Source organism: Anoplopoma fimbria, chromosome 8, assembly GCF_027596085.1.
Source record: "Anoplopoma fimbria isolate UVic2021 breed Golden Eagle Sablefish chromosome 8, Afim_UVic_2022, whole genome shotgun sequence".
Taxonomy (NCBI): domain Eukaryota; kingdom Metazoa; phylum Chordata; class Actinopteri; order Perciformes; family Anoplopomatidae; genus Anoplopoma; species Anoplopoma fimbria.
Genome location: NC_072456.1, coordinates 11947930 through 12092108, shown reverse-complemented (window position 1 = coordinate 12092108; position 144179 = coordinate 11947930). Strand labels below are relative to the sequence as shown.

Genomic DNA, 144179 nt, shown 5'->3' with positions numbered 1-144179 from the left:
TTGAACACTTTCCATGGGAAATAATGGTAAAACACATAAATAAAATGGAAGTATAGGGGTTGTTTGCTCAGGCAGTGATGACCATGCATGTGCAGAGAAAAACATATCCTTACAAAATCATTATCATACATGATTGTAAACTCTTTTAATAGAAATTAAAAAATCACCAATATCTTCCTCTGAGGGAAGGACAGAGGATGTCGCATGTGCACAGATTGTAAAGCCCTCTGAGGCAAATTTGTAATTTGTGATTCTGGGCTATACAAAATAAACTGAATTGAATTGAATTGAATCTAGTATCATATCACAATATTGATATACCGCCCAGCCCTGGTCGTGGGGATTTATAGCAATGAGATATGAAAAGTAATCCGATTTTTCATCCTTTACAGTGTTCTTTAACTATTTTAAAAGCTCTTTCATGGCATTAAAATACACCCTTATTTGGAAGCATTTTTGTTCAGCCTGTCTTGTACTTGCCCTTCTAATACTCTGGACACGGTCATTAACCCACAAAGTTGGTTTTATTAAAGCAGGACAAGCTTAAGACATTTTAAAGGGAGCAACGTTGTCCAGAATGCCAGCACAGCGTTGCATGAATTTAGTAGCCAGCTCCTCCGCAGAACATGAGATATCTAGTGGACCAGAAGACTGATAAGTGTTACAGAAATTCTCAGTGGTCTAAGAAGTGATGGGTGGAAAGTGTTAGAGACCGCAGCCACTGGAGGAACTACATCAGACAGAAGCAAGGTCAGAAACATCAATGTTGATTGTCTGGAAATGTACATACCATGGTTCAAAATAACCAAGTTTAACTTTCCTTGGAAAATGTGCAGTAATTTACGACAATTCGCTACCATATAGAACAGAAAAAAATCCGACTTAAAGTCAGGCACAGAAATGTGGACCAGAGGACGGGTCGACTGAGAGGTAGACAGCCAGCTGCTCAGATTCTGCTTTTCCTCCTCTGTCAGACGTCCCACTGCGCCAGTCAGTCAACAGGACAGTCAGACGTAGAGCTTGTTATCTCCACTCTATTGGGCTGATACATGACATGCTCTGTTGAAACAACCTCCCGATGACGTTGTTGCATATGAACCAGAGTTTGCGTGTGTGTGAGCGGTAGGAGATGAGATGTGACAGAACATCATGTCACATTTTGCCATGACGCCCGCCTGAAAGTGTCTCCCTGTGCAACATTTGAAATTAAATACCTGTGAACTCGGTCTGGGGAATTGACTGCCTAATGGCTTGGAGAGGAATGTTTGTCTTATAGTTACTGTTTGTAGAAATTAATAAAGCCACTCTCTAGTTTGGGCAATAAGATACCAAACTTTGTAGTCTCCATGTTAGGTACGCCGGTAAATGTGTGAATAATGGGAAGCTGCAACACATATAATGAGCTGCAGCGGGTCAAGAGGATCATTCACCTCTAGAATTATATGTTTAACAAAAAACAAAGAAAGGGACAGTTTTGTGGACGGACACTGAAGACTCTTTAGTGACAGCTAGTTGGTTTTGACAAACCAGTATTATATTACTGTGATAAAAATGTAATCATGCCAAACATTTTACACAACATAGAAATTATTGAGAGAAACAAATCAAATTGACACCTACAGCAAGTCAATCTACCTTTTTATATTATGACATTACATCCATCATGACTATTTACACAACCACAGCAGGCTAAGTTTGCAACTTTGCTATTACAATCCCATTATCACAGAGTTTTCTTTCAAATTCTTTAATATGTGGGTTTGTCGCCAAGCAAAAGACTTCCAACAGCTCTGTTCAGAGTGGTGTACCTCTTCAGAAGTGTCTTTGCTGTAATCACTTTGAAAAGTTTATAATGTTGTACATTATGTTATCACCTCTGTATGAGGCTCTCCGTTTGACTGCAAGTGAAAGAGAAAAGCGTCATTCAGAGAGCGTGCGTGGGTTAGTTTGCTCGCTCGACAGTGTTGATGTTTGTGTGTCTTCTGTTTATCACCTGTCTCCCCGAATGTTCTCAATTAGGCAGAAGTAAGGCTAATTAGGACACCCATAACACACACACACACACACACACACACACACACACACACACACACACACACACAGACACAGACACAGACAGACAAGCCACACAAGTCGTTAGTAGCACTGCGCGTCATCCCTTGAGTTACAGCACTAATCTGTGTTCATAAACTGCTTTCTACATCTGTGCTGCCGAGCACAATTTTCAGATGTGCTCCAAAACACAAATGTCTTCTGTACCCACTAATTATCTGCTAACGGTGATAACTGGAACAGATCGTCATCCCCAAAGAGGAGCCTTGCCACTGATTATTGCCCCTATGAAATTGAATTTTTTTTAATGTAATTTATTTAATTCAGCTTAATGAGCTCAACAATTGTCAAACAAAATATTATACAAAGTCTTTCACCATAAAATCTCTAGCTAAACATGAGAAACTATCTTTTGCATTTACAGCAATTAAGACTTTTTTTTTATGGAAAGTTTGGGACCTCTGCATTATGTTTAATGACGAGTAAGGAAACAAATACATTTAAGGTATAGTAATTAAAACTAACTCATTTGCATCTACTTAAACAATCTTTTTTTCCTTAAAATTGATTGATTTGGAGAAATACTGCTACCAGAAATAATGTAGGCTTAAAAAAAGGGAAGTTAGGAAATCCACATTGCAGTTCAATTAAACTTCCTTCAAGAGCGTTAAGATTTGTACTATGATCATTCATTGTCAGCAACTTTGCTAACTGTAAAAGGGAAGTAGACATGCCTTTGAGCTATCCTAGAAATCAGTAGCTGACAGTCCGTGTTATCTGTCCTCTTTGCTGTAAAGGTTAGACAAATGACACTGTGAAAAGACATTTTATTACAAATTCATTATCAGTTGAAGTTGCTGACTTGTAGTTAGCTCTTGTAGCAGGCCAGACACATTTATGCCCGCGCTTTTATGAGGAATCCTGCATGTTCATTCGCTGTGTTTGCACTTCTTTCACTGCATTTAGGTGGAGTCATGGGAGTGTTTTTATGTAATGGTGGTGTCAAGGTTGTCCTGTTTTTTCCAGCTGAAAGATGCCCATCTGCTTCAAGGGCATGAACCGTCCTTAAACATTTGATTTAAATCAAAAACTGCACAGATGTTGTACACAGAGGTAATTTACTTCCTGGCAACAAAAAACAAAGTCACAATTTAGGTTATAGAAAGGGTAGGGTCATATAAGTGTTTATTTCTGTCGACTCCTTTTCAAATATATATTATTTATTTAGAAATATGCTGTATGTTTACTGTTTATTTAATTTATTATTCTTGTTTTATTTTCTCATTGCATGTTACATATTTAAAATAAATCTATCTAATGTAATCTAAATCCATTTTATTTATTATCCATTTTATTATACAGAATATGTATGCCATCTCCAAAAGGTGAAATCACCTTGTTTACAAATTGAAAATTTTGAAAATACACTTGTTCCTTTCTAGCCGAAAGAGTCAGATGAAAAGATTGATATAATTCTCATGTCTGCACAGTCAATATGACGGTGGAGCCACAAGCTGGTTAGCTTAGTTTGGCACTTAATGGGATTCAACAAAGAATATATATGACACATTTCCCACATTGTTGAACTATTCTACTAAACATAAAGACCTTATCTAGTCCTCCTACTGTGTCTCGCTCAATCATCCTCTGCTTCCCAATTTCACATCTCATTCCAAATCCTTCTTTCTTTAACCACCATTCTCCATTCTCCATCTCCATCTTCATCTTCATCTTCATATAATCTTCTGAATCCCTCCTCTACTTTGCCTGATCTTCCCTGAAACAGTCCCTTTCATCTTTACCGTGAGTCCCTCCCTCTGTATTATTTCTTTGCCCCTGCTGATGCTCACCTCCCCCTCTCTCCTTTATTTTGAAGGAAAATAAAAGAAACCATCATGGGTCACAGGAGAACATATGAGTTCTTAGGGCCTTTTAACGACCGCATGAATTGGCTCATTAGAGAGATGCTCAATGACTGTGGAGTCAATCTTGTCTGCTGCTTTTGAATGATGAGCTTGGGGGGAATTAAAGTGTGCTGAACCAGTTAGGCTGCTTCAGGTTTCATTATGTGTTATTGAGAGGAATAATTATGAAAATTTTGTCAATTTGTCAAGGAAAGAGAGAAAACTAATAAGGATTAGCTAAATGGAAAGATTATTTGAAGACATCAGATGAAGAGCTGAGGGAATCGTGACGGGTGTTAATCAGTTGTGTAGTTAATGTGTGCTCATGTGTGATATGTGTGTTCATTTTGGTTTGTGTTCATTTGTCTGTTTAGATCCACCCTATTGCTCTTCATTCAGTACATACAAACATAAACATAAGCATGGTAATTAACAATATGTGTTTGGATTAAATGTTGGATCATTATGTTTATGTGCTTTTTATATACCAGTTGCCTTTTATCATGTGTGTACTAGTTGCTTTTTTTTCAAGTAAGACTGTGTAATCTTATTACATAACATATCTAAAAATGATATTCTAACATTGGCTCAAAAGCAGAGTCTGTTTTCTCTAATGTGGCAGCGATGAGTAACTATATAGAAATAGACAATCTTCTAGCTGATTGTCTTGTATACTGATGAACATATAGAGGCATCAGTATTCATTTCAGTACGTTTAAAAGTTCCTCACAGTAACTTTAAGGTACAAAAAAATTGTCTATCCCCATGTCTAGCAATGTTCATGTCCAGTTACTCAAGATAATCCACCAACCTCAACGTCAACAGTCTCATTGCAACTGGTTCTAAAAAAAACAACATCTTTTTTCTATTTGTGTTTCCAGGTGTGGATGTGAAGCTGTGGTTGGACAGCGAGGGAGATACTCGAGGAAAGATGAGGAAGAGCAGGAGTGTTCTGACTGTGTCTCCCAACAATGTAAGTATCCTGTAACTGATACATCTCACCAGTTACATAATAGGCTGTATATGCAAGAGATCAATCAAACACATTTTAATGATAGCATCATCACTGGAGGTAGGTTTGAGTGTACTGTGATTAAAAAATATTGACCTTGTTGGAAAGCAAGAGCACTCTTTATTGTTGAGTGTTGAAAGCTAACACAAACACATTCCTTGTTCTTACTAATCCAACACAAAATGTTTCCTTTTCAGCAATAGAGACTGAAAAAGATGCATACACACTGAGTAGCAGGCATAAATCTCTGACTAAGCGAGACAGAGAAAGATTTATTTTTGTAACAGTGTAGATCATGAACAATTAGGAGGATTTCAAGAGTTTTCTACTGCCAAAAGCAGGGCACTTTATGTAGTTGCTAGAGTAAGCTGTGACTGTGTGTCAGGACAGAGAAAAATGCAGAGAAGAGAAGTTCTCCACATCCACTGAGAATACAGGACGATATACTTTCTTTGCAATGCTCATAATCTTTCCTTTCTTTGTAAGTCACCCTGTGTTTTGACAGCTCTCTTCGGTGCTTTGGCTGGCTCTCTCCTCCTCGAATATATATCTTGCACAAAGATTCAGTTTTGTTAGTGCCTATCTTCTCCCTGCTCCATTTTCCTTTGTCTCTGATCTCAATCCGACTCACAGGTCTTATACATGTGCTGTGATGTTTAAACTCCACCAGGTTCTGTTGTTGTGTGTAGTCTTTTGCACCTCAGCACAACACATCCTGCACCTACGTCTTAGTTTTATCTACTACTGATCCTAGCCACTAACTTAAATGTATGCATGTGGAAAGCTAATCTTTTATCAAACTATTATATTCATGTGGCAATGATGTTTTTTGGGGAAAACACAACAACGTTCTTACTGAACACATATGAAAAAAAGTCTCCATTTTTCATTACTTGTCCACCCAGCACAGTCTCACAGTCTCCTGTGGGAACACTGGCCTTGTTATAGGCCTATTTATCTTTAAAAAAACACACACAACCGAAGAGCTTAGGATTGATGCCTGCAGGTGAGCTCGCTAAGTTTCTTTTTTATCTGGAGCATTCACTACAGACACTTTTCTTGGAGGCTATAGCTTCTGCAATAGTCCTAGCTGCTGATGCTATGGTCTCTACCCTCGTCCTGCCTGTCAAGATATTGGGTCATAAAGGTTGACTGACATACTGTGTAACCAACCACAGAGCTAGAATAAGCAGTTATGCTGTGAAGAACTGTAAGTGAGTTAGCAAGGTTGGTTGACTGTGCTTGTTGTACTGCTCATGTATCAGTTTGCTTAATTAGCATTGTGTGTACTCTTTTGTTAAGGGCTTTTAATTAATGGACATTCATTTATATGTAAAAATCCAACACTCCAAGACCTACTACAATCCTTGATAAGGGTAATGGAGAACTTGTATTCATGGTTGAATCCTGATTCGATGTATAAGATAACACAACGACTCAAGGCTCCGGTTAAAAAGTAAAGTGCTTTAACAGCCATCAACCTCCTTGAGTTTCACAACATTACCAGCACACTCTACACACACCACACTTGCAAATGAATTGCATTTGCTTGTAGGAGAAAGGGTTTAGAGCTCCTGTGTATGGCAGCTGCCCATTTATACTGTACGCTCATACTGTATGGACAGAAACATTCAGGTGCATTTAACAGTAGCTGTTGATGATTGGTACCATTGCTCAAACAGTCCTGTGGGTGTGCATTAATCAGTCTCTCTCTCTCTTTCTCTCTCCATGTAAGTTTGAACATTGTGTACTTTGTTCTTTATTCAAGTAAGTTCTTTCTCTCACTTGATTACCTTACCCGTGTTTCCACTGCATATCTTCTTCACTGTCTCCTTATTCTCTCCACCCTCTAACCTTGACGGATACGTCTTTTCTTGAAGATGTGTGGCTGTTAAGCATTTTGCAAAAACACATTCATTAGAGTGACTCATTAGTTTGTTTTCAACCACTGGATCGAAAACAAAAACTGAAGGGCAGGCTGTTCCTAGAGCAGCTCTCAGACATTTTAAGGCGCAGTGATTGCAGTACACTTCAACACTCATCAAATCAACACATCTTGCCTCAGCTTAGGGTGTCTGAGGTGCCGACCACACCTGAGCCGGTCGACCCCATCACTGTAGTTGACAGCAGCAGCCTGTGGGAGGGAGACTATATGAGTATGAGACGCTGTGTGTGTGTGTGTGTGTGTGTGTGTGTGTGTGTGTGTGTGTGTGTGTGTGTGTGTGTGTGTGTGTGTGTGTGTGTGTGTGTGTGTGTGTGTGTGTGTGTGTGTGTGTGTGTGTGTAGTATCTTGATAGTGATAATAATAATAATAATACTGATACATAAATAATGGTAATGATGATAATGTTTTATCAAATTGAGGAGGAATGTGAGAAGAAAGAACAGATGCATCAGCTGAGTATCTGCTCTCTGCTTTGACAAGGGCAGATGCAGATTTTAAAGCTCAAACGTAGTTTGTTGGAGGAGTTTTGGGTGGTGTTAACTGTCAAGCGGTTCAGTAAGTTTATGATGGCACCCCTGGTATTGTATTTATCTAGCCACAGCAGTGGAGGACTATACAGCAAGCATTTGCACTGGAATCTGGGCAAGCAATTGTGTACTTGACATCAATTTTAACCGGCTACAGTCTGTACTTATACTTTGCTGAGGAGAGCGATGAAAGAAAAAGGGGAATGCTATTTCAGAGACTGACTGGATGTTAAAAAACAGATACTGAAGTGTCCAAACAGATGCATGTAGAGGCGTTCAAACAGAACCTTTAATGGTACAGAGCGACACTAAAGCATGTGTCAATCCACTTAGACAGTTAGACTGATATGTGTCTTTAAAGTACATAGAACAAGGTTTTCCGTATAAACTCAGATGAATCAGAATTTGGGCAGTATGCTTTGTTTTTTTGCCTTTCACCTGAGATTTGATGATATGATTGATACCACCTTTGGTAGCTTAGCTTTGCTTATCATAAGGATTGAAAGCAATGGGAAATGGCAAGCCTGGTTCTGTCCGAAGTTTAAAAAATGCCTACGAACACCTGTAGGCAAAAAAATGGTAAAAAAGGAGTTATGTGCTGTAACACTTTCTTGGTAAATATTTGGTCAACAGATTGTTGTCACTGTGAGACTGCCAGGCAACTAGCGGTACAGATGTTCCAGGCAGATAGGCAACCAGCTTTTGGTAAAGCACATGATTCCTCCTGAGAACACAAATTGTCTTTTTCCATTTCTGTTAGATGCATTGCAAAGACAGAGCCAGCTGTTTCTCCCTACTTTCAACCTTTATGCGAAGCTAAGCTAATTGCCTCCCAACTGTAGCTCCATAAGTTAAGTTAAGTATAGTGTTTACTCTCGGATGAACATATAAATCAAAATGTTGAAGTATTCCTTTTTAAAATAAGTAAATCGTAAAACCACGTATAATTAGCATACTTTTTTGATCTGGCATTGGTCCAAGCAATGGCTTGGAAATTAATTTATGAAGACATATCTTCAAACCCCACAAAGTCAAATTGCTTTGTAAGGTCAAGCAAATGGCTCAACATATGTCTCATAACTTTTAGGAATTTTAATTTACTTGTGTAAAGCCTCTTATGATATTCGTGTTAATAGTCACAACAGATGAGCAAATCAAGTATAAACACTTTCTTTCTTGAGGGCCTGTGCCTTTAGCCATGCACAATAAAAGCTGTGTATTTACAGTATAGGTTTCAGTGAAAGTGTTTCCTGAATCAATGAGGTTAAGTGTACTGAGGTAGGACATTGTTATTGGATTTCAAGGGATTTGGAGTGTGTGTGTGTGTGTGTGTGTGTGTGTGTGTGTGTGTGTGTGTGTGTGTGTGTGTGTGTGTGTGTGTGTGTGTGTGTGTGTGTGTGTGTGTGTGTGTTCATGATTTGGCCCATCATTACTTTGTCATTTGGTGGGTTGTAGGCTGTTTGTGAACGGTGATGGTGTGTATGTTCAAGTGATAAGGATTTAGTTTGTACAAGGATTGGATCTATATGGATTCATATGTGTTGTGTGTGTGTGTGTGTGTGTGTGTGTGTGTGTGTGTGTGTGTGTATATGTGTGTGTTGTTGGACTGAGGTGGCCTGATGGATGGACATATTCAATAATGTCCTTGCGCTCCACAGACCTAATGACCTCATTCACATGCAGATCACAGATAACCGTGTGTGTGTGTGTGTGTGTGTGTGTGTGTGTGTGTGTGTGTGTGTGTGTGTGTGTGTGTGTGTGTGTGTGTGTGTGTGTGTGTGTGTGTGTGTGTGTGTGTGTGTGTGTGTGTGTGTGTGTGTGTGTGTGTGTGTGTGTGTGTGTGTGTGTGTGTGTGTGTGTGTGTGTGCTCCAGTGTTTTGGATTGAATGCCTGCCACAACTGGTATGTGACTCTGCATTTTCATGGAAGTGTGTTTCTCGTCTCCACAGGCGAATGCAGAATTACAGGTGATGCCAGCACGCGGCCAAAATGTCACCCAATCAATCAAAATCTATTTCCTAAGGTTTGCAGGGAAGTGTGTCTGTGCACACATTACTCTCATCAAGTCCTAGAAGATATATGTTATAAGGTTATAGTTTTAATTTAACCTTTAAACTAATTCAGTATTCACTAAATATTTTTACTATCGTATTGAAAAGGTTTTGCTAAATCGGGATGTGTGCAGGTCCTTAAATATAATTTATCATCTTAAGTTATATATTATCAAAATCAAATGACCATTTTGATTTAAATTAGAGAGATCATATTTTAAATGATTCTGACCAAATACAGTTGGTAGGTTTATTATTATTAATTAATTTAGATATTATGCAAATAACAGACTAATTATTTGTTGCTGTTGTTAATGTTACGTGCAGTGGTGAATGTTGATTTTTGTTATTTTTACTTTTACCTGACTGTGTTTATGAAAATGATAACTGTTGTGTGTCTGAATCAAATGAAGACGTAGTCTGATGTAGTTATACATTATTTTAACCCTCCCTAATACCTACCAAGTATTTGTCTTCATCCAAATAAATACATATTTGTGTAGATCAAATTATTTAACTAGTAAATAATCGTATTTGCATTATCCCTGACTATTTCTTCAAACCTAAACAATACCCATCAAAGTGGCAGATATGAAAACATAAAGGAATCATGCTTGTCGTGATACTGTAATGGTTTTGGATATGGATAATTTTGATAGAGCAATAACATTTCACATAGCTTCTCGTGTTTGGAGAACTTGTGATTATCAGTTGACTCCTCGTGTTCTTTCATGTATTTATTTTCTCCCCTCTGACTCTTACTCTCTCTTGCTGCCTCTCCCTGTCAGTTTCTCTCGCATCTTTGAGCTTCCATCTCTCCTCTGTCATTCTATAGCGCTCTCTCTCTCTCTCTCTCTCTCTCTCTCTCTCTCCCTCTCTCTCTCTCTCTCTCTCCCGCTCTGGCAGTTGAGCTTGTATTTACAGGGAACACGGGTCAAACTGAACAGCTGTTCATTCTCCAATTAGAGAGCTTGGAAGTTGAAGGTTGAATCAAAGCCAGCGAAAGCAAAAGTTCACCACTTTTTCTCACCCATCTTCCTCTCCTCCTTGCTCTGTCCTGTTTCCAACTCTTCTCTCTCTTTAATGACATCATCTCACCTCCCTCTACTGTCTCTGTATCGGTCTTCACGCCTTGTCCATCTCTGAACATCCTCCTGTTATGTAGTCAGTGTGCTGCTCTAGGCTCCCTTCAACAAACACTGTACTCTTCTGCCAGCCTCTTTATCTCACTCATCTCTATTTTGTTCCTGAGGCTTATAATAAATGGAATTTCATCAAATATGAATACTTTTAAAAATTCTGTTGCATCTATGGTAAATAGTAAATGGACTTGCATTTGTATAGCGTCTTTCTAGACCACTCAAAGCGATTAACATCATTCCACATCATTCACCCATTTGCACATATTCATACTCTGATGGCAGTGGCTACCATGCAAGGTGCCACCTGCCCATCATGATTAGACTAATTCACATTCATGCCCATTCATACACCAGTGGCACAACCTTCTGAAGCAATTTGGGGTTTAGTGTCTAGCCCAAGGACACTACGACATGGACTGGAGGAGGAAGACGACCAGCTCTTCCTCTGGACAATAGCCACCATCCAGCTCTACCTCTCTCGTATCAGATGTTGAACTTGAATGATAATTAAGGGTTTTTTGGAGCGTCAAAATGTTTTTGTAATTGCTTTAGGGCCGCAACTAATGATGACTTTCATTATCTATCATTCGTAGATTCTTTTTTCAATTAATGTATTGATCTTTTGACCGCTAAAATGTCAGAGAATGGTAGAAAATGGTCTGATAAAGTTGAAATATTTAAAATAATCGTTTTGTCCGGCCGTCTGTCAGTTATTTTTTTAATAAATATTTGCTCAGAAAATTACTCTAATAATGAATGACAATTATTCTTGGAAGCAAAAGATATGAACAGAGTAACAGCATGGATTCAGTCTGGATCTCAATCTGCTTCTCATGCTTTGTTACTTCTCCAGCAAACTGTCCATGCATGCATAATACATAAATTAAGCTGAAAATCGCTTTGAAAACAACCTTCGGCGAATTCCACTGAATGTGTTCTTCTGGGATCAACCCTCCGACAGGCAAAATTTACCACACATCACATGTTGCTATAATAACAGGGAAAATAGGCAATTCATTTTATTACTTGTCTGAGACTCGGGGATCGGGCTATTTCACAGCAATAAAGAAAAGATGATGATAAAAGAAAGAAAGGGGAGATAATAATTCACTAAACTGTTTTTATAATATCCTGTTCTGTTGTCAACCAATATTTTATCACTTTTAGCAGCCTATAAATCAAGTTTATTTGTCCTGCAATGACAATTGCAGGACTGTTTATTCAAAGGCGACAACCCTATCTCTGTTCTAGAATAAAACATTTTATTTTATTGTTACATTTTTTATTTTAATCTGCTAGTTAATAAAAAACTTTGGCATTGTTGAAGTCATCAACACTAACTCTATAACACAAAGGAATGCATCAGCACACAAACACACTCTGAAACTGAGACGAGAAATATCAACCATCATATTTGTTTTATTCTTCTGTTCTAACAACCCATTTAGCTGCAAGCCATGAATTTATTTTCAGTCATGCTAGTAATTTCTCTGTGCTTGCACTGTGCATGCAAGTGTTTCTATTCATGTGTGTATAGAAAATGCACAGTGTGTACTATGAGAGGCATGTTTGCATGTGCACACTGCTAAAAGCTCAGCTGTAGATGAATGTCTTGCTTCATACAATACTAATCAGTCTCTTTCAGTTACTCTCCCTGTGCTCCCCTCCCTTCCTCTTTCTCCCACTCTCACTCATCTTCCTTTCACTCTCTTCTCTCCAGCTATCACCCTCCCTCTGTCTGCTTTACTCCCCCTTCACTGCAAGTCCTCCCTCTCATGCCCTGCCCCAGCTGTTCGCCCCTTTCTTAATGTTATTCTCTCACTTATTCTCCTGTCTGTCAGACCTTTCCGCCCCCCGATCCTTACCAACAGCCCTCTCGGTTTTACCTCTCCCACTCTCCATACCTCCGCCTCTATAATGGATGGGAAGCAGGTGTTGTTTTCTCATCTCATCTGCTCATTTCCTCCCTGTTGTATTGTTGCATTTGTGTTGGAATGGCTAGAGTGCAGAGGGATTTGGGTGTTGGTGGGGGCGGGGGGGGCGGGTGAGAAATAGGAAGGGTACCAGTCAATGCTGCCCTGAGATGCATTATGCTCACAGAGAAAAATCACAAATAATACAAATAGATGTCTAAAGAAAGCAATTATTTGAAGACTGGATGGTTTACAGTCTATTTCAGCTCAGAGGGGTGACATATATAAAATTAAGATTCTCCAAACTAAGAATTTAACTTTCAATAATCTCAAATTACTTGCATAAGTGTTACAATTTTTGTTCTAAAGAGAGTTTTAAAAAGTCTCTCCTGCTACCAAATAAACTCCCAAATATGCTTTTATAGAAAGCCTGAGTTGTTTAGCCTAATTAAGTAAATGGCTGTGAATGCTGAAAGCATTCAAAGTAATGGACAGAATGTTCAGAATGGAAACATGTCTCATTTTGCATACATTCTGGGTATTATTCAACTTTCAAATCTCATTTAAAACTTTTGTTGAAACTTAGTAAAAATTACTGATGATTTTGACATTACTTTGAAATGATCTCACATTCCTACAATTTTCACTCTTCATGCATAATTGTAGCTTGAAAACTCAAGGAACATATCTGCTCTTTCATATAAGCAGACAGCAAACAGACTTTCACATTCGGCATTCAGACTGAAAGCAGTAGTAAATTGCGTGATCACCATGGAAACCTTTGATTGAAGCTAGGCACAGCTAATTGAGGAGAGCAAATTTGTGTAATTTGGCACACACACACACACACACACACACAAATGTACATGCCAATTTTCACACTTTTTCCAGCATCAAGTCCCCTTTACCTATTCATACAGCTAGAAACTGTTCAAACCTTGCAATTTTCCACATATTTCATACATAACAGTAATTATTTAACTTTTAAAGCCAGCAATTTAGTGTAACGTCATCTTTTCAACTAGCCTTAAAGCCTTCCACATCTCTCAGACATTATTGGTATTAATCAACTTTAATATCCAGCAATCCAGTTTAGCATCAGCTTTTCAACATCAAGTATTCATTCTGTAATTTCTTCAGAAATGATCTTCTTTAGTTTGACTTTCACATTCACGTAATACACCTGGTTTTCATCAGTTCTTCTACAAAACCTATATAATAATCTGTCTTGGGTCCAAATGCGATGTATGAAAAAGTACAAAATGTGTCCATACTAATTTACAAATTTGATAAGTGAGCTCTGACAGAGGTCTTGCTCATTAGTTTAGGTAATGAACAGATTTTAAAGAGACCTTTTACATTTTTTCTAATTAAATAGATACCCGCTTAATAACTGTTTGTGCCTTAGCTCATGATTGGTCTATTATGTGGAATAATTGGCCAACTATAATAATTTGTTTATTAAGTTGCCCTGTAAAAAGTCAGAAAATCTGTGATAGAATATTTTGAACTGAGGGTTAGTTTACTAGTATTATTTCCAAGTCTCTTGACTTAGTCCTACTGCTTTCTTCAGTGAATGTAACGAGGATTCAACACTGATGTATTCGCTGGTATCAGTTTATTGCAGACATATGAGTATTGTTATATGTTGGCTGATAAGTGACAATAAATTGTGTAACAGAAATGCCACACTAGGTTTGAGGTAATTAAGAAACCGGGTCAACATTACATATTGTAATTTGTCAACCAGAGAGCACTGACAAGTTGATTTTTGAACAGTAAATGTCCCGCCCAGTGTGTATTGTGGTCACCCCCCCAAACAAATAATAACAAAAGACGAAGCTAAGGGATCCTTATCAAGATTATTATTTATCTTGTGTGTTTAAGTAAAAGAAACAAACACAAATAAACAGATGAAATATCGTTACTGGATATTTTGTTTTATAACTCTCAAATATTGATATCAGCCTTAACAATTCAGTATTGATAATGTTCTACCACAAACCATTCAGCACCTTAAGATCTCTGCTTAAACACTTAAGATGTCCCTATACCTACTTGAAAGAAGTGCTTTTTTTAAGGTGTTAGGATGTTCTTCTCCTCTAGTCTCTAGTCTCCTGTGTTTGCCTTGGTATTAATACACCTGGTCATTCTTGTTTGGTATTTTTTCATAGACATTGGTGACTGTGCTGTTTGTTTTTCTGCAGAGGGTAGTCATAAATCACATGAAAGCAAAAGGTTGCTGAAGGTCGCTGTTTGAACAAATGACCAATGCTTTTTGTGAGGACAGTCTCTAAAGTCGGACAGATGTGTGTAAGGGTATACATTTAGTGTTGACAAGGCTGTAAATGAACATTAAATTCTCTGTATTAATCTTATTCAACAGATGAGACCTTGTGACCTGGCTGCTGGGACACACACACACACACACACACACACACACACACACACACACACACACACACACACACACACACACACACACACACACACACACACACACACATACCTCTCATGCACACGTATTCAAGTAGTTGAAGGTCATTCCTACCTCAGTTTATACTATGCAGAATGAAATCACTGTCAGATTACGATTTTTCTTATGTATTTGTTGTGAATGTTTTTTTATGAAGAGGGGTGAGAGGCCTTAAGTGTTTGCCTTCTGGTGTAAAACTATTGGAAACACCTTTCAACATAATGCTGTACAATTTAAAAACAGCTTTAAATTAAGCATATAGTCTGTTATGTGAATAAAAGCCTTTTTCCACCTTATGTCTGATGAATCAGACCGTTTAACTTATGCACAGATACTTCAGTCTCTTTCTTCTCACAGTTGACCAAATGTTTTGCTACTCACAACTCCAAGGAAAGAGAAATGACTCACATGGAAAAAAGATGGCCTTTTGTGCAGTCTTGATGTCCTTTAGAGTATCCCTTACTTCCTATAAGAGATCATGATTCATGTGTTCTAAAGAGAACAACTTGCACTGTCATGTGATTATAAATAAGCAATGAATCAAGAGGTCAATTCATTGAAACCATCAAAAATTCATGACTCCAAACTTGAACATATAAAAACTGTTGTTGCTTCAAAACCGTTTCAAGAGTTATAATGGCTCAGGTATTGTCAGGCGTTCAGCATGGTGAAGTCCTCTGTCTGTGTTTTGGTTCAGTGTGATTGCTACTGTAAGGCTCTCTGATCTGATTCATGATTGCCAGCAAGTATTGAGCTCCATTGTACAAATGTGATTTTGTTTTTCTTTCTCATCTAATATCACCAACCTCCATCTTGATTTCTTTATCCTCTCCACTCTGCAGTGCAGTTCTTATCACTTCAATATCTCACTTTGTCCTTGCCTTTTCCACTACACTATCTCCTCTCTGAGCTGTAATAGAAAAGTATTGTCCCTTCCTCCTTTACTTATGACTGTCCATCTCTCAACGCAAATCTTTTAAGACCATTGAAAATCAATACTTTTAATTTCATGTTCTTTTTCATAAGTCTATTTTAATTTCATAAATCATGTTTTCACAGTTTTATTCTTCTTCCTTTTGATGGTTGCCTTGTATTAATACTCTTCTAAACAGCAGTTGCTTCAGTTTCTCTCACCTTTTAAACACAGGACTGAGCCAGAATGGTTGATTTATTAAGGGTATATATCATAAAAATATTATTATCTATATATCTATGGTTGTGAAGCCCTAAATGTATAAAGTACCAAGTAGTGCTTGGAAAATTCTCATCTATGCAAATATGTACGTGGTATCGAGTCAGCACCAGGATTAATCAAACATCGGATTTATAGGGTTGAGTCTTGTCTCTTATGAAGTGTTTCGGCCACTAGTGGCCAGGACACACAAACGGTTTGTAGTAGAGCAAATTGATGTAGCAGTAGTATTCACTTCCTGGTAAAAACTTCAGAATAATGGGGCATTTTCTAAAGTTCATACATTTGAAGTTTTTCCACTTTGAAAAATCCATACACATTGCCTATTCTGTATAATGAGATAAAAAAAGGGAAAAAATATGAATATGATTACTGTATTATTCACAACAATATGCCATCAAGCCACCTTAATACAATTAATACACATTAATAACACTAAACACAAAAAATACTTCCTTGCCAAACCTTGCATGCGCAGTATTTTCAAGCTGATCGACTGCTTTATAATCCCAGAGGGAAATCTGTTTTGAGCCCAACATTAAACGTACACAATGAAAACATGCACAGTGAAAATAGTTTGTCAAACTCCCAATTAGATGCAACAGAGTACTTAACAGCACTAATCTAAAATACTTCTACAAGTACAATATTTCAATATGAGTATATAATGTTACCAAAATTGCTGGACAGCAGCATTCAAAGATACAAATGGTGTCTAAAGCATTGAGAACTATCGATATGCTTGTTGAGGTTCAAGGGTTCAGTATATAGGATCAAATACTGTAAGGCAACCCCTTAATACAAATACACAAAAGAGTTGTAACACTGTGAAATACAAGAAGTTGAGTCTTTATTCAGGACATTTGAATATCTGCACCAACATTCTTCAAGCATAAATTGTAAACTGTAATGAATGGCTAGGGGCAAACTCTGAGTATGCTGAGTTTTTTTTTGTTACATTAATCAAACACCATGTCCCCAAATGCATCTGCTGTATGTAGTACCACCACATGCAAGCGGAGTCTAGTATTCAGCATCCTTGTTTACCATTAGCACTGATCGAACAGGGATAATAAGTCACCTCCCACGCTGCCAAGAGTCAGCTACACTTTTTTCTCATTCTGTATAAAGCAAAAATAAATTAAGTTGTAATGCTTCTGTCACAATCAGAGGCATTGTGTAGTAAATTTTGAAACTGCCGTGAGTAGGTGGAGGAAGGTAAATGGCCAAGAAGAGCTGCTCTGGGACCAAGAGTGGGAGGCTGTGTTTACTGGAAGGAGTACTTACTACTGGAGACCCAGTAGGTATTGAGCTTAAGAATAAATCAGTACAAATAATTTGGTCATTCATTTTTTTTCTCTGCCCTACTGTGAGCACCGACTACACTTTTGCAGTGCAGTGCCAGATTTAAAAGCACTTCTACCTCGGTTATTTACTGTACATAACGGTTTACATTATCAACAAGGAGCAGATTTTGTTATTTGAAAGAGACGTCACTATAAAGCTGCAACTGACAATTGTTTTCACAATCAAATAAAACCTCTGTTGCCTCACAGCAGGGAAGTTCTGGGTTCAAACCGGTTTCCTTCGCTCTCATGCAGGTTAGTTTAATTAGCGGCTCCAAATTGCCCGTAGGTGTGATCATGAGCGTGACTGGTTGTTTGTCTCCATGTGTTAATGTCTCTCACCCTCAGTGTCAGCTGGCTCCAACCATCACGCAATCCTCAAGGATACATTTTTATAGTTTATGGATGGATGATCCTCACATTATTTTCTCGTCAAATTTCCTGAAGTCTAATGTAAAATCTGCAAAAGTCTTGTTTTTTCCAACACCAAAAATATTCAAAATAGCTCCTCACAAAAAATCACAGGAACTGGGGAAAAATGTGACATTTTCACTTGAAAATTACTTAAACTGTTAATTTATGATCAAAATACTTGCTCATTAGTCAGTTGATTATGAAAAATCACTTATTTTTTTCAACTTAAAAGACCCTGTCAAGAAAGTGACCTAACTCTTCTTTTTAAAAATGGTTTATATCATTAGAGACAAACATGATTTTTTATGATACAGTAAAATTGAATCATTACCACAGACTGGGTCAGGACCTTGGGGCTATTTTATAACAGTAAAATAAATTTGCCGAATTTCCTTGATAGTCGTCTATGTGTTATAATTTGGTGTTACTATGTCTATGTGGCTAAGATCTGCAAGGTGCAGGTGAATTATAGGAATGATGCCTTTTGCTGCTGAGCATATGATGTGGTGCTGCCAAGTGTCTTTTTTTAGTTGCTGCTATTTTTGCTTCTTACTCAAACTGGAGCTTCCCAAAATAAAACCTTTCCTATATCTGAAGGCAGGTACTGAGTGGTTTCAGGGTAGCCTTCGGAAAAGAATGAACTGATTTTTGATAACCATGGAAAGAAGGGAAAATGCATTGATTGTAATAAGAGTAATTGTGGATAAAAGCTAAGAGAACAGGGTATAAAGGAGGTATGTTCAGTCCTTGTCAAACTGAGAATGATTTCTGTCTCTGAGATGCATAATATAAACAGCCCTGGTTTTAGAACTATAAATGCGAGCTGATGAGACAACAGAGATAAATATTTGCTGTACCCTTTAGACTTGCATGTAAATTTGACTGTGCAGCTGAGAAATAAAGATGTTATTTATGCCTTGCAATTTTGCTACAGACAGCACACGCTAACAAGACAAATTAAGCCAATAAATGAGGCAGAAGGGAAAGAGTGGAGTCTTCTGAGAAGGGATTAGTGTGTGAAGAGATGGGCCGTCAAATGTTTGCTTGACCTTGTTAATTTACACACCTCTAGGATGCAAATTGTGTTTCTTTAGATTTTTCCCACATTTCTATAGGAGTTCATCTGAGAAAAAGAAGTTGTGGAAGGTGACAAAAGGTTTCAGGCTTAAAAACTTTTTTTTTTTTAAATCACCAGAGGGAGAGTCATTGTGTTTTAACTTCTGTATGCGATGCCACCTGAAGTGAGAAACAGGCCTGAGGCGCCCCATAGTGGACAAACAGTTGATGACCTGGAGAAAGAAGTTGTGTCTGTGTAATTAAACACAGGATTCACTTTGAATTCAAGGCAAGACTGATTTGATAAGTTGAGTTCAGCACTGTCCCTTTAATCTCTTATTATCTCTATACTCTCATTATCAACTTCTCTTTTCTTTTATTTCATACACTTCCTCCTTCATTTCTTTCTCTTCTCAGGACTGCAAAGACCCTCTGGATTGCTGCCTAAGTGAGTCTTTCACATCTCCGTCCTGCACACTGGGGGTTGACCTGCGGCGTGGCAGACGCCGTTTCTCGGGGAACCTGCAGCTACCCCCGTTGTCATGGCGGCAGGGGGAGAGATCGCGGACACCCGATGAAGAAATCATGGCCAGGCCGACGTCCTTGCCCTTCGGAGCCCCTCCACGGATAGATATCACGCCAGTTGATCCTGAATGGTGAGTGGAAAGTAAAAGAAACAGCAGAACACACACTTGCTCAATGGAAGCATGACAAGCTTGTTGTTTACGACGCAATGTGAAACACCTGGAGTTATCAATCCAAACAGTAGGCTGCTAAGTTCCTGAGAAGTCAACACTGTGGAGATCAGTGCTATTCACACATTCTAATTTAAGTGCACAGGCTGCACTGCTGACATGTTAAATAGATACAGAATACATACAGCATGCTATACTATACTATTATTAGAGAGGGCAGACAAACCTGCCTATGTGGTTAGCTTCTGTGTTACTGGATAGGGATATGCTTTGGCTGATGTGGATATTGGGTTTCCTGAATACATCAGCTAGATATAGCATTCACTGATGATTGAAGGTGAGTTTTTGGACCAGAATTTTCTGCAGTGTTTTATAGTCTGATATGAGCCACATCACTTTTAACAAAAGACACCTCAGCTAATGTTATAACCAATGACTATACTTTAATGACAACATAAACCTTCAGGGAAAAAGAGGCTGCATGTAACTGAATGATGCTGGAAAGAAATACTATTGGGCGATATATCGTTATCGTTCCAAATCTTGACACAGATCTATTAGATTTGATTTTAAAAACCAAGATGCAGACTGAGCAGGATATGTTGCATCCTTAGTGCTCTCTAGTGGACAACCACTATGTAACCATGTAACAGTGACACTGTTTCAACATTATATCCAAGTTTGCCATTTCTTTACTAAAATGTCTCGTTACTTATCGACTTACATACACAGATATCAATGTTTCTGCAATGAGCTGAAATGAATTAGGTCTACAGGTGCTATTTTGATTAATCAAACAGGTCGAAGGTTATATTTAGAATTTGGACATCTAATAATTGGAACCAAAGTTATTTTATAGTCATACTGAGCAAAGACTGGGCTTCAAAAATGTTGTTATAATCCCCGTCTTCATCAGTGGCTGATCTGTCATGTTGCATTCAGCCTGTTGAAGATTACACTGCATTGTTTCATTATGTATGCACTATGCCTTCAGACACAGTGGTATACACACACACGCACGCATGCACGCACACACGCAGGCAGGCACGCAGGCAGGCAGGCAGGCACGCACACACACACACACACACACACACACACACACACACACAGACACCAAGAGGTATAGTGTGCAGTTTCAGATAACAAAAACAGCAAGTGGCGGGAGGCCTGGTGTCCAGCTGTGTCAAATTCTGATATGCTTTTACATAACTAATTGGCCCAGAGCTCCAGCATTGTGTGTACGTGTGTGTATGTGTGTGTGTGTGTGTGTGTGTGTGTGTGTTAGTGAGTGAATAAAGATGTAGCTAGTCAGAGAGACAATTTAAATGGAGTTGCATGTGTTTGATTCCTTTCAGTTACATGAATAAGATCTGCTGGAAAGGTTAGTGCTCATCGTACTGTGTACAGGTGTCTTTTTTTGCTCATAACCTTTTTAACAAAGGAAGGCCTCTTTGTGACCCACTGTGAACGATTGTATAATTTTACAAGCAGATTAATCAAAGAGTGATCTTCCCTCCTCGGGTTGTTTCTTTTAGATGTTTTTAAGGGTCACTAATACCCTTTTTTTCATCAGTCCTATCTTGTGAGTTGTGCCCAGGTTGAAAAAAACAAACCCTTATTGTCTGTGTCAAAGCCACGGCGCCTAGAAAACATCATTGTGATTGAGGAATTATTCTATATGATAGAAAATAAATTGTAGGCAAAGGTATACCAATCTCCTTTATCTTCTTTTAACAATTATTTTAAAAATATTGATTAGTTTCTTGATTGAGTGTTTTATTTTTCTAGAAAAATATCAGAAAGAAGTTTAACATGCTTGTTTTGATTTCCCACAACCCAAGGTGATATGTACTAATAGCTTGTTTTTTCAGTCTAAAACCCCCAAATATTCAAAAGGAAACCACTTCATATTTATACTTAATGTACACTATAGGCAAATAAGCTTTAGAATGGCAGGTGCGCTTCATCCCAAACACCAGCGAGATCAAACATCCACAAACAGACAACAATACATTGAACTACAAAGAATACACATAAAAACAGTAAAACAAAAAGCTATACTTCCAAATATCAAACATATGTCATTATTAAATATTATTTCATATTCATTATCACATGTATCAGAAAATATATCTGAAAATACATCACCCCTGATCAACAATATTGCATTAAGTTAGAGGAGTGAACATTTTCTGTCAAGTTATTGACTAATCATTGTGGCTCTGGGCAATACATTTAATGTAAGGACCCAAGACCCAAAAATAAATGAAAAAATATTTTAAAATGTAGATGGTCCTCGATGAATAACATTGAACAGGAAGTCCTGCCTTTGAGAAGTCATTGAGTGAATTCTTGAAGAGCTGAAATTTCTATCTCTACCAGGAGAGTGCAGTGTGGACATGGTTGACTGGATGGGTTTACAACACATACATACATATTCCCACATACAGACTGGTTACAGATTAAAGGAAAAATCTGAATAAATGAGTAGAGAAACTCAAATACAGATGCTTCCACACTGGGGTTCACCAAATGGTTTGATGAGTGTGAAAATGATGTGAATGAGATGCTTCAACATTTGACCCTAGATCTCAAAAACACCTGTGGGAGATTTTCTAGGCCAAGGAGCATTAAATAAGCTTGAAGCTTGTGGTGTTAATTTGTGACTGATCTGATTTAACATTTTTATAGAATCTGACCACAACTCCCATTTCTTTCTGTTAACAGTGAGTTTATTGGTGGCTGTATGTTGCACTTGGCGACCGCAGACTTTATAGCAGATGTAGTGTGTGTCAGTCATCAGTAGGTAGGGGATGACATGTTCCCCCCCATTGTGCCTTTCGCTCCTGGCCGTCCTCTCTTTTAAAAAGCTATGATACTAGGTCTCCTTCAGGCATCACTGCTGCTACAGTGTAACCTCAGGGTCAGCAGAACCTTACTGAAGGTCCTCAAATCTGATTACACTCTTCCCTGGTGAAGCCTGAAGCTGGAAGGTGTGTGTGTGTGTGTGTGTGTGTGTGTGTGTGTGTGTGTGTGTGTGTGTGTGTGTGTGTGTGTGTGTGTGTGTGTGTGTGTGTGTGTGTCTGTGTCTGTCTGTCTGTCTGTCTGTCTGTCTGTGTTATATGTGTGTCTATATATGTCTGTCAAACCATGTACTCGTCATCAGCACAACTCCTCGTTTCCTCTCAATCCTATCCTGTTTGTACTTATTTAAGTGCTTTCATCAATGCTTGGAAGGATGCAGTGGGAGCCAGAAGTTATTTTGGGATTCAATTATTTTTCCTGCTGATGTACACAATTGTTTCAGAGTGCCTGATGGATTGTGTGCGTGGTTGTTCGTGCTTGTGTCACTGCCTGAAGAAAGTCGGAGTGGTGCAGAAGGAAACTGTGTATTTTTGTGTTGATATGTGTGCATGTACAGGACAGAGACATTGATAGTTAAAACAGAGCTTAGTGAAAGCCAGTGGATGCAATTACAGTACATGCAAACTAGTAATAAGAGCTTAACCTGATGTTAGCATTGAACTCTTTACCTAGATAGTCTTGATCAGTCAAAGAAAGGTTATCACAATTAATACAAACAAATGTCTGTTAGTTCTGTAATCGTATTAGGGTTAAGACAGCCAATTTCCTCATGTCTTTTGACTGCTGACAAGGGCAACTAGTGAGTAGTATTTAGTGTATTTGTTAGATAAGACAACCAAAATAAACAATCTTACCATGATAATGCCACCTTCACAATAGTATGCTGATGAAATGTTTAAACTGACACTGTCAGCTTTTGTTTAACTTTGCACTGGTGTCATCCCATGGTCCTTAACTTGTGCAAAATGTATAATGCTCCATTGGCTGAATGGCTGCAGATAGAGCACACACACAAACCTATGGGTGGTGATAGGCTAAAGGCCCTCCATGGTGGTCCAACGGTGTCTAATGATTTATGGATGGCTGTGTGTCAGGGAACAAGCTAAAACCTTATGGTGCTTTCAGACCGCATGAATGCCTCCCATTCATTTCTATGTGGAACAGGGCGGGACACATTCGCCTCCAGTTGCAAATTGTCACGACTCCTTCGCCTCCCACACAGTTAAAATTTGACTGAACTTTGACAAGCGTACTAGTGAGGCTCTCCAGTGTCCACCCAGTTTTTATAGTTTATATTCTTTATAACAAAATACTACTTATGTGCATATGTCTTCCCAGAATGCTTGTGCTTGTAAACATTTATCTATGTAACCAGTGCTCTCTGTTATTTATAATTATATTATTTCTCACTATGATACCTCTCCAAGCTTAATTTGAAACTATTTGGATGCATTTGGACATGCATCCTCTATTTCAACACCGTTTTGCATGATTATACAGCTTAGCTAGCGGAACATTGGGTGGTCAAATATGATCCGGTTTTAGGTAAAATCATGGAACGAGATGTCATGTCCTCCACAGTTTCATCATCTTTGAAATAGTTTTGGACCAGAAGAAAAATAATCAGTTTTTATCTGTATTTACCTCGGCTACTCTTGTCACTTTGTGTTGCATGGGAATCCTCTCATGTGTGAGTGAGTGTGAATTAAACCTCAGAGTACTTTAGTCTGTTAGGCTGTGAGTTGACAGGGATGTTAATAGGATAACTGTCGTCATGCTACGATATACTCAAACATCCCAGGGGTACATTTGCCGCAGACATCCCCCTTTTTCTGTTGGCTAGGATTGTACAAAGAATAAATATGACAAGGTCACCTTCAAATCATGAAGCTCTTTATTCGGCTTTTTCACCAGTGATTTTAGATTTCTCCCCAAACCACCTGTAACCTCTTTGCTTTTGTTCTCTGCTGCCTCTTTACTCAGATTTTCCCTGTTTATTATAAATCTGTTAATCTGGGCCACAATGCAGCATGGTTTTTCTCTTTTTTTAGGGAGACGGAGTGTGATAGAGGTGTAAGGCAAGAGATGGTTTTACATAACCAGAGATGCTACATTTATGGCTTTCATCTCAAGACGTAAACCCAACACACACACACACACAAACAAACTTCCGATCACCTCCATCTGACCCACATGCTCATCGATTATTTTAGTAATCAAGATTTTTTATCAATTATTCCCTTATTATTAGTTGAGTAATCGGCTAAAAAATACTTTTGCTTCACTAAGGACCAATAGTAAATATACAAAAGAAGGAAATTGGTTTCCTTTTAAGAAATATCAACATTTGTATTGCTTGCATTGCATACAATGATGAAACTAAACACATTTAGTGCATTTAAGTGCCATGTTACATCATGGGTGTCATGGCTCCTGACTAACTTTTTTCACCACCACACCTAAAAATTACGTCAGTGTTAACCACATGAAAAAATTCTCAATGTTATCTTTTTACTTTGTTGATGTCATCTTTAGAGGTAATTTGCATACAAATCATCAATTAAAATGATTTGTAAATAAGTGATTGTTTTTGTCATTAAATACTTGATATGATACAAACTGGAGGAATCGTTTCAGCCCTGATTAACACACAGAGACATGCAAGATTCCCACATACTGATCCCAGACCTAAGACTAAGGCAACATGGGGCTGGTTGAGGCATCTTTCCTACATGTTGTGACTTTATGGAAAGTGACAGGTGGGGATGGGAGGAACAGGGATGCTTATAAAACATTTAACCCTATACTCGTTTAACAATGTAGGGAGAAAAGATAAAAAATTGGCAGGATATTGATTGATCAATTCTATCATCTGCTTGCTCTTACAACTACAATGGTTCAAATCAACATTTGGAAGAACGAGAACCTTACATGGATCTTTATGAAGCTAAAACCAGTCACCACAGCCTATATGCAGAAAAGCATAATACAGCAAAACAAAAGAGCCTGAGGGATTCTAATAATGGTTTCTAAAATATTGAATCTGATTAATCATTTGATTAAATCAGTAAAATGTGACATTAATGCTGCTCACAGTATCCAAAAACCCAATGAGACATCTTCAAATAAAAAAACTGAAAAAACGAGCATTTTTAGCCATGAAAATGGCGTGGAACGTTTGACGGTCAGTCTGCCCAACACTTTGGTGAAATATCTTAACAACTATGAGCTGAAAGAACAGAGGACATTATCAGGGGTGGCACAGATGCTTAAAAAAATGCAGTATTCAGTCTTCATTTGGACAGATAGAGGTCCACTTGATCAAAGAACACAACTTTCAGCGAAGAGCTGCCAGAGCTCCTTTACAGTTGGCTGCGGGGCATATTGTATATCTGTGTTCGTTCTTCCTGTGCTGTGACTGTGCATTGTGTGCTTCATTGAAGCTCTCAAGGGTGTAAAAAGACGGGTTTAATGTGGAATGAAATGGCCCAGTCACTCTCTAATTCAATCTCTTTCAATCTTTCATCTCTTTGAAAAGGACTCGCTGGCATTGGTTTGCTGCCCTTCTCATTTGTGCTTTGTCATTCATCTTTTGTCATCTGCCTATTCAGTGCAGAAATGTCAAAATGTGCAAGAACCAGCAAAAATATTTTCAGTATTTTTCTTCGGTATACAGGTGTATTTGGTCCATTCTTTTATCTTTCTATCTTAATAAACCTGTCAAGCAGATGGAGAAAAGTCTTTGTTTTTCAATTCTTTAAAGAGCTTTTTCCTATGGATTGCAATTTCAATCCTTCCACCACTGTGTCTGGAACATGTCAACAACTTCTAGGCTGATTGCTTTACATTTTGTGCAGCAATCAGAAGTCTTCTCAGTGTTTTTCCCTGATTGTCTCTTGTAGCTTCCGCTCTCTACATTCACTGATTGCTTCGCTTGAGATCTGGCCTGTTTGGTTTGCCAGATCCCTTCTACCCCCCTGGAGAAATTATGCTGTTCCTTATGTTTTGGCCAGAAAAAAGGCTTGTCTAGAGGTTTCAAAAGAGCCGCCAACTCATAGTCAGGTAATTGTTTAGTCGAACTATCGACTGATAGCATTGCAGCATGTTAATCTTTCCCGGGATGGCCCAAAGATCAACCCCTTTAGATCTTATCTACTGTTCCCCCCCCATCTCTCTTTATTCATCTCGTTTGCTGGATGCGACAGCTTAACTTGAGAAAGTTCTCATAACTCATCCCTCGTTTTCGGAGGAACCCTTTTTAGTACTCACGCACCTTTCAAAGACTTGTGCACTGCCAACTTCAAGCGATGTGCAAGGCAGCCAACTGACTGGACTTGAGGAAACTCCCGTTTAAGTCTCATCTCTCCTCGTCGGGACAGCTGCTCCATCTGCAGTGATGAGATACTTAGTTAGTAACAGGACAATAACTAACGCCAAGGATACCGTGGATTATCCGTTTCTAGTTGTCACTAGACACGGCAGATTCCTTGATTCCCCGTCAGCGTATTTTTGTATCTTTGGCCTTCTTTGTAAATCCAAAATATAGTAAGAAGCTTTGCTTGCCCTTTCCTCCATTTTGATGTTTTTCCATGCAAAAGTGACTGAATCTTTTGGCTATTCAGAACACGCTGTGTATGACAACCAGTTCACATAGAACACAGTATTTGTACAGTATTGAATGCTGCTAGGATGTTTTAGTTAGTGAGAAAAATACAGGTCCATTATTCTTTTTCCTGTGTCACGTGTTGTGTTTTTCAAGTAATAGTTTAACCTTTTGCAGGTGAAAGTTTAATTATTTGTAAAGTAAAACAGGAGAGCGATGGAGGAAAAAGAGCAGGGGAATGCCATGCATCATTGGCTGATTTTAAAACTGATGCACATTCCAGCCTGCTGTGCTCTTATGACGCATTATATTACTACAAGTGTTTTCTTCTCCATGTACACGCTTGGTAAGACTATTTTCAAAGGTTTTATTGGCAAGCATTTAGTGAGAAAGCAGTCGATGCTTCGATGGCTCAGAATCATCAGTGACTCACAACCAAAACAAATCAGTCCACAGAGCAGACAAGCAAGTGCTCACATTTCCAATACTGGTCACGCTGCTATACTGTCTCTTCTGATGTTCCTTTTGGATTTCTCTCCCTCATCTTCTCCGTCTCTCTACCTTTGGGGCATTACCCCTCTTTTTCTCTCTCTTCTTTTCATCACTCAGAGTAGCCCTTTGTGAATGTGGATGTGTATCTGGAATGAATGTATCTATCAATTCTTTCCCCCCTACATACTGTGGCAATCTCATGGTTGGATTGCTTCCATTCAGACAGAATTATGGATGGGTAAAAGTGTGTGTGTGTGTGTGTGTGTGTGTGTGTGTGTGTGTGTGTGTGTGTGTGTGTGTGTGTGTGTGTGTGTGTGTGTGTGTGTGTGTGTGAGTGTGTGTGTGTGTGTGAGAGAGAGAGAGAGAGAGAGAGAGAGAGAGAGAGAGAAAATGTTGGGCAGATTGTAGTGGAAAATACTTTATGTGGTTGCTGACTTTTAATGTACGGGCAAAGATGCATGCTTTAGACTGTTAATCTGAATCAGTTGACCTTCGGTGCAGTGTGTATGTCTCCCCTCGCTGATGCCCATTAAGCTGTTTGGTTTTATCTCCGTTCCAAATTGCCATTTTTTTCTTCTTGCCTTTTTAAAGGTCACAACATTATCAGCAACGTTAACACAAATCCCAGCTAAACAAAAAATAAATAATAAATCTGACAACCTGTTACTGTGCCTGCCTGTTTGTCGTCACGACCACCGCCAGCCAATCCTTACCAGAGGGGGTGTGGCTAGCACTCGTTGCGTGCCTGCTCTGAGCTCTTTGTGTATATTCTGAATGAAACCGCAAGTGAAGCATTTGCCTGCGTGCTGTGCTCTGCTCCGCTTGCCGCTCTCACTGTGCGAGTGAAGGGAGATCTGACTTGAGGCTCGAGCATAGTGGGAGTGACTCTGTGCCACACCGGGAGTGCCTTTGGGAGAAGTGGGGGTTGTTTGCAGAGAGGGGAGGTCAGTCAGGCAGAGCTTGATGGAGGGGAGAGCTAGACAGGAGGAGGCAGAGAGAAGTGTCAGGCCTTCTGAATCTTTCATTAGGGAAATCCTCCAACATCAAGCTGCCTGGATGGACTGAGAGCAAGAGTTTGTACAGAGGTGTGCATTCTGAGGGGCACCAACCACTTTACAGAGGGACACAGAGAAAAGGAAGCAGAGTGATTGAGCACTTTACAGACAGTACAAACCAGGAGGGAGAGAGATGGGAGAGTGTTGAGAAGAGGAATCCTTCTGTGCTGGAAAGAGCTGTCTGTGACCCTGCTGTGGGTAAGGCTCCGCTAGGAACCTCTGATGAACAGAAGACCAGCAGGAAAACACGGTGCATTAGCCAAAGGAAAGCGAGAGGGAGACGGCCCAACTGCCGGCTGGCTAATCCCTAAACCCCTGAAGAACGAGGAAAAGGATAGAAAGCACAGAGGCAACACAAACAACAAAAGGGTATGTGTGAGCTGGCCTTTTCCTGGGTTTGTGTGTGAGGTAGCCTCAATATTTCCTGCTTCAGCATTTCAACCCAGCATAAACTCCTGGATAAAGCAAGAGGAGGAGGAAAACCTGCTGTACATGACCAGCTGATGTGACTGAATTTGGAGAAAAAGAGGGTGCAGAATTTTGAGGGCGAAAAAAAAAGACGAGAGTGCAGGGATGTCTTCCAACGAGCTGAGCGTTGACATGGACTCATGCATCCGGACATTCAAGGAGCACATGCACCTGGAGCTGGAGCCGCCCAAAATCCCAGGTGTGGTGGGAGGGAAGAGGGGCGCCACGTCCCCAAAACTGTCGCCAAGAAGCTCCCCGCGTCTTTTCCGAAAGCTGATGGTCAACAAGAGCATCCGACAGAGGCGACGCTTCACTGTAGCCCATACCTGGTAAGGCCTGTGATGGGGTGGGGAAGAAGGAGAAAACAGGGTCGAGACCTAAAGAAAAGAGAGAGAAAACAGGGGTCGAGGGATGTGACAGAGGATTAGTGTAAGGAGAGAAGAGATGGAGAGGAGAAGGGTATGGATGAGAAGAGGAAACTGAAGGGACTTAATGGGATTGAATTGCTGAGGGAGATGGGAAGATTAAGAAAGATGGCAAGTAACAGTGGGTGGGATGCTAGCTGAGAGATGGACATGTAAGATGAGAGGCAGAGAGGTTAACCAGACAGCAAATCAGGAAGAGAAAGAGGGGGTGTGGAGACACAATGTATCACAGAAGGTGAGAAAGTACAGGTAAAGAAAATGAGTAGATGGTTAAAAAACGCTTGATCTCTCCTAAAATGAAAACTGGTTTCTGACAAGAGATTTAGAGAGGCCAAACATTTGTCACTGGGTTAGATGATTACATAATGGAATGAAATCACATTCAGCAGACTCCCCTGTCCTCCATTTTGATGAAGTGTATCCCTGCCCTGTACCTTGGTTTATTTTGTGTGTTTGTGTGTGTGTGTGTGTGTGTGTGTGCGCGGTTCAGTCCTCGTTTTGGATGGCTGCATTGATGTGGAGGGAGTGTTACTGTAGGTGCGTTATGCAACTTGGTGGTTCTTAACCTTTTTTGGGTTCACACAACCCCCAATGAACAAGTTGATGTCTACATAACACAACACAAGCTCAACACAAAATGTCAAATGCATTACAACATCACACAACTTGCAATCTGGTTCATTTCACATTTTGTTGTGTCATTCACATTGATTTTAATTCTCTTTGCACATTTCCTAGAAGGAGCCCAAAAGCTGTGAGTCTGACTTCTTTTGTTTAACGGAATTGCAGCATCATGATGATATATTCATGTGTTTATTATTTGCATCATTTTGCACCCCATCCCCCACCCTCTCCCCTAGTCTACCTCTTCATTTTTGCAGCAGTTAGGCATTACAGTAGATGTGATGGGAGGGCTTGCTATGTTATGCAATGTATGGATTAGAAGCGAGGAAAAGAGCTGCTGGGATTTGACTACAAAGGCTCAAGGTGACTTTTGTCCCTCATAAAAAGCAGCAGTTACAGTGCATTTGTTCAAATTAGGCAGCAGCAGTCAAAGATTCTTTGTTTTCTCTTTTTCATGAGGTTTTTGAAGGTTAAAATCCTTGTTTGCAAAAGAATAAATTCGCATACACCCATAAACACATACTACACATCTCTTAAAAGCTTGACAGATATACAAATTTGTGGTATCATGAAAAAGCGGGCTTGTCACTGCTTGTTTGGATAAAAACAATCTGTCTCTGTGGGGGGGGAAAGGAAAAAAGTCCAGATACGAATCTGCCCTTGTATGTTGTGTTGAAACATGCTGTGTTGTTTCTATGATTGAAAGGAGATAATATCTGTGTTTTCCTTTTTGTGTGTATGAATGCATATTTTGTGTGTTTTTAGATGCACATATTGCATTTGTAAATGTAATGTTTATTCTGTCTTCTGTTCGTCTTCTCCTCCCTACACAGCAGCAGTCAGAACGGGGGCTCATGTCTGTTTATCTCTTCTCTCTTTCAGTGTATAGACTATTTCTGAGCAGACAGAGAGATTTGTGGGGGTTGGGTGGGTGCAGGGGGAACAACAAGGCAAATGGCTTCATTTAGAAGTCATTCAGATTGTCGGTAGTATCCTTTGCCTTGTTAGTCCACAATAAATGGGCTCGATCCGGGGTCATGACAACACCAATAACACCCATCATAACCATTAACTGCCAGTCCAACCCATTAAAAGCCAAAATGAAGAAAAAGCGTTCCTCGAGCAAGACACTGAGATCTATCTGCTCAGTCACTGTAATGCTTCGAGAGTGACGGGTAAGAAGCTAAAAATGGAAACGGGGGGGAACAAAAAGCAGACACGGCGAGAAAGAGACCAAAGGGAAAAAATCAATCAGGGTAACGAGGATAACATTAGGGAGATAATGACACTTTCCAACTAGTACCTGATGTTTTAGACGTATTTGTTATGCTTGTTTATATAAGGGTCAGAGTACAAAGGTTAAAGTTAATAAAAGGTATAGGGAATAAGTAAGGATTACTAGATTAATCACAGCACTCCACTTTATCTCATGACATTAAATACACTGTGCAGTGCCTCAAAATATCATTATCCCTTTTGCCTTAAAAACAGAAAAAAATCACTATTCCTGTAAATCCTTCAGGGTATTACTGGTCACAAACTCTTTCTGGCCTAATTGTCTCCCCACCTGTGCCAGATGTAAGGAAAGTTATTTTAACAAAGGAGGATGAAAGACTAATATGTGTCATCCAGGCCTTTTTACTGTTGGATAATTGACAAAAGAAAACTTTATTATGTAATGCTGTTTTTAAATATTCTCCAACATTTAGCACTGCATTAATTATCACTGATTATCGTTATGATTTCTCCAACAAACAGAGACATAGAAACAGCTCTTTGGCAACTTAAATATTTAATGAAAGTAAATTAATATAATTTATTGTTGCAATACCCGATGTTAGTGTCTTTATACATTGCAGTATGTATGTGGCTCAATTAGTTTTGTCAAAAAAAAGTTGTAATTTTTAGATTGCAGTACTAATATGATTGCAGCATTATTAGTACATAACTTAATAGCTGTTGTGTTGAAAGCCACTATAATCAATATTTCATTATAACAGTAAATCAAACGTGAATATTACATGGAATCATTGCCTTAATCTGTAAATGCCCTTTGCTTTACAGAGCATTTTAGTGAGTTTCAGCTTTAGTTTCACTGTTTTAGCTGTCAACTCACAACATTACTGTTCGTGTTCACTCTCACTGCTCTGAGCCTCGTTTTCAACCGCATCAGGCAAATGTTATAAGCAAAAATAAAACGGAAGCAACACTTCATGCTCAGCACCAAACAGTAGACACACACAGTCAGCAACTGCCTGGTGAACATAGTGGAAAATTTAGCAGCTAAAGATAACAAAAGTTCCTTCAGGAGTTGGTGGAGACCAAAAACAGCCCCTTAACTGCTGCATGTGCAAATAGGCAACTGTTTACCATATTGATTGTTGCCTTATCAATGTAAAAAGTGATGCCAAAGTTGAGTTCTTAACTTGTTCCTGCTTCCCCCAAGTGGTCACAAAAAATGTGTCATTGCAGGCTTAGGAAAGTACTTATTTTGACCCGCACCATGATATTTCCCTACACAAAATTGTTTTTATGCCTAAACCTATCAACCCTTATCTGTAGCGTCACATATTAAACCTATTTATTTTTCAACAGAAATGTCTTTCTCTTCTTTTGTCTTTTTAGACGACATAGACATGCTACATATTTTGTCTTGAATTAGAGGGACTTGTTTGAATAGTGATTTTAGAATTTCTGTTTTAAAATAACTTGTTGAGGCCTCAAACGATCAGTGTTTCACGAGAAAAAAGCAACAACTAAAGAAAAGTCAGAGAAAGGTTTGAAAGAACATGTAGCAGAACTATTTTTGTTGTCTCAAAACTCTATACTATTATGTCCCTCTTAGATTTATCTTGTTAATCCACCCTTTGAATCCCATTACCCAGATTTTAAACCACTGGTTTAGAGGGATTATTTTTTCTTATGACACAATCACAAACCTGTATTTGTCTTGGTCTGGGCTTGTAAAAGAGTTTACGAGCCGATTTTGATTTAGGGTTTAATCACAGCTATACGAATAACTTTCACAGATGTATTATCTGATTCATTATCTGCCCTCAAACCTCATATATTCTTACTTCACAAGTGAGATACACGCACACACAAAAACACACACAATAAAAATCTGTTGCCAATCTCGAATAAGCAGCAAGTCTTCCAAACTCTTGTGTGATCAATTATAAATTCTACCCTTGCTAGCATTATTTGGCTCTGCTGTGGTCTAGTGGCTGGTGATCTCATGACCTACTGGCACTCAGACAACGATCCTTCTGTTTGAGCTGTTTGACTAGTGCCTTATCTTTTAGTTGTCCGTATATACAGTATGTCTCTTTTATGCTCTCTTTGTCTGTGTCCGTGTGTCTTTCCTAAGTTTCACTATATCTGTCTGCTTCTTTCTTTCGATGACTTTGTGTTTTTCCATGTTTGACTTTGTTTCTTTGTAGGCATCCCTCTCCTTTTCTTTCTGTGGCTTTCTTCCCTTTTACACACCAAAAGCACCACATGATGTTAAATCTTTTATGGCCGGCTGAGGCCTATGACCACTTTGTTTTCCACGAGCACAATAAGCACATTTAGGAGAGGGAGAGATTAGAGGGAAACTGCCATGGGAATAAGAAGATGGGAAAGGCAGGGGAAATGGGGGAAGAAGACAGGAAAAATCCCTCTTTCCTCAGCAAAAATGTTTTGAATAAAATGAAATACATTTATATATAGTGCATGTCATTGCTAAACATTACCTGACACCTAACTAAAGACAGTCACACCTACATATCTGTGAAATGTAAAACATTTAAGGCAGTTATTTCTGTCTACAGCTACAATGGAAACGTGTGCTCACTTGGATTATGTCCTCCTGTGTGTTGACGTCCCTCAGATGTGAGAGATACCAGAGAAGGCTAGAGGGACAGATAAGAGGTGGAAGGAAGGAAATGCACATGTTGTGTATATATATAGAAAGAGGGAGACAAATAAACAGACCTCATTTACCACAGAGGCGTCAGCCCCAGCAAACAACAAACAGAGGTTGCTGTACACAGAGGGTTCTGTAGCTTTAATGTCAACCTAAATATCCATCTCACCACACTATTCTGTCCAGCACTCCGGCTGCTATTGATTTGTTTCTTTCTTTACTCGCCTCTGTGACGCGCCCCCAAATCATCTTTATATGGACGTCAGGGAAGGCTTGACGCCATTATTGTTTCTGCTGAAGCCAGTGTCTTTTTGCCAACTGCTCACTTGAGGAAGATATAGACAGGAAAACCAAAAAGAGAGATAATGTCATTACAGTGGAAATGGTTTAAACATCCACCATAAAACCGAAATATGTTCTGACATCAAGTTATACATGTAGCTCCTTTCTCTGTATAAATACTAAGAGTACCCTCATCTCTTTCTACTCTACTATGTTGTTATTTTTTGCAATTTAAGTAAAGTGTTCTTCAAGTTCTGGAAATGGTGACCACTGTGTCTGACTCCTTTTTTCAGATACCTAAGGGCATTTCGTTATGACAGAAACTAAGGAGCAGCTGTGTTTAATTAACTCAAGATAAATACTGAGCCGGTTTGATGTATAGATACCAGTTAATGTGTTTCTGTTTTCAAGAGACAGGAAATTAAAGCTCCTACAAGGAACTTTGATTTTGTGTTGATTTTGTCTGCCCCTGTGGACAGAAATATTTCCGAGCACCACAGTCCCTTTAGAAAACTCTAATTTTACTGCAGCCGTCTGCCCTGTTCAGTCCTGGTTCTGGTTCTCCCGTGCCTCCCTTCTCTCCAGTGGGCCCAGCAACACGGCCCCATGGTGTGGGTTTAAGCTCCCTGAGGGTGCCGACAGAGTAGGGAAGCTCTGCTCTGCTCCTCGGCTGGGGTCTGTTGGCGGTCGGCTGGTCACTGCCTGAGGCCCCAGTGGAGTCTGAGCTACAGGACTTTCTGGTGAACCTGCAATAATTTCGTCTTATTTTGGATAGATCCCGACCCGGTACCGATGACGAGAATTATGATTAACTACATAGCAACAGACAATCTTCTTGCTGATGGTCTCGCTTACTTATGTCAGGTAATATAGAGGCATCACTATTAATAGATTATGTTTCATAACCAGTTAAAAGTTCCTCACAGTAACTTTAAATTTAGTCAGTAGAAAACGGGTGGGTTGAGACATGAACAAACCTTTGCTGCTGTCACTGAGCTGAGCAAAATGGCAAAAAGCTGAACCTGATTGGTCCTCTTGTGTGCATTCAAAGTGCTGATTGTCTCACAAGTAGAACCTTATAGAACCAAGTAAGAGTTTACTTTGGATTATATTTATTTATTTTATTTTCTTAATAAAAAAATCCAAAAATCCATACAACTAAAAAGAAATGATACCATTCGGTGACATTGTAATGGTATCATGTTAGATAATCGCAAATAGTAAAAGCCAGCGTAGCCAGCATATTCTAACATGCAGTTGAACGTAGTACAGAGACCCAGAAGTCCTCAGAATTTAGTGATTTACTTGGTCACTGACCAATTTGAAGTCAGTGTAGGTCCATGTCTGTCTGGATCTGGAACTGCCTTGTAACGTCACTCGCATTTGTCCCGCCCACAAAGGGTTCTAATTGGCTCGAAACAGCCATTCACAAGAGCAACATCATTCCTTTTTGAGTCACTGATAAATTGGGTGATTCAGAGGTCTGAAACCAGGCTACCTCCTCCTCCTCGTTCTCTCACAGTGCATGACTCGCTTCAGCACCCTCCATCTCTCTCTCCAATCTCCCTGTACAGAACCAGCCGAGCAGAAAGTTAACTATTACGGATGGGTGGAGGAGGATGGCTCATGGTTGTGTGTGTGTGTGCGCTTGCCTCTGCGCTTGTTAACATGTCTATATGTGATTAACTTGGCCAGGATTGGGATTCAAGGGATGGAAACTTGTAGCGACGCATGGGTGAAGTTTGACATGTTTCATGCATTTTTTATATTTTCATAGTGCATAAACAGATAAAATAACTACCTTATTAAATTGGGGTTTTTTTCAGAGTGGCTGTAGGATTACATCTACATCCACTCTTAATAATGCAACATTGGGTATTCAGGAATTTGACATTAAGCAACACGACTACTTGATTAGCACAAGCAGTCTTTAAGTTAGCATGAATACAGTTGCAAAGGGCTGAGTAAGGTAAGCCCTTGTTCCCCTGGGATGTCTTGGTGGTTGCTTTGAGCTACTGTAAAGAACATACTGTACCATACTCACACTGCTGTCACTTTGAATTTAGCTGATGAGGTGTATTGCTTGCCACTATTGCTCCTTCTTCACTTTGCTCTAGATGGTCTACCAAAGCAGCAATGTAATCCTTTTTACATCAAAGTGACCAGTACAAATCATAGTGAAGACAAAAAATTCTGTATTATTCAATTTGTTCACTTGTAAAACCTAAAGAAGAAATAGGATGTTAGACAGTTAACTGTCAGCTTTCAGCTACTACAATGTCTGTGTTTCATGAGAGAAAGACCATCATCTTTTTAGGATGCTTGAGCAAATTGAACCCCTTTTTTCTTTGTCTATTGAAAACGGTTGCTGTCTCACTATATTTGACACATTGAAAAACACACTGGAGAGAATTCTCTGTGGGATCAGCAATATTGTAGCAACCTTTAACATTACAGGGAGTCATTTGATTCATTGTTTATAAAGATATGTTTATTATTGCAGTTTTAAGTAGGCAACAGGAAAATATAATGAAAAGATACTATTCTGCAGAGTTTGGGATCAATTTTCAGTGGAATCAGCAGTATTCGTAAGTTTTTTCACACTACAGGAAGTTATTTGATTAATAATTAATCATAATGTTGAATATCATGTAATCGAGCTTTAAGGTTCCTGCGGTGCACAGATAGACTTTCATTCCTTTTTTCCAACTCAATTTCACTTTCCCATTAACGCTCATTTAAGTTTTTACACATTGTCAAATCACAAAAAAACATAACTAAAACAGCAGGTACTTGTTCCTGGGTCTCTCGACAACATGTGGATTTTAGCACTAGCATTCAGGAAACATTTGAAAACCCATTTGTCTTAATTATATGTCATCCTCTTTCTACCACCCCACCCCCAACTCTTTTCCCATCCGGCCTCGATAATAATTTGTAATAAAAATTTGGGATGCTGCAGAAGCCATGTCTTTTTTATTACTAGCTGCGTCAGAAACGCTGGCATTGTTTTCACCTTGTGGGTCTGTGTTATATGTCATCATGGCAAAATGTGGTCCTGGAAACACCTACTGTAGAAACCTGAGAAGCGGTATTGAATACTTTGTCAGCTGTTTATGTCTGTCTGTCTGTGGGGAGATTCTGTAACAGCGATTTTGACACAACCATGCAAGATGCAGTCACATAACTTTACACATCTGCAGTTTGGATACCAATGAAGGCCGTGTTCGAAAATGTGTGTGGTCTGAGTAACGGGGGCAGAAAGAAGGGTGGTCGGAAGAGGGGCAGGGGGCCCCTTTCCTTCCCTTGATATGACGTTACGACTGGTGTGATCCATTCACGAGATGGACTCTAGTTCAAACAAATAATTAACAACTGACATTTCCCAACATTTGTATGTTTTATAATCAAGCTCAAATCAATGCTGCATTGGAAAACGGTTGATGGAGCTGGGAATTCAACCTCTGATTTCTGCAGGATCAGTTGTTTTTCTTACTTTTGTGGCACTTGTAATTAAAGCTATAATTGAGAACCATTAGGAGCCATTTCAGATCAGAGGTATTGGATGGGGTTATGTGCAATGTGGAAGGACCATGTATCTCTTCATACATGCTACAACTGTTAATTTTGTCATTAACATATTACTGTGAGTGAGAAAGTATGTCTAAGTTTGTGACATGCATATAGTTATTGGTCTGCTTGCATACCTTCATCCTTTTACAAGGGACTACAGCTGTGTCATTAACCTATTACTCTTGACTGTGTGTGTTTGTACCTTGTGTGTGTGTGTGTGTGTGTGTGTGTGTGTGTGTGTGTGTGTGTGTGTGTGTGTGTGTGTGTGTGTGTGTGTGTGTGTGTGTGTGTGTGTGCGTGTTAGGTAGCAGCTGTATATTCATTTGAGCCCATTCAGAACAGCACAAACATTCATTAATAAGAGCTCTAAAGCACCATTTGTATGAGCTGCAGTAAGCCGAAAGCAAACGGTACATTCCCTCTCTGCCTTTTCCTGTTCGGTCTGCTCTGAGAAAGAAGTAGCAATTATTCTCCACTTGATTGCTGTCTGTCACACTGACTGAAAGAAACCGTGGCAGCTTCCTTTTTTCTGCTTGCAACAATGTGCAGCGATGCAGAAGCGGGATTGAGCTGCATTGTGCTTTATCTTATCAAATGAACACAGGCTAGCTTATTCGGAAAACTGAAGTTATTGTTGCTGAAGTTATTTAGAAGTTGTTTCGGATGAATTAACAATGAAAGAACATTTCGCTGTTTTTTTTTTATGAACCAAATGTATGCACAGTTCATCGTTGTCACCTTCAACCTGGTGAAACAGATTTTCTTTCATCAGAAGACAACTTTACACCAACTACATTTAGCTAGTACATCAAATGTGTTTTTACATTTTGTGATCTTTGACTTTCATCCTGGCACACACAGTACATCTGTTTTTAAGCTCTGAGAAGCTTAACTATTATATGGAAATATTTCCAATTTAAATTAATAATGCCAAACATTTTACAAATAAAGCCAGAGATATTAATACAAGGCAAGGCAATGTTAGTTGTAGAGCACCTTTCAAATATAGAGACAATTGATATGCATTAGAACAAATTAATAAAAGATGAATTGGGATAAACAGAAATAAAAACACTTTAGTTTACAGTTTATCAATTCAACGGTATGCTTCTTCAGAACTGCTTGTTGGATGGTAGAAGAGCTCAACTATCTCTATCACCTTTGATGTGAACAACTCTATAATTGACGTCCGTGAGTGACTGTATGCAAATGTTTACTATACTTGTCCCCATATTGAAGGAATATGATACATCTCTCCTGTTTCTGCTGTCAATGTGGCCATTCAAATCAAGTATAAAGACTTCTGACGTGGTCAGAAAACATGTCATCTAGTTTTGCATAACCTGACCTCTACAGACACTTAGCTAGAACTGATGCAGTCCAATGCAACATCCCTGCAATAAATCCTACTTACACAAAGGCTATATCTTTTGTGGTTTCAGAGAGTTGTTCACTAAACATTTTACTTTTTGGAGGCTGTAGCTTGTGATGCTGTTGAATTGAATTGTGTTATACTGAGAGATGTTTGTAATATTTGTCTACCCTTAATTGAGGCTGAAATCTTACATTTTAAGTTGTTGATCCCTGAGTGGTTACTTTTTTAGTCTGCATAATAGGCGCTTGGGAACACTTCGTTTTAACAATTCAAAACTCAAAAGCATACCGAAATGATGAGTACAATCTTCTGATTTGATTACTTGTAAAATTACCCATAACACTGTTAACAATGGGACCTTAAGAGGGATTCATTTCCACAAAGTTCACCAAACCAACAGGGAATCGGTGTCTGTTGACTGTCTGGCTGCAAGATGCCCAGTCTGACTAACAATCTTCTGGTACAATAAATCTGTGCTGCTATCTGATAAACAAGATTTTTGGAACACATTCACACATTGTCACATTTTAATATTCATCGTTGTTGTCGCCGTCATCATTTAGTTCCTTTTTTTTAATCCTTGTTGTGAATGTTATTGTCATTCTCGTTCCATCAGGGTTTGTGCGTACACCAGTACAGAGTGAGTGTAGGAATGTGTGTATACATTTTAGCAGCAGAGTCTGTGACTTGATGCATGTACAGTATGTCCATCTGTGTGTGTGTGTGTGTGTGTGTGTGTGTGTGTGTGTGTGTGTGTGTGTGTGTGTGTGTGTGTGTGTGTGTGTGTGTGTGTGTGTGTGTGTGTGTGTGTGTGTGTGTGTGTGCACGTCCCTGTCTCCTTGACTCATTGTCACCACAGGCCTATGGGGAAACCACCACCCACACACTTTCTGATATGCAGTCTGAGATGCCGAGTGTGTGTGTGTGTGTTTACACGTGCACTGATGTGAATAAAATTGGACTTGTAGAGAGGCTGAATGGTTTAGTGTTAGTTTGTGCTCAGGGATAAAAGGATTTGTGTGCATTGTCTGTATGTTTATGAGAGAGAGAGACAATAAACCAGGGAGATTATATGGAGGAGAAAGAGGAAATGGAGAGATTGTTTTTTATTAAATACTGACTCATTTTATTAAAACTATAAGTTGATGTAATAGTTTTGTGAAACCTTTCATTGACGCTGTGTTGTGTTTTGTCTGTTTTTTATTCACATCTATGGAAGGTTTTGACACCACAGTGTTGTAGCATTTAGCAGCTTTGTGCTGAAAAGTGTTTTATGTGTTTACATACATTAGGGCAACAATGATTCTAGTTACAGTTGAGCATTCTGTTGCTAGTGGAAACCCTACCGACACAGTTACGTAGCAGTTTAACTGACATTGTTACATCCAGTGTTGTCAGATTTGTTACCAAACAAATATTGACTGCTATCTTTTATCTACTCCACAAATGCCCTTTTTGAACCATTTTACTACTCTTTTGGTGTAGATTTAGTGATGTAGTTTTTTCTGCGTACCGAACTGGCCATTGTACTACTTGTTTGGACTGTTTACTAGAATAATTTCTGTTTACTACCTATAGATACTTAATGGTATTCTTTCATTGGCTAACTAATTTGTAATCCTTTTTCCTGTTCTAATTATTACTCCGCCAGGACGTCGATGCATTCCGTCCATTGTTTCGCGTTTTTTTTAAAACTCCTTTTATTGACTGCCTGCTTACTCCTCACTGACTACTTGTAACTGGCCACTGGCTGTTAGGGCCACTAGTGATAACACAGCTTTTAGTGTTTTGGAAGGTGTGTTTGGCTATCAGCTAGTAGCTACCAGTGCACACATACTGACTGCTCCTTTTTCTGTATTTGTGTATTAAATAATGGGAATTTGAGGGTCACAGAGTGCCATGTGGCAAGTGTTTATCCATGCTGGTATGTTGGCAGTGAAATATTGATACTATATTCACATCTAACATTATCTCTTTCTCTATCGCCTGTTCTCATGTGCAGACAGTTGCTCCCAGTGAGTGAATGGGTACCCATGGGTGTGTCAAATTTGTGAGTGTCCTAGTTCACATTGACAAATGTCCTAGGGCTAGAGGATGTGGCTTATAAATAATATCTCAATATTTTTAGGCTACGCTGTGATATAGGATATATATCTGGATATTTTAATGTTTTCTCCTTTAATGTTAACCCTTTGATGCATGATCATACCAGTGTAATCAACTTATTAGTCTAATATGAATTTAGAGGAAACACAGCTTTTCAGGGAATTGCTATGGAGGGATGCTTGAAGGAATGGGCTGTCCGTGTTGCTGACTAGGCGACTGCGCCAGAGAAAGCAACCACTATTAGCCAGTATTCGGAGCTTAAGCCCATGGCATTTTACTCTGCATAAATTAGCCAGTCAGCTAGAAGGCTTTACCCTACACATAGCTCTTTTACTCTTACTTAGTTTAAGTCACTGCATCCCCTGTCAGAACACCATGTTTGAATTTGAGACAGAGCAGTCAATATAGCGGCTATGGGGAAACACTGCTGGCATTGAGAACAATTATACCAGTTTTACATAACTTTAGTACATTTTTTGATCACACAAGAGAGTTTTAAACTGTTAAAGGCTAAAAAGGTTAAAATTGCATGAAGAAACACCTTTTAACCCAGGACTGCTCTTTTCACGCTATGTAACTGGTAACATTAAGCGTTTCTTTCATGCTGTTTTTCACCTGCTCTCTCTCTCTCTCTCTCTCTCTCTCTCTCTCTCTCTCTCTCTCTCTCTCTCTCTCTCTCCCTCTAAATCATGTCTGTTCCGTGATTTAGACTCAGTTTGCCTTCAGTCCATTTCTGTTCATTATCCCCGCTCTCAAGCAGCGAATGTTTAGTTAGTGTCACATTGATTTATACACACACAAACTGTGAGAGGCCTTTTCATAAACTGGTCTGACTTCCTTAATGATCCTGGTTCTCTACACCCAGAATGTGAGTGGAGTGAATAGGTTTCCATATTCAAACCAATGCTACTGGCAGCCACTGTTGACTCTTAATGATTTCTCAGCTGCATATGTAAAATAAAAGAATAGATCAAAGATCAACAACGTGAGCAGCCATTTATTTGTGTGCTTTGCCAACCTTACCCTCTATGTTAAAAGTGCACTTCTTTTTTGTATAATTTTGTTTCCCTTTTTTTTGTCCATGTATTCTAATTTCTTTATAAATTCATCACCTTTCTTGCCTTAATATATCTATTTTTATTGAGCTCTGAAAGAAATAACCTTGTTCTTGTAGGAACATTCTTATTTGATATGTAATAGTGACTAAAGCAGCATTTCACAGAGCCCTCCTTTGAAGTTATTTCTCTCAGAGGTTTTTCCTAATCACAATAATAGCCACAAGCACTGCAAGATTTCCAGTTAGCAATTTGGCTATATAATATGCTTCCATGTATGCTAAGTTGTATGATATGTCAGGGGTCTGCTTCTTTAGATTTGGAGTCCCCCTTGCCCCCTTGAGACCAAAAGTAGAGTACAGTAACACAGTTTATTAACATTTCAGATGGTTTAATTACGCAGCCAATGCTGCTATCACAACTAATATTTCTGAACACACAAATAGACCACTGATCAGCCTTTTTCTCAAGACAGCCTGTAAGGGACCTTTCTGTTTACTATAGTTCTCTACTTGTTGGAAACATCATAACTCAGTGGCATGTGGTTGAGACTTCATATAGGAAAACATTCCAGGGGACAGTGGAAACACACGCAGACATACATGCAGATAAACACACTCACATAGAGGTACAGAATACTGTACACAGAGCCTATAGGTTGAGTTTAGGGTGGGAAATATGTCGATTTTAAAATATATTTTGAGCTTTAAACAATGGGCTCAGTTTCATTCTGTGCTGCCAGTATTCTGTACCGTCCAAGTGTGGACCGTTTTTTTCTGTAATGTGTATCAATCTTCAAACAAATCCTTCCACTTTTAATTAAACCTAATTGAGTGACGCTACCCTGACAGAGAGTCTGAGAAATGTGATTCATGAGTTGTTAATTGGTGGCATGAATGTATTTAAATACACTAGAAAACAGTGACAGTAAAAAAAGCATCAATGAGGTCCAGTTGTCTTCCTGTGTATTTTCTGCTGCACTGGAGTTTGATCATAATTTATTTTAAATATTCTCTTGAGGACCTTTTGCAGGACTCTCTGCACTAGTCTATTGTCTCTGTGCAACTGTTTATATGTTTAGCTGTATCCCTGTCTTCTTGCTTTGTTTGGCGCCGCATTAGCTTATTGACTGAAAGTCTTACAGGAGCCCTCCTACTTTTTTTTGTTTCCACTCTCATATGTAACCTTTCAGATTATTCCAGGACGCACCGATCGCTGAGCCAATGAGCCTGGCATTTGAAGGTCAGTTGTACAGAACCACAGGGGAGCCATGAACCGCTGTTCAGACTACATGGCAGATGATGATAGAAATTAACTCAAACACATTCAAATCCACACACATAAAACATATTGTCTCAGTAATGCATGGAAACAAACACCAAGTTGAAAGAAGAAAGCTTCCTGTCTACACTGTTTTTATTTAAAACCCATCTCTGAAAATCTTTATTTTTTCATTTTGGGTGGCCTAATGTTCTTCAGCCTCAGATAGATATTATAAGACACAATTTAATTCAGGCCCTCGTGGCCAGCAAGTTAATGAAAAGCAATAAGCTATTTAGCCTAAAAATACTTTTACATGTCTCTATCTAAGTGAACACTATTTAGAAGAATATTTTTTATCCCTTTCAAATGAAGCATAAATCCGCCTTAGCTTCAGAAAAGTTCAGCTCTAAAGGCACAAATACAACAGTATGAATTTACAATTGTTGAAAAAACAAAAACGGTGACGCCCTCAAAATCCAGAAATCTGTTACTCAGTGTTGTCTAAAGGTTGGTGACCAAATGCCAAAACAGATCAATAGATTAGGGACAGAAGGGGTGTTGAAGGTGCCATACCATGTTTTTGTGTCAAGAAGTTCTTGCAATCTAACATTGCTTCATCTTTTTTATCACCACCTCAGAATCTTAAAGATTCTCGACTGAACTCATTGGCAGTAAAACAAAATTACATAGCTCATACAGATGTTGTGGCGGGTGCAGCTCCGTGGGTGGGTTTGTGTGCACCTGTAAATCAAAGATAATGTCAAAACTTTCAGTTTACTAATATTCTGCTTAAAGTTCTCTAATGTCCTCCTCCTATATCTCAGTTACCACTTTGGTTTTATATTGCATACCCTCCTGCTTTCACTGATGAATATGTATATACACATCAGTGGATACACTGCAACATTTTGGCTTCTTGAAATTGTCGGTGAATTTGTGGATTGATTATACCGGTAACTTCTTTGGCTTTGTTGGATCTGATTCTCAGCTACATCTCAGAGCTTACCCTCTTCTAACACTGAGTCCTCCTTGCCTTTCAAGTATTAAGCTAAAGCCCCAAAGCGGTTGAGACGATACTATTTGACTTTAGTTTTTGTGAGATATTTAGACATATCTCAAAGGAATAGTTCTGCACACTTTCTTGCAGAGCGATAAATGAGAAGATCCATACCCTTCTCATGTCTAAAATTTAAATATGAAGAGACAGCTAATAGCCAGTTAGTTTAGCTTAGCATGAAAACTGGGAACTGTGGGAAACAACTAATCTGGCTCTTTCAAGAGGTGTAATAGAGCTTCTTCATAAGCGCAAGTCATAAGCTAACCTTCACTATGGACAAGAGATTTATGAATGAACAACAGGCATTTGACTGGCTCAAATCATTAAGTGAAGAAGAGTCTGATGGTGTGGACATTTCAGGTCTGAGCGATGTGTCCTGGATTGATTGTGACAAAGTAGCAGAAAGGGTCCTACATCTGTTGCATTAGGTTATACAACCCTGTTTGTAGATTAATGAATAAATTAACCTTACACCTTGAGAATCGGTGCATTCTAATATTGTGTTTCAGCTGTTCGTGGTTTAAGGTATGTGTGTTAAAAACAATTTTTTGGCAACCTCTTGCTGAAACAAGTCTCCGAAAAGTCTCTGCGGAGCCAAGAAATAGCCCTTCACATAAGTCCCTGTAAAACACAATTGTAATTTTTACACTTTTGTATAATCAAACAAGATTTGGCACCTTGGTGGGCTTTGAGTTAAGGCACTGACTCAGCGTCCCCAGGTCGCATCTGGGCGAGTATCTTTGTTGCATGTCATTCCTATTCTCTCTCTCCTCTTTTCTAGTCATGTCTCTACTGTTGCTATCTATCTATGCATTAAGGGAACCCCCTAACCCTCCAAAAACAAAAAACTAAAACAAAACAAGATAAGCAAGGCAAGAAAGCAAAAAGCATATTTCTCAAAATGTCAAGCTGTTAATTTGAAACAGCTTTCCCTCCCATTTTTTATTCCCTGTTTGTTATTCTTTTCTTTAACAAATTGGCACTGATAGTGATGTTGAATTGTTTGTTAAACACTTTGCAACAAGTCTGAAAATGTTATTTTCACAAGCTATTAGTGTTTTACATTTTACGTGCGAGTATCCTTATGCATACATGATAATTCATATGTTTATTTGTCTGCTCAGACATTGATACAAACCAGTTAAGCATCTGCCCATCTGTTTACCGTGCGTATTGGAATAATTAAATACTTTAATTATTCTTTTGCTCTCCTTTCTACACTACATCTTTCTGAACTACATCTCTGCTCCTGCCTGTTATGCACAAGTCTCCCTTATCTTCTTACCCTGGTATTTTATTGCAGTCGACTCCCTCCTTATTCCTCAGCTGTTCATGTGTCACACGCAGCAGAGCCTGCATGGTAGTCATCACTAATTCAAAGCAAACATGGGCTTTTATTTTACTCTCTGATGCATGATGCATCCATTATTCACATGTCTTCACAAATATATTTCTAATCGCTGGCACAAACACACAGCATGGGCACAAGGAAAAATCCATACTGTGCATATTGCTGTTAAGGTAAGATAAGGTTGAAACTTTATTTGTTGTTAACAATAAGAAGATGAGATTTGCTTTTTGTTGTTGAAAGTTATGTTTTTTTTGCAGACAAAAATAAACTGTCTGGAACTTAAAAGATGTCTTGATTCCTTTGTTTCATACAAAACCACAAAGATATATATTATAAGACAGCAGTGATGTGTAATACAAACAGATGAATATAAGACTAACAACTCGGGAGATTAAATAAGAAGGATTTAAGGGAAAATCCCCTGGTCTCTTCTTTCACTTGGCATTTAGACTTCACTCAGACTACAAGCAAATTTATGAAACAGATTGTAAATCTCTACACAAATTACCTGCTGCTACTTTGCTAGGAGCTAAGAGGATATTTAGTCCAATCTCCCTCTTTCGCACTCTATTTCCTCCCATTTCCACCTCCGGCCCTCTCAGCAACAATGGGCTCCCTTCAGTATAAAGCTTTCCACTCCAATCCATCAGTGCACTACATTTGCTCGACCGGTTCATCGACTTCATGTCGTGCATGCTGCTTAATAACAGTTATCTTAATTGAAATCAATAGAGCGATATAGAATTGACAGTGGCCAGGAGGGGCTTGGTGGTGGCAGCTTATGTATTTCCTGCTCCTCCACTCTTCTGTTGGTGCTTGTATGTCTCACAGTGTGCGTTATACCCCAAGAATGGGGTACCAATAATAAAAGCACCAATAATTGTAATGTTGATAGATTAAGAAAGACTGCTGTCTTGCCTACCTTTTAAGTCACCTTGTGCTTGTTTTTTCTCTCTCTGTGTCTCTGCTGTCTTTGATAGTTGATAGCAGGAACAGACAGGAAAGATGGGATGGAGGCGTAATGACATGTGACAAAGGTTGCATGCCAGATTGGCGGGTACACAGTATGTGCCTGAGTCATATGCGCCGCTACAACACCATCAAACCCCACAGTTTGCAACACTTGCTCTAGCTGCAAGAGGAATTATTCAGAGAAGATGAAGATAATGGCGTCTCTTTATGACAGCCAATGTGACCTCTCTCTTTTAGTTACAGAAATTCCAATAATAGTCCATCTAGCTGTTTTCACTACAAATGTTTGGCTAACCTCTGTTTACATAAAGGGTGGACTGATTACTGTTTGATGTAAAATTACAGGCTGCTACTTAGTATTTTCAGATTTCACTGATGCATGCATTCTTAATGAATGACAGTCCCTTAATGTCTGGATTTGTTGCTAATATGACAAAAAAATAAACAGTCCAAAACAATTTAACCAAAACCATCAGGCACAAAGCTGAACTACATTTTCAGTCAGTTAAAACTTTGTTTAGTTGGTCAGTTAATAACAACAAAAGGTTAAAAATAAATCCCTTAGTAATTGATTTGATCAGATCTGCATTGAGCTTCTTTAAATGTTTTGTGTCTTTAGTTTGTTGCTCTAGTCCTGAATCTGAACCATTGCACCACTTCAAAGACATTCTCCAGTCCATACATTTAAAAATCTAAGATTTTCCAAAATTTTGCTTGTTGACAAAATCAATGCATTAGTGCTCTCACTGAAGAACTGGAGCGTGCAATCTATATATAGATCAGGGATCAGCCTGCTTTCCTTTAATTTGCCTTGCAAATTACTAATTGTCGTTGAGCTCACTATTCAGCAGAGTGTACTTGAATCCGTATCCTATTTTCCATCCCCGTAGGCCTACATACTTTCTCATACTCTTTTAGCCCAGCAGTTGTTTCTCCTTGACTATTTCTTCCATTTTAGCAATTTTATTTTGGGGCTTCTTGAACCACTAAATAAACCTCCTCATGTCTCATTACAGTCAACTCTCCCTAAACCGAAATGTGACATTTTGAGGCACTGTAATGCTGCTTGTCAAAAGTCCAGGTTTTGGCCCAGAGACAGTTAATCCTTTTATTCATGAGCAGTGTGATACAATGTCATCTTGTGAGAAATCTAGCTGAGTAAATACATGAATACATTCACAAGAACGCTATCAGGTCAAACAAATTAAACCTGTTTGTAGAAGCTAACCTGTAAGATAAACACAAAGGACATGCAAGGTTGTGTGTCGTACACTGTGGAGTCATTTAGAGTCTGTTGCTTTATAGAAGGTGTTAATGACTGTGCAGGGTGGCGGTGTCCTGGCAGCAAGCTGGAAGCAAGGCAAGCAGAGAGGTGATAATGGGCTGGAAGGGCTAACGAAGCAAGTACAGATTGAAAACACTCTCAGACCTGCTTGAGGGCACCCAGTGCTCGCCTTCTCATTCAAATGGTCAAGTGTGTGTGTGTAGTAGAGCTTTATTAATCTGGATCATCACAGGAAAGAGACCAATTGAGGTGTGAATGAAGTCTATAATCCCTGCCTGGTATGTGTGACGGTGATTTTGATGGGATTTTTCTTGCATTTTCAGACAATAAACTATGTTAGCTTTGGGAAAACAAGCTTTCCTAAGCTCTTTGTAACTCAGGTATAAGACAATAAATGGAGAATGTCACAATAATATTTTTTTCTTCAAAATGGAGGTTCTAACATTTTGTGTACAGATAATTATTTTACTTGTTACTAGTTGTTTTTCCCTGTCTCTTCTCTCTCTCTTTCTCTCTCTTTGCATGTGTTTTCTTGCTATGTTGAGATAATTTGCATGCTCTGTCAGCAGTGACGCAGGATGTTGCTTGGATTTGGTTGATGTAAAGTCGTGGGGGTGCAGTATTACTAGCGGGAGAGGTGTGCATGCTGCTACATTATATAAACCGGTAGGGTGGACTGATTCACACAAAGTCTCATGCAATGCCTGATAGTGGAACAGAGTTTATTGTCTTGAACAACATTTAGCTATATGTCATTTTGTATTGATTTACTGTATTGTGACATCTATCTATGTCATAAAATATCCTTATTAATATATCAATAATATTTGTGCTCTGTCATTTCGTATACTAATTACACTGATGTAACATTAGAGAACAAAGATCTCAGTCAGTTCAGGAGATTTAAATACACGAAAAATAAACAAAACAGTCTCCCGGCAGTTTGTGAAGTGGTCACTAAATTTGCATCTATTGATTCATGTACATAGACACAATGTTTTTGAGATGCTCAGCACCACTTTCAAACTCATGTATTCTTATTGAAAGTATCTTTCATGCCTGCACCACTTTTTTCAGTTGTCAGCTGGGCCAACATGCGCAACAAAACTAATGTGAGTTTTTAGGCAACAAAACCACTCAGTTAGTTTAAAGACAACCATCACAAAAGCATCACTTAACAACAGCGCTTAGGGACAGTCAGTCTTGAACGCCTGTCTTGTAGATGAAAGTCTTTTGATTCCATGAACACAAATCACTAGATCTCCATTTTGTGACTATTTCACAAACTACTGTGAGACTTGGTTGAAATAAACTGGTATCAGGTTGCTACTCTGTATCAGCAATGTCATATAGGTATCAGAATTTGTGTCAGGAGATCTGTGTTTCCTTAACAGGCTTTCCTCCTCGTCTTTATGTATCTGCCAGCATATTTTACCACACATCAAAAAGAGTATGTGTAGGTGTATGTATGTGTGTGTGTGCACGCGCAGGGGTAATATGGCATACAATCAGACATGGCTAGTCGTCAATGGTCTTGTATGGAGGCTTAGTTGCGACACACAGGGCCTAAACACTGTTCAAACACGAACCACTCTGTCACTGTGTGTTTGTCCTCCGGGGGTTTGGGGTGGAGCATAATGCCATAAAATGGCAACGGAGTCAATTTTCCATAACAGAAACATAAAATATTTTCTGAGGGACCATTTTATTTCCCCTCCTGCAAACACGAACACACACAAACACTCCCCCTCCCTCCATCAGCCCCCCACTGTCTCTCAGTGTGACAGGTGACATGTAAGTGGGCAGGGGGTGATGTGTGATCACCTAGGAGGCTAAAAAGGGATGAAGGTGCAGAGACACTGTGTTTGTCAGGGCAACATATGTGGATGAATTTGTGTGTTTGCGTCCTCACAACGGTGAAATGCAAAGGATGGGACCGTCTTTTATTTTATTCTGTCCACGGAGACTTCTACTGCTCTGTCCCCATGGTAACCACATGACCAGGAACCATGTCTTTTAGCGTGTGTGTGTGTGTGTGTGTGTGTGTGTGTGTGTGTGTGTGTGTGTGTGTGTGTGTGTGTGTGTGTGTGTGTGTGTGTGTATGTATGTGGGGTGAGGGGGGTGAGATGGACAGAGGGTTAGTAGGTGATGTGTTGTGATAACAGTTTGGCAGGTATAGTGTCTCATGGCTTCTAGGTGTGTTCCCTTCCCAGCAGTGGGTGTTTTGTTTTTAGTATCAGAGGTTTTAATACTGTTTGTAAAGCAAGGTTTTTAAATTCAGACTGACACCGAAATGAATTTCTCTGCAAAGAAATCAGGAACCTATATATTACTTTGGTGTTTGTTTTTACTCGTAAACTTATTTGAGCAAAATTGTAATTACCACGAAGAAGTAATTTAAGTTGAATTAATTGTTCTGTCTGTATTGTACTTTGTTTGGTGCAATATCTTTACAGACAAGGCTAACAATTGTCTTTCCCTCAAATGGCATCAGTTTAAACAACTTTCATTCCATTAAGCAGTCAGTGAGGGTCACTCCGAGTCAATTATCCCTCAACTATAAAACCATTTAAATCTACTGAGCTTGGAATCAACATGCTAATGATGTTAGACTTCCTTTCCTTTCAAAACTCATCTCCCCTAATCTTTTCCAAAGAAAATCACCTTAACTCCGTATGCAGGTGTAACTACTACACTACTATTGCGCTAGCCTGTAGCTGTCCTGTAGCTCCTCTCAAAAAAAGAGTTGTTGAAAATTGAAGTGAAAATGCTTTAGAGTTTTAGCAACAAATTCACCAAATTCAATTGAATCTTAACAGTTCAGTATTAAGCTTTTTGAAACCTGCTGCTAGAACTCTCAGCCTACAATCGCTCATTCATCTGAATAATTTCTCTCAGTTTGCTGTGTGTAAGAGCTTTTCTAAATCACTTAGTATGAATGCACTCAGTTGTAAGAGAGAGTTTAGTCTTACTTTTCAATGTGTGCCCTACAGAGGGATTCATCTTCCATCGCACATGTGACTATTATCTTGTTAAAGCTGCATACCCACACACACAGAGACACACACACACACACACACACACACACACACACACACACACACACACACACACACACACACACACACACACACACACACACACACACACACACGCACACACAATTTCCTTCGGCCCTTCAATAGCAATCTCCTGACTCTTTGATCATCAGGAAATTGAATTGGCCAATTCATGTCCAAACAAAAAGGCCCTAGTTACTGTTTCCAAAGCAACAAACTGATTGACTGGACATCAGAATGGGCCATTTAAAGTAAAATCTCAAACAAGTCTCAGGGAATTATTTATTGTTTTTCTCATACATATCATGTGCACCTAAATTAATTGTGATTTTAAAGGTTTTACATAAAAAGGGCCAATGAAGGAAAGTATTTATTGTAAATATTAAAGTACAATTTTGAGTTACTGTGCTCAAATATTTCTATTTTATGCTACTTTCTACTTTTACACTACAGTTCAAGAATATATTTCTGATTTTATTTTACAGCTATAGTTGTACTTTGCAGATCATGATTAATACAAAACATACAAACAGTATAATAAGTATAATGCATTGTTTTAGATAGTATTCATAATGACCTCAACCAGCCACAACATTACAGTACTACTTAGACATAAATATATCACTGATAATAACCCAAATATATAATATTTATAATTTAACACCCTGTGAAAGGGGCCATTTAAGACAAAAAATATTTTCGCTATTGATACTTTCATACATTTAAATGATAATTGTGTGACTTAATACATTAAAGTAAATAAGCAATTCTTCCACCACTGGAAAAGACACCAATAACTCGTTGAAATTATTTACCTTAATAGATCTGATGTATTTACTCCCATTCTGTTCCACTTTAGTTGGTAACAAACATGATCAGGCTGCAGAACTCAAAACAATCCTGTATTAGGACTTGATGTCCCACTTGATGGGGAGATTTGTGTTTGGCTTGTGGATTAGTGGAAACCGCTTATGATGATCACAGTTAGAGTGATCAACTGCATACATGGATCAAAGTTTAATTACTTTGTTTTCATTAAAAAATATACAAATGTAAGAAAAAAGGAAAATAGCTCGGACAGACATGATCACTATTACTTAAGATATTCTAAAGATTTTACTTATATTAAGTAGAGTATTCCTCATTTTGTTGGACCACCTCTCTCCCTCCATTCACCCCTGGGGGATCCCAGACTCTGCTTTTACAACCACTGGCCTAGAAAAGTCACACCAGGCCCGAAATGAATTATAACACAGCGAGTCTTGGCCACCTCACAATCTGGGCCAGGTGTCTACATGTGTAGTAACCAGTGTGTGCATGCATTTGTTTATAAGTGCTCCTGCAGTGTGTTTAAGGTTGACCTGTCTGGCAGCACCTTGTGTCGAGTGTGTGTGGCCTAAAAAGCCTCCCTGTGTCCGTGGGCCGCGCTGCCTGCTGGCAGCCGGTGTATGGCAACTGTGAACCGAGCCCCTGCCAACACTCGCCATCTGCCAACGTCCTTGTGGTGCTCCTTGTGAGGAGTCCAGGCGGAGAGTGTTGAGTGAAAAACAACAGACCCCTCTGGAACACAGCACCGCACACACAGGGACACACACTGGTTGGTTCCCACAAACACATTCATCTCACTGACTCTTCTCGCACCTCTTACTCATCAACATGCAGCGATTGTTGAGGGTGATGGAACCGGAGAGGACGCAGATGATATAAGCTTTTGACTCAGAACAGCCTTAACGGGTCTAATGATGGTTAATAATGACAATGACAGTAATGCTTTGAGGTCATTGAAGAGAGTCATGTTGGTGAGGGTGATGACCGTGATGATGCCAACCACAGCAATAATGAGATTATCCCTGTTGTCATTTTGTCACAGTTGAAGGGTTTCTAATCAAACTCACTTTCAGTTCAAACTCAACTTGTGACACTGAAATCCACAACATGACAACAGAAGACAATCGCTGATCAGCAGCTAAGAACCTCAGAGGAACTTTGCAGCAGACAAATTTAGAACAGATGAAATAACAATCAAAGACTTCCTCTCGTCTGCTATGAATAGCGGAAAATGTGGCTTTGTAGCTCTTAGAGTAAATCATCCTGACTTGGGGAGAAAGCAAACCACTTCCTGCCACCAGGGAGACAAAACGAGAGGAGCTTTTAATTACAGACTTGTTTACTGTTGTCATTTTGATCAGCTAAATATGTCCCACAGGGGTTATGTGCCTCCCTCTCTCTGACTCCATCTGTCATCACAAACCACTTAACCAGGCTGGGTGCTGGATTTGGGTCAGCAGCAGACAGTTGTGCATTCGCTTGTCCTCTGGCTTTGGTTTTTCAGTCTAGGTTAGTGCTTAAAAAAAGGGTGACATGTACTTTGATTGTACTTGGAACAGTTGAGATGGCAGACAGTTAGACCGCCTGTGCTGGTGTCCATACTCCTTATGCTCCAACACCAGCGTGGAACATTTCTAGACCAAGTTCTAACTTCTAATTTTCACGTGCAAAATAAAGTCTGCCAACCATCTGCTGTAGCAGTGACTCATGCGATATATTCTTGATATGATGGTCATGAAGACATGGTTGGCATTATATGCTGTTTATAAATATGGTTCTATGTAAATGAATCTATCCTCCCATTAAATGTCTTAATATTGTCCTCACAGGATCAGATGTGTTTTTAAAATAATGATCATGCACACATACATTTATTAGGAACATTTCTACATCTTGGGTCTTATTTTTGTAGTTAATCCTTTCTATTTGTTCTGATAACATTTTACTCATCAAAGTAATTGCTGAGACCTTGGAACACAGCAACATCGCTAGAACGAAGAAAGAAGGGTAAAGAAACCACAGGTCAGACGGCAAACACCTGATGTCTGAAAGTGACAAAAAAGAAGGCCATTGTACACACAGTGATAAGGACTTTCCTACAAATGCCCCTGCTCTGCTTATTGTATCCAAACCATTTTTACTGACAGGAATGTAAGAAAAAAAATGAGAACCAAGTTGTAAAATACCAAAACGATCTTTTATGCAAGCGTACGGTGTACAGTACAAAGGGTTTCGCAGTTAGGATTGGGTAATGATCAACCAAAATAACCTAGTACCACTGCTATCTATTTGTATGGTTTTCCTCGTAGTCAATCACTGCAAGTGTTCTTCAACTGAATGGCCCTTTCATCTAATTCTACTACATTCTTCTTTTTGTCAGTTTTATTCCATAACATAGATCCCACAACACTGAATTGACATTCAGTTTGCTTCATTTTAGCCCAGGTTATGTTCTCTAACAGGCTAATAGCTCTGATTTACTCCGGTTTTCCCCACAACAAGCCACTTTCCTGATATTAGGGCTATTATTACATTTCTTGCTGTTAAATCCAATTGAATGTTTGTTTTTTTGGCCTTGTGAAAGCGGGCCTTTCAGAGGTCCACATTTAGATAATCAAATCAAACACCCCCCGCAGCAGATGAAGACCATATTCGACCTAACATCCTTGTCCTTTTACCCCTGACGTCGTGGACCCAGGTGACGGTGAGAGTGACAGATTGCCCCTGCCAGTTGGGTAAATTGTTTTCAGTTTCCCAAGCTTGGTACATTCGTCACATCATTTTTTAATATATCCACTTTTGTCATTTCCTCTAAATATATCCTCTGTAGCGAGACACTAAAAGCAATTTAAACACAAAACAAGAGTTTTTAAGATGTAAAAGCTGTTTTAGAGTGACAGAACATGTTTTTGGTCCCTGCTGATCTGCATTAAAAGCACTTGTGCAATTTTCTTTACTGGTTGTGCCTCGTCCCTTTGCTCAAGTGAAACAAACCAAGCGGGAAGAGGGCTTGATTTGTAGTGTGTAGGCATAGTACTTAGTGCCACTGGAGTTATGTAGGTATTAATGTGGAGTGCTGATTGTCTTACTCACTGCGAGTCCCTTGGTAGGAGTTTGGTGGTTTGGGTCGTTAATCTAGCACTGGTTTATCTCCCTGGCTCATTAAAGCAGTTGAAACATTCAGAGGCTACAGAGAAAAGAGCACTTGCACAGTCACAGCAATTTAAATAGCTTTTTGTGTGATGGAGTCCGCTGCATTGTGGCACAACAGTGGTCTGAGAATTACAGTACACTGTCTACCCCACTGCACTATGGATTTTAAGGGACAGCAAGTGCATACATTCAGCCTCGTTATGCAGCTGTTTTTATGCCAAGTGCTGTCGTAGGTACCGCACTGTCACTAAGTGGCTGCACATGTCGATTAATTCAATGGAGCCCATGGCATCATCAAATGATGAGGGGAAAGTCACAAGTTATTTGTGTCTGGTATGCATCATAGCTTGTATCTGTTAGCATGTGGATGTTGAGTGTGAAAAGAAGATTACGAGGGATAGGAATCTTTTAATCTTCTACTGCAGTCCATGTGCTATAAAATATAATCACCACCACCAGCATCGCTAGGAATTTGTATGTTGCATCCCACTGAAAGCTTTTTGGTCTGGATTTCCAGAGAAGATGGTTAGGCTCGCTATTCATTTTTTATTATTAACAATTAATGCCCCAAAAAGAATCTTTGCTAAAATACGTCCCTTCAAATTTTGTGTACATGCTACTGTATCAATTTTGGCTTGTTAGGCAGCGGTGTCGGTGCGAGCCTCACAGCTGCTACAGTGACTGTGACTGTGCTTGTTTGATAATTTATCAGACACTGCGCTGTGAAATGAATGCAGGACAGACCAGAGGTGGCTCGGCTCTGTTGTCGCTCTGCAGTGAGTGACTCAGCTGGACTAGCTTTACGGAAGACAGTGCATGGTTCCTTTTTTTCACATCCCTTTTGATCCTTTTGCTTATGTGGAACTCCTTTGCTTCCTTTTTTGATCTGCTTACTATCACATTTCAGCTCTGTACATTTATTCTCTCTTGTCTCTGCTTTTCATTGCTTTTTGTCTCCCTTCCATCCCCATTCTTTTCTCCACTCTTCTCTCATCCTTTTAGACCACTGATTCCTTGCTTTGTAGGGCTTTGTTAGACTTTGAGGCTGGGTTTTGTCAGACGGCTGTAGGGATGGTTTTGCAAAGTATATAGACTTACAGGCGGCAGCAAAGGAGTGAAACAATCCTCGCCTACATAGCGTTGCTCCTCCATTGGTCTCGTTGGGCTATTCCTCTCTCGTCTTAAGGATGACTAGGTGTGAATGCCGACTTGCCATGTGGTTTGGACACCTGCGATGTGCCACACTGTGAGCACACCATGGTTAAAGCCAATGATTCATGCAAGTGATTTTCAGTGAGACAGGACGGTACGGTAAAATTCTTCTCTTGATCACATGTTGAAGGCTTCTTCTTCAACTGCTCTCAACTTTTGACCTTAGGGTGACACGTTTGCTACTTCTTCCTGTGGTGTAGTGTCACTTAAAAGCTGCATAAACTTCAAGCACTCTTTCCTATTAAATAATACATCAGTAGAAATTCTGTATGGTAGGGTGAAAGGACAGGGTGTTAAGGAGTCACAAAGAGAGAAGAGTGGATGAGGGTGCAGAAAGAGTATGAGGCATGGAGAAGTGGAGGACAAGAGGAGCAGAGGAGGGGTGAAAGAAGAGAAAGAGGTCTATTATCCTGTTTGCCAAAGCTGCCAACGGACTGGCCTGTCTAGTTAACCAGTATGACGTAGGTATCCTTCTAGTCTGCTCCCATGCGGTGCTGGTGTCATATGAATTATATGGCTCTCTGTCAATGCTTCTCAGGCCTAATGTGAGATGCAGGCCCCCGTGTGTGTTTGTCGGAGAGACTAGGTATGTGAGCGTTTGTGTGTAAGGAGAAGAGAGGCTGGAATCTGATCCCTAGACTCAGGTTGCAGACAGTACCGTTTGTGTGTGCGCACCTGCAGGGGCTTGTGAATGGAATTGCACATAAACACACGTAGCTCCCTTTACATTGGTGTCACCAGTGATGTAACCGGTCCTTGACACAGGATAACGTGGCACCTCCAGGCGAGCAAAAGCCCACAGCTTGTAATTTCATCCCCTCGCCTATAACTCTTTTAGATTAATGTGTGCTCAAGTCTTGTTTGCATTAATATTATTGTTCAAACAGCTCCATGGAAAACATTTCCTCAGCCCTGTGAAACGTTCTTAGTACGACAAACAAGAGTGGTATTTTACTTTTGTGCAAGAAACACAGTGTTGAAACATTAGGTAGGTTGTCAAGTGGTAGAAGATGATCCTTGAAAGAGACGTTAAAGCCAAACTCAGAACATCTGCCTTTAAGGAGGCCATCTGCAAGATCTTCAACTCCAAGCTTAAAATATTTTCTGTGTCCAGCAGGATGTTTGGGAAATTAAATTCTATTCAATTTGGGATGTGGCTGCTCGGAGTTTGAGACTTGGGTGTGAAAGGGTGTTTGGAGAGGCCATGCAGAAGGACTCGGGAAGGAGAGAGGCAAGTTGTAGCCCAAGCTCTTCTCAGTAGATATTGGGAAACAGCTGACCTTGAATAGAGAAATAGTAAGGCAGTTGAAGGAGGAGTTCCTGAAGCTCACATACTACTACAGCTGAGGTTTGCCCATTTCTCTAATGGAAGTCCCTGTGGTCGTCCAAGCTCCACATAGCAAGCCACCATAGCTGGATGAGATTTTTCCTGAGATAATGATTATATACAGACCGTTACAGTATACTTATAGGTTGAAGTTTGCAATGTCATCATTTCCGCTTTGCTAATAATCACTTGGACCACTTTAGTGAGAGCAGACTTTTTTCTTTACTTTCATGACAATTGGTTTAGCTAGATTTTCCAAACCGAAAATAGTGGAGGAAGTGCAGCTCCTACTATCCCAGTGGTTCCTGATTTTTAAAAGAGGACTGGAGGATGTGCTAAAATGATCAGGGTATCACACAGCTCAGCCTCTGGGAAAGAGTTTACCACGGTGCTGGAAAGGAGGCTCCAACAGATTGTCTGACCTCTAAATTTCCTGCAGATGTGAATGTGTTGTTTGTGTATTAGCCCTTTAAATTAAAGCGACCCCTACAACCTTACCTAGGATAAGCTGGTGTAAAAAATTGATAGATGGATATGGATAGAGAGCTATAAAAGAGAGCTGAGTTTAGCGGATGATGTGAAACTGGCCCAGAATTAAGTTTGAAGTATACAAGCCATGATGTTTCAGATCTTTGTGACATTAAGTGCTTTTATTCTGTCTTCAATTCAGACAGAATAAAAAAAACACTCAAAGAAAGAACTCAGGAGAGGGAGGCAATATCCCAAGTGGCCCATTTAGCTGTTGTTATTTGTGGAAGACAAACTCAGACGAGACAAAAATAGGCCAAACGCCCTGGTTGGAAGCCATCACATGATACGCTGCTCATCTCTAAGACACAAAGATAGACACAGGTAAGGGGCAGCACACAGAAACGCACGCACAAATTGATACTATAGATGATTTTAAGAAGAGTGATAATAGCATGGCATAACATGGAAAAATGGAGGATGTTAAACCGTATGAAAGTGGGCATAAACACCATTGACCAGAAGACTATTACAAAATAAATAGAATTGGGAAATAGATTAGAAGTAGAGGAGAGATCGGCACAATTAAAAAAGAGGGAAGGCAAGAACAGAAGAGAAAAAGACAGAGATGCAGGAAGCTATTGGAAGCTCGGCTCTGTGGTGACCGTCGGCAATGGCAACCAGGCAGTGATGTTTGCCGGTAACTATGTGCGTCACTCTGCCACGCGCTGACATATGCACACACCTTGTGAGCACACACACAGACAGACAAACAAACACACGCTTGGTCTCTAACATGTGTAAAGACCTGTGCACGCACGCACACACACACACACACACACACACACACACATGCAGAGATTGCATATGTAAGGTAATTGTTTTGTGTGTCAAGGGCAAAATGCATCAGAGCCTAATTTTTATTCTGGTTGAGAGCTATAGGAGACAATTCAGAGGATTATATGACATATTTAGACTTATTCCTGATATTGAATGGTAGTTAGAACTAAACATTTTCTAACTAAATAAAAAGTTTCTTTATCTTTATCATCTCTTCCTCCGGTCATATAGATGCAAAGAAGGAAAACCATTACGAGACACTGTTGTGGTTTTTACCTGAATTTACTCATCTGTGTTCATATGTTTTTTTAGTATTTTGCACATTCAATGCATTGCACTTAGCCATTTCACATGTAGATGGGGGTTATTTAAATTGGGGAGGAAGGAGAGTATAGAGGTTTTTTTCGAAGTTGAGGCTAAATGTTTCGTGTCGCTCCCTGCGAAGCATAAATTAAAGACAACGAAAGTGAGAGCAGAGTGAGCTCAATATGGCCCCCCGTGGCAGACCATGAAGAAATGGAGCCCAGAGGTTGATGCCAGCTGTGACGTGCATTGGCAGCCACCGCAGCTGTGGTGGCAGCAAGCTGAGCAGCTTTTTTCTATTTGACCTGACAGCAGTAATACAAAGGGATTATTGTTTCATGAATAGTACCTTAAGTAGTAATTTACTCATTAATACCTACTTCTGGTATTAAAATGCACTCACTTTATTTACGCTGCAGTTACATTTGCTCAGATATTTAAAAAGATCTCCATTAAATGTCCTTCACAGGCGTAATACACTGTTTTTGGAGATAGAAGTAAAATGTGAATATTTTTCTTGTCTAAATTACGGTTTTAATATAATACAGAAAAAAACTAATATATTCATTCATTCATTCAATAAATACTGCCAAATGATAGTGACCCAAAGTCGTGACCTCCATTTTCATTATGTGCTGGTGAATAGAGATTTTTTTAATCGGTCTCTGTGATGAAAGAATGTCTATATTGCAACACTCCTATTAGTCTGCATCAGTGTTGACCTCAGCTTGGACAATATCAGGCTTAACAAAGAAAAGAGGAATGCGAGGCCTTTCCTATTTAGAGAGTTATCCTCTTCTCCTTTCTCACCTGCTTTGCTCACCATCCAATGATCATAGTCATTCATGCCAATGATCATTTCCACAGCTCTCCGCAATCTAATCCTTTATCACAACAGTCTGCCTGGTTTGTCTTCTACATGAATAAATCCTCCCCTCTTTCACTTTCACATGGCAATCCAACTCAGACTCTCAAACATGGCTTCATTTAAATTGACAAGTAATCCAGCTGCTTTGAGTGATTTTTTTTTTTTACATGAACTTTTTCTGATGAAGAAATTAAGATTCAGTGCCCACTCCTTCATTATTTTGCATACATACATAGTATATTTATAGATGTTCGTCAGTCACAGCCAATTCTTCAAATTCTACAATTACGAGTAAATGTTACAGGCCAGATCTAAGCACCTGGATGGTCCAAGTGTCTGAATTTTGTTGAATTGTCTCAGACTGAATGAAAGGCCATATGGGCCTTGTGCTTGTGCTTTTACTAAGCCTCTGAAAAGCTTAGGCGGCACATATTGATCATTACATTACCTCCTTTTTGGAGAGTAAATCAGAACATGTTTGTAACACACCTATACCTGCACATACGGTGAAATACAATTAAATTGAAATTGAAGGCAAAAAGTAACAGGAAACTATCACTAGAAACTATTATGCTTACTAGAACACTATCATGGCTTTCCATAAGGTCACAGCTCATTGGTGGAGTCAGGCTTACGAATGTGGTTGCCATGGAAATGTCTCTCACCTCAGTGCTTTTGTCTGTGTTTTTTTTCTGTCTCTCATGTTTGTGTGTTTGAAGAATTTCCTAGCTAAGGGTTATTTTAAGTCAGTGTGTTTTTATCTGAGAACTGTATGGTTGTAGAATATTCAGGATGAGTAATATTTTCTGTCACCGCCTGTCTTTGTTTCAGGATGAGTTGTTGCCTGGCTTTGAGACTGTGTATGTGTGTGTGTGTGTGTGTGTGTGTGTGTGTGTGTGTGTGTGTGTGTGTGTGTGTGTGTGTGTGTGTGTGTGTGTGTGTGTGTGTGTGTGTGTGTGCGTGTGTGCGTGTGTGTGTGTGTGAGAGACTGACTGTTGGGGGTCAATTGGCTGGTTTCATTTCAGTTTGTTAGTAAGGTAACTGCATGAGAACTGATTAGGATAGAGTTTAGACTTAACTTATTTAACTTATAACTTATTTTAGAAGACAGGTAGTCCAAGATGATTTTCTCACGTAAAGTCTTGTCATGAAACTTAAATTAAAAGTTTGGGAAAATAAATATGAATAATTTCATACAGCTCAGAGAGAGATGTAATCCAGTTTTTCAGTGTAAAGATCAGAAATTCTTATTTATCAGATTCAGTAAGGGAATTTCCATACAAACTGCAGTCATCTATTTTTAGCCACTAGGGGGCAGAAATACTCAAAAGCAAACTCATAAAAACATGATTCAGATACATCTTTAGAAGTATTTATAATTTTCGAGTATTTTAACTGTCATGTCTTTTCTTGAGCCTTCTGCTGTTTGTAGATGAGTCGGCTGAAAAACCAAAACAATAAGCTAAAGAGACTAAAAGTTACACCACGCTGCATTGTTTTATGTTGATTGGCAGTTGGTTTGGCAGTAACAGCAACCTGTTCACATTACAGGAAGTCAGTTGATTTAATGTTAACATGTTGCTATTTTAAGCTTTGAATTAGGGGTGATAGCAGATATTAACAATCTGTCATCAAGATTATTCTGGGTGAAATGTGTCTATCCACAAAAATAAATTTGCCTTTTTTTAAGATTGTGTTTAGGGCTTTTCTTGTCTTATTGAGGCTGTGAACCTTGGTCGCTGTAGTAAGGACTCAGCCTTAGTACATTGGGCACTTGCTCTACCAGTTGCGCTACCAGGGCAACCCAACATCAAGCTTTTCTCAGCTTTCATGTTACTCCCAGTCCAACTTGTTTAGTTTGTTGGAGTTTTGTGATGCTTACTTCAGCCAAAGGTTGTTAGCAAGATGTACTTCAATTCAAATAATGGTCTGAATGCCATTCTCGTTTATTAAGACTGTAAGGGTTAAAGAATCAAAAGGTAACACTGCCCATTCTCAAAAGAAAGCTTGGCTTACAGTTGAACATTAAATGATTAATGATATTGGATGCAGTGGAAGGAAGATCAATAAGGAAGACATACCTTTGTATTACTGAATATTATTAAAAAACATATGGTACTTGATGTATCAGTCAGTTCATCAATCAAAAAGCTTTTCCTGATTACTCTATAGAAATTCTTTCAAAGAATAATTTCCTGAGTGCACCATCCATGCAGGGAAAAGTACCAGCTTTCAAAGCAAACAATAACCGACCACACAGAGCCATGAGTCAAGTGCTTTTAACCCACTTGTTGCTAGGCAGTTTCACATGCTGTTTTATGGGGGCACTTTGCATTGACTAGTAAAGTGGGCACCAGTGAAAAAAAAGATTTTGTATTCATCCGCAGTTTGCTGAATGCTATTTGATTCATGCAGTCTCAAGTATCAAGCTGCACATCATCCAGCAGTGTTGGCTCTTTGAAACGTGCAGCTCTTGACATGTGTGGTGGATTGTGTGTCTCAAAGCGGTCTTGAGTGGTTGCTGTAGTCCTTATCAGCTTGTACCGTGTACCGCCACTCTCTGTAATCAGACCCTATGTAGTTACAATCGGCAAGTACAGTGAGACAGACATGTCTGTTGTGACACAGAGAGTGCCATGAAGGAAGTGCTCGGGTAACATGAGGAGGGAAATCGACAAGAATACGATTCTTTTTGCATGTTGTTGCCAAAGAGGGTGATTGCTTTACTGCTGGGCTGTTATTTTAATGAAAAGAACACAACTTAATGCTGTGTAGCTGATAAAGGGTTGGTGCAGTAGGTGAAGGCCTATACAGTTGCCACTATTAAAAATTGATGATTTATGCTTGCTCTTTCACAAAATTAAATAAGAAATGTCTTCCAGCAGCTTGTCACAACATTAAGGCTTAACTATGCTATCAACTCTTCCATCTTTGTTGTTCCAGATTAGATTAAAGTTGTTGTTTACCTTGGTTTGACTTGTAGTTGGAGTTGAGAAAGAAGTAGGATGCAGACTACAGGCAGAAGTCCTGAGGAATTCAAAAATAATTTCTTCATTATATTAAATTAAAGAAGATTAAGTAGAATCATTTAATGGGACAAACGTTGTGGCCAAGACAGCCAGATTGTTGTTTTGGACAATGCAGATCTATTCCTTGGTTACTCGGGGCTGGGGGGCCAAAGATCACATCCATGAAATTTGACCTGTATCTGGTCCAGCGAACATGAACTGATGCAGAGACTAGAAAGTGGAACAGCATCAATTTCAGCAGGACAGGGACAGGCTGAGACGTGAAACATGGTTCTGGACGCTTGGAGGAGAACTGACATGGAACAGATGCTGTGATCAACGCTGGATCGGATGACTATAAGTCTTTTCATCAAGGAACAACATTTTAATTTCTCCGTCTATTTTTGTCTGATTGAAGTATTTTATCAGGACTTGGTTTCTAAATGCTGGCCTTTAATTGCAAGGATTTAGAAAGGTTTGGCAGAATGATGATTGTTTTTAAATTGACTGGAACTCAATTTCTGTCTCATCCTCTTCGCTGAAACTGCAGACCTGCAGTCCCTGGGAGGCGACTGGAATAAACATGCTGTTGTTTCTGTGGCCAGTCTGAGCTACCATCTTTTCTTTTTTTGCAAATTAATGAATTTCTAAAACTGTCCTGAGACGATCCGGAGCGGGACTCAAGGATTCAGCGTCTGTGGGACTGCTACTTCTTGAGAATATTGGTTCAATAATACTGTCTGTCTTACTCTTTCATCATCTATGAATCAAATCAAGTAAGTTATTGAGTTGAGACTTGCAGAGAACAAGAAACAAATAGATTTTTGATCACAACCTAACCCAAGACGATGACAACAACGTCATCCAGTCTGGATTTTGCCATCAGCCCCTTCTGCTACCGCCGTCACTCCTGGGTTTGGTATGTGAAAATGTGAAGGAAAAAAGCTCCTAGCTTTTTTGCTGTTGCCCCTCACAGTGTGGTTGAATGTGAATATGTTAGTTTAATTTTAAGGAAATTTCATTCTCTTTTATGTCACTAAATAGTTTTGCCTGTCAAGTTTTGGTAACAAATATAATCTTTGCCTTTCTGTCAGAAGCAATGTTGAATGAAGTGAAGTATATATGAACTGCTGTGGGGTCATATTAAGTTATCTCTGACATTTTCATTTAAAGCAGGTCTATCGCAAGGAGGTGGTCAAAGCCACACTTTGAGGTGTGCAGATCGCTGCTGCAAATTGCTGATAACACTTTTAGCTGCAAGAAAATCACCTTGGTGCATAAGAGGAGAGCCGTAGTGTGAAAATTGTCCCTTTTCTGTTTTTCTTTTCTTTCTTTCTCTCTGTCCCTCTTTTTACCACCTACACATACATGTCCACCAATGTCAGCTCACTTATGTACGTCTTTACTTTAATCACACCAATTTCTCTCTACACATGGGTTTAAAGTGCCAAATGGGGATTCAAATAACAAACTCCAAGTGTGCTCGGTTTGTCTGTATATTCTGTAAACCGGCCTAAACTCTAGAGTAAATGATCTAAGGTTCTATAACTGAAATGTGATATAAGGGTTTCATCGACAGGAAATTGCATTTCCTTTCAGAATATTTCAGTGGCAAACACTCCTATTTTCTGAAATTCTGTAAAAGCTCAATAAGCATGTTTTGATAACATTCCTAACCCTAGTCTAAAGCGGGATTAGTAGTGGGCCTATTAAAGTACAAAGTAGCTAGTAGTCAATCACTAATTGCTAATCCCTTTTTTCAAACACTGCATTGATATAATATAATAGTATGTACTTTTGTTCAAACACTATTCTGACTACAACACAAGCTTAGTTTACTTAACTTAGTTTACTGGTTTAAAAAAGAACCTCCCATGCATGTTCTGAACAGCTGTAGCTGAAGTGTGTGCACAGCTGGTGGTTCAGTGATCCAGTGAACATTCCCCATCAAACTACTTGATCTATGAAACTGAAGTGAATCATTGTTTTGAACCACTTTGTGGATTACACTCCTACGGATCCTGTAGCCTGTCAATCGTAGATGGACCAGTAAAATAATAGTGCTAAGTTCAGAAGTAGGAAGGAAAGAGCCTGAATGAGAAAACTTGGCACATGTCGGCCTTGTTACCTGAATCCCTGTTCCTATGTCAGGACCAAGCCCTCTAACCCTCAACACCATCCACCTTAGTTCATGGTATTAAATATCCTCACCCCAACACAAACCTGCATGCACGTCATCAACTGGACCTCCACGGAAAATGCCATTGTAAAAGCAAATGCACTCACACTCCCAGATGGCAGATGATATAATGTGGGTTGTGTGTCTTTAAAATGCATCAGTGACGTATGTGCTTGGTATACGTACGTAGTTGCTCTGAATAATTGAGTTGACCATTGAGGAAGTGAGTAAACTCCATTGTTTGAGTGAATGTTGTGTTTATTTTGAAAGAGCAGGTCCAAATGTCACATGTGCAGACAAAAACGTCACTTGAGCTGCTGGATTATCAAATCTAGGCGTTGCTGCAAAGCATAAACATAAAATAAAAACATATATCCATATTCAGATATAAAAACAATGTCACCACCAGGATTGAGTTACTTAAATAACATAATTAATTACTCATTACATATTACTCACTGTAAGTGCTATTATGTAACTTTACTAAATACATTTTCCCCCAAAAAAGTATCTCTGGCTTGTAATAGATATTTTTCACATTGTGGTATTTTTGCTTAAAATTAAAATGAGGAACTTTTAACTGGTTATGAAACAATCTTAATTTTTATCCTGATACCTCTATATGACTTACATAAGTAGATTAGACCATCAGAGAGAAGATTGAAAGTATGAGTATCATTTGTGCGGTCGGATTCCACGCAAAATCTGCCAAATCATGCAGGTTCACTAGAAACTCCTTCAGCTCAGGCTTCAATTCAATTTCAATTAAAATGCCAGTATCACAAGCATCAGTTTTGTTCATCTGAGTCAAGCTATGTTATACTGTTGCTCTCTTTTTTTATTAAGATTTTATGGCTTTAGTTGGTTTATTTAGTAGTCACGTTACGTTACGTTCTACACTGCTTAAAATCCACACTATTCAGAGTGTGCCCCTGGTTATCACAGTGTGAGTGCTGCTGACACCAAACATGGTATGGTGTTGGCACTGAGAGGAGCTCTGCTCGCGATCAGGGGATTAGGTTAATCACAGAGCGGCTGACTGCAGTGCCCTCTTTCTCAGAGAGGGGAATTAGATTTATACAGAGCGAGAGGGTGGGGAGATCGGGAAAGCTATGTTGTGGTGAGACCAGCAGGACAGACACCCGTCGATCTCAAATTCTCCCTCTGAAAACTGAAAAATCGAATGTGGCAGCTGGTGGATAAGGGCATATTATTTCTTTTTTTGACCTCATCTCTTCCCTTTCTCTTCACTTTCCTCAGTTTGAATGGAGGCCACTGGAAACTATGACAACTATGTCAATTGCAAAGATTGGATGACTGAAGTGCTGGCTGTGATCCTCATGCCAAAGTCAGACCTCAGAGGTCTTTGTGTCCGTGTGTTTGTTGTGCCCACCGTTTCCCGGGGCAACTCAATAATTCCCTCACCTGCGATGTTGAAGTGATCATAAATGCTCATTGACAAAATCAGACTGCGCGGTGTAATCTATGGCGCAGTTAGGGTTAAACCTTTGCGATAACATAAATACACCTGCACTAGATATCGGGGTCATTTTATCACTGGGATGATTTATCACTGTCACCAACACTATATAGTGACATGAAGACCAAAGAGTCTTCTCAAACAGGGTTCTTCTCTGCTCCACTAGACTAAAAGTGTCACTTCACATAAAGTCACACTCACATCTGTACTAAGTGGAAGGTTAGTGAAATAAATGTTTTAATTGAGGGATGCCCTGACACACTTGACTAAAAGCAGGAAGCTGTGCTAATCTGTTGTGTCAACTGCTGTTTTACTGTCCCTGCAAAATGGAAAAGGAAAAAATATATATATTTGTTTTCATCCATTATCCTTCAAGTATGTGACTGTTTAGTAGCACAATTCAGCATCGATACACACTCATTGTCCAAGGGTAATATATGAAACTTTTATCACTCACAAATTCATTTTTATATAGATTTCCATATGTTGAACTCTTCTCATGAAGGTGCTGCCACAGTGTATAGAACAATGATGTAGTGGCCGGACTGAAATGTGGACCAGAGTTGAAATGTTTTTAAACAGAATATACTGATGTACCAAGGTAACCAGTTCTGTACAGTGGTGCTGAATGTTTTCTGATAGACACTAAGGTTGAACATGAGTTGTGAAGATGTACCTAAATTACTTTTTTTCTCTCAATTCAGATTCTTAATCTTGAGCTGGTAGCCCATAATGACTAAATTAATGTAAGTGATAGTACATTTAATATCAACATTTATAAAGAAACAGTATTTATTGTAGATCGTGGCTTTGCATCATATGGTCAGTATCTGCAATGATACAGATGCAGCAGATCACAAGAGAATAATTAGAGTCACACTGATCAGGCTGTTTAGAGTCCTATTTCTACATGGCATCACAGCTCGAAGCCTTACTGCACTGCACTTGCAATTCACAGATCTTTCTTATTATCCTATTTGCTTACTTCTTTCTGAATCTGATTCTGAATCAGAGAGGAAGCAAATTTAGATTCTCATATGAATCTTTTTGTCCCCCGCCCTTAAAATCCCGTCATGTCTTTCACACTGTCAGACTCTATCTTGTGAACTTGTTTTTCTATCCCTCTGACCCTCTTACCCCCATCTTCAATTTTTAGAATTTATATTTGGATAGCTTTCAGGGACCATGCCTGCTGTTTGATCTTGATTTAATGTGATTGCGTGTGTGTTTGTATGACAGAGACAGCTTTCATGTCAAAGGTGATGTTGTGCCTGTCAGGTTCTGTCAAATAAATCTGAGATTCCATTTGCAGACTTTCTTTCCGGTAGACCGAGACAAAAGACATTGTGCTAAAGTTTGTCTTTTTTTCGGTGTCTTATCTGCAGTGTGATATCGATTAAAATCACAAGGACAAGCCAGAGCAGCCATCTGCCGGCAACAATGTGACAGGCTACTCTTAAGCCATCAAATGGATGTCTGATCAATGTTTAATTATAGTTCTCTCTTCACCCTGTTAAAGCTGCAGACAAAAATAAAATGTTAAGTGCTGTTGCACATTTACAAGCTTATTTTTGTTAGTGTTTGCACTCAAGTAAGAAGCATCCATGATCCCTCAAAAATAATGTTTTACAATAAGATAAATGATAAAAATGCTGCCACGAATCAAAAACATGGTTCCAGTTGTATAAAAGAAGGTAATTGCATCGACATTTGTCAAAAAGAAGACTTATTGTTAAGGGTTTACACATATTGATTCCCTAGCATCTTGTTAACTTGGTACTCAAAACACACCCACCCATCACCCTAATTCACTAATATAGGTATAGGATGTCGGGGTAACAGGTTTGTCACAGTAACTTTGTAGCTGCTTTACAACCATTACCTTTTGATTCAATATGAAACAACATTTGAAGGAACTATGTTTACATATTTGGGGCGGCTGTGGCTCAGTGGATATAGCGGGTCACCCTTAAATCACATGGTTGGAAGTTTGATCCCCGGATCCTCTTGTCCGTATGTCGAAGGGTCCTTGAGCGTGACACTGAACCTCAAGTTGCTCCTCGGCTTGCTTTACAGCAGCCACATCCTGTAAATGTGAGTATCATGCTTTAACTGGAGGTTATATGATACAGTTAAACACTGCCATCTTGTGGAAGCAGGCCTGAAAAACCTCATAGATGGGTCCTGCCTCTTTTTACTGAAGCAAAATAAGGTGTTTATACAGTCTATGGTTTTATCCATAAACACTGGTATTTGTTTTGGAGTATAAGAGGACTGAACAAGCCAGAACACAGAATTATCCCTTTTCATGCGGTGTTAGAGTACAGTACAGTGCCACTGTGTTTTGCCAGATTCATTTCAATCAATAACAGCGGCGCCAAGCATTATAAACACCATCAGTCTTTTTTTGCCTGTTTATACTGTAGTGTTGTTCACTATTTATTCAACTGAAACTATGGATAACAGTGCCACCTAAATTCTCCCTGTAAATGAAAAACAAAAGTCAATGTACTGTACATAAGCACTTTAATTGATTTTAGTTCTTTGGGCTTATTGTAAATTTTATAGATGAAGTCATGAGCAAGGGCCTCTCCATTTTTAGCATGATTTGACTCTGTGATGCTGAATTGTGTAACACCACAGAATTAGATCTAATAGAGAGAGTTTTGCGTCGGTTAACCCTCTAAAGCACATTAAGGAGGAATGCCTGTGCCTTTGTTTCGCAGGACACACACACCCCTGTGGCTACCTCATCTTCCGCCTCTCCCATTTCTGATCTCTGCGTGTATTGTGAGGCAGTGGGCCGAGCTGCAGTGTGGGAACACAGTAGTTATTCTGTTTTGGCCTCCGTGACCCGACTCCTCTCGTTAAATGTTTGGTTAAGTACATGGGTTATATCTCATCTTTCTGAATCATTTCCAAATAAATGACAAGGATGTATACTGGGAGCTCCTTCAGTTGTCAGTCAGAAAGTGACTGCTGTTTAAGGAATTGTGGGAAATAGCAGAAAGTCACTCAACTAATGTCACCTTGTGTTCCAAACATTTTGCAGACAGATTGCAACTGTTCCTTTGAATAAGTTCAGGGATCAAGGGAAATATCGTCCAGTCCTGGGAAAAATAACCATAAATATTTTAAGAAGAAATCTTTTTTTGGTGTAACTGTGAAACACTCATCTGAAAATGTGATGAGAAACACTGCTTTCTTTGGAAATGATTAACAGCTCATAAGGTTTCTGAACTGCTGGTTTAATGTTTAAATATTTGTTTTATGATAATGAGCTTTTTAACGTACAATCTTAATTTGATAAGTAACTAGTAACTATGGCTGTTAGATAAATATCATGAAGTAAGGAGTATAATATTTCACTCTGAATGTAATGGAGGAGATAGTGGCATTAATTGGTTATACTCAAAGCACAAGTGCATCAAAATGTGTTTAACTACCTGAGTTAATCCTAATATACCTAATTACTTTACTTTTGTTGGGTTTGACAGCTATTCTTCTACTGACCAAAAGCAGATTACATTGGTTAACTTTACTCAAATAGAAAATGATGCAGTGGTCTGATTTCCAAGCAAGTTGAAACTGGTAACCAAGCTCCTGCTAAGATAAGTATATTAATAGACTAAATTACATTTTGGATCAAAGAAAAAAACGTATTATAAATAGTCGTGCCATGTTTTCATTCTATAGCTATATACAGGACGTTTGTTGTGTATATCATTTGGGATTCAACCCACTTAAAATTGCATTATTATATTTTCCAAACATTTATTATGAAAATGTTGTGCAGTCAAATGCTGGACAATATAGTTAGTAATTCAACCAGATTTGCCACACACATAAAAACATCTTACAGAAGCTTCAGTTCAATGTATTATAATCTTTTTTCCTTTTTATTATATTTCTGCAGCTCTTTAATGTTTCAGCATGTGCTGCTATTTATCACATATGTCTGTCATCATAGTAACTGTAATATGTGGGGGTTTGGATGTCAGTATACTGTATTTAACTGTATAGTGTCATCAGGCACTGTGGCCCCCTGTGAGAGCGCCAGATGTCACTTCTTTCCCCTCACAGACAGTTAAGGTAGACCAGAGAGGGAATCTAAACTCCATTTTGTTCAGTAAGTTGGTTTCTAGTCCAGCAAAAACATTTACTTAATTTTTTATTCAATTTTTATTTTTTACTGAACACTTTACTTTTTGTCCCCCAATGTAACATCTATAAGCAGTATACAAGCATGGTTTATAACACACAATGTATTTATTAGCAGCTATATATCTGCTAATAAATAGCAGCTATAAGAACATCTTAACTGTCACTTATTTGTCATTGAGTGTATGCGTACACCAACCTCCTCAGCTATCATCATCATAATGTGTTATTAACCATTTATTAAATGTTTATGCTACCTGCTAAATAAGGCGACTTGCAGTTAAGTGTTGCCGTGTTTATTATTGTGTCAAGCATACATCTCTTTGAGCCTGCTTGAGCTTACAAGACATTTTATATAAGCTTTGTATACATTTTTAAAATGCAAAATAAAAAGTCCAAAAATAGAAAAACTGTTTTAACAATCAATGCTCTGGTCCTCTTTGACTGCAACAAAATCATTAATTACTGGGGAAAACAATGACTACTACTGACTACTACTGACTACTACTGAGTGATGGATGAATTATGACTCCACTCCAGCCAATCCACTCCAGAACTTGTCAGTTCCTCCTTACTCTGCTGGGCCAAGATGAAGGGAACAGATCTCCATACACACGCATACTACACCCACACACACACACACACACACACGCACACACACACACACACATACTACACACACACACGCGCACACACCACGGGGAGGAAGTATAGCCTGTGACGAAGAGAGGAGTCCGCAAAGAGAGCGCAGAGCGAGTGGAGAGTGTGGAACAAGCGCTCAAACAGCTCGGTGATGTGACGTATGGACCACTGCTTGTGTTGCTGCTGTGTGTGACTTGAGATCAAGTGTGTGAAGGAGGTGTTTGGATACCTGTTTGCTGCTTTTTTATTTGTGCCGAGGAGGGCAATGCTGATGAAAAACATGCTGAGTAACTTTTTAAACAGAGGCTTTATAAAGTGACAGTCATGTGCTGTGTGGTTTGTTGCTGTTTATGTGAGGAGAATGTGTGTGATGATGCTTGTTTTTTAGTACCCGATAGATTCATTTAATGGTTTTCATTTGAATTTGTGTGATTTTTCTTTTGTGTGTGTGTGTGTATGCGAGGTGTGAATGCATGCTGCTGCTGTGTGGTTATCACTAATGCTGCTGACTTGTCAAATGTGTGTATGATAGTGTATGACGTTAATACTGAATTGTGGGAGTTGTGTGTGTGTGTGTGTGTGTGTGTGTGTGTGTGTGTGTGTGTGTGTGTGAAAATGCTGCTCTTGTGTCGCTAACACACTGGGTGTGTTCTACTCGATTTAGTTTCTGCTTTTGTCGTTGCGTATGTGATGGTATGTGCCGCGTAGTGTGTGCATGAGTGCATGTGTGTGTGTGTGTGTGTGTGTGTGTGTGTGTGTGTGTGTGTCGGAGCAATGTACCGGCGTTCACCCTGTGCCAGAGCAAGGGTTCATTTTGACTTCAGTGAGGAGGTCATCAGGAAACTCCACGCCGCCAACCATGGCCATGCTCGCAGGTTAGGATGCACAGATGACCCACTCAAACACACACACACACACACACACACACACACACACACACACACACACACACACACACACACACACACACACACACACACACACACACACACTTAATGCTCTCTCACACTTCATTCTGTCCTTGCAGTGTTTTGTTCTGGTGTCAGTATTGTGGTTGTCATTTTCAGCTTCTGACTCACCTCTGACTCCAATAGCTGAACTGTTTCTTGCATGTAAAGTTGTCTTTTTTTTTTTTTTTTTTTAAAAACCTCTTCACCAAGTTGTTTAAGTTTTTCCTCAGAGTCCCCGAACTCTTCCCCTTTCAGTATATGTGTAGTCTTACTTCCTATTTCCCATACATCAAGATGTCCTGTCTTGTGTTCCTCATTATTATAATAATCCTCATATGGAATGTAGTTGTATGCATGTTATATCACATGTTGTGGTGAGAACATCCAACTCAAGTAGACTTTATGGTTTTGTGCGTAGCACCAGTTTCAGCAGAGTGATGTTTTGAATAGGCTGAATGCTGTGTAATTGCAGGTCCAAGAGTCGAGCAGTTACCCATGCAAAAGAGTCTGGTGTGTTCAGATGAATTTGTTTATAATCGTTTTATATTTTTAGCCACAGTGTGAACATAGTCTGGTCTGGGAGACACAACCAGAGGAACCGAAAGATATATCTTAAAGAAAAAAATACACATCATGACATCGAAGGGGCGGAATATGACTTTGTTGACAAGCAGGATTTATGTTTTAACCACCACGGCTAACTCTTCCTACATTTCTTCATTTCTTGAAATGCCTACAGAGCCAACACATAGCTAAAATAATGATTCCCATAAAAGGTTTTTTCTAGTGAATCACTAGAAAGTTTTTGCATTTGAACATTTGAAACAGTCTAAAAAGTTAACATTACTCTTTATTTGAATTCTGACATTTTAGGGACTGCTTGGCTTTAAATAATCACACACCACAAAGGTTGGGAACCAATGACTTGTCAGTTGACTTCAGGTACCAAAACTATTTTTTTTTATGTATCTTCCGCAGACATATTGAAGCGTTGCCAACTAAAAAGGAACTGTATGACTCAACGCCATTTATTGGATAAATAGGAAACAGTTTTTTTTCCTTTGTAATTTAGGTGAACTGCCAGTTTAAGAATATAATGTAATTGTTGCTGTAGTAATTCTGCACCTCAGTGCTCCGTTAAAAACATGGTTGGTGTTATTGTCCTAAAAGCAGCATACAGCCAACCATCATTGGAGGATAGACATAAAAAAAGAGTTGGGAAAGAAGGACAGTTTTAGTAGACTAGACAATGATGTTGTGTCAGAGATTTAAACTATCTGCTGGATATAGTAGTTTTATTTAGAAGTTCACGTGATTAAAGCCACTTAAAATAATTAGGAAAACAGAAGGAATAAAATGTATTATACTTTAATACGTTAACAATATTGCTTTTAAAAGCAAAGCTTTATCGTTATCATGTGTTTGTGTTTATTTGTCCTCCATAAATAATCTAAGTTTGTGCCATGATTTAAAGGGCCAGTGTGTAGGGTTTCAAGGGATCCATTAGCAAGAATTGAATATAATATTTATTATTATGTTTTGTTATGTATAATCACCTAAAACTAAGAGTCCTTATGTTTCTGTCAGCTTAGAATGAGCCCCTCATATCTTCATAAGAGCGTGCCCCCTTTATGGAGTTCGCCATAACAAGGCTCTTGTGAGAGCCTTTCACATTTTCACGTTACCTGAAGGCCGCTGTAGTCCTCCCGCATGCTTGTGAAACTGTGGTAAGGTGAGCTGCATGTCAAAAACATGGTAACACTAGCAGCCTTGTGACTTCCGTTGCTCCTAAAGTTGTATTATAATAGTAAGGATGGCTTTTGAGGGAGGAGAATTACCACTGATTTGCACTCTGCGGCTCACGTTACTTTGAAAGGGAGGGCGGAGCGGACCACTGGATGCCAGTGAAAACAAGCAGCAAAACTGCTGCTGATGTTGAGTTCACACTCTTTTTTTATAATATTTGAGTCAAGGGAGAAATAACCCAGTGTGAAAAACTAGGTTGGGTCTCACCCCAGGAGGTCTGTGGGTAATCTGGCTCAGCTGGAGACACGTCAGGCTGCTGGCCGGAACTGCTGCCATGTTTAGGGGACATAATCACAATGAAATAGAGCAGGAAAGTAATGCTGTAAGTTTGTTTCTTTAATCTTTTAAAACAAAATAGCCGTGGTGGCAATTTTCATGGAGGTGTGGAGACGTTGAGTTCTGGAGACATCCACCTCTGGTTGGGTGGGTTCACCTCTGTCAATGAGGGTTTCCTGTGGAAAGTACTGGACTATAATAAAGAAAGCAGAAGTACACAGATGGTGTACTGTACTGTGCTGCATGTTCGAATCATTAGACAGGTACACGAGGCCTACATGAGCACCAGGGGGTAATTACTCCATTAATGGTCCTCTGTGTGCATTGTAGATGCATGTGCTATTGTTTGTACAAAGCCTATGTCATATTTACACAAATGCAGCTGCCCTTTCATGGTACATTGGTGTGCATGGATTAGCCTATATATGTGTGTATAAGGGAGTGTTTCTCACATATTCAGCAAGGACAGGAGATGAGCTTAACCAAATATTTTGTCAGTGACCCGGATTCCTATGTCATAATAACAAAGAGCCAAGCCTATTTTATCTGCACAGAAGCTTTTCCTGGGTGCTGGGTCCCTTTTGTCATTTTCAGCCTTCACCACTTGTCAGGACAAAGTTACCTCAGATCATCTTGGACCAACATCGATTCTCTAGCGAGGACTTTTTTCACGCTTAAAACACAAACTGCTGATTTGAGGATACATTATTTGAGTGCAAATAAACAGATTAGATGCACTAACAGCTATTCATGCTGCTGTCTGTGTAGTACTTCACAATAGCGAGCCTTTTAGGGCAATGTAGAGGAGCAGTGTTTGCTGTAACTTGATTGTAATTGGTCATAACAGACAAAAGCTGTGGCTTAAATAGAGTATATAGAGTCAGAGCTGTTGGCAAAATAACCCTAAACATCCGCCTGGCTTGAAACTGCAGGAATTTTCAATTAAACAAAACTAACCCTGAAGCGGCTCTTCATCCTTCATCTTATATTTCATTACATGTTACGTTGCAGACAGCGTTTTAAACCAAATTTCTTTTCACTTTGGTGACCCATTTATTTTCCTTTCCAGCACAGGACTTTGAATTACACTGTTTTGTGCTTTCTTGCCCATGGGTGGGGTTCAGCACTGTGATGTAGAGTCTGTGGTTTGGAAGTATTTTATTTGAAATGCACTTTACTTTCAGTGTTGTTATGGAGATGGATACACAGAAAAATGTGGCGAGGACTCGTCTTGACTCTGCTGTGGTTCATGTCGTCGGGGGCTTTTGACTTCTGAGTAACTGGTCAAAGTTGAAATGAGCTGCCGTGGCTGTTTAGTGGGGTTGATGGTGATTATGGTGATTATTGCAATTAAGATAATGATGAGAATGATTACAAGATAGTAAGGATTCCTGGGAGGATCACAAGGATCAAGAAGATGGTGAAATGGTGGTAAGGGTTAAGTTGATGGTGGTATCTACAGTGATGGAAGAAGTATTCATTTCCTTTATTCGAGAAAAAGTACCCTTACATTCACAAAAACATATTCCTCAAAGTCCTGCAATAAGTACATAAGTAAAATGTACTTCAAATATCCAAAGTAAAAAATATTTGGTCTGCAGAAAAATGGCACCTGTGACTTTTTTATTATTATTCATCACAGTATTACTATTAGATATTTGTAGCTGAGGTTGAGCTAGTTTACGTTTCATATTTCATATCAAGTAAGTGTTTGCAACACACTTTTTTTGGGGGGGGTGAAATGCTGAATAACTTTGCCTCTTATGGAACTGCCAACAAATCATAAACATCTGAAACATGACAAGGAGCCCCACGTACATAATCATTTGTACATTTTATAAACTTATCCCGTATCTTTTAAGGTAAAATCTTAATGTGAAAAATAGTAACTCCAGCTGGTTTCTAGTTACCTCAAGTACCTTAAAACTGCAATTAAATGCAGTACATGAATACATCTTTAGATACTAAGTTAACTTAGTTACTTTCCACCATTGGTTATCTCTCAATATCTCAATGAGGTCCATCATATTAAATAGCTTTACCTTTAATGGAGTTGTAGTTCCAGCACACAGAGTTCAATGAGAGCAACAGAGGGAAGTTAAGGACTGTGACCGGGGGTAGCTTGACTCTGTGCAGTGTAATGGAAAATAGATGCCACACAGCAATTTTCCAGCACAGCAATGTTTTTTTAAAGTTCTGCTATAAGTTTCTATGACTTTTCCAGTTTTCTCTGTCTCTTTTCACTCATATTAACCTTGTCTTTTTCTTGGTATAAGTTGATTTCAGTTCATCATCATCAACGCTGTCATATCATCTTTTGGCCAGTTCTGCTTGTGTTTTTCCTGAAACAGTGTGTCATGCGGTTTTGTATTTAGACCGTAAATTATTTCTAAATGAGAGCATCTTCTAGATGACTTTGTACCTAAATGTGCATATATAATGACTTGGCGCAAGTCCTAAATATGTTAGTGGCCTAATTTCTATTAATAGGTGCTGTGTCTACTTGGATTCCTGAGTTTTCAGAGGCCAGAGGACCTATTTGATTCTCAGCATGGTTTTAACTTGATGGAATTCTTGTTTTTATAAATCAAAGATTAGGGGAATGATTCTGGGGGTTCATGTTTTTATTAGTGTATTAAACATTCCCATGGTGGGTAATAGTAGACAAACCGATGTGTTCAGACTAGATGTGGGAATAGATTAGTGTTTGACAAAGATAACTGTCCTTTAACATTTAGATGTTTTGTGTCCTTGGTTGCTAAAGTTGTACCCTTTACTCCAGAGATTTAAGCTCATATGTCAGGAAAGCACTGATTTAACATTGGCATGTTGAGACTAGCTCGGGTTATTAGCCTATTTTAAGATACTTCAGCTGTCGATTCATGTAGGGAAATGTTGCTGCAATCTTTTGGAGCATCACATTTCAGCTGCTATTTTTGGTTGTTCTGATGGGATCGCTCAATCAGCTCATCATCCTTCTGGAGCGTTTCAGAGCTTTTGCACATTTGACCAAGCCAGCCAGTTAGTCAGAAATGTCTTTTTAGGACCCACTGCTTGTACAGGACCTCTCTCTCCATGTCTCCGGCTTCAGTCCCGTTTGTCTCTGATACAGTATGACCAGAAGTCCTACGTATGATGTAGTGGAGAAGATTTAATCTATGATTTTTCAAGCCACAACATAAGCATTAGCAAAATTGCTCATGCAATAACAGAACAATCCCCCATTCAAGAAATAATATTTAAACCTCTGCTAACCGTAGGACAAACAGCAGGTGTTACCATGGCACCTCTGTTTGCAAAACCCAACAGACAAATGGTGACTGGTTTCCCCTCACTATAACACACAGGAAGGAAGAGATTAATTCAAAGTGTAAGAAACTCTCTCTCTCTCCCTGTCTGGGAAACTCTGTGGCTCTCTCTTTACGAGCACAAGTGTCTGTTTCTTCTTAACCCATTGTGTCTAGTCTCCTGTTTTGTATTTTACCCGGGTGAGAAATGAGATGAATTTATGATTTAGGACAATTTAATGGTTAGAGTAAGCAAAAGCTTACATTTTTTAACTTTTTTATTTAATAATAAAAATGCATCAAATTACAATATGAAAACAACTGACAATGTAACAAAAATTTTAACTTTACTGCTCTTAAGGAATCTCCTAGTAAACTAGGGCTGTAATCTAAATATCTTGGATTTTTCAACATTGGTCTGACAAAACATTTTATTTAAAGATATCACCTTTGGCTGCTGGACAGGGCATTTATCCAGACAAAATGACTCATTGTTGAAGAAACAAAATAATCAGCATCAGAGTCAGGTCAACAATACTGGATCAAATGGGGTGTAAAATAGTTATCACACACCTACAGCCACAGGATACTGAGTTGTCACACTACCAGTAAATGACACTGAAGGTGGCCTGCAGGCCAGTGACCTGAAACTTCACCATTGTCTTAGAGCTAGGAAGTGGAGTCATTTCCCAGAAAGAAAACATGTATTATTTGTCAAAACTCTTCCAACTCCCCTATGCTATCTTCCCTTTCTGTCACTGGAGTTTAGTTCAGTTTAGTCTCTGCTTTATGCTACTCTTGTCTGCTCACAGTAGCTGCTGCCCTGTGCCAAGTTCAACCAAATTTTAAATGAAGTCTCTTCATGAGGACAGATGTTATATATCAGATGTGTATTATGTCTGCATTGTTAAATTTAGATTTAACAAGTACAGTTCACGTCTCTGTTGATCAGTGATTTAATGGTATTTCAAATTAAGTCAATTTAATTAAGCAGTTTTAGCTTGTGAGTTAACTTTAAGTACCAGATACTTAAAAAAAAAAGTATTTAAAGCACTTAATGGTTAGGCTTCCCAGTACATCTCTGACATGTTGACTGACTATAAACCAGTATAGTTCTGGGTCAGATGGGGATTTTTTAACTGCACCTGGTCCTGAAATTAGATCCAGATCTGATGAGGAACATATACAGTTGTGTACAGGCCTTTTGTAGAAAGGAACGAGTTACCAAACAGTATTAGAGAATCAATTGCAGATGTACTTAAAACAGACTATTAGTATGAGTATACTCATCTTCCTTTCTAATATTGCTTTAGTCTTTGTGAATTGATATTTTATGGAGTATTGAACCAATAGCTACTGCAGAAGCTAATGGGGAGTAACTAAAATAAACATATAAATAATGAGACAACTTCTCTCCTTATCTGTCTGTCTATCAGTCTGGTCGTCAGACGGACAGATGCAGCTGGTTCATGGGAAAGGAATGTTGTGTCATCCTAGCAAATCATGTGAGGACCAGAGGAAGGGCTTCCTGATTGCTTTACTGAAGAATAACACCACAATCATAACTGAGGCAGCCTATGCAGTACCATAATGATAATGATTGGTTGGTAAATTTTATAAAGTTGGAAAATGTACATCCCCAAGGAATCAGTGTCCCAAGTAGTTTTTTGGAAGGCATACCGATGACATGCCATCCTGTAATAACATATAAACACAAACGTGCGTCATGAAACCCGCTGACGCTTTGCTCCTTTTCATGCTGGGTTGACTGATTATTTCCCCTCTACCTAGGAAGCTCATGATTGAAAGAAAGCATCTGGCCTCTGGTTCTCTTGATCTCTCAGCAGTCCTTGTTCTCATCCTGTCTCTGAACAGACGCCATGCTTCCAATTGACTGAGCAGGAACATGAATTTTGCAATTGTGTATGTTTAGATATAGACATGTGTGAGATTCGAGTGCTGATGTCCATGTGGTTCTGTACATGAACTTCAAAGAGAAAGCATTGGGGTGTTGGTATGAGTGAGATTGGCTTCCCAGACAAATGCACTAATCCACTAAACCACCAGGACACCCCCATAGAAAAGGGTCTTTGTTCCCAAGGTCTGTCTTTGTGTTGTATTTTGAAGGCTAAATTATTTGATATCCCTTCTTCGTCCTGTTAAGTAGACTGAGTTAATTGTGCTGCCATAAGTTGAATGTTCTTATTTTTCTACAGTCATTACATGCCTGTTTTTGTTTTGTTGATGTAATGGAATAATCAAAGGTCAGAGGTCCACTGAGTAGTCTTCCCTCAGCAAATAAAGTTGTAGAAGGAGATGCTGTTCAAAAAAGTTGGACCTTTTCATTTTAGATTATTTTGTTAACAATTACTGTTCCCAAAAGAAAATAATGGCTTTCTAAGATTAAATAGTTTAAATTACTTAGCTTTATTTCCCATGGCAAATGGGGTTAGGGTTAGGGATAGTGGGAGTTTGATAGTGAGTTTGGTGCAGTCAGTACTACCGGGGGAACATACTAGACACAGACTTGGGCATCGGTCATCCAGAGGAACACAAGGGAGTCGTCAGTCTGTAGGTGTTAAATGTTTGAAATCCTCAAACGTTGGTGTTTTAAGTACAGTTTCGAAAATAAATGCTTTGTCTAAATGTCAACTGATGGATCTGTTTTTACTTTACAGTACAAGTTTGAAGTTGCTGTAATAGAACTAAACTGAATGGCCTGCTGGTTCTGTTTTTATATGAGGACTTATTAGCTTCATCCTGGTAGCATAGCTCCTTAGGTGTGTTTGCTCTGTCAGCAGTCTCGCCGTAGTTAGCATTGTTAGCACTGTTAGCTATGAGCCGCCGGTTCGCCATTGACATATCAAGAGCTGTTGAGAAGCAATGAAAATGCTAGCAATCTCAGGACTTGAAGCTTTAATCAAGATGCTTTGTTACTATTCTGATACTGTACTAATGTATATAATAGTAAAGTTAGAAAAAAGGTTCCAAAACTTTTCCAAACCAAGTTAAACCTTTATGATGAATAGCATCCCTTCCATTGGTACGGGAATAACTGCATATTTAAACAATAAATGTTTATATTTCAGTTTTTCAATGTAGATGTTGCACTTTTTTTTTTTCATTTAACGGATCTGTTTGCCAAACAAAACATGTCAAGGTCATGTAAAGACCTCTCCTTTGTATCTCCCAAATTTAACTAGGCCTTTTTCTTTTTCTGGTATTTCATAGACCATATGATAAAACAGTTAGTTGATGATAAAAATGATCATTCGTTTCATTCCTACTATCTTCAGAGTCGTTCATCAGAGTCAACCATAACACCACCTTTATATATCAAAGCTCAAAGTCCTGAAGAGCAAACTTCAAAGTTTGGTTACTTTCCTTAATTTCCTTTTTAAGTAACCATGGTACAGGTATCTGTGTAATATGCACTCAGTGTTGGGGGTTGTGAAAGGGAGATCCACTTCCTTTTTTCAGCACATTGTTGGATCAGAGCTGTTGTGTTTGTAGCAGTAGAACAGTAGAACAACACATGAATATCAGGAGGCTTATAACAACGCTCCAGGCTTCCTGACAAAGCAGGTAGCTATATCTAAAAACCATGGTCATGGGGGAAGTCACTCAGTATATTTATTCAAGTACTGCACTCAAGTACAATTTTGAGGTACTTAAGTTTCTATTTTCTGCTACTTCTATTTGCAACATTTCAGAGGGAATATTGTACTTTTTACTCCATTTATTTGACAGATGGAGTAAATGGTTACTTTTGTTTTTAATGATGTGTCTAAAGTTAATAACCGTGTGTAGTTATTTGCAAACGGTTTTAGAATTCCAAACTCAGCATAAAGCAGACAATGTATCCATACCTGGTGAATAACTTGTTCACATGACTCAGTGCTTTCAGCTTTTATGCCACATTAAAGCATTAATAACAATAATCCATGAATGCTAATATATCAGTAACAGGGGCCATTGTTCTGCATTTATGAATAATTTTACTTTTTACATTTTAAGTCCATCTTGCTGATATAACTTCTGTTCTTTAACTTAAGTAAGGTTTTGACATGAAAATGTTATCCTTTCAAATGTTCTTGTTACAGTATATCATCTCTATCACAAGGTTAATGTGAAGCTCTTCAGCTTTTATATAGCACCAGAGAAAAATATCGGACAGTTGCTAGATATGCGTGTTGTGGATGACTAGATTTGCCTGCACTGACTCTAGAATTAGTCTTCTCCACACGTGACCACAATACACAAAGCCAGTGGATTGACCTGAGGGCAGAGCAGTCAAGCATCCAATACACGGTGGATAGTGCAGCCATGCATGCGTGTGCATATATAACACATGCACACAGGCACACTGTTCATTTACCTTTGATCTTGTCTGTTCATTCTTTGTTTTTAGTTTCAGAAACAGAAAATTGAACAGGAAATTCTGCATAAGAAACGCTTGCACAAATTGTAGCACCTGGTCGAAATTATAACAGAAAAAAAAGGAGGGCTGTGCCTCTTCCTCAGGCAGCAAAAGCACCAAGCTTGAAAGAGTTGCAAGCCTTTTCTGTGTTCATCATGTCATTGGGTGCTTGTATTTGTGCAAATATTTAGCATATGAAACTTTCTCAGATTTCTTTATTTGACTGTTTCCCTCATGTTTTCTATTATAACTGATCCATCTCTGGACCCCATGTCATAATTCAACATACACATGGTTTATTTTAACATGTCACTTGAAAATGTAGACCTGCTGTGTCACACAATATCGGCCTTGCAGCACAGACACTTTTTAAAGAGCAAAACCCCTCACTGTATCTTAATTTGAGTCATGTTTTAGCATCATTCTATAGTTTTGACACCCTGTAGGATTCAGCACCAAAGCTTTTAACAAACACATTACTTGTTTCACACATTACACAAATTTTAAGATTGCTAAATTTACTGAATGTTTCTTTTGTCAAACATTCCATTAATTTATGCACAAGAACCTATCTGCTGTTTGACAAAGCGATTGCAATGAAAACTGCATTTCATTCATGATCTGCCAGCGTGCTTACTACCGACATCCTCAAGGCATTCTGGAAAGTTAAAGCAGTGATGTAATCCATAAAACCCTGTGCTTGTCCTACAAAGTTTTACACCACAGTTTGCGTCTTTTAACAAAATTTTGTGGATTCTTAAAATTTTGAAGACACAAAATGTAAATCCCTAATCATTCTCATCAGTTAATTTTATACACACAAGGTCTCAAGGTTGAGAGTTGTTTAGCACTCTGTCCATTGGGAGGATCCTCTGGTTTTCAGAACAGGGACTTCTGGCTGTTTGAAGGATTGTGTTGCTGTTGTTGCTCCTCGACTTTGAATCAGACTCACAAAAAGTGTAATAGAATATATTTGTACATGTTTTCAAAACATCTTGAAACTAATGTGACTTGTTTTCTTTTAGTTTAATAAGTTTAGACTTTGTGGTTTGTGCAATTTGAGCTCTTTCCTTATTTATTGTCTTGTCTGTCTCGGTCATTTCTCCCTTCTGTGACTCGTTTTACAGACTGAGCTTTTATCTCTGATGTTATACACGTCTTTGTTTTTGTTTGGACCAGATTCCCATCATTTGTGTAAAAGACATCCCTTCACCTTTCACTAACTTTCCCACTTTCCCCGCGGTAAAAAAACAATAGAAATCCCTCCCATCCAGTCCCATGTGCCCGACAAGTGGTTTTAACGAAAGCATAGTGTCAAGAGTTATTGGTTATAATGAGTTGCCACAGGGGCCTGTACTAAGGAACACCGTCCATATGCAGTGAAATGTAATATGCACAGTACATGAAGCAGCAGGTCAGAACAGTTTCATCAAAATTAAAGCCTGTTACAATAATCTTTATCATAGTATAAAAGAGGTGCAGCAGCAGCCACTACTGATCTTCTCCTCTCCACCCTTTCCTCCTCTTTGGACAACCTCTGTCCCTTCACCTCCAGGCCTGCACGGCCAACTCCTCCTGCCCCATGGCTGTCGGACTCAGTGCGTACTGATAGACGGAGCCTAAGAGCGGCTGAGCGTAAATGGAGAACAGGCAAACTCCCGGAGGACCTTCTTAACTTCCAATCTCTCCTTTCCACTTTTTCCTCCTCTCTAGCTACTGCCAAAGCGGCTTTTTTTCCGCTCTAAAATCCTAACCTCTGCTTCCAATCCTAAAAAACTCTTTAAAACTTTCTCTTCACTCCTCCAACCCCCACCCCCTTCTCCTACTTCCTCCCTTCTCCCTGATGATTTCGCCAACTTCTTTGACAAGAAGGTAAACTTCTTCCCCTTCTTCCCTCTCCACACCCCATCTTACCCTATTTTGCTCCCCTCTCCCCTAACGAGGTCCTCGACCTTGTTACATCTAACCGCCCCACCACGTGCTCCCTTGACCCGATCCCCTCAACTCTTCTTCAGTCTATTGCGACTGAGCTCCTTCCTTTCCTCACCCACCTCATCAACACATCTCTCGTCTCGGGATGCTTTCCCTCGGCCTTCAAGACTGCCAGAGTCACCCCCCTTCTGAAAAAACCATCACTTGACCCCTCTGATGTCAAGAACTTCAGACCGGTTTCTCTTCTACCCTTTCTATCCAAAACACTTGAACGCGCTGTCTCTAAACAACTGTCTTCCTACCTCCACCAGAACAACCTCTTGGACCCCCACCAGTCCGGGTTCAAGGTGGGTCACTCGTCAGAGACGGCCCTCCTTGCGGTAACAGAGTTGCTTCACGCCGCGAGAGCGAACTCTCTCTCCTCTGTCCTGATTCTCCTGGACCTGTCAGCGGCGTTTGACACGGTGAACCACCAGATCCTCCTCTCCACCCTCGAGGGGATGGGCGTCTCAGGCTCTGCACTCTCCCTGTTTGCATCCTACCTGACAGGTCGATCCTACCAGGTGACATGGAGGGGGGCCGTGTCGGAACCATGCATGCTCACTACGGGGGTTCCACAAGGTTCAGTTCTGGGCCCCCTTCTCTTCTCGCTCTACACAACATCCCTGGGTTCTGTTATTCGCTCGCATGACTTCTCTTACCATTGTTATGCCGATGACACCCAGCTGGTCTTGTCATTTCCTCCCGGTGACACCCAAGTGGAGGCACGCATTGCTGCGTGCTTGGCTGACATCTCGAAGTGGATGGTGACACACCACCTGAAGCTCAACCTGGACAAAACCGAGCTACTGTTCCTCCCGGGGAAGGGTTGCCTGCACCGAGACCTGTCCATCACCATTGATGATGCCGTGGTGACGCCAACTCGGACTGTGAGTAATCTGGGTGTGACCCTGGACGACCAACTGTCGTTCTTAGCAAACATTGCATCGGTCACACGCTCCTGCAGATTCCTCCTCTACAACATCAGGAGGATTCGCCCCTTCCTCACTGACGAGACGGTGCAGGTGCTCATCCAGGCTCTGGTCATCTCCCGCCTGGACTACTGCAACTCACTACTTGCCGGAGCCCCGGCGTCGGCCATCAGACCTCTGGAGCTTGTCCAGAAAGCTGCAGCACGTCTGGTGTTCAATCGCCCCAAGTTCTCCCACACAACTTCCCTTCTCCGTTCTGTACACTGGCTCCCTGTAAGAGCTCGCATCCAGTTTAAGACTCTGGTGCTAGACTACAGGGCAGTGAAAGGAACAGCTCCTTCCTATCTCCAGGCCATGGTCAAGCCCTACACCCCCGCCCGACCACTTCGCTCTGCTGCCTCGGGGCGATTGGTTGCCCCGTCGCTCAGAGGTCCCTGCGGCCGATCCACCCGGTCACAGCTTTTTTCTGTCCTGGCCCCTCAGTGGTGGAATGAACTCCCCACTGACGTCAGGACAGCAGAGTCGCTGCCCATCTTTCGGCGCAGGCTGAAAACTCACCTCTTCAAGAAGCACTACCCTGAGCCTTCCTCGTAGCACTTATTGCATTCGCATTAGTTTGTTGCACTTATTGTATTCGTATCAGTTCGTTGCACTTATTGTATTCGTATTAGTTTGTAGCACTTATTGTATTCGTATTATCCATCCATCTTCCATAACCGCTTATCCAGTTAAGGGTCGCGGGGGTGCTGGAGCCGATCCCAGCTGTCAATGGGCGAAGGCAGGGTACACCCTGGACAGGTCGCCAGTCTGTCACAGGGCTGACATATAGAGACAGACAACCATTCACACTCACATTCACACCTACGGGCAATTTCAGAGTCATCAATTAACCTAAGCTGCATGTCTTTGGACTGTGGGAGGAAGCCGGAGAACCCGGAGAGAACCCACGCTGACACGGGGAGAACATGCAAACTCCACACAGAAGGTTGTCTAGCCCGGGAATTGAACCCGGGACCCTCGTGCTGTGAGGCGACAGTGCTAACCACTACACCACCGTGCAGCCCTGTATTCGTATTAGTTTGTTGCAATTATTGTTTTCGTAGTAATTTGCTTCTGCACTATACTTTTGCTCTGGTTGATGCTTTTAGATGCTTGTTTAAGAAAGGAGATGCACTTATGACTTCTGGTGACTAGTAGTTCTCTTGAATACCTATGTTGAATACACTTCCTGTAAGTCGCTTTGGATAAAAGCGTCTGCTAAATGACTGTAATGTAATGTAATGTAATGTAATTTCATGACCGTAAATTAGTTTTGTCACAAAAATCATTGTTTAAACTCAGATTTAAAATAAGCACAGAAAAACTTCCTCACTTTGGCAGACGGACTTGAAAACAGTTTTTTCGATTTACTCAGTAAAGGTCAGACATCAAAACGAAGCATCAATAAGCAAAGCATTTTTGGCCAGAGGTGGACTTTAAGTTTGTGGTGTAACCAGCACCTTCTCTGCTGGTGTGTGTTTACTATACAGAAGAGGAAGTAGTGGCCATCAAGGCAGAACAAAGTGATAAAAGAGTGCGACCTGCAAAAACTCAAACTACAGTGGAAAATATCACAGACAAAACACATCTCACATTTGTTTGTTGGAGCCGAACGCACACCACAGCCATTAAAAACTGTCTCACTCTCTTCTTTGATGTCTTAATGAGATCCACCTCCTCCTTCCCACATTCCCCTATGTTCTCCTCCTCACGAATGTAGGAGCACTAATGTCAGTGAATGAACAGTGTGCACTCTAGCGTGTAACTCTGCCCTTTGTTGCCCAGTCATGTCAAATCTATCCATGACTGCGTGTTTCCACATGATCATGTGTGAGAGTTAGGGACTGCAGTTTATCTCATAAGGGGATGTTGATGGTGTATACGTGAAAGAATTACACTTTTCATTTCCTCAAGCTCGTTTAAACCTGAGCAGGTCCACAGAGCGCTGGATAATGAAAAAAATCATTATCAGAAAGACTTGTTGTTTTTATGATAAGTTGAAGGTCAGACAAGGAGTGTTTTCATAGCATAGTTATATTTGAGTCTAATGAAAACCCGGTTGCTTTGCATTCTTAAATCCAGCTCCAGTCGTTTTCCTATCCGGAAATAATGTATCTCTCTCTCATTTTTGTTCAAAGCTTTATATTACAAAAAAAAAAGAATCTGCGATGACAAATAAACATCTTAAATATTGTGTGTTTATCTGTTTTCAGTTTTGATGTGGAGAATGGCCCGTCCACCAGCTGCAGCCCTCTGGACCCCCAGGCCTCCCCGGGTCTGGTCTGGTCCTTCACACTAACTTCCCCGGTCATAACCAGCGCCGAGAGTCCTTCCTCTACCGCTCTGACAGCGACTATGATCTGTCGCCAAAGTCCATGTCACGAAACTCCTCCATCGCCTCTGAACTGTAAATATAAAACACACTTCATGCACACAAAGCACAAGTATGTGCATGCCAGAGTCAAAGAAAGAGGCACAGAAGAAGGTGGCATATACACATTTCTAAGAAGAAGTATATTCCTATATAAGTAATTTTACATACTGTATATATTATATACATACATGTTAATCAACCAAGCAATTAATAAATTAGGATGAAAATTCCTTTTTGTCCATTCCATAATGGTAGTTTAATCAAAAACAAACAACAACACTAAGTAAACCTCTGTATGCACTTAACTTACTTCTAATTTAATTTAGTTTCCTCAGTAGATACCTTATACTTTCTGGTTTAAAATGTTGTATTGCATCTTTACTACAATGACCTCTGTGCTTATCACTGAGTGGTGTTCAATTCTAGCATCCTTTAAGTTAAATAGTAACCTTGAATAAAAATATAGATACAATTTTTTTGAACCCGAAAAAAGCATTAAGATATTTACTTTTTTCAGCACTGTGAGAAGTGTCTGCAGGTAATTAATTTGAGGCTGCAAATAACCCAAACAACATTACCAGTGAGGTATAGGGCTGCCTTTATGTAGCTTGAGAGGAGGTTCAAGGTTGTCTGTGTGTTCTGAGTTTCATCTAACTGCAAGACAAGTTTCTCCTACGGAACAATAAAGTTCAAATCTAAAGGTGGCTGACAATAATACAGAATAATCACCTCCCCTAGCTAAATGGAAATTGAGTTGAATAAAGCTAAGACACAAAGTAATACTTTTGACTGTTACACTACGTCACGTCTGGTTTGTCCATTATGAGCTACTGTAGAAAAATGGCAAGAGACACTGCACACTGGTCCTTTAAGTCGAGGCTCTGCTTCTGCACTGCTGCTGTGCCCAGCTGTGGAAGATCTGATACATAGTGTTGGTGGTGTGTTTAAGGAGTCCACTACAGGAATGAAGATATTACATAACATGACAATGATTTGAAACCCACAGAAGAGTAATTCAGTATTTTGCCCTGTCTAAGCTTACGAAGATAGGTCACTCTGACAGCTAAGTGCCATACAAAGTTACATCCCTTCGGAACAGTAGACTCCTGGTTTGACCCATGAACGTCCTCCCACACTCCTCTTCCTCTTTGGACTCCTTTAGTTAATTATAGTAATGAGGCTGGCTGGGTCAGGGTAGTCTTTGCTTATTGTTCCTACTTAACATCTTTGCTTTTAACAACCATGACCAAGTTGGCAGAAAGCACTTCAGCATATGAGCTTTATGCAACAGCATAACCTGATATTTGGTGTGTACTGTTATTTGACGACACTTCTGAACACTTCTCTCTTTTGTTTGTGTGTTTGCAGACATGGTGATGACCTGATTGTAACGCCTTTTGCTCAGGTAACCCAAATGAGCCTGGTATCAGCACTAGTTCTCATTAAGCATTGGGGGCTGTTAAAGCACAGTTACTCACGCAGATTAGGAATATGTTATAATATGAGTGTCAACAGTTCAAATGACCATGTAATGTATCATGTTATAATGATTAGCTTTACATATTACAGATTTATCGCAGCAAGCAGACACAAAACTAAAAATGTAAACGCACTGTTAATAAAAAAATATATATATATATATTAAATGTACTGTCTGCGTTATAAAGGATTAAAATAATAAGCTCTTCCTCTGCTTTTCTAGGTTCTGGCAAGCCTTCGTAGTGTGAGGAATAACTTCACTGTACTGACCAATGTCCAGTGTGCCTCCAGCAAGTAAGTGCTAATGATTTGAGATCAACATTCAAACATTTTTACATGTTCTTTTTTTCTAAAATGCCTACTTCAGTGACCTGCTTTGATTTCGACAACCTTAGGAAAAATTCCTCTGGCAGACTATACAATTCAGAGCAGCCACTAGAGAATAAAACATTAGCTTTTTTATGTTATTATGTTTTGGGGGCCTCTTAAAATGTTTTAAATAAAGTTGGATAAATATCTTGGATTCCCTTGTGGCAGAGTGCAGAAAGATTCTTAAAACATATAAACCTGTATAAGTGGAAAAGGAAAAATACATCAAATTTAGCCTCAGTGCAGCTTGTAAAATCTCCCAAAAAGTCCTGGGCTGATCACTCATTTAGACGGCATGTGCAGACTGCAGTTCCACTATGTCACCACAAGAGAGAGGTATTGAGCTTTAAACAGACTGATGTATGACTTCTGACCCCACAGTTGTTCCCAAGGCAGTCTAGAAAACAAACACAGTACATGCCTTTTACACACACACACACACACACACACACACACACACACACACACACACACACACACACACACACACACACACACACACACACACACACACAGATTTCCATCAGTGGGATTTTAAACATTTATAGAGTGGGGATTTGATAAAAAACTATTACATGAATGCAAAAATAAAGTGTGATTGTTATTTAAGATGCATCATTCCTTTTAAACCCAATAAATGAGTTTAAATGAATGCATTAGTGTCTTTGCTGTGGTGCAGCAGAAAATACAACTACTCACACAGATTGAATGCCCCATTGTACATTTAAATTATTTGTTGTTTGCACTGCATTTATTCTGCACTGCATCATATGTGTGTGTCCCATGTACGCCTGATACAGATATGTTGCACAGAAAACCTAATACTAGAACAGGTACATGGTTTGCTCTTCTAAACTTCTGGGTTTATATAAATTTGTCATAATGTGAGTTTAGAAGAATTAGTATTCAACTACTGATGATTGTTATCAATGTGTCTGCTGATTATTTTCCTTATTAATCTATTGATTGTTTGGTCAATAAAAAGTCACAAATAATGAAAAATGTCCATTACATTTGCCTTAAGCCCAAAATGTCTTGTTTTGTGGTTTGGATATTTAAAACCCAAATATATTCAGTTTACATTGATAAAAAATTGAGAAAAGTATTCAATCCATCACCTCCCAATGAAGGTGAGGCTGCAGATGCACTGGAAGAGTGTATGTAGGGCACCTTTCCCTTTAATCTTCAGGCTTATTTGTGTGTGTGTCATAGTGTGTGTGTGTGTGTGTGTGTGTGTGTGTGTGTGTGTGTGTGTGTGTGTGTGTGTGTGTGTGTGTGTGTGTGTGTGTGTGTGTGTTCCTAAAATGCTAAAGATCCTCTTTCACAGGATTTATAGACACTCAGATTGCAGTATTCCAGTCTGACCTACATTTGGCTCTGCCACCCACACATAGACAAGAGCGGAGACTAAAACATGCACACAGGTATACAGGCAGCAGCATCATGTTAATGCACAAATAAATAGAACTGATTTCCTACAGAAGATCAGGCAGATGATCAATGAGTCCCTGCTGAAAGGAAATGTATCAATAGTGGCCTGCTTTCTAATTGTCAGTCTGCAGACTTGCACAGACACAGAACACAGTTAAAGGAATAGTAGACATTTTGGGAAATATGCTTATTCACTTTTTTGCCTGGAGTTAGATGAGGAGATGTCTCATGTCTGCTCGTTAAAGCATTCTTTATAATTGCCAGCAGAGGGCGACTCCATACAATTAGTTGTATAGAAGTCTGTGAGAAAATAACCCTGCTTTTCACACAATTTATTACCTCAGTAAAGTCCTTGAATCACTTTGAATATGTATATCCTTATACTGTCAAAATGTTGCATCTAATTACCTCAAACCACCTCTCTGGATTTCCTCCCATCAGCAAAGTGATGTTTATGTTATTCAAAGATTACAAAGGCCAGCACCTTCAATGAAAAGAACTGAAATGAAGAAGAATGGAAGTAAAGGGGCTGACATAAAAGTGATATTGATTGTCTCATCTAACTCTTTGCAAGAAGTGAATGACTGTTTTACCAAAATTTTGAATAAGTCCTTCAACCCAAATGTCTGACCTTTTAAGCTTTTACCTCACTGTTAGAAAATGTTGTTAATTATTTGGATGAACCATTTAAAGAGGAATAAGTGTGTTTTTTTAATTATTATTTTGTAACATCTTGCTAACATCTTTCTTTCCTTTTGTCTCCCCCCCTCCTTATTCTTTCAGGAGGTCTCCTGCAGCAACCACTCAGCCTCCAATCACCAGAGTTTGTCTCCCAGGTAAGACGCTCAGTAATATCTTGCTACGTGTCTAACTTCTGTACAGCTGCGTGAAGAATGTTTTTATCTGGTTTATATCTGGCTTGAACATTCTTCTGCCACCACCTTTCCTCGTTCTCATTATTCTCTCCTCCTCCTCCCTCCCTGCCTTTCTCCTCCGTCTCGTTCTTTGCTCTTGAACTCGCGTACGTGACGACTTTCACTTTTTTTAGCCATCTGTCATCAGCTCTAACATTGTAGTCCAGACTATTTTGTCATCAAGTTCATTAACCATGTTGAAACACAATTGAACTGGTACTTCCGACAAACACACACACACACACACACACATTCACACACACACACACACACACACACACACACACACACACACATGCACACACATGCACACACCAAACACATAGACAGACACATATAATAAATGTGTTTTTTCACAAACATTTTTGTATGCATTCGATTTAAACCTGTTTCCAAATGTTATTTACATTTTTTGCGTTGTGAAACCTTGGCGTGCGTATGAGGTCTTGTATTGCTATCTTTGTGAGGATCAATTTCAGTTTGAACTATAGTAGTCAGGACATTTTTGCATTTTGAGGGACCAAATCAGTTTGCCTCAGAATTGGCCTTCCCTGAATCTGCAGCTGCACTGGACTGAAGATGAAAACTAAAATGGACATGTCTTTGACATCCAGACAGTTTTTGTGCATTTGATTAAAAATTATAGTACACCCATAATCTGTTCTTTGTAGTACACTGCAGGACAACAATTGTGTTTTGAATAAGAAATAAAATTAAACAAAAACAAAACTTTACGTGTCCCTAAAAAAGCTAAAGTTAACATTGACTTTAAGGCAGTTGATGATTATTTATGTTGTTCCATTTCTTTTGTTATACTACGTTGTCGCAGTATTATTTTAACAAAAAACATGATCTGTTTTCTAAACCAAGTAGTTTTGTTGCCTAAACCTAACCAATCATTACACAACATTTACCACATGTTTTGTGCGTTTCGGCAAGCACAGGACGAGGCTGATAAGAATCATATTCATGAAACATATTTTTTGTCGAGAAAGGTCGACATTCAAAGTATTCCGTGGTTTGCAGAGGCATACAAGCCAACATTTTTTGACTGGGCTGGAGATTCAGAGAGGCATTGATGAAAAATATAGTTGCTTCATTTGATAAAAAAATGAAGTATCTGACCTTAAAACTCATATATGAAGGTAGATGTTCCCACACTCTAGGCAGAACATTGAAAACAGGGACATGTGGTGCTGTGTAAAAAGTGACTGAGTTGAGCAACAATGAAACTGAGAACTGTGAGCGTAGTTAACCATCAAATAACCAACTTGTTTTATATGAAACAACTTGGGTCATATGTGACTTAAAAGAAGTACTAGTCAAAATGATGCCTCGGTTAGTGATAAGAATGTCTTCATAAAAGGCAAAAACAGGTGTCCTTAGCTGAATTTATCAAAGAATCATGCCTACACATACTTTACTGACCAAATTCTTGTTTGCTTGTTGGTGTAATGGCTGAGATGTAGTTCATATTGTTGAAAAGGAAGCAACAAGTTACTTGGTAGTCTATGTTTATACTCCGTGTGTGTGTGTGTGTGTGTGTGTGTGTGTGTGTGTGTGTGTGTGTGTGTGTGTGTGTGTGTGTGTGTGTGTGTGTGTGTGTGTGTGTGTGTCTGTAGTGAGTATAAGCATCATTTAAAACATTGATATGAGTAAGTATTTCAGTGTGTAATGGTATTTTTACTTTGCTTTGTGCCATTTTGCAATTTGGGTTGGTAGATGTATGATGTTTATCGTGTGTGTGTGTGTGTGTGTGTGTGTGTGTGTGTGTGTGTGTGTAAGAGTGTGTGTAAGAGTGTGTGTGAGTGTGTGGTGTGGGGAGGTGTTCCTGTGGCTCTGATTGACGTCAGCATGCCTGTATGTGGCTTCTGTTGACTTCCTGTCAAAGCAGATGGACTGAGTTTTCGCTTCCTTCTTCAGAACCGCAGCTCATCAGGTGCTCTCGGTTTATATGTGTGTGTGTGTTAGAGAGTTTGGGAAAGTGTGTGTGTGTCTGTGTATGTACCTGATAAACCAGCTTCATAACGTGCTTATGACCTTTCTGGGGCAAACAAGGTCTTCACCAAAATGTCATGTCTTACAATGAAATTTATTTTCTTTTAAACCGTCAATAAGTTTACTTGAGTGCACTCTGCAAGTTAGCAATCCACTCCACATCTACGACCATTGCTTTTTTTTTTATCTCCAAGTGCAAAGTCTGGCTGACATGAAGTTTGACATGATAATAATGTTTTTCATTATTATCAACAAATCCGATGAAAAGACCAAAATGAGAAATGTATCATATTAGTTGTGTGTCTGATATTTCTTATTACTCACTCTGGATTACTTCACTTTTAAAACACATTACAAAGCCATACTGTTGAAAGCCTGTCATGGAAATTTATTTTGTTGGGCAATATATTTTATGCAACCGATATAATGATAATATTATAGCCTAATACTGAAAATACATCCTTTCATATAGTAAAGAACGTGTAATTCTTAAGAATATTCTGACATCAGAATTGGAATGTGAAGCAATATTATAATGTTCTCAATAAATACAACACAAAACAAATTATACCACACAACTAAAACAATAAGTCAAATAGACTCTCAGACTCTCTTGACAAAAATGTCTTATAGTGGGAGGGAAGCCCAGCTGTTTATTCTGGTATCATGTTGGCAAAATTGTTTGGGACATTCTTATGTAAATTAATATGGATGTAAACATATATAAAAACATATGTAAAAATATATTGTACATAAACTCGTTAGCGTATTTATCGAGACAGGCCTATACTGTTGCACATGGATTATATGTTCATTCATTACAATAAATGCCACAAGAGTAGTTGTGATTTTCTCAGCTAATTAAAAAACCTTAAAACTTAAAAAACAATGTAACCATTTGCCCAAAACTTGTTTTAGAAACACTCCAATATTGTTTTAAATAGTTTAGCATTTTTCTACAGCTTTTAATTAAAATTGCAGAGCCTATTTTCTGACATTTGATAGATTAAACCAATGATTCATCAAGAAAATAATCAGTAGATTAATCTCTATAAAGTAATGTTAGCTGTTTCCACAATTTTTTTTAATGTATGAATAGTAAGTACAGCATAGGTTAATGAATGATATTTTGACATGGCAGACTTTGTGAAGAGAATGCACTCCCTATGTAGATATTAAGGGCTCATTCTAAGCTAAACGAAAAAAACACAATTCTAAACAGGTGATTAAACACATTAAAACATCCCCCTTAAAGCTCCACACTGGACCTTTAATTTTCTTCATATACGTCTCTACAGGGGATTTGTTGATAATAAAGAAAAGATAAAGTAACACCATTTGAGTTTGTATCTTTTCTTTTCATTCATCTGTTTGTCTCCTTCTTTTTCTCTTTATCGTCACTGGAGGAGGAGCGGGTGGGGGAGGGCAGGAAGTGTGAGGCAGGAAGAGAAGATCACATTGTTCCTGTTTTGCTGTCTCTAAACTGTTGTAACTTGACGGAAGCCAGGAGCAACTGTGTGTATGAGTCTCTGTGTCAGCCCACAGGAGAAAAATAGGATGCAGTGAGACAAAGGCCTATTGTCTGTGCCCACACACTGCAAAACATGCACATGCTGATACAATGATATAATACGTAAATACCTGCTACAGTGCTGCACAATCACAATGTAATGAGCACTCAATTAAGTATTAAAATTCTCTATACAGACCGATAAATATTGCAAAGCCAAAACTGCGTATCTTGCATGTTTTGAATGAAAAGGATGAAACATAGGACAGGTGCACAGTATATAATTACTGTTTGACAGCATCTTAGTGCTTAGGTATTACAGTAGTTATCAAGGGAAGATCACACAGAATAGCCTAAAAAAAGATACAAAGTTCAGAGATACTTTAGCTTTGTGGACTTTCTCGTTTTCTTCACTTTCCCAGACTCAGAAACTAATAAACCATATATATGTATTTGTTGTAATCGGAAGTTAGGCCAACCGGCTAGAAATTAAACTTTCTCATTATACAGATGAACAGAAAACATTTGAGGTGAGAAATAGGCAATACAGTCACATCATTTTTATTCATATTTGATCAACACTTGTTTGACAGTTTGGTCAGCATTCACAAGCAGTGATTGACTCATTAGAGACTCCACCGTCCTAGTTGGTTGTGTACCTTCGGGCCAGTGAGATCTTGTTAATGCCATATGAAGCACTGTCGGATGTGCTGTACTGTCAGGTTATAGTGTAAGCTTGAGCAAATATGATAAAAAGTTTTATTTTTCATTTAAGTTACCAAGTGCAGCTTTAAGAGTTAGTAACATGATTAAGTTGTGCCTTTCACACCACGCAGTACTCTAAAGCGTACTGGTTAGGAAATATACTGTGTAATACTTTTTTTCTCACAGGATAAACTGGAGATGACACATATAATCTAGATCAGATGTTTATTGTTATTACAGAGCCATTATCACATCACAATCACAAACAGGTTGGTGAAGTCTGCTTGCACATGTGTCTTAAAACACTTCCAACTAATAGGGAGCCGATGACCAAAAGCAGCTGTTATGTGTCATGGTGTCATAACAGAGCCAGGAAATATTCTGTCCCATTTCTACGACATTTAGCTGTGAGAACCACACAAAGGTATGACCTGACTTCCTGGTCAAGTCGACCTCTGTGATGAAATGCTGTCATACAGGATATATGTGAGGCAAAGGGCTTTTGAACTCTCCAGACCTTATTCACATATGCACCGTGTGTGTGTGTGTGTGTGTGTGTGTGTGTGTGTGTGTGTGTGTGTGTGTGTGTGTGTGTGTGTGTGTGTGTGTGTGTGTGTGTGTGTGTGTGTGTGCGGTTGGCTGCTCTGTAGTGTGGAAAGGTGTCAACAAGTTGACTTTTTAATTCCCATTGTGCCTTTCCATTGTGTTGGTGTTTTCATATGAGGCTAGCAGCCCCCCATGACATTTTCCCAAAAAGAAGTCTGGCATGTTATTTCAAAGTTAGGAGCTGGTGTTTGGTCAACACTAAACAATAAGTCTGGGTTAACTGTATAGGTGAAAGGTATTTGGACAATGAGGTACTTTTATGCAATAGGGTAAAAAAACAATGCACATACTTGTGCTGTACATGGTATGGTACACACATAGGCTTGAAGGATGGACATTTTGGTCTCATGAACAACTCTCTCTTTGTCTTAGTCTGACCAGGAAATTCTTACTGAAATAGCTGGGTCTTAGGTAAAAGCTTGTTATAAAAAGAGTGGCTATAAATACTGCTCTTGCTAAATTTTGTTCTTCAAATTTGGAAGTTCTTTGTTTGCACAAGAGGACTATCAGATTTAGAAAAAGATTGTATTTATCCTCTGAGTTATATATTTGTGGTTCTCAGATGATGAATCCTGATGTCTTTGTTGAGCCACTGACTTTTCCTACTGCATCACCACAAGGTTTATATGTATAGTTTTTAGGGAGGATGGATTGCCATTAAATTTGGTTCACGTATTTATGTTCTCCAGGCTGAATTTCAAACACAAGCATTCCTTTCATTTTCATCTAGTACCATCATCAGTTCAAATTTTTAATTTATGCAATACTTTGGTTTATGACCAAATACCTGTAAAATTAAATACATTCCCACCAGTGATGGTGCTGATTATCAGACGGTAGCATGCAGACCCACTAAGGGTGAGCTCTGGTTTTAGTGACCAGTAAAGAACCAGATCGGGAAAAAAAACATAAACGGCCAATTTTTTCATGAGCTGCAAAACCCATCCTAACTTAGATGTTACCCTCAACTTTGAAGGAATAAGAATGTGTTATCCTCCACCGCCCATTCTTAGTTGCATAACATTGACTAAACCATCCAAAAATGTTGCTTGTTGTTCTGCGCTCACAGTTAAGAACAAGAAAAATCATCTTTCTTATTAGTTTCATCAAGTCACAGAAACAGATATAAGATTTGTCTCATCTGTGCCAGAGAGAAAAGCAAAGGGAAATGAATGAAAAGTACCTCATCAATCTCATTATGAATGTTATTCAATACAAGTCTTATACAACCCTGCACTCCTTGCACCAAACAGAGGCACAGTGCGTGCAGGAATGCACTGAAGAGGTCACAGCAAGGAGGACAAGAGAGAGAGAACAGGAGGAGGGATGAAAGGAGGGGATGAGGAGTGATGAGGTGGAGGGCAGGAGAGATAAGGTCAGTATTGAGAAGGGAGGAAGACTTAGCCAGGAGTTGCCTGAGAAGATATGATGAGGGGAAAACAGGAAAGAGGGCTGGAGATGAGGAGCTGGAGGATCGAAAGCAAAAAAACCCAGAGAAACAAAACATATTTTCTGTGACTTCTTTGCATACCCAGTACACCTGTTATTACTGTTTACAGTGTCAGTTTATTAAAGTTTAATTTTGCTGACATTCATATTAATACCCAGCTAACAAGGATAATATAAACAGGGCTGCAACACTTTCTAGTGTTGTAACCACTTGGCTTCCAAGGTACTCAATTTTGGAAGAATTTTGAAAATGAATTTGGTCCAGTGGCTTTTGAAATATAATGAAAATGGTTCTGAGATGATCTGTATGCTCTGTTTTAGGAAAACAATATTGATATGTGTAGGTTAATTAGCCGTGGATATATTATTATTTGGTTATTGTAAATTACATTCTGGGCTAAAAAAGGGTAGCTCAGGTCATCAACAGTTGACCATGGCAAATATAGGAGTTTTACAGAATGCAAATACATTGACTAGCTTCTTTTACAAAATGTACAAATTACTCAAATACAATTTTTTGTTACAGAATACAAAATAAAAACTTAAACTCCATAAGAGATATGCAGTAAGGATAGTGGTCAATGTATGTCTGACATGATAACAGTTGTGTTTGGTATGCTGTTTGTTTCTTGAAAGCACAGAAATGTGCAATTTGCACTAAAGCCTCTAGTGCTGGAGACATTCATTTTATCAATGGTCGATTGTCGTACAAAGAGTCTTAGGTTTGTTTTAAAACCACTACATTCTGCAGAGTTACTTGAGGGACTACGTGCTGTCAGCCAGAGTATTTAGTTATTGGTAAAAACATGCATGACTCCACATGTGCATTGCCTCAGAGACTTCATTATATAAGAATATGCTTCCCTAAGTTCTTTTACACCACATGCTAAACACAAACACAGAGGCTATCTCCGTGCAGGCATTTATTCAGCAGGATCTCATAGTAGGTTGTCATGTGACACACCCAGCTAAAGCCAGAGGCTCCAGTGGCAATAAATCCTCCACAGCGGTGCACCTGCTTCTCACTGACGCAGTCCGCCTACTCCAAATAGAGATGAATATCTGCTAGGGTGACCAGTGTATTCATCTCACTAACACACATGTTTATGCATGCACATTTTCAAGAGTAATGCATGTTAAAAACTGATCTTGGGTCAACACTACCACTGTGTATAATCAGCATCTGTCTTGAGTCTTTGAACGTCATATATATGCTCTAACCTACTACTCCCTTATTATTCATTTCCAAGAGAAATAGTCTGACATTGGGTGTGTTGTTTATTTGTCCAATATTGCACATACATGAGCTGTTATTCCGATTTTTTTGGAGCATTTAAATCACAATAAATTACATTGCATTGCTGTAATGTGGTTGTATCACATCAGCAGTCAAAAGTACAGAGACAGGAAAAGTTGCTTTGGAATGCGGTGAAATTTTGGAGACCATGGAGCTTCCATCTGGAAGTTGTTTACCAAATGAATCTTCTAGGATTTGACTGATACAACTTTACTAATGCTATCGTCTAAACTCTGGAATCACATGTCAGAAACAACAACATCAACATTCCTTTAGGGGCAACAAACCATCCTCGGTTAGTGAGGTAATGCTGGACCACTTCCAGCCTTGTGCTTTTGATATGGCATCTGTTCAATCAGAGACATTATGGCAGGGCTACTGTGTCTAAATGTCACAGATACAGTATCTGCCAACCTATCACTCTGTCTCTCGCCTTACTCTCTGCTGTGCACGTCCACCAAATGCCAGCATGAGCAGTTGCCATGACAGCAACTCCCTCCTTTTCCTCCAACCCTGACTCTATTGTGGTCAAAGCAATGCTCTACCTCCATAACCTTCTCTCTTTCCCGCTCTCTCCTTAACCTTCCAGGTGTCCAAGTATCGAGAAACACATCCTTGGTCCTGTTTCTCTCTATGTTGGTAGCTAATAAGTCTCAGTATTTATTTTTGGGCGTCTTGTGTTACCTGCCCTCTTAACCACTTCCCGCTCCTGGCTACTTAAATGGCCTCAGGGGGGCTCCCAGAGTAGTCGGGCTACCGTGCAAACCCCAAAAATATTACGCAGCACTGCAAGAGGTTTTTAATATTTGCGAAACTCCACTCAAATTGCCAGGCATAGTGACCAGTCACTGGGCAGGATAAGGAGGTGAAACCTTAGAAAAATAACTTTAGTGATGGTGGGAAGGTTTGAGTTTCTCTGACGGGAACTGTTTACAGTAGACAGCTGACAGGAAAGGTGTGATATCTTTGGAATAATTTTCCCCACTGATTTACTGCAACTGCTTTTAAAGGTAAACAAGCAGAGAGTAGACGTGTGTCCAGGCAGTGTGTTTTGTTTATCCATGCCTGAGTGACCATGCGAAAGGTCCTCATGGTGCAAAGCCTTATGGAAGCAGCATATGTATGTATTGATTCTGTTGTTGTCTGAGAGAGAAAGATAGAAGTTGTTCTGTTTTTCTTACGTGGCATCTCAGTGGTGTTTGTTGCACTTCCTGATCGAGAAATATGGGTCAAAATGGCTCTTATCATTACGTGGCATCAGCATTAGTGTGCGTAGGATTACACAACCTGCAGGCCTTTGACAAGATCTTTTGAGCTGTACTATACCAGTAACGGGTACATTTGTTTATTGGAAACTGAGATGACTGGATATTGAAACTTTTTATACATGTTCCTGGCAGTAGTGGCACGCCTCTGAAAAAAGGATTTCAACAGTCTATGAAATTAAGTCTGGCTTTTGTTAAATGGGTCATTTTCAGTTTACAGCTGCTGCTATTCATTCACTAATGATAGAGCATCCTTTTCTAATTATTTCACACCGGGTTTGGAATCAAATTATTTTGGGCATGCTCTGTTTACTACTTTGGCTGACCAAATTCAATCTGGATTTTTTGTTTTACAATTTAAGGGACTGTTCAAAAAATACTTCGGTGGGGACAGGGGCTAGATCATATATTGGACTTTATAAAAAAGCAAAGCCCTCCTTAGTGTTATTACTATTTTCTTTGAACCCTACCCTTGAATTATTAGGTACTACTTTCTAATACCAATGCAGTCTTCTACAGTAGTCCTTCAATAATACCACCTTCATGAAAGTTATAATGTTCCATTACTGGGAAATAGTTTGAAATGTGTTATTTCAACTTCATGAACACTTGGGAGGCTGTAATTTGTTGAGCTGTTGAAATATATTTCAATTTAAAGAGAGCTGTTTCTGTTATTTAGCCTCATTGATATAAATGGTTCGAAAAATTATAGAAACACCTGCAATACTTTCAACATGATGATGTGATTTATATGAAGGATGACAGCAGAGTGTTTTGAGGTGCTCTTCACCCTGAACCCTTACTTAAGCTCCAGGACCCCTGTTAGTATGCTGCTGACACTCAAGGGCGTCTATTTTGAATGAGAGGCAGGATGGGGGACTCTGGTGTCCAGAAATGCATCCAACTTTGATTTGTTCACTGCTACGTGTGCTTATGTGTACAGATGACATAACAGAACGTGTGAATGCATGACAAACAAAGGTGTGAATGTTATCTGAACGTAAAGTGTGAGAGAGTGTGTGTGCGTGTGCATGTGTGTGTGTTTTCTTGTCACACGGACACCTTTCTGTCCATGGAAGGAAGTCCATGCTGGACAGGATTGTGACACTAATGAGGAAACAGGCAACTGTGACAACAGCAACTTCCTCACACACACACACACACACACACACACACACACACACACACACACACACACACACACACACACACACACACACACACACACACACACACACACACACACACACACACACATACATATGTTCACATTCTGGCAGGTGTTTAGAAACCCCCCCTGCAGCCTTTTTATATGTAACAGTTAATCCATCTCTCTTTGGGGACAAATGGGTTCCTTTGGCGTGACAGGCAGACAAAGAGCAGACAGGGCCTGTCCTGCGTCACAAACCCCTACATGAAAACTCTGTCATTACTCCATTCACAACTCATCAATGACCTTGCAGTGGGGTTTCACACATTGGGTCCTAAACCCTGCTCTCACAACCATACCTGCTAAACATCAGCATGTTAGCATTGTGATTTTGAGTGTGTGAGCATGTTATAGTTAGCAATTAGCTCAGTAAAGCGTAAAGCAGTAGCTTGGTGCTAAGTCTTGATAATGGAAGTTGTCAGTGCACAGGATGTTCTATATAGAAAGTTGTTGAAATAGTTTTTTTCTTTTTTAAATCCATCAGGTTTTCTCCCTCCTAAAGCTGTCTCTTTAAAATGTCTTTAACTTAACTTCAGATCAAAGGGGAAATCCAGTGATGATGTGCTGAGATTTTACGTCCTTTTTGCAATGAAATCATAGTACAGTAGAACTATATTTTCTGCCAAAGCGTAGGCGACAGCTGGCCGGAGGCATTATGTTTTTGTGTTGTCTGTCGGCCTTATTCTCGTGAACACATTATATCAGGGATGCCTGGAGGCAATTTCTTCAAATTTGGCACAAACATCCACTTGGACTCAACGAATAACTGATTACAATTTGGTGGTCAAAGGTAACTGTGACCTTTGGCCATAGCTCAAGAATTCATATGCTAAATACGACAGTGTCACACAAATGTCTCATAGGATAAAATGATGAAGTGATGCAATTTGGACAGACATGGATGTAAACGGCAACTTGACTTGTTGGTGGGCGCCAACAACTACAATGCATTAACTCTGGATTACTTACTCTGCATGGCAGCTGGATTGTCACGATCACAACAGAATAGTGTGATCACAAGAAAATCAAAAATGTCAGGCTTCAACAAAGAAATTCTAAAACAAAGATGCTGCATCAAAAGTTCTTCCAATGGTTTGAATGATATACACTGACATGTTTTCCTCTCCTCCCCATCCACCACCTCTTTTTGAAGTGTTGTGAAAGTTGTGTGGATGGATTAAAGCAGTTTGAGTTATATTTGCATTATGTATTTATGTTTTTATTTTGTTGGCATTAGATATGTATACAGCTATCAGTCATATTTAGCATTATGACAATAAGTTAGCTAGGGTTTTTGTGAACGTTAGTTGCCAGGTCTTCAAAGACTATGTTGCTGAGGTTTGTCAGTCTGATATATGCCATTGCAGTGTCAGAATGCTTGAAAGATATGTGGCTTGTGAAAAATGGGTCCAATATTTACTTTGGTGACTGAAATGAAAAAAATCGGTCATAATCTGTGTTCATGTCCACTTCTCGAATTGGAGTTAATAGACTCTGGACCTGCCACTTGTCTCCAAAAAGGGCTGGGCAGTGGCAAACCCACGTCACACAGATACGGTTCACATTCTTTATGGTCAAAATTAGTTGAGAGGAGTTTAATTACATAGTAATTTTGTGGAATGAGGACACAGGGAAAGCAGTGTTGCCTAGTCAGATTGTCAGGTTCATTGTCAGTCAGACGTACAAATAAGTACATAGAGTTGAGTACAAAATGTGCATGATGTTGACCTAGTGCAAACTTTTTTTTTAATCCTGTGTAAACACTTCAGAGTCACAGTTTAAACAGACTGAGGCTCTCAGTGATGTATCTTCTGTTGTGTTATGTAAGGTGTTCTGCTAGGCACATGGACTGCTTTTATACTACAGAGAAATCAGTGTAGAGAGAAGAGTTTGCATGTGAGGCAATTAGAGATAAGACTGTTTAGCTTCAGCCTCTCTGAGTAAAAGACAGACCCCCACTGTTTGCTCTGCACGCGAATGTGTATATTGTACTCATGCACCAGTTTTTTATATCGTTTCGTGCAGTATATGTTTGTGTACAGTATCAGTTCTTTAGATCTTCATCAGAGACACTACTGTTTTGTGTCTCTCCTTGCGTGTGACATGGGGGCATAACTGCTTAATGAGGCTATTGACCTGATCAAACAAAGCTTTTCCTTTTGTTCATATTTCCCTCCCTGATTGAAGGCGCAAAGTTTTATACAATTAGCAACGCATGTTTATGAGCAGAATAAGTTTGTTGTGTTGGACTATTTTGACAAATAAGATTTGGGTCACCATGAAACAATTGTATTAATTGTGTATTAATGACATGCTTATATCATACTACTACTATAAGAAACCTTACTGGGCCAGTCCACCAAAAACACATAATTACCTTTGGTGATTTTTAGCCATGCTCAAGTTTTAGTTCAAACTGTCCAATTTTTGCAATCTATGCCTGAGATGTCTGCCTCCGCTCCAATTCAATGAACAGAGTTTTGTTTTGCATTGAGCAATTACATCTGAAAATTTTAACAGAAGCAAAGCTTTCAACAGCTACTAATGGAGTAACTCATTAGTGAGATTGTATTTGGCTAAATAAGTGACTTTTAATGAAAAATCCCTAAAATTCTTCGAAAAAGAAATTTCAAATGGGGAAACTTCATCTGCTGAGGAAAGTCTTGTGATACAGTCGAAATCTCCACAACAGCTGAATGGACAACATGTCTATTGGATAGTTTTGCCAACAACCCTATTTCCAGAATCAGTGACCCAGTTTGTTGGGGGGGATAATCTGGATTATTCTAGATAGACAGTTTTCTGTGGGAAAACTTTCTTCTAATGAGGTGGTTCCTTTTATTATCCAGTGTAAAATGGACATTGTTTGTGGAAAGAAACATTGTTTTAATAGAAAAGCACCACAAATTTAATATAATCTCCGATGGATACCTAAAAACATGGATAAATTTGTCCAAATATTATCTAAAGTATTTGCATGAAACAAACCTTTTCATGCAATTATTTAACACTAATAATCCGTCTGTCAGCAAAACAATAAGCATTTTCTGTATCAGTTTTGGGTTTAAAACAAAATGTGTATCTAGTTTCATGACTCAGTACCCTAAAGACCCTCCTGAAAACATTCACATTTATTGTGTGTGGCTTGTTATCATTTAATTAAATGGTAGACGTCAATGCCTGTCTCTACACAGTGAACGCTTTATCTCAGTTAGGAAGGGGACAGCTCATTATGAGGGCCCTGTTGTTTAAATGGTGATTGACCTTGGGTCATGTATTATCCTTTTCTGCTCTCTATTGAATGCTCATCGCTCATTCTCACACCCTCGCTGTAATGTGCATTTTTACTCAAATGGATGTTTTGTGTGTTACCCTCAAAGATTAGAGTTTTGATTCGGGGCAATGATCCACCATAGCTGTGTCCTCGCATAACTCTTCTATGCACTGTGGCACAGTGCTTCAAAGAGCTGGACTAATGGATGGTTTGGGCTGCACTGTTGTGTACAGGGAACAGTACATACAGTGCTAAAAAACAACTATTGGAATTGAATAATGGATAATGCTTGGCTCCAAAACTATCTGATGCAGGCTTAATGCATTATTACTTTCATATCTGGCACACAGCCTTTTCTGCACATTATTCCCACTGATAACAGAACCACCAACAACTTCAGCTAAAATAAGCTGCTGCTCTTTTATTTCTGGATAGGTAAATAAAAAAGTACTGCCCTGTCAGCATATGTTTGTAATACAGTAAGATTTTAGCACATGACAAAAAACTGATAAAAAATCTGCACATGTAGCATGTTCATAGCTTGATTTTAGTCTTTAAGGATCAAGACTTGATGATAAAAGGTATTTCATTTAACATGATAAACTAAGAATGACAGTGTAAGTTGTATTATTATTGGTATAATTTTTATTGAACTAGTTTTAGGTATATTGAGTTTTGGATGATTTCTGATATGTATTTCTAAAAACCTTGATTGGTTTTTTTCTTTAATAAAATAAGGTTTTCACTACACTGAATTTTAAAGTTTTATGTCATGACATCCTCCATAAATCTACCATCAATAATTCAGAAAAATTATTTTACTGCAACCACTCATCGTTCAATATCTTTTAATACAGACTTGTTTTTTGGGGTTAAGTGACCGCTTTCATTTCCCCCTAAACCCATAGTTTTGTTTTTATTTTGTGTAGGCCACACCTGCAGCATGGTAGAATTACTATTGATTTATTGTTAACGGGTTAAAGGTTATTTAGAAGCAAAGACAGAAGAACTCTAGCAGGTTGTTGTTATAACACCAGAACAGAACCATAACCAGTTTCCTACATGATCAATGCTGGTTTCTTTTCACCATAACCATGATCATCTCCTAACCTTAACCAAGTAGCTTTTATAACCCAAAACATGATAATCGCCCAACTTTAACAAAATGATTGTTGTACCTGAGGTCAGTCAAACCTTTACTACAACAGTGGCTGATCAGAAAACAGTTGTATGAATCTTTTTAAGCCATTAGCATTCAGGACTTGGCTTTGTAGGTTTTCATAGCAGTAGACTTTGGCACATGCCTAAGAAAAAAAAAAGATATGATGAGACAGTTGGCTACCTTCCCTTCATTTCTATTCATGGTTAACCTTCCGAGCAGCCACACTGCCTGTCCAAGCATTATTATTACCGTTATCACCACTATGTCTCACACATAGAGAAGTCTCACCCGTGAAACGCTTTGAGTTCAGAAGAAGAGCAGGAACCACAAGCCACAGCCATCAAAGTGTCCTCTCTCACTCTCTTCTTTGACTAGTCCCTGCCAATAACACTGACTCGATACTTTGAATGTAATGTGTATACATGGCTACTATGACAAATGCACGTCCCACTGTGTGTTCACGTCCACAAGTATGTGTGTGTGTGTGTGTGTTTACTGAATCCTTGTTTGCCCACCTTGCATCATCAGGTGAAGTTGTGAGCCTACCTGTAAGGGATGAGAGGCTGCCATCAGTGTGTTTGTGTGTGACATAGCTGTATGTTTGCTCTCAGAGAGCAGGTGAGGAATATCACAGCCCTCCTCCAAACCGCCTGCTCCTCGCTCTGCTCAGATATGACCGTTGTTTATATGATCTGACTCTTGGATACGAGGTGACGTCATTAATAATATTTTCTACCGGAGCGTCTGTATCATACAGCTTAGAGTAAGTGTTTGTCTGTGAATGTGTAACAGTGTAAGCTCGTCTCAATGTCAGTCCTCCTACTCACAGCTTACTGTAGGCCACATCACCAGTCTGTCAGTGCAGAGAAAAAAAAGCTTGTTTTTACTTGTTGTAGAGACCAAGCTGCAATTCAATCTCAACCATATAGCAACCATTCTAACCTTTCTACTATTACTATAAGTGCATTTTACAACTTTTAGGGAATCGGGCCAGTAGTTGTTGCTACTAGCAACTAAATGTTTAACTGAAAAAGTGCTGCTGGCACACAGACTTTTTTTCTGCACATGGCAAAGAATCATGTTACTAGCTTGCATATATAAAGAAAAGTTTATCTTCACAGATACATCTTAGCCTAGATAGATTTCACTTTATTTTCTAACACAAATATTGTACCTTTTTTTCCTTATGCAGCTGGTAGAACATTATCTATTGTGTCAAAATCGAGGAAATTATAGCAACTAACACCTATTTTCATCAACTGATGTCTTGTTTTATCTAACCAACAGTCTTGAATCCGAGGACATTTAGTTAACATTTAAAATTTAGTTGTTTTTGTTCAGCAATTGTTTGCAATTTTGCTCTAAAAATGGCTTAAATGGTTTATCAAACATAAACAACAGATTATTTTCTGTTGATAAACATATTGATAAAACAACAAATTCTGGCAGCCTGGAAGGAAATGCTATGTTAAATCTCCTCAACGTCAGTACTGGAGGAGGGAAAGGGAAGACCGATCCAGAAATGATCGTGTCCAGCATCTTAACAGAGTTGCGCCTGTTTGGTGGAAGGAGTACATTGGCAACCCTCTCAAAAAAGAAAAAAACATTTTTGTTTGTTTTCCAGCCCTGATATTCACCTGGAAGGGTTATGTGAGTTTCTTAAAAATGATAGGCCCTTATGTCCTTTGCTCCTTTCCAGGAATTGACTTCTTTTTTTTCTTTGTAGTTGGTGATTGATGACCCTGAGAGAGAAAGAGAAAGAGAGATGGGAGAGAGAGAAAGAGAAAGAGAGAGATGGGAGATTATGGGAAATAGAGAAAGGTAGGGAGGGATGTATCGGCTTCTTTGTACACTGGAAATTTGTTGCATAAGATCTTAGCTCATTACCACATTGTCACGGAAAAACACTCTCATATGTCAACGCCACTCCTGATCTCTTTGTCCTTTGGACTTTCTATTAGTCTGTCTCTTGTTAGTGGTTTTGGGCTTTGCTTGCATTACTTTTATTGATATTTATAGTTGCATAAGGTTATTTGTGTCAATAAGCTGATGGTATTGATTTTGCCCAACCAAAGTTTGATAGTGTGAACATGTCTTATATAAGTGTTTTTTTTGGCATCTCGGTTATCGGCCTCTGTTTACTATTGTTACATAAGATGATGAGGTAAATATAATGGATCTGCATTTATGATCTCTTTACCCTACCCTTCCTCCTGATATAAGCTTGACTCCTGGACTGGGTTGTACTAAACAGTTTAATTCTACAGTAGCACAAAAGTGGTGTGTACATTGGTTGCTAGGAAACATATTTTGTATGATCCAATACAAAGCCAGTTAACATGAAGTTACTGTAACATCAAGCTGTAACATAACTCCAAAATAAAAATGTTAAAGGGCCAAATAATGTATAAACCTTAACCACCAATCAATCCTCAGTTAATGTAGACAGTTTTATAAGTTTCAGAGTTAGTGGTATTGATGAGCTTAGAATGGGAAGAAAACATCCAATTGCTTGAATCTAACCTGCATTATTTGGTTATTTGGTATGATATTTAGTAACTGTTTAGTATTTGTAATTAAGGTAATTAAGGTCTGGGAGCGTGTGACATTGCAAAAAAGACGTCCGACAGTGAACAGGAACATGAGCAGCCAGCTGATCATGTAGCTTCTAAAAAAAAACCTGCGTTAAGACCGCACTCAATTTAGCTTTTTCTTGGAAATAAAGTGTTTCAGATTATCTGGCTAATCATGTTGATTTGTTAACAACCTGTCTGACCACTTATGTTTGTTGCCTTGTTGTCTTGGACTTTCTTAGAGCGATGTCGCCGCGTTCCTAGATCTTTCAAATTACTTTGGTGAGTACAACGTTAGAACAAACTTGTAATTAACTTAAAATATTCCATTAAAACTATCTCCGCATGTGTGCATTACCTTATGCATTTTATATTTGTGTGTGTGCGTGTGTGTGTGTGTGTGTTGACAGCTGTGTCGACTCAAATAAGATATAGAAAGCTGCCAGCATTAGGTCACATTTCTCCGTCTCCTCGCCCTCAAGCTCTCAGGTGTCAGTCAAAGAGGGTTAAGGAGGGTTGGAGGTTTCCATACAGAGTGTGACTTCTGGAGGGTTTTCAGAATAGCTGGCACAACCACCCATCTACTGAGGTCTCACTGAACAACAAGAAGGAATATGTTTCCAAAAAGTGACACTCAAATGTAATGTCTCTTTCTCCCTAAAGAGATTTTGAAAGTCAGACATATAGCTTCTGTTGTGGTAATGGAAAGGCTGTGGTTTCATTTTTAAAATGTGGCCAGAAAAAACAAGCCTGGACCTGCTTAAAAAGTCTCCTGTGTCAGAAAGAGGCTGCAGTGCCACGTATTTACTCTACTCAAAGCTCTCTATACCAGCTGGCACAGACTCCTCTTGGCTCCAAGCCAGGGGAGATCCAGGGCTGAGTTTTGGGAAAAGACCCACTTGCTTGTGTGTGTGTTTGTGTGTGTGAGTGTGTGGAGGTTTGGTGAAAGGATTGGTTGACTCACCATGATGTTAACAGTTATTCCGCTTCACATTTGATTCTACTTGGTTCGTTATCAGTTGATAAAAACAGTACTCATTTCAAAATAAGATTGACATTCTTTAATACGTTGATAGAACTCACATTAAATGTCAGGTCTCTTTCACTTTCCTGCTCGTAAACAAACCTTTCAACAGTTTCTCTGAATCCACGGAGTGAGATATGTTGACTGAGCTTGAGGCCAACGAGAGACATAAAAAACACAAATGTCATCTCAGGTCATGACTTTTAATCGTTGATTAAATCCATCTTCCTACCATTGTTTATACCTGCTTTGCAAGCCGACAAATTAAGCTTCATGTCAGAAGAAAACTGCTGTAATTGTGGACCACATAAAACTACAGATGTCTTAAATATATTTATAATGGACAAGGATTTTGATGCTGTCTTTTGGGTAGTTGAGCTAATTTGTTTATTCTTTTGGTTTTTTAACCATGTTAGTTTGTTGCAAAAACAAACTGTTGATAAACAGTACAACACTTGGAACAGCATTTTTCATTTTTGACTAAGACAGTTAATCACTAAATGTAGTTTCTGATTAATTACTTTTCAGCTGACAGATGTGTCAATTGGAAATACTGTGTTTGTGTTGCAGGAACTGAAAATCATTTACACAGTGCCACGAACACACGTCACTTCACACAAAATCAGTGTCACTTCCCTCTTTCAGTAAAAGAGAATAGTTCTCTATTGAAGGGGGTTTAATTGATTACATTTGGGCTGCCCGCTTCCTTTTTTCACTTATAAAAACTATAAACACATTCCCTTCCTGCTAATAGGATCTTTTTCCCTTGAATCAGTTAAAGTTTCAAAGGTCTGCACCAAGGTAATATCTCAGTCTCTGTTAGAAACTAAACAACCCATTTCCAAAGACATGTCTATCTGTCACTCTCTTTTTGATGATTGAAGGGCTAGCTAATCAGTACCATGTGGCGTTGTGCTATTTCAGCCTGACATAACTCCGTTCCAGTTGTTGTTGTTTTATTCAGTCCAATTCCAGGTCGGGTTTTAGCTGAGGCCTGCCACAGAGAGAGAGAGAGTGCAGGTTCAGAAAGCTGGAAGCATGCACTCTGCAAGTATTTGAATTATGCCATTGACGTCAGCACAGTCATAAAGTAGACGGCTGCCCTTCCCCTGAAGTATTCCCTTGCCAGCAGGCCTGTTCAGCTCCGCGCAGATGGATTCAAACGCTCTCTGCTTCACAGACCGGCTCTTTTGTTTGGGTATTTGGGAAGCATTTGGAACCCCCCTCCCCTTCCCCGCCAAAAAACACCACCACCTCTTTGTGGAACAGGACAGAAAGCCGCCTTTTCAAAATGAATTCAACAATAAAATACCCCCACTTAAATTAAAATCCCCTTGATTATAATCAACAAAGACCCCAAACAGGCAAACCATGGATTATCATTACTCTGCGGTAATGTGACTGATTTTTTGGCAGAGGCAGAATATATTTTAGTTTTTTCTAAAACTGCTGTTAGACCATGAACGCACACATGAACCACATGCCTATTTAGATGTTATTTGGGGGAAACTTGCATTTAATCTTGATTCAATTAGGAAGTTTCATTTTTCCAATTTGGACAAACACAATCAATCGTGGTTTTGCCTGCTCACCAGTGCCAATATTCTTTATTGGCTCAATTAGATTTTGTTATGTGGTCTGAGATGCACACACACATACACACATGTTCACAGATGCACTGACAGACCATGCTTACCCATCATGAGGAGGCATGCTGTTCGAGGTTGTTTGTGGTTTGTCTCAGCTGGTCTTCATAGGTTACTGGCGATACTGATTCTCCATCGCACGCAAACCCATTCGTCACAGAAGCCCTCTGGTGCCTTCCCTGGCTCCCCTCATCCATCCTGACCTGGTCCAGCCTGACTTGGCTTGGTTTTCAAGGCCTTCACGCTAAAAACAGTCAAGATAATGTTAATAAGACAGTCATGTTTTTCTTCGCAACAGCCCAACAACAGCTGTAAAGGTGTTGGGACCAAAATTATTTCTTGCTTGAGCTCAATAAAATTGTATTCAGATATCAAAGCAAAAAAAAAAACACAGAGAAAGCATTACACGTAAATTGGGCTTGTCTAGTTGCACATTAGCACATTGAGGTTGTTAACTTCCTCATTATTAGATATCAAAACCTGATCTTAGCCTTGTTTTAGAAAGAAGAAGCTGCTGCGCCTTCCATATTTTACAGATGTAAAAAAAGCCTAAATACCTGATTTGTATCATTTATAATAAAAACGTAGACCATTCAATGTAACAAAGGCCAGTTTTGTATTCCATCCACAAAGAAGTCCCCCTGGGCAAAACATTAAAAATGATCTGTGTGTCTGTGTCTCCTGGACCCCCCTGCTCTTTGACCCGTCTTGTGACATGTATGACACAGTGACACGCTGTGTGCCATGGGAACATAATGAGGTAACACATTCCATCTATCAATCCAGTAGGTCTACTCAGAAATCCCCAAATTATGTAAGTCATGCAGTGTAGGTTCAGCACCATATTACTTCAGATTCATAACCCATTTATTCACATTTGACTACTTTAACAGCAACATCTTCTAGATAATCCCAAGACCTTACCATGAAGGTAGCAACTAATTCATTGGTGTGAAGTAGTTCCAGTGTTGACGGTGAGTTTTGTGGATTATCCAGAGAAACAGAAACACGCTTGATGGAAAGATGTTTTGACCACCATGAATAAAATTCCTTTCTCTACCACTTTGCTGACGGCAATATTAGAAATGGATATCTTAAAAACCTGGCACACAAAAGCAAAAATCTCAAACAACTATGTGTTGAGAAAATATTTTTGTAATTTAGGTGAATTGATCCTCTACTCTGGGTCACTCTGTTAAGAGAGCTATGGCTACATTTCTAAAATGTATATGCAGCAAACAGGAGAGATCACTTTTTATTGACATTGAATTGGACTCAGTATGCAATCTTTTTCCTCTGACTTAGAAGCTGAGTCGGGTCCAGCAGCAGCAGCTGCATGTTGGCCCATTGTGATTTTGCAGAAGTTTTCCTGATGATTTTAGAGGCCCGTCCTCACCCCAGACATCAGATCCAACCCTGCACCAACAGTAAACCTCTGTGATCGTAACTCTAGACAGCACTTTGAAACCTAAAGAGGAAAAAAAAGGCATTAACAACAGCGACAGAAGTTTGGCTAACTGGGTTCATGGCTTCTCTGATCCATGCTAATCAACCCGAGGGGCAAATGCCAGTCAGCAGGACAATGAGGCCCATTCAGCCCCAGTCAGTACTGTTGCTCCCAATGTGGGAGTTCAACTCAGGTAACACAGACAAAGCCTGGTCTGTTGCTGTGTGTTTGTGTATGAGTGTACACATGTTTGAGCGTATAGAAGCTTAGAGTGAGATAGAGAAGGAGCGAAAGGTGGGAAAAGAATATGTGAGAGTTTATGAACGCAGGAGTCAAAACAGACGAGGGAGAGCGAGGGAGAGTGCAGCTCAAGGACAGGACGGTGTTGGACTCACAAGTCCACAGAGTTGCTGATAGGACAGACAAACAGCCTCATGGACGTCTGCCTATTTTATCAGAGAGAGTGAGAGAGATGTAGAAACAAAACATTTAAGATATTTACACCAGAACGTGAGGAGACGAGCAGTGAGATAACGGTGAATACTGTATGTAAGACCGATGCCGTGCCTCGGTGAACTTTCAGCCCACTGTCTCTGAGCTCAGATCAGTCCGTACATTATGCTCCTAACATTCACCTCCTACATGCATAAATCACTCTGTATCTCTCTGTGTTTGAATAAAGTGTACATGTGGGAATCGTGTGTTTGTGTGTAAGAAGTATCTATGGTCTAATATGCAAGGCATGACTTCTTGGTAAAAAGGATTATTTTTTCTCTCTCCAGTTAAGTCATTTAAAACAATATAAGCAGAGATCATAGTTCAAATTTGACACAATAGACCTTAGTGTGACCGAAGCCCCATTTGGTCTTGATTGATAACCAGTACTAAAATATGTCCCATGCTTATCAGTACCTAAATGCATCATTTTTTTTGGACTGTTTCGAGGGCAAAACTGAACACGTGAATACCTCACCCTTTGGCCTTTGGAAACTGCATTTCGCTGTTTTCTAACATTTTACAGAAACAGACAATTTATGGATTGAGTAAATACTTAATTCATAATGAAAATAAACACAAAAAAAGTAAAGATAGCTTAACAAATCAACGTCTCTCTTAATGGAACTTAAGTAAATACAACAGCCTGCTGGGGCTGAAGTTATTACTAGGGGAGAAAAATAACACACATGCACACCAGGCATGATTAAAATCACAGATGAGCCCATGGCGTACTGCAACATAAATCACCCAAACATCTTGATCAATGAGGCTTAAGAGTCACATCCAAAATAATGTGGGCTTTTTATTATCAGGAACTCCTGTACTATCTAAAACAAAATTCTCAAAACCTGAGAACTTCCATTTACCTCACTTTACCTGGATTTAGAAAGTTTGATTAACATGGCAGAGCCTTTTTTGCTCTTATTCCAAGGATTCTGCGAGGGATCTGGTATCACTATCCACCCTTTGGGAGTTGTTGCATTCTACTTGAATTTATGGCTTTCTGTGTTGCTTTCACACTGAGTTCTATAGTGAATACAACAGGAATGTGTACATGTGTACAGTGCATTATGTTATGGAAAATGCAGGGAACACTGTGTTCAAGGAGAATGACGGGAAAAGAGCCAGCAAGAACAATAAGGGGGTCGGACATGCACATCAGAACACATGTAAGGTCGTTACATGTAACCCAGTCAAAGCATTTAACAAGTTTTGTGGTCAGAACCCACTTTATTACAGTTTAAATACAAACAGAATAGCCTGAAGTCAGTAGTGACATGAACATGCCCCCTGTTGCTACACCAGAAACAACAACTTTAACAACTTCAAGACCACTGCAAACAGCTGCACAAACATTTCCTGCTGAGTGCCCATAGAAAATGCTACTTTTGTCATCACAGTTTCATCTACTATTTTTCTTTGTTTAATGTATAAACCCTATTTGAATGAAATAGTTAGACATTTTTGCAAATATGTTTATTTGCTCTCTTTTTGAGATCCATACCAGTCTTAGTTCCTCTAAAGCGCACCAATCAACACATTGTTTCATCAAGACAATGTGTTCATTCCTAATGTTAAACTGTAGGTGTGTTTTTTTAAAACTTCAAAAAGAGCCAGGCTAGCTGTTTCCCCTGTTTTCAGTCATTATTCTTAGCTAAGCGAATAGACATGAGTGTTGAGAGACATGAGTGTTTTTGCTCTTATTGAGAGAAAAAACGTAAATACATGTATATTCCGACATGTCAGACTTTTGCTCAGACAACCTCTTTTTAACTCCTTTGACATCCTAGGGAGACCAGGCCAAGGTGACATCTTAAAAAGTTGTAGATGAAACAATACACACTTAGTCAAAACAATAGTAAAACAAACAGCAATACTGAAAAGGTTGAGAAGAGCTTAGAGCAGAGATAAATCCAATTCTTAAATCTGGCTATCAGCTTTTTCAATTGAATTTCCTTCTGCAGACTATTCCAAGTATCTGCAGCAGAAAAAAATGTATGCTGTCAATATACAAACTTGTAGCTGTGACTAACCAAAACACGTATGAATGCTTATAGCAGTTCTTCTTCAGCCTTATCGCCACATTACAACAAGAATTCTTAATCCGTGAGTCAGTGTCTAAAATGCGTCTCAGTGCTGCTTCTGGACTGCCACCACATGAAAAAGGCACCAGTATGTTTTACCAATACCGCATCCCAGAGCGATAAATACCCGTCATGACTTCTCTGAAACTGCAAATTCATAAGTGGTGAGGCATGTGTAAATCCTCCATTACAACAAAACGGCCTTTATTTTGTTCCCTTCTGTTTATAATTCACAACCACAGGGCAACAAAATCCTGGTACCATCTATTGAGACATTATTTGTATTCCGCCTCCCTGTAAATCAGATAAATGAGCTCTAATAAAACACAGTTATGATGTCATTTCTTCTCAGAACTCAGCTTACAGAAATGTTTTAATCAACAAACGTTTCGGGGTCACATAACATGCTCCTAAAACCACAAACTGATCATCCACCCTTCTTCCCTCTTTTCACAATACTTCAAGTTAGGAGTGGATTTTGCAATGCTGTGCGTGTGAAGTCATAATTCGGCTTGTAAGAAGTGAAAAAAAGCAGCGCTACAACAGCCCCCTTGCCATACCATCACTGATCTTTGATAGGAAGTGTTGTGTAACAGCCCAGAGGGTTTCAGATCAACCTGCGCTCTGTTTCTTGTAAAGTAATAGATGTCACAAAAGAACGGCTCATCCTCTGACTCTCTCATTCAGGAACCTGGCACCGCTGCCGATCGGCCTACGTCAAAGTCTGGTTTCTCGTGTGTTTGCGGTGCGTTTACGCCACTTCACGGGAAATGTGTTCCCTCACCCTTCACAACACTTTAAAATCATGAATGCTCATTCGATAAATTAAAAGAAGAAATTAGTATGAAAGGATGACATATTATCCTGCCCACAATGCCATTTACGTTTTGCCTGCTGATAACGAGCTGCAGCCTTCTTACTCTGCTGCAGCTAACATCACATCACAAGCAGGAAACTGACTATCCCCACGAGAGGATGACAGATGCAGCTGTATCACACACACACACACACACACACACACACACACACACACACACACACACACACACACACACACACACACACACACACACACACACACACACACACACTGCTTTAAGTCCTTTGGTCTAACATCCTCTGGGTACACTTGCAATGTGCTGTATATGTACTAGGTTTTATTTTTTACTAGGTTATCTTTTGCTGTTATTAGTGTTTTTTGTTAAATTTGTGTTGAAAAATGCGGTTTCTTATCATGCCCATTAGGCTTAAACTGAAATGAATATTAGATCTATAGAGAGATGACCTCATATCTTTATACCCCTGCCTCTGAAGCCTGTTGGCCCTGCCTCTTTCAGCTGGAAAGTACATGTTTGATGTTAATATTTCAGTTAATGTTGGTCCACTGGTGTGTTTGACTGGACTGTACATGTGTAACTGTGTGTTTTCCTGTCTGCCGCTGTGGGACAGACACTATAGGTCTGGGCGCTGATCAGAAAGGTCCTTGTGTCGTGGTGGAGGCGGTGGAAATCCCCTCTGACATTGTGGTGCTTGTGTGTATGTGTGTTGGCTTTTGAACGCTGTTTCCCTTGGTCCATCTGAGGCCATGAGAGTACACAGAGCAGACTTCTGTAACTAAAATTATTGATAGGAGGCAGCTAACATGCATGCTTCTTCTGTAAAAGCAAGTGAGAATATAAACATATTTGTTTGTTTTTCAGTTTTTTGAGACTAATACTTTTAGACTTTATCGCCCTTTACAGGCATTTGTTTTAATAATCTTTTCTGCAGAACTACGTTCAAATTGTCATGGGATTGTACCATCCTTCAATTGCCATTAAGGTTAACTCAGGAACAGTGGAGCCATTTAATTACTTGCAATGATTTTGTTTGACTTATCTGCAGAATAAAACAGATACTGGGTGTTTACTTTATGATTGACATCCGATTTCCCTCTGAAGTGACGTATTTAGAGCATTGATTTGATTAAATTTGATCATAATAGCATTGAGAAATAACTGAGAGTCAAAGTCCAATTCCTTCATGCTTTGCACATCAATCTTTGTTTTTTTATTTGACTAGTGGTAAACTGCACTTGAATGAATACTGACTGGTATTGGCTTTGTTTGCTAGCAGGGCAGGGATCAGAGTAAGACTGTTACACAAGTGCCATAGTTAAGTTAAGTGGATCTGGCACCAACATAGAGAATGGATTTAGTATGTGGGGACCCACAAAAAGTTGGCCTTGTGACCAGTTTTAGGTCCTGACTCACTAAACCAAATTTTTACAGCACTGTACTCATTTTTGTAGGTTTTGAAATCAAAGTCATGAACGTGGTTAAGAGCTCAAGTAATAAATCTAGTAATTAAGTCTCACAACCACACACATAAACACACATCATGCCAAGTCAAAATTTTGTTGATCACATCAGCACCTTTTGCCCTAAGCTGTAACCCAATCTAGTTTTGTCAAAATATTACAACTTAAAGGTACGGTGAACGGCTCTAAATACTACAGTTTAATTGACCGTTGCTCTGGCGAAGAGCCAGTCTGCAACTGCCACATCAGAAAAGCCAAAAAAACATCCCCACCTTACTCGATAATAATTCTAACACATTTGATCCTCATAAGTATAGAATAACAACAACATCCCCATCATTCATGAGTCCATAAACATTTCAAGACAGTAGCTAAGACCAGATATATGCTACTTCTGTCTGAGCAGAGTTTAAAAGTTCAAATGAGAAAACTGTTAGAGGGAAAAGGACCTTTCTATGCTCTTCAAAAACACAAACCACCTCAACGTGTTGAGAATACGGGGAAGAAACATCTCAATTGAGTGTAAGCCGTTTTGACATCAGAAGCTTTCTAGTTAAACTAAACACACACATACACATTCCCTCTCTGTCTCTCACTCCCCTCATCAGAGTGAGGGAAGGCTGTGGGCAGAGCGCCAGGTGCCTCTCATGTTTGGGAGAGCAAACAGGCTCATGTCTTTGATGGCGAGGAGATCAGAGCGGGGGACACATTCTACGTGACCACGCTAAGGTCGCAGTGCACACCCTGCTGCCATGTTGTGCTCCGCAGCTAGGAGACCCGGAGTATACACGATGCATGGGCAGCAAGCTCTGCGTGCGTGCGTGCGTGCGTGCGTGCGTGCGTGCGTGCTTGCGTGCGTATGTCAGTTCAGCCCCAATAGCCATCTCATCGCACACCTTCTGCTTTCCAACCTTGACGTACAGTTGTAGTTGTCTGAAAAACACAGTTCAACCCCAGGAACAGGGTTGGAATATTGACTAAAATTCATGCAAGAATATTTCAGCAGTGGCTACAACACACTTTATCTATATTTGGTCTTCGGCACTCTGTAGTGTTAATAGTAATTTCAATTTTAAAGGAAACGTCCTTCTCTAAATTGATAATCATGGTTACCGTTATATATTGGGTTTATCACACTCAGACTTTGTAGATGTTAGCCCGGCTTGAATACTCTGGTTTTAGCATGACATGCCAACATTTTTTGTCACACTTTTTTGTCACACTTTTTGTCACACTTTGTCACACATTTTTTGTCACACATTTTTTGTCACACAAGTGTTTATGTGTCTATGTTTTAGATGCAATTTCTATGTATGACAATTTCTGCCCTTTTAGAGCTACGGACCTTTACTATTTAAAAAATCTATTAACCTATTTTAAGATTTGCTGCTTTTCTTTGCCTTGATACTAAACTAAATGTTTTGGGGTTTTGGACTAAACATGACATTTGTAAACATCACTTTTTTCACTGTTTTCTGAAATTTTATGGACCAATGATCAATCAGTTCATAGAGAAGATAATTGGCAGATTACTCTATAAGCCCATAATTCTATTGTTCAGTTCTGGTAAAATTGAAACCTTAGCCAGTTCCTGTAATTTGTTTCCAGGCTACATTTCTGTAGTGTGGTTGGGCCTTTGACCTACTGTGTACACACTGCAAAACATTAACCACACGTGTCTTAATAGCAATTTTTAACGATTATGCACCAGGCAACTCATTAAAAAAAAACATGTGGGGCCCACCAAAGACTGAGTGGCCCATTTCCATGTTTCTGTCTCAACTCCTGGTCAAACTAAACACCATCACTATTTGTGGAGTGCAGTTATCTGTCCGCAGTAAATAATAAGATGTGATAACACTGATAATCAGTTGCTTTAAGTTTAAGTATGTATTTGTGCACACATGCTTGTCAGAGAGAGCAGAAAAAGAAATCATAGTTAACAGAAAAATGTTGTTTTGGCATGGTGAAAGCGTGTGTGTAGATTTACAGCTGTCTATTTGCTTCCTGTGAGGAAGGTCGTGTGCATCTGTGTGTGGCGAGGTGTCACACACACATACGCACACAGAGAGAAAAGTTAAGTGTGTGACAGAGCGAGGTCCTAGCTTTCCTTTTAACAGCTGCGAGTCCAACTAGCTCCCCACAGCTACACCTCCTCATGATGAAGGAGCACTGCAGCCGGGTGCCCCCTCTAGCCATTCCCCTTCCTTAGCAGCGGCAGCAGCAGCAGCAGCAGCAGCAGCAGCAGGCACCCCGAGCGGGACCCGTGGGTGGATGTTGCCTGGGAGTGTCAGGGCAGCGCTCAGGCTCCATGTGCGCCGTCTGTTCTGACTGTGTGTCTCTGTGTGCCGGCTGCTTGTTGACAGATGAGGCGTACCAGAAGCTGGCCATGGAGACGATGGAGGAGTTGGACTGGTGTCTGGACCAGCTGGAGACCATCCAGACCTACCGCTCTGTCAGCGACATGGCCTCTAACAAGGTAGGAGAGGCTGTTTGCTATTTTTATATTTCCATTCTTCTTCTTGATTAGTGGAGAGAATGTTCAGGGGCACAGAGTTATTTCAATCAGAGAAACATTTAAAAAACACAGAGAAGCCTCTCAAATCTGACCAGCAAAAGGACTCTGCAAGAAGAAGCATGCAGAGACACTGTAGCTGTAAACATACATGAACTTAGCATGACCTTGAAAAAAGTCACATAGTTAAAAGTCCTCAATGGTACGATAAGAAGAGTTTGGTTTATTAGAGGCTGCAGCAGTAAGCAGTGTTGGCATGAGCACTGTCAGGTTAAAAAGACTGGATGCTACTCATCAGCTGATTAAACCTACACCAAACTCCTATAATGGCTGCCATGTTTCTTTTTTCTCTTTGTGCAAAAAATGTCCGACAAATGTAACTGTGTTAATGGTGTCTTGGCCCGCTGTGGCCCTCTTTTCGTTTTCCTTGACAAAAAACGCTTCTGCGTCATTGATTGTGAGTGATGTGTACCAAGGTTTAGTTCCTGGTTCTTTTTTAAAGTGACCCCTTAACCATATTACTCACTGACAGAGCATTACCGCAACAAGATCTGGCTGTGTCTTTAAGGTTTATAACTTGTCACTTGATTGACTCTGCTGTCTTCGCAATACAACTCCTTATCGCTGCACAGATTGCTGTCCTTATCTGGGTGATAAGTTTGTCCTCTTGTTACTACATTTTTAAATGCAAAAATGGTCAAATGGACAATAGGAAAAGGTTTGGTGTCCCTAGTGGTTTTTGTTGGCCTCTTTCCATCGTTCCTGTCAAACAACTTTTCGCTGTCCACTGGTTATTCTATTTCCTCTGTTGCTGATTGTTTGTGATGTGCACCAGCTCTAGTTCCTGCTTCTTTATATAAGAAAGTTGGCTCAGGCAAAGTTTGGGAAATATTAAATATTCATAGACTACATAAAAAATGCAGCAGCTTTGGCAAAAACTGTTTTTGGTTTTTGATATTTTCATTGCAGTACCATGGTTGGCCACTGGAGAAAATACATCAGGGGGCTACAACCATGGATGCATTAAGAGAACTAGAAATGTCCCAGTGGCCACTCGTAGTACTGCTAAGACAAAATCCCCCCTGGCCCAAAAAGCAACATTTTTAAATCATACCGATGTTCAGTCAACAGGACAAGAAGGAAAGCGCAGTAGGTGCCAAGGCAGAAGTCAACCCAGAATAACCTTTTCTTAGCTTATGCACTGGGCAAACAATAGTCATTCAATTTGCTGGACTCCATCTTGAAGTCCTGTATGCTGTTCATATAATGTATCCTTGACAATAACAGTAAAATTACTTCTGTTAACAAGAAACTGGATGCACGGTCATCTTTGTTATAGATCACATTTGCAATTATACCTTACACTGCTGTAGAGGGGGATAGCTTATAGTACGTTACAGGTTTAACCTTTTTTGTTGGCTCAAACCTTTCGATACTTAGCACTTTAAATGATTTTATTGTGTCAATGGAATTGTACGGAAAGCTAGTGTGAGCGGCATCTGTGTGTAAGAGAGCCTGAAAACTGTTTTCAAGCAAGCCAAGAGGATAAGCTTGTTATTTCTCATAAAATTGGACAACAGGATGCGAGGGATCCCGCAGTGGGTCAAACACAATAAACTAGAGAGGAAGAGAGAGAACGTGTGTGTGTGTGTGTGTGTGTGTGTGTGTGTGTGTGTGTGTGTGTGTGTGTGTGTGTGTGTGTGTGTGTGTGTGTGTGTGTGTGTGGTGTGTGTGTGAGGGATCCATGCAGACCACTGGGCAGAGTAACTCTCTTTTCCTGTCTCCTTCCTGATTCCCGCTCTCTCTCCAGACGACAATAGACATCCCATCATGTCCGTTTGGATGGTTAATGGTCGTGTTTGTTTTTCCCATTGCTGTCGTCATCTGGAAAGACATCCAGCACTGACAGTCAGCTGGACTGGTTTCAGTTAAGACACATGAGGACGACTGAATAAATACAATTAACCACTTAAACAAACATTTAAAAGTCTATATAAATCGTGAGAGACAGAAACTAAAGAGAGGAAACAGTATGACAGTATATCTGTTCAGCAGAATCAGTCAAGATTCCAAAAAGCTTTTTATTATATTAATTAATGAGGAAAAGCTGCTGGTTCATATGAATCCTACATTTCTGGACTTATCACTTAATACTTTAATTTTAGCACTTAGCAGAAAAGAAATTGGCAGGATTGAACCAAACAATATCTGCAAGTGATAATTGATTTCATGGGCCTCCCCAACTTTAGTAATTCCAAAATGTCCCAACTATGGAATAAAAAAAGTACAAACCTATCCTGCTTTTTTCGGGAAATACTGTATCACCCTTTAAGCAGTTGGCAGTACTTTGACTTTAGCAGATTGATACATGTATTGTTCTACTTCGTTAGCAGAATATCTCAAACAGAGGTGCAGTCAGTAATGTGGGTTTTTGTGTAGAGAGGTTAAGAGTGACTGATCCACAGTGGATCATATCAGGTGGCACAGTCTGCTTATTGGGTGTCACGATCCTTTGTCACTGATGTTATTTTGGCAGGTGGGTGAATGTGTCCTGACACGTAACCATCTGATAAGGACTCCTCCATCCAACATATCTGTCTTCTATGCATGAGCTGTTTGTGTCTGTGTGTGTTTGAGTGTGTATGTGGCTGCGTGCCCATATTAACAATAGGGTAATCCCATTGATATCTAGGCTCTCTTGCTCCTAGCCTTTTTTTTCCTCAGTAAACAGTACACAATGCCTTTCTGTCATGTGATGTGTTACACTCGGCCTGGTTTTTATTGACAGGAACATGCCAGTCAGCTAATGTGACCCCTAGACTACCTGTTGTGTTTAGGATGGAAAAAGTGTTATTCAAGCTGTGGCAGAGTATGAAACATGAGTATGAGGGAGGGGAAATTTGAGAGGCTGCTTCTGTACCTTCAAGGTGAAGTGCAGACTGTCGCTGCGGAGGGTTACAGTACGTCACTGTGCTCCATGAAATGTATGGCTGACATAGACGGGTCAAGGCCAGTTGTAATATTCTTCTCTGCCAAGGCTGTAGACCATCTGTTATGTAAAACAAGGGCTGAAAGTCAAGTAATCCATTGGTCAATTGGCAGAAAGATTTTTGGTAACATTCATTGTTTAAGTCATTAATCAAGCAAAGAAAATATTTATATCCAGTGCTGCCAGTTAATCAAATGTGAATATTGTTCGGCTCTTCTCAGTTTATGTCATGGCATATTGTTAATCTTTTAAAATGTTGGCCTGTTTGATCTCACCTTGGATCTTGGAATTTGAAAAGTACATTTTCACAATTTTAAACTAGACAATAAATTGATTAATCTGAAATAATTAACAGAATAAACAATCACAACTTTTTTTTATAAATTCAAGAAAATCCAATTTGTTCTTCAAAACTTGAAGTGTTCTAGCCATCAGAGTGATCAGCATGATATTGACAGCGTCAACTTCAGAGCTGTGACTACTGGCTGCAGAAACAGTGAACAGCAAGCAAAGAGGAGCAAAGAGGAGCAAAGAGGAGCAAAAGGCGCAAGAGGCGGGACTACCCCCGAGAGGGAGTGTGTATGAGGCAGAGTTCTCTCCTCTCACATACACACACACACACACTCTCTCAGTCATTGCTCCACATACACAGGGTGTGAGGTAAAGCCTAGTCAGATCTCAAAGCCCAAAGTGAGTCACTAGAGCTGTGGCGTTTCCCAGCGTCAGAGAGCCAAGGCTTGGTGCTTTTACTCATGCTGTAGTCAGACTGAGACAGACACTTTAACGGACGGCGGCCCGACTCTGCTCTGCACTCTACACACAGCAACATGGGAGCCTGCTGCTTTGAAAAGAAAGAGAGGAAGTTAGGGAAGCTAAATGGTTGGAGAAAGGTGAGTTTTCCTTGACTTGTTTTTGTTAGTTAGACATTAAGAGTTTTACTTTTTTGTTATCTTGATGGACTGTTAGGATTCCCTTTTGTGTGTGGATTTTGAGTGCTAAACTTCTGTGGCTTGTTTAATATAGTGTGAATTTCACATGCTGTTGTTAGAGTTTTTTTAACACAAACTTTTAGTTGCTCCCTTTTGTCCTTCAGAGTTGTTTAAAGTGGTAATCGTCAGAGGACTTTAAAGACATTTCACTGCTGCGGATGCTGAAAGTGTGCTTTAAGATTTTCTACCTTTTCAAAGCATTTGATGTTGAGTTGCTGTTGCTGTTTAATACCGAAATGTATGTTTTTATGCCCTTTTTTGATATTCTACTTACTTGTACTGCTACATGCAAGAGGCAGTGGTGCATGCATTCTGCTTTTGAGAATCCTTGTGCATGTGACGCTGAATTAAAATGTGACTACACAGATTTGTGGCTGTATTGTAAGACTCTGAGAGACCTTTTGTCATCTTTTGCCCTAAAGATCAAAGTTTAATTCAGTGCAGATCATAGATGGAATGTTTGTTTTGGGATTTTTAGGTTGTCTTTATGTCCAGTTACTACATTAGTTTGTGGGATTACTTAAACTGTTCTCCCAGGGTGTGGAGATCGAAGGAAAATATGGACATTCCAGAGACTATCAATTGCAGCTGCTGTTTTGTTATCCATGGAACGATGTTAAACTGATTTCATCCCAGGTTATTAAGTGACCTATAGGCGATAGTAATTGGAACTTAGTTGAACTATGAAGCTACTGCTCGGCATGGATAGCTGAAAGCATCTTAGGAAAGATGAGCGTTTGTCCTTCTCTAGAGTCTAGTGTCGTCTAAAGAGAGAGAAGTGATCGAGTTAAAAAGCAAAATGACCGTGGTGGTTTCAAGGCAAAGTAGCAAAGTGAGTTTTCTTTCTCTTTTTTTGACTGAGGCCAAACACTCTTGTCATCTGTGGAGAAAGAGAGAGGTAGTGGCAAAGTGTTTAGATGCTGCTCAACAGGATGCAGAGTAAGGCAAAACCTTTGGGACATTTTTCCGAAAGTTTAGGGGGAAACATGACTTTACTTTTTCAACTTATGATAACATGTTTTCTTCTATTTGCTTTGTGCATTCATTGAGTGTTGGATAATGTAGTAAAAGTTTTGGTGATTTAAGAATTTCTTGTTTGTTGGGGTAATACTGCCTCTGTGGTATTTTACATGGGGCTGCTTCTGCTTTCAAAGAAACCAGAGCTTAAGCAAGCACAATAGTGCAGCCTGCTAACTGTTCTCCTCAAACCAAAAATGGTTTCGCACACCACATCTGGCTCTAAGGCCTTGAACAGCTGGGAGTGATGGGACTGAGTCACTCAGCTGAGAAATTGTCTCTTGTTCTTAAAACTGACAGTTCAGAAACACAAGAATACACTATTTCTCATACAGACACACACTAGCATGAGTTAATGAGTCAGAGGAAGTGAGAGGTTGTCAGACCTTCTCTCACAGTCGTCTGTAGTTTCATCCAACGCACGGTTCATACGTTGGTAGGTTTCCTGATCTTTACAGAGTTATGTCACTGTGGATCTTTGCCGTGCAACGATGTTACCAGCCTGCGTCATAACTTTGCTAGTGATAAACCACAACCGCTGCGAGTTTGCTGGTGAAGAGGAAAAGATTCAGTCAGAGTCAGCTATGCTGCATACTGCAAATATGTGATTATCTCTTATTATATGAATTTATATAAATAAGAAAAGTCCGATGGCAAAAGAGAAACATCATTTCATGGTCATTATAATTTCTTTAAATTGAAGCTGCTGAGAGATAACAAATGAAAAAGATTATGTACAGATTAAAAGGTGTCAATTCAAAGTGTAATTTCTTTGTTCTTAAAAACTGTCGCACATCCATCATTGGTGAAGACTTTCTAAAAGTGTTTGTTTGCATTTGACAGAAAATTTGTATTTAATCAGGTTTATCAAGAAGTCAAGTTGTGCATTTCTGTTGCTGCAGGTATAAGAGTTCAATGCTCTCTGAACACTGAGCAGGATGATCTGCAGCAGGCAGAGCGTAGTGCACCCACTAGTGGCTTAAAGGCACAACTTCAAACTGAACCACTCCAGGTGGAAATTATTTACAGCAAATAATTTAGACGCTGGACTTATGATTCAGGCCTTAGTTGCCAGTACCAGTTAGTTAGAGCCTTTCCAACAGGGACAATTTAGAAACAAAAAAATCTACCACATGAGGTTAAAAAGGTTTAAATCTTTGACGCAGAGAAAAAATCAGAAGAGACGCTTGAGGATGGCTCAAATAAAATATATAAAGTATGTTGGAAAGAGATACCCTCAGGGCTCCGAGGGACCAATCTTCCTCCAGCGCCACAGTGTCAGCAGGAGGTAAAGAGGATTCCCTACCCCTGAATGACGAATAAATCAAATACACAATGGCAATAACACAATCCTACAGAAACATATGGGCATGGGTGTGTAAAACATGCATGTGACAAGTCAGCATCAACTGTGCTTAAATGTCGATAATAGCATTCGTAGGCTGCTGTTGTGTGTGTGTGTGTGTGCACTGAGGCATTTCTTGCAGCCTCTGGGGAAGCATAGCTCTTCAACACATTGCAGAGAGACATCCCCCGCTGTTATTTCTGGTTTCCTTATATATTATGCAGTGAGCTATTATATAAAGAGCTGCCTCCTCTGTTTCTCTTTTTTATTTCTTATTTTTCCTACGTCCCACCTCCCTGCTTCTGGTTCTTTCCCTCCGTGGGAGGATAATCCGGGATCCTCTCAGGGAAGCTTTGATCTCCCCCTCATCTTTCCGAGCTCACATACGCACACAAACACATTAGACTGAGAGGCTTTATGGGAACTTCTGTTTACAGTTTCCCATGGATTGCCTCTGAAGCGCCAGGAACTATGGATATTTTCTCATTAGCGAGGCATTGCAGCCATGCCCGAGGGGTTCCACAAACAAGAGTCGTGCCAAAACCGTCCCAAAATCACAAACAGCACTACGCAATTGACCGGTGGTACTGATGTAACAGTTACATCCAGTCAGGTGGCCCTAGCCTTGTACACTGCAGCAGTATCAACACCTGCTCCAAGGACAGCCCATTGATTCTGCCAGCGAGGCAGACGGACAGAGAGATTGATGACTGTGTTGGCAAGTGGCAGCCGAGAGAGAAATTGACATGTAAGTGGTGGAGAGTGAGGGAGAGACGGAGTGGAGGGACGGGGGGGGGGTCGGTGGATGCGAGCAGAGGCGATGTGTGTGGTGGGTCCTCGTGACAGCTCAGCAGCTACACCACATGTCTGCCTGGGAAGGGAGAGGGGGAAGCCTCTCTTCTCTTCTCTCCCCTTCTCCTCCTTCCGAAAAACCCATGGCTGCCTGATGCTGTTGCTATGGCGTTGCAGTGTTCGGGTAATTGGCGTACACACACTTACTCACAGACAGAGAGAAAACTGTGAGCTGTTGTCACTTAAATTGGGGAAGGATGCAATTATCTCCCATATCTCCTTTTTTTTTCCCTGTACTTTTTTTTTCTCCTTTCCACTCTCTGGTTGTCTCACAGTTGTTAAAAATAGCCTTCCAGAGACACCCTGACAGCATCTAATATTATTATGGGATGCAGATAATGAACAGGCTTATGAGTTCTCCACAATGGTCGCAGCGCTAGTGATGTCAGGAGACAACAGAAGACTCAAAAGAGGGAGAGGATGATAATAGAGAGATAATGGCGATAATAATACAGACGATGTGCATTCACAGTCTATAAAACGTGCCCCATCCCCTCTATCCACCCCTTATTGTTTTGCTGTAGAGGGAGGGCATAGCTGTATGGCTCCATGACATTCCTTCACAATGGCTGACTTAAATGCCATTAAGATGGAATTACTGGGGCTGGGAATTGAAGAGGATGGAATTTATATGCAGTGGTTGCACAGCTGGAAAACAAGAGACGAGAAGAAATGTTACATCTGGAATCCAAGTATGGATATTATATGTCAGTCACTCAAACATCCGACCACAACCTCATGTATATATGCAAAGCCGTAAGTAGGGCTCCCCCTTTCTCCCCACTTTCTGTCAAATCATGTGTTCTGAATAGAGCGTGTTGCTGGGGCTGGCAGACTACAGCAGGGGAAAGAGAGACGGAGGGGGGAGGGAACCAAAAAGAGAGGAAGAGAGAGAAGCAGGGTAGGAGGGGGGGAGCGAGCGCTACAGCAGCGAGAGCAGCAAAGCAAGACAAATCCAGTGGAGGAACCCCCCCTCCAGTCAGATGAACATCGATGCCTCACTCCCTCCTCCTCCGTCTCCTCCTTCTCCTGTCTCCATCGTTGTCATTCTCCCCCTCCTCCCTTCCTCGCTCCTCTATAATTCACCAGTGTGCTGAGAGTCCCCAACTCACGGCTCAAGCTGCTGCTTCTCCAGCCGAAACCACCGAGCCTGCTGGATCTCCTCCTCTCCTAGCCTTGTTACAGCACTTTTTTTCCCTACATTTATCTATCCATCTATCCTCGCATCCGTCCTTAGACATGGAGACTCAGAGCTGGCCCTTTTCTGTTGCTGAGAGGGAAAGTGAGCCATCATCAAGCTGCTCTCTTAGCTGCTAAGAAAAGACTCACAAGAGCAGAGAAGAAGGGATCTTTTGTCCTTTTTGGCGCTGAAAGAATCCTGTTCGTCTCCCTCGATTTTTTTTTTTCCATTGGATTACAGTTCTGGCTTTGTGTAGGAACGAGAAAACGGGGTCCAAAATGCCTGAAGCCAATTACCTGCTGTCGGTGTCTTGGGGTTACATTAAGGTGTGTGACGCTTATCTACGTAGCTTGTCGGGATAACGCACCCATTTCATTGTACCTCTCTGTGCTGTGTTGCTGTTGCATGAAGGGCCAGTTCCATAGAAATTCAGCATTTAAATTTTCAGATTACCGTGCTATCCTTACTGCACTTAAAGTTATTTCCATCATAATGAGGGTGGTCTGACAGAATTGTGTTTCATGGTCAGGCTCCATCTTGAGCCCTCTGTAGAGCTCTGTGTGTCTGTATGTTTGTGTTAGTCTGTATGTGTGTGCACGCGCATGCATCAGTCCGTCATAAGCTGCTGCTACTGCAGTGCCTGGGTCTCCGTGCACTGTTAAATTCATCTGTCTCGCATAACTATTTCATATATTTAAAATGGTTCATAATGGTTGAAAACTACAAGGAAATAGTCATGGGTTGTAACAAAGATGAATGTAGGGCGCAGTGGTATATTTTCCTCTTGACATCATTTAAATTATTACACTATGACGCAAATGAAACCGCTAAATTAGGCCCCAGAAATGTGATTTACTGTAATAAAAATTGGTTGCCGGGGGTTAGCTGAGGACTATTAAAAGGTGATGGCTTTCCCACTGGTAAAACAAATAATAATCTGCACCGTGATTGATTTCAAGGAAAATGTGATGTGAGGTAATAAGATGTGTCCCCCTCCCCTGGAATTTATGCTGTTATTAAATAATATTCTGGGGCTGGTGGAATAAAACTGGAAACTGCTGTATTTTCTGTGGAATCTTGTGCCATAATTTCTTCCAGGTTTTTCCTCAGTGGAAACTGATGACACTTTTTTCTCTCTCCCCCCTCCTCTTTCTCTTTCTTTCTTGCAGTTCAAGAGAATGTTGAATCGGGAGTTGACGCACCTATCTGAGATGAGTCGGTCTGGGAATCAGGTTTCTGAATTCATCTCCAACACCTTCCTAGGTAAAGGAAAGTCCTGTGTACATACATTAAAAATCACATAATATATATAAGTACACCAATTTGGTCTTAATAAAGCACACTTAATAACCACAGACTGAAATGTATAATAGAAATGAATTACAAAAATACAAATATACAAATATACACAATATTTTGTGGCTCATACAGAATCCCAAGCTTCTGTTTTGCTGCATTGGAGGTTCAGCACATGATGTTGCTGTGCAAGTTGCTCTTGCAGGCTGTTCTGTGGGGGCGTACCATAAAACACTGCGCCATGAAGCTTTGTCTATGTTTGTGGCATCGGGCTCAAAATGGCCATAAAAATTGAAGTAAGAAATGTACATTTCTCAGAGCATTAAGAGACAAAAAGGGTCTTTAAGTTGTCTGGCTACTGTAAAAAGTGACATTTGACTGACATGGGAACTTGTTTACCAGAATCACAGTAAGTGGATTGGAACTGCATGCTGTCAGCATAGGTTTAACATTCAAGATCTGAGAATGGATGGCAATACGTAAATATATATGTATTTATATTTGTGTTTAGAGACATCGCTTCGTCTATTTTTTTGTCACCCATAAGTAAAAAAAAAAAAATCTGAACTCTGGTACCAAACCACATGTTTAAGTCACTCTAGGGGGAAATCAACCAATTTCTACAAATGGGTTAAAAGTAGAATTTTGGTAAATGTGTGATTTCCACAGAAGCGTGACGATATCTTGAGGTCAGATGCACAAAGTTGATAGACAAGTGAATGGGTTGAAGGAAGTATAGACTGGCAAACAAAGAGGATACTAGAAGGCCGACAGGATGCACCTAGAGGTTGTTGAGACTATTTATAGACATTGTGCTTCCAATCGATTGGCATCCTGATCCGCTGTAGGATTGTTGGTGGAAGCAAACGAGGGAGAAGCTGACTGCAGTGAGGGAGAAAATAGAGGTACAGACTGAGGAACCCCCTTTGCTGGCAGTGAAGTGAGTTCGGCAGATTTGGTGACTCATCTCCGGCTTAATGGATCTTTGTCAGCGGGGACACCTTGTTGTCCCTCCACCTCTCCCTCCCCCTCTCGCTGCCCCAAGAATCCAGAAAGAGATGACGATCGCTTTGATAAAGAAATCAGGAATACCCTGCTGGCGGTAGATAGAAAGAACAGGTGAATATTAATGAAGAGTGGGGGTGTTGCACACAGCACAGCTGGCCTGCTTTGGCCTCAGCTGGCCAGCCGTACTGTTTAATCCTTCCATCTATTAAGATTAGTATCAAATCAGCAATGCACTTATTTCAGTTCTTTTTATTTAATTATATAAAAGCATCCATTCAGGCTCAGAGAAACAAAGATTTCCTGCCATATGCCTGGTTGTACAGAGGTCATTCATTGATTATCAGTTTATTCTTTTAGACTATCTGGATTTTTGATTTTCAGCTGATGCAAAGGCAGACTGTTGATTGGTAAAATGAGGTCATGGAGCATGGATAATTCACTATATAAATCAAGATCCCTGAATTTCTCATAGGGCGGTTTCAGACCAGGATTTCTGACTTTCCATTAAGGATTGTTGGCCGACAGCATGCTGGCTATTGACGTGTGCCTTTCCCCCAGCACAGCTGTCCTAGCAGCATAATTCTGTCATAATTCCCTTTGATCGGCCAGCAGCAATACACTGAGGGGAAAACATGGCCCCAAAAAACCCCCACCCTCCCTATTACACCTGCGTTTCTCACAGGAGAGCATATGGAGGAGGATGAATAAGAAATCGAAATAAACGTGGGAGGTGGCAGAGTAGCAGGAAGGAGAGGGGAGAATAGGAGAGAAAGAACAGAGGAAAAAAGCAACAGATTTTTAGTTCAGCTGCTTAATTTTTTCTTGTAGATCAGAGTCTACAATAACAAGAAAAGAAAGGATAAAATGAGCTTAATGCAAAGGTGAGAAAGTGTAAACCGGGAAGAAAAAAGGAAATATAAAGGCCTGTCCATGTGACCGGTTCACACATTGCAGGCCGAAATGTGACAGAGAGACATAATTTGGTGGAATATGGACTAAAGGATCATGTTAGCTGTGCTACAAACCATCCAAGCAGTTTATCAGTCGTATCAAATCAGTTGTGGAACAGAGTGCATGGCGTTTACAGTTTATTTGCACTTACTTATATAGCAATTGATGATAAGAATGAACTGCAGACTTGACCGTCTCACAATCTGATCTCTTATAGGCCACACACACACACACGCACACAAACGAACGACACAGCAGTGGTGGTAATGATGGCTTGTAATAAATTAGAGGGCAATATATTGCTCTTCCCCTTGTTTCCCACGCAGCACATGTCTGAGAGCGCTTAATTGCCCATTCTCAATTACCACTGGAGGACTGAGGAGAGAGCGAGACAGACAGAAAAGCAGAGAAAACAATGAGAGAGAGAGAGGGAGAGGGGAAGCGCGTGAGAGTGAAAGTGATTATTTGAATTACAGCTGGTAATTGAATAACCCTCCACAGGGGAAGGCTGATAGGCCAGCGATGAGCTGAGTCGAGGCTTGATAGATGAGTGTGCAGCTCACATTCGTGCCGATAGCCAGTCCCTGAAGGATTTTAGTCAATTCTTCTGCGATTGCAGTGAACACAAGGGCCTGACGGTTATTATTATTTTTATAAAAACTGTTTTCAAACTTTTTTTTATGGAATATTACGTGAAGGCATTCCAGGTTCTCTGTGTATTGCTGGACTTCTTACTCACTTTGTTTGTGGCGAGAACAATTGTGTTTGAATAGACTTATAAATATAATAAACCAAACATAAAAATCACACTATACACTAAGTGATTTGATAACGCTGTGAAAGATGCGGCAGCTTATTGACTGGCTGTCTTTATGGAGCTGCCTTAACTGTGTAGGAGCCCTATCTCTTAGTCTGTCAATGGACTGACCTATGAGAGTGAAAAGAGCAGGAGATGAAATGTGAGCCACCCGCTGAGAAACGGGGGGGGGGGGAAGAGTGCAGAGGGACAGAGATGAATGAACAATAGGAGCTCGGAGAGAGAGAGAGACTGCAGGTGGAGGACAGGGCTGCATGAATGAACAAATGAATGGAGGCACGGATGATGAATGAACGAGTGAATCAATAAATCCCTCAGGGGCTATCCAGTTGCAGGTTTTTCTATAGTGGTTCCTCAGGCAGCCTACACATTTAACTAGACTCGGGAGGTATGAGGTCAAATGGAAATTTGTATGAGGTCAACTTTTCTTTTTTTTTGCCCTCCCTCAGACAAACAGAATGAGGTGGAGATGCCGTCGCCGACATCCAAGGCGCGAGAGAAGAAGAAGCAGCAGAAGCAGCAGCTGATGACGCAGATAAGTGGGGTCAAGAAGGTCTCCCATGGGCCCTCGCTCTCCGGCAGCAGCATCTCGCGCTTCGGTGTCAAGACCGACCAGGAGGAGCTGCTGTCCAAGGAGCTGGAGGACCTCAACAAGTGGGGTCTCAACATCTTCACAGTTTCGGAGTACTCCCACAGCCGGCCTCTTACCTGCATCATGTACGCCATCTTCCAGGTATGAAGTGTCTGGGATTCTGCATTCTTCTTCAATTACTCAATTGTTGTTTGATCATTACTAAAATGATCCACGCTTGATCCTAAATATATCATGTTGTTTGTTTTTCTAGGAGCGAGACCTGTTAAAGACATTTAAGATCCCCATGGATACGTTCGTAGCCTACATGATGACATTGGAAGATCACTACCATTCAGATGTGGCCTACCATAACAGCCTGCATGCTGCTGACGTAGCCCAGTCCACACACATCCTGCTATCCACCCCAGCCCTGGATGTAAGTAACTTTATAAAGAGAAGTATTGATACTCTGATAATGTAACAAGACCCTGATCTGAGGTACTAATAACTATGTGCCGTACATCTTTGAACTTTGAAAAAATGTCCCCACCTCTGACTTGGGCACCAGTCAGAATTATGGTTAAAAATCTGATATCACCTGCAAATATAGTCTGGAAGGTTACTATGTAAAACCTTGGGTCAGGTCTGTCATCTGTTCCCCCATACTCTCTAGTTAGTTAATACACATCCATTAACTAGTTTGTCCTTTCTGATGCTTTTTCTATCTTCTAATTATTTTAATGTTTTTTTTTTTTTCTCTCTCTCTCTCTCTCTCTCTCTCTCTCTCTTTCGCAGGCGGTCTTCACAGATCTTGAGATTCTAGCAGCCATCTTTGCTGCAGCTATCCATGATGTTGACCATCCTGGAGTATCAAATCAGTTCCTAATCAATACCAGTAAGTTAAAACATCACTCAACACGGGACTCGGCCGGTTAATTTATTCCATTCTTTAAAAAATATATAAATTGGTGCATTCAACAATCAGAAAGAAGTAGTCATGACAAAGTCTAAAATATTAAAATCTCTTTTTAATGCTTCCGCAGACTCTGAGCTGGCGCTGATGTACAACGATGAGTCTGTGCTGGAGAACCATCACTTAGCTGTGGGATTCAAGCTACTACAGGAAGACAACTGTGATATCTTCCAGAACCTCACTAAGAAGCAGCGACAGTCCCTCCGCAAGATGGTCATCGACATGGTAAGATATCCTGATTAAAATTCTTTGGTCCTCTAATGTTATCTAAATTTAAATCATAACCTGTCCAAATTATCCTGATGCTGAGGATGGTTTTTTTTCTCTCTCTCTTTTATTCAGGTTTTGGCCACTGACATGTCCAAACACATGAGTCTGCTGGCTGATCTGAAGACCATGGTGGAGACCAAGAAGGTGACGAGCTCTGGAGTGCTGCTGCTGGACAATTACACCGACAGGATACAGGTAGGTTTAGTTTTTTTGCAAAACAATTTCTTAACTTGTTAAAAAAAAGAGTGAGTAGCCACAACAAAAAAAACATAACGTTTATAAGTGAATTTATATTATATGGACTGTGAGTTCGTGATTGGACATAGTGTAAGCCCTCCACCACTAGTTTCCCAGCTTTTAATAGCTCTGATCAATAGCCAGTGTTGGCAGAGGTTACTCAGCCAATGGCCATTAGCCGGCCTCCTACATAGCTGACCTTTGCTCCCTACTGTCACTCCTTTTTTCACTCCATCAATCTTCTTTTTTGCTTTTAAGTGCTTCCTCTTCACTTCCCCTCTGATGGTCTTTCTTGGATTTCTCCTTTATTACACTATTGTGTAGACTGACCTCCTTTCATAACAAAGCACATTATAGAATTACCCTTAATTGCTGATTTAATGGGAATCTTATTTCTCCTAAATCTAATTGAGTAATTTACCACAATTGGCTGTATTGTTTTCAGGATATTGGATTGTGCCTTAAAGAACCTCGTTGTTTCCAGGTTTTACCAATTTTCAAAAGAAAACAATTAATTAAGTTGTTTGTTTTTCTCAGGATTTAATCTAGAAGCCCCAAAAAATGCATTAGCAAACTAGGACGTGTTTAGACTGAGAAATGTCTTTCTGAAAGAATCATTTAAGTTAATCATTTATTTTCCAATTTTCACTTTTCATCTTAAAATAAACAACTGACAAATTTAGATATTTCTTCGGGAAATAACCCAAACTGAAAATGGTGCGACAAATACAGTGGATATAAGCATTTAATAAATTGCAATTCTGTATCATTTGTAGGTGCTTCGTAACATGGTGCACTGTGCTGACCTGAGTAACCCCACCAAGTCCCTGGAGCTGTATCGTCAGTGGACTGATCGGATAATGGACGAGTTCTTCCACCAGGGAGACAGAGAGAGGGAGAGGGGAATGGAGATCAGCCCTATGTGTGACAAACACACAGCATCAGTGGAGAAGAGCCAGGTAGGCAATAAAGGACATAGAAAGACATACGTGCATTATATGTTCGTTATACATGTATCAATACGTTAGAAGAGTCTCTAGTTCTAATTATGCTACTTGCTCTTTTCCAGGTGGGTTTCATCGACTACATCGTGCACCCTCTGTGGGAGACCTGGGCCGATCTGGTTCACCCTGACGCCCAGGACATTCTGGACACGCTGGAGGACAACAGGAACTGGTACCAAAGCATGATCCCCCAGAGTCCCTCCCCGCCCTTCTACGAACAGGGCACGCATGGAGGGACTGGAGGGCAGGGAGGCGGGGAGAAGTTTCAATTTGAGCTCACCTTGGAGGAGGAGGACTTGGATGGTATAGAGAAAGACGGCGAAGGGGAGGAAGACGACGAGGAAGAGTTAGAAGAGGAGGAGGAGGAGGACAGTCTAGGAGACTCCCGTTCTCCTCCCCTGGACTATTTGGACAGTCAGGAGCTCGAGGAAGAAGGCATGATGGAGCCAGCAATAGAGATCGTGACACACGAGGCGTCGCCCACAGACACATAGGGCTTCCATCATCAGGCTCACATGGTGATTTTGAAAGTTTTTGGCAAAAGAGGGGAGATCCTCTTGCAGCTGTGCTTTTTAATAAGCCCACAGAAGCAAGGGCTTAGTTTGGTCCCGCACAGGGGCGTCTTGCACTTGGGTGTTTGAAGCCAGACACGGACGGACAGTTTCAGTGAGGCGGCTTCAGAGTTCTCAGGAAATAATGACTGCAAACATTTTAGTCTTGATAGACGGGCGAGACTGACGGTGGAACTTGAAGGATTTTGGCCAGTTTGGAAATCGGTTCCTTTTCTTTTCTGGACTGGCATTAAATGGACATTGACACTACTGAGAGAAGTTTTGTACCTTAAGGCTTTTTTACAAATATGATATGATCTAGAAGTAGCATAGAGTAAGATCTACTGATGGAGACACATTTGTATAGCAAGAGAAAGTGTTTACTTTTTTCCTGTACCATTTGTCAAAGGACTTTTGTGTGCCTTTTTTACTATTGTCTTTATAATAGTTTTTTATTTATTGAACACTCTAGTATGTCTGTGAAATGTTTTTTTTTTCTTATCTGAAAGAGCAAAATCTTTTTTGTATGTTAATAAGAGAACAGTCTTCCATGTATTGGGCAATAGAGAGATCCAAACAAACGTCGACAAACAACTCTTGGACAAACTCATCTTAATAGAGAAACATAAACACACACATTATACGCGCATTTTGTCACATTGATTTTTCGAACAGAGCACAATGTTTTACATGTGGATTTCAAACGCTTATGTTCACTCATGGTTCATGTTACATGTTGATTTCTATATCAGATGTCGGTTAAATGATTGTCACACTGAAATACATCATCTATTTTCGTACTCCATCTCTTCATACATCAACTTTTCTCTTTTTCATTGTAATGGTCTGCAGACCATTTGGGGCTTCCTACCTTTTCACACCAAAACTTGACTTTTAATGCAAAATCCTAAACCGGGAACATGAATCATGCACTTGCAACTGTGTAGTCAGATATTCCCTCTAAATTTTCAGTGTAAAATCATTGGGACATTTGATTTGTACAATTTTTACGAAAGGTTATTCCAGTTCAAACCCTCATAACCTTCCACCTAAGACTTGATAAAAATCAGCAAAAATATAAGCAGTGCTAAAAGCAAAAAGCTCAAGACACCAGGCTGCTGCTTAGATCTACATAAATATAAAGTCAGAAATGAAGTCTGCCAAGGACAAAATGCACACCAGTGCTGAATCTATTTTTAGCCCATAGGTGTACTGCAGTCGTAATAATCCTGTTATATGGAACGGGTCCCGACCCTGGACCCGTCTGATGTAACGCCCCCCCTGCCCCACTGCAATCAGGCAGAGACCAGATGATTAAAGGTCCTCTTACAGCTGCCTGTCTGAAAGGCGCTCTCAGACCCTCATCAGCACCACTATTCACATGGTTTACAAACCCCTCTGGGCTCCACGGACCCACCCCAAAACAATCAGGTCGGCTATTTTGTCCTCACCATAAAAGAATCCCTCAAGTGCTGCCTCAGTCATTGACGTCAATTGAATTTCCCCCCCTCCCCCTCGACTGTATTGGGTTTCGAGGACAGCTGGTTATTGGAATCTGGCCCAGCTGGAATTGCTGGAATCAGCATGGCAGACTGTACGCTCTAGAAAAAAAAGAGGAATAATTGGGTGCTCTAGTTTTAAAACCAACCAAAAAACACCTATTTTTGTTTCTGAAAATGGTGTGCAGACCTCACATTTACACAACTATTTTTTATGGAAGTTTTAGTTGCATCTCTAATTAAATCTCTCCATTTTCATATTGGTTTACTGATATACTCAAAGGTACTTCATATAATTTCACTCCAGCATGCTTAATTGGCAATCGTTTGTGCGCAGTATGTATGTATGGAAGGTTTTGTATTTGTGTGTGCGTTCGGATGTGTTGACGTTGTCATCATGCCTTACCCCCATCACTCCACGCCTATGTCTCTACTGTTTGTCGCTAGGAGCTCAAGTTGGTCCTTTTTGCTGTTTATAACAGTGTGTATTTATTCTATACTTTAAGCTTGTAAATAAGAAATACTGGTTCAGTGTAAAATCTATTTTAATTTATATGCACTTGCATTACCTGGAAGTGGTGGTGTCTAATGTGTAGAAGGCTCTGGATTAGAGTCTTTTTATATATGTATTATATATTGTTTTTATATATATATATATATATATAAATATATCTAAGTATATATCCGCACATTTTTTGAGTGCCCTGCAGAGCAGCAGCTAAAGAGACATGTTGTTGTTGTCACATGAAAACCTTGTAACTCCAAAATAGACTTTTTTATTTTCACATTAAAATGGAAAAACATTATATTGAGCTTATTATGCATGAATATTAAACCAAAAAATGTTCTCACTTTGGCATCACTGTTAAATCTTAATTAATATCGCAATATTTTTTGCATTTCTGAAAATGTAAGTTTCTCTCTATTAAATATCAGCTTACATTTCTTAAATAATAACCAGAATTTTAAAGAGGACATGGAATGCCCTCATGTTGTTTTTCAGATCATTTTTCAGAGTAAGGACTATTTCGGTTCAACTGAGTTTTTGAAGCTACGAGATTTCCATCTGACAGCAGCAATTTGGTAACCCAGAGGCAACATAGAGGACATGTTAAACTGCATAGGTTGGATATAGGATACATGCAAGCTAGCTAAGGAACACAGAAGCTTATCAATACTTGGTATCAAAGTACACAAATAGCTTTTTCCCTCAGCGGCTTGTGACAACCTAAGCTCCTCCATCCAGCATTTGAATGCAGATTGCTGATATATGAGGCCAGATAGATAAAGGTTCGACAGACAAAGCACTCCTTTTACACTTAACGCACTTCATGTTAAAGTAGATAACATAGGGATGGTATTGGTAGCATGCTACAATACGCCCGGCACTGACGTGAGTCGTTCTGAAATTAACAGAGAAACATGATCGTATGTAACTGATTGTGCTAATGTTTGAACTCTTTCTGACCAAACTTGATAGCAGTTTTGAAATTCAAAGTTGTCAGTATTAACATTGTTTATCTATGTTCAAGCTTTTTTTGGTCCTAGTTGTGTCCAAATGGTTAGCCAGATTTAGCACTATCTGCATGAGAGATGTTGGTTTTTTTTTATTGTCAATAATATGTTTAAGTCCGCCAGTTGGTGGGTTATTAAATGTTTCACACAATGTATGGTATTATATTGTATATTGTGTTCAAAAATAAATCTGAAATACTTTTTCTATTAAGTGATTAAAAGCAAAGCATGAATATATTTCTTCTGTTTCTGCTTTATTTTTCTCCCTCATAGTAAATTATTGCAGTGAATTTACAGCAGGATTTCGACAGTAATAACATGTTATTTTTAAATAGATAGTTTTAACACAAAAAAAGTTTAATTATACTAATGGACAGTGTTTTTTAACAGAACTATAATTTATTCCTAAAATGCAACACTTTACTGTTAATCAACCATCCAAAGTATCTTAAGAAACTAAACAGTATCATGCGATATATTTTGGGAAGAGCAATTTCATATGAACTACACGTCTGGATCTGGAACATTTCTGTTCTTCATCAATGCAAACACTAATTACTTGGTGAGAAGTCATTTTATTTTATTTATATATCGGTGCAAAGTCTATCTGTGATTCTTCCAGTTTGTTTGCATTACTGAATATGTGCACTTAATGATGGAAGGATTCAGCAGCTAGGCACTCATCTATTACATATAACGTGAGGGGATCCAGCCAACCTTCTTTTGAGTCTTTCTGCAGTATTTTATACCTTCTATACCTTTAATCTAAAAGAGGCAGCATGCACATTCAAATTCATCCAAAGTTTCAGTAAAACTTGTATTTTTCTCATCTTTTCGATGACATGCTCTTGTACATGTTTTTTGACGTTGTCTGTTCAAACACTATCATTTTTCAGGTACACCAGGGATCGGCTGGGCGAAGTCTAAAGTGGCAAAGTTACTAACAAAAAGACAGCAACAGTCAATCCACATATTTCAACTCTGCTGAGGAGACGCATGGACTTTGAGTGGGACTAATATAATTTAAAATGGTGCGTTTACTCAATCACATTATTCCCATTAAATGGGTTCCCACATGTTAACTGTGTAAACTAATTTACAGACCAAACCACATTGCCATCGCAAAAACATGGAATCTAACAACTAGAGGAGATATTTGGCTGTAACATAGCTCCATTTCAAAGTTTTTACATCAGTTACATCAAACAAACAACAGGCTGACTTAGTGGAATACTATTTGACATTATTACTTAGCAGGACTACTAACAGAGTCTGAGATTGTATTAATAGAATATTTGATTGTGGTTCTGTTTTTAAAGTCAAGTTTAAGTTCCCAGGGTTGGTTGACCACAATATAAATTTAGAAAATAAGTAACGACACCAAAAGTCAGCTGACCCTGACCCATCCTGTGAAAACAAAATAATAATAATAATAATAATAATAAAACCCATCAACCTCAAACCTCAAGACAGTGCAGGAAACTGAAGTCAAAGTACATTTATACATTTTAGTATATCTGACCTATGCTACTCTTCATTTGTTTTGATGTCACTGCATTTCCTGCATCATCACAGAGGTTCAACTCCAATTTGCTGAGACGGGAACACAATGTGACACAGACTCAGCACCAAGGCCAGCACACAATCTGAAAGGACTGTCCTGATGAGACAGAAGGCCTTCACACACTCAAAAAACGCACATAAACATAGTACATTTTTGCATGTGTTGAAGGTACATACACACACACACACACACACACACACACACACACACACACACACACACACACACACACACACACACACACACACACACACACACACATACACACTACGGATGCCTTGAAAGGCCTCTTCTCAACATATATATGATTATATATATATATATGATTTCAATTAGGGCAATCTTAGTGTTTGTACTGTACTATATATTCGCTGAGTTACAGACATCCCATTCCCAATGTAAATCTATGGGATTATTATTATTATTCATTTTTTAATTACATGGAAATTGTGCTTCTACATAACATACATGAATAAGGAGGAACATTGTGAATGCTTTCTGGTTCCAACCACAACATTCAACCTCCTGTTCTTTTACAGTACTTCCTGTAGTGAATCAGGAAGTATGCAGATGCTGTTTGTTTTATTGCACCAATATTAAGTTGGTTTATCTAACATGTGGGACCTTACACACAGCCAGCGTGAGAAGGCAAAAAAACTGGATGAAGCAATATTTCCAGGAATATTCTGTTAGCCGGTCATTTTCCACAAATGACTGGTTTGACTGGAGGGTTTATAGGCCCTAATAGTCTTTGGGAAAGATCCCATGGAACACAACATTTATTGCTAATGCCAAAGGCAGTAATTTCCTTTTAACTGTATTTTCCGCGACAACTTCCGTCTTTAAAAACATAATGAGACTAGTTTTGTAAAGTGATCGCAGGTGATACAGTCTTATATAATTTCTTTTGGCTTTTTTAGCAAAAGAGTTCAGAGACGCAATTTCAAGTATTTAGGTAATAAGAAATGAGTAGACTGAAAATATCCCAAACATGATTAATGTTGGGTTCCTTTTCCAAAATCCTTAGTGGCTAATGCTAAACTGTTGTCTGGAACGCCACATGATCTTAAAAAAATCTTAATGACATAGGTAGAGGCTTGTTTAATTTCAATTCATGACCCATCCATTGACACACAATAAAAGCTCTGAGGCTGTCTGCCCTTGTATCCACCTTGATGTAAAAGAGCCTCATGATTGAAGAGACTATCATTTTATTCTACCTCTTTGTGGTCCTTTCATTTGATATTTTCATTTTTTAGGTTGTATCCTATTTTCATGCCTCCTCTCCTCAAATATTTTCCAAACTCCTCTTATTCCCTCAATCTCTATATCCCACTGTCTCTCCTCATCTTGCCTCTGACCTAATAAAAGCAAAATATTTGATTTGATGAGGCTACTTGCGTGTATATGACGAAAGAAAAAGAGACAGAGCGAGACATATGGGACTGGTGGCATCCCTTGTCACTGGTTAACAGAAGCATGGAAGTCCACAGGGATGTCTAATCTAATGAAGCTAAAAACAGAGCAAAGCATTTCCCACTAGTCGAGGAAAATGACACCACTTAACACCTATTTCCAAAATAAACTCCCTCCAAAATATTTTCGTGTTATGAACAACCATAGCTGTGTTAGGTTTAAAATATTAATTTCTTGTAAATTCTTGAAATAAGAGTCTTTTCTCTTTCCGCTGGAGGAAATGTTCTTTAAATAGAAATTACACTTTATACTCTTATAAATAAGACTATAGTTGATTTTAATCTTACCCACCAGGTCTTAAAAACACCTAAAATGCCAGTTAAACATTTTGTGCAGTAAGATTTGAACCTGATATAACAAGTAAGGCACATTTAGGGGAGGCTGTGGTGGAGAGCAAGGTAGTTCTCCAATCAGAGGATCGGTGGTTCGATACCCGGCTTCAGCAGTCGATGTGTCCTTGGGCAAGACACTTAACCCCAAGTTGCTCCTGAAGGCTTGCCATCGGTGTGGACTGGATGATGAATGTTAGTTAGAGTCTGATGGTGGCACCTTGCATGGTAGCCTGTCATCAGTGTGTGAATGGGTGAATGATATGTAATATACTACTGATTGTAAGTCGCTTTGGATAAAAGTGTCTGCTAAATGACTGTAATGTAATGTAATTTAAAGTTTGATAATTTGACAAGGAGAGAGAGACACATACACAGAAGATAGAGGCAGAGGGGGAGGGCAGCTAATATAACTCCTTTAATCTGAATAGACGAAGGCCTCATTGCAATGTTAGGTAATTAAAATGTGAGGTTTATGAGCCCACACATTTTATTTCACAATGGTGGAGTGACAAATTCGGATTTCTTAGAGTCCTTTATTCTGTGAAGCTACGAAGAACTGTGCTGGTATTTTCAGCCTAAAAGACAAAAGTGAAACTTTTTTTTCCTATTATCATCATCTCAAGACAAAGCAAAATGCTTTGCATGTCAACTGTTTTCTGCAACTTTAAAAGCTTCAAGCGCTTTATCGCAGTTGGGGGTTGTTACAAAGCTAATTTTCTCCTCCCAATATTCAGTGTTAAACCAGCTCCAAAAGCAAAAACACACTGGATGGTCACTGAGCTATGTCAACCAGCAACAGTGGACACAACAGCTGGGTGAGCAGCTCCCATAGAAAACATTCTGATCAATATTACATCGGGGGCTTCACATCAATTGAAACAACAAGGGGACCCACTGCTGTCTGTGTGCAGGAATT

The 144179-nt window shown here is 39.6% G+C and overlaps 1 protein-coding gene across 1 annotated transcript; it reads left to right on the top strand.

The window, feature by feature from the left end:
* Positions 1–29469: 29469 nt before the first annotated feature.
* pde4ba (phosphodiesterase 4B, cAMP-specific a) lies at positions 29470–140122 on the top strand. The gene is given in 15 exon segments (XM_054602092.1): positions 29470–29537; positions 87909–87972; positions 87975–88102; positions 89438–89474; positions 89772–89842; positions 92132–92184; positions 120676–120788; positions 130366–130459; positions 133718–134001; positions 134114–134278; positions 134638–134737; positions 134886–135040; positions 135158–135280; positions 136099–136281; positions 136392–140122. Coding segments are annotated over 15 exon segments (2052 nt in total). The 5' UTR covers positions 29470–29484; the 3' UTR covers positions 136821–140122.
* The last annotated feature ends 4057 nt before the right edge of the window (positions 140123–144179 follow it).